This window comes from Ostrinia nubilalis, chromosome 24 (assembly GCF_963855985.1).
Source record: "Ostrinia nubilalis chromosome 24, ilOstNubi1.1, whole genome shotgun sequence".
NCBI lineage: Eukaryota > Metazoa > Arthropoda > Insecta > Lepidoptera > Crambidae > Ostrinia > Ostrinia nubilalis.
Window position 1 is genome coordinate 6,914,510 of NC_087111.1, and position 116,629 is coordinate 7,031,138.

General features: G+C 35.5%; 1 protein-coding gene across 1 annotated transcript; it reads right to left on the minus strand.

The window, feature by feature from the left end:
* Positions 1-3,657: 3,657 nt before the first annotated feature.
* LOC135083739 (homeobox protein BarH-like 1b) lies at positions 3,658-105,925 on the minus strand. Its single transcript, XM_063978475.1, has 2 exons — positions 105,305-105,925; positions 3,658-5,590 (listed from the first exon to the last, which is right to left on the minus strand). Exons 1-2 carry the CDS (start codon positions 105,828-105,830, stop codon positions 5,199-5,201), a joined length of 918 nt encoding a protein of 305 aa, XP_063834545.1. The 5' UTR covers positions 105,831-105,925; the 3' UTR covers positions 3,658-5,198.
* Positions 105,926-116,629: the final 10,704 nt, after the last annotated feature.

The following is a 116,629-nucleotide window of genomic DNA, read 5'->3' on the forward strand; positions in this document are numbered from 1 at the left end:
CGTGATCTGCAATGTTGTTGCTTTGTTCTATTCATTTATAAAAACTTTCTTTAACTATAAATGGTTTTCAAATATTTTCGAAACGGTTTAATTTGATATCTTTTTAATTACTTGAGGTACCGTAACAATATTAAAGAAAACAAATAAAAATAGCCAGATTAGCGTTGTTCCGGTAATTATTTATTGTGTACGGTTCATCACGTTAAGGATGTCGATATAACGACCATGAATGACTGTTTAAATATCACCGAGTTTTGCGTGGACGTTAGAAACTTTTACAATAAGATAGAGCTATGGTGTCCTTTTATTATGAGGGTAAGAAAGGTCAGGTTACACTGGCGATTGGTTTTAGTGAGCGACCAATTAACGTATAACAAACTTTCGGGTGGAACTAATAGTCGTACAGTTTTAACAATTTGTGTTTGAAGAGCCGGTGTAATTTGACAACGCGTGGTTTAAGCGGGGAGTACATTGTTGGAGGAATTCGCGAACTAGAGAAGTATTCCCATTCCACCTATTTTATCTAAATCCAGGCTTAAATCTCCCTCTACGCTTCAATTTTGCTTGCCTGTGGTTCCATAATACAGAACTTAAAATTTAATAGCTATCTATTAAATTGGACTGTTGGACTCTAGAATGTCTCAAGACACGCCACTGAATCTAATTTTCAGCATATTCTTCCAACTGCTACCAAAACTACCTACTTCTTTCTTCTTTTTCGTTTCAGTCAAAAGACGTCCACTGATGGACAAAGGCCTCCCCCAAGGATTTCCATAATGACCGGTTCTACGTTGTTCATATCGAGGTTATTCACGCTACCTTTACTACCCCCACTTCTGCATTTAATCTATTTTGGTTGCACAAATAAAAAGACGAAGAATTATTCTGTAGAAGAGACTTACGGTATACTTACATTCCACCTTCGGCCTGATCATCACTTTCCATGTGAGATGCAAGCCAAGAGCTTCTCTGTCGTGGTAAAAAAGCAGTAAACTACGTGGTAAAGTAACTACAGTGAGTGTAGTCCCAGCCTTACTTCAAGTCCGATTTCGGCACGCGACGCGCGCATCAACCTCTCATTTCGAATCCATACCCGGACTAAACCGTAACTTTCGAACTCCTTATCACCAAGTCATAAAGTTCACTTTCCCCCAACAGTCACGGTTGCCATACAAGGCGAATTTCCACGTAGAGCCTGTTCTTACGTGGCTCGAATGGATTTCACAGTGCTACGTGAATAATAAATAATTTGAACAGTTTAACTATGGAATATTTTTAATTACCGGCCAGTGTTAATAACGCTGCGGTCAACGAGTGTTCTTTTCTTTTTTCTGTGTTTAAGGTCAATATGATAAAATATAAACTGTTTGGTAGATTTTATAAAATAAATCAGTCAATGCCAGATACACATATTCCTAAAATAATTGGTTATGGAATCGAACCAAGTACTTAAGGAGGGAATTATTCACAACTATTGGTGTCATAGGATCATTAGGGCTTATTACAAAATGTTAAACGCCCGTTGAACACTTGTTTAAATTGTCATTTAGTATGGAAATCAATGTAAAACGTGTGTTTAACTTTTTGTAATAAGGAGTCTAATGTTGAATGTATTTCTTAATTTTGTGAAACTAGCCCATAAGCTAGGAAGTACTTTGATAATTAGAAAAGTCAGGATTATTTCCTCTTCTCAACGTCGCCACTAAAAACCCTGTACAGCCAAGATAGAAGCTGAATTACAAATAAAAGCCTACCTGAAGGCTGAGCTAGTTGAAAAGCTCCAAGAAAAAGTACACTTAAGGCCTATTCAGACCTAAGCGGTATTCGCTACCGTCTGCGGCAGAGAAAACCCAGTGGGTATGCGGTAATAATACTGTTCAGACCTAAGCGGTATTCGCTACCGTCTGCGGCAGAGAAAACGCTTTAGCCGCGGTACTTGATACTAAATACCTGAGCGAAACCCGCGTGGTATGTACCTCTACCCACAGCGGCAGCGAATATCGCTCAGGTTTGAATAGGCCTTAAGGCTGAGTTGCACCACCTAACTTTGACCGCAACTTATAACCGGTGTTTTTTTTATAGAGTTTGACATATTTTTGAGGTTTTTCATCCAGCCTAATACTTGCAACGAGAAAAGTTCGGAGGAAAACGAACTATAGGATATTTTGTATTTGCAAATTGCTAATGTTAACCCCTCGTGATAAGCTAAAATAATTATTATTTTGTTACAAGTGGACTCCGGAGGCACGCGAGGTTCGAACCCGCGTTCCTTGGATCTCGATTCGGACAGTGTACAACACCGATTCATTAAGGCAATATTGGTTGTATTGTAAAGAGGGGTGAAAAAAACAAAGAACTGCATTTTAAGAACACATAATCGTTTATTTACACTAAGTATATTCACATATTCGACGCGTTCGTCCAGTGCGTAAATGTATAAAAGTTACATTTAATATTAAACAATTGGTAGTAAGTAACTTTAGGAACAAGAATTGCCGTTCGGCTGATAGATACCACTATTGGTTAATTAGTTAGAATATATCGATAAGTTGTATAAGTTCTTCTCTGATGTATATAGTCTGCTTACATAAGCAGACTATATACTTTTAAGGTCATAGCAGACTTATCAGCTCGAAAAGGGATCAACATCGTATCGCCTTTCGCGAGCTGTCTTCGCCTGTCACGCGCTGTCAACCGCGAGGCGAGGCGTTTACGATAAGTGTGCGTGCATCACAGTTTCATAAAAAGAATACTGATTGCATCGAGTTGATACAGCCCTTTCCGGGTTGACAAGTGTGCTACGTCCTTTAGTCGGCCGATAGTTTGGTCGACTTCCAATTTGAATGAGGAGACGGCCGATACGAAATCGGTGTTGTAAGGTGAGCACTTCCATACAATACAAGTTCATACTGATTAACAGCCCGACTAAACTATAGGCCGACTAAGGGTGAGTTGCACCTAGGGTTGCCAGGCGTCCGGCTTTAGCCGGACATGTTTGGCTTTTTAGGGACTTGTCCGGCCAAATATTGCCTTGTCCGGCCTGTCCGGCTTTTGTTAGTACTCACAGTACTCACTCATGAGCTGACACTAATTGCACCCCCCCCCCCGTCACATGTCCGGCTTTTAGGATAAAATGTCCGGCCAAATGAAGCACAAAGTCCGGCTTTTGTGACTTTCGACCTGGCAACCCTAGTTGCACCATCTAACTTTAACGGTAACTGAAATGATAACCGGTGCTTTTTGTATGGAATTATACAGATTTTTGACGTTGTTACCGTCAAAGAAGGTGGTGCAACTCAGTTTAGAAGTCTGTTTTGAAAAACTAATTAGTTTATGGGGTATCTTACAGAACATCGGGCTCTACATTTGTTGTAAAACAGCTGTTATATCAATTGTACAAGATGCAAGATGTTCAGCTGGATATGCTGACATCTGTACTTATTGATAGTGTTGCCAGTTGCTATTTGTTAAATCGGGATAGACGGTTGAAATTATTGAAACATTTTTGGAATCAGGTTTTATGACAAGATATGAAAATTTTGAGGTATTTTTTTTTCAGGAAGCTTTCAGATTATTTCATCCTTATTGATTACATTAAAGGCAAAAGAGGTTAGTTAACAAATAGGGACATCTCGCGCTGTACGTAGTACGTAGTTCATTATTCCCCATTATAAGCTCCAATTGGCGTTAACGGTTAATCCCCGTTGACAATCCCTGAATAGTGGAATAAGCCCATCCTGGCAACTCTACCTGGGGTAAATTTGTAAAGAAGAGGATACACGACAATTTTCAGCGAGGAATAGAGCGGGAAGAAATATCACAGTAGAGGCAGAAAGGAAAAATAGAGTTACAAATTACAAAACCCCTTGGAATTAGGGAAAATTTTGGAAATACATAGTATTCTTATACATTTGCTTCAAAGGGAGTTTTTGTGTTGATTTCGTATGACCAACTTTTTACATGGTTTTCTTAATGCATGATTTTTTTACAAACTTAAAATAGCCATAGAGAAGTAGCTATTTATAAGATAAGGGACAGACAATTCATGATTTTAAATAGGTTAAAGATTAATTTTTCAGTATTAATCCTTGATGTGATGTATAATATAAATTAAGTTCTACAGGTTTCCATTTAGGTAACTGGGAAATATAGGTTAAAGTATCAAAGAAAATTAGGTATTTTTGGAATGGGACAATATTATTTAGTCGTAGTATTATGTTGTAGTATTATGAAAAATACTAGTAATTACAAAATGAGGTCTTTCTTCGTTAATCTTCTTTTTAACAATGAATAAGAATATAGAAGCATAAATCACCCCACTAATAAAAGTTATTTATTATGGAAGTATTGAGACCACTCAAAGACTTCTATTAGCAAGGAGAATTCATTTAGATTTATCAGCTTATTAAAACAATTATTATCATCAATTCATCGAAACAAACATAAATGCAAAAATACTATACATCATACAAGCACTGGTTAAGTACAAACCACTTCTTGATTACAGAGAACTGACATGAAAATATGCATTACCACTAACATCCATGTTCTATAATGCTGGTAATAATTAGTATAAATACTAATTTAAAATTAGTAATTATGCTTACTAATTATAAATTAGATTAGACGCCTCCTACGTCATTAGCTTTGATATCTCATTAACATTATATAACTATAATTAAAAGAGCTTTTAATACTAATAAAAATTATACAAGTATATGTACAAGCGCGCTTGCTCAGTGTTACTGATGCACTAAAATCTATTATTGCACATTCTGTAAGGTTTACATTAGCTGTAGGTAATATTAGACTAATTTAATGTAATTTTGAACTTTATCATCCCTTTATCACCTTATAACAGTATCTTGGAAACATAATAAATAACTTTCAATACTACTTTTAAGTGCATCAGTAATATCGTCCAGACGCAATAAATAATTTAGGAATATCTCTATAAAATATTAAGTACTTAAATAATAAAATCAACTATCACATTTATTTCGAACGAAGCTTCTTCATTTTGTACAATTACTACTTCTGATCTATGTATATTTACAGTCGTTTAAATAGTGAAGTACGCGATACTAGATTAGTGAAGGTAAAACATCTAACGTCACTATGAGTTCATTTGAGTCGACTGACTCGATTTAGTAATCGAATCGTTTGTAGACATCTGGCGCGATCGCGCGGGCCTCGTTTCATTTAGACGCGTTCACGACAAGGTTTGTCGCTGCCTCCTCACTAGCTCCTATGCTCATGGCTTTCTTCTTTAATATCCCCAAATCTGTCACGTTCTCCAGGAAGCTCTTATGTGCTGACAAGACCTTAGCACTCTCAACGTCTTTCTTCAACTCTTCCATGTCCCTTTTCAACTTTGCTCGCCTGTTTTGGAACCATGTGATGACTTGAGCGTTGGAGAGCCCCAAAGAACTCGCGATCTCGTCTCGATCGGCTGGAGACAGGTACTTTTGGTAGAGAAACCGTTTCTCCAGCTCGAAGATCTGGTGGTTTGTGAAGGCCGTTCTGGATTTTCGCTTCTTCTTCGGCTGCGGCCTGGAGTTGAAGAGGTTGAGGTGATTTGACTGACCATCTGGAACAAAGAGAGTGCGATTTAAATATACAGGGTGTCCCAAAAACAATGGATAACCCTGTAACCATCGATAGGCCTCGCCATGGTCTCCCTAACGTCCAATTTTGACCCCAGTAAAAATATCACCGTTTTCAAGATTTTTAAGTTTTTGTGCATTTTTAGAAAATTGCCACCTGCGATTTCTTTTTCTCATGCCATTTCTACAAATAAGGATACTTTTCAATCTAGTTTTTTTCCTTATCACAAGGGATAGTTGGGCTATCAAAAGAAAAGATTAAAGTTCAACAAACTAGTTTAAAACTATGAAAATTTTAAGAAATTGCTGAGAAGAAGGAAAAATTAATTCATTGTCTTGCACTTTTGATCAGCCATCGTGTAAAAAAAATGTAGGAAGACCATCGTGCTCATTACCTTAAAAACTTCCTTGGTTAATTGAGATTCTAAAAAGGTATCACAAGCCTATGTATTCTGTGTTATTTTTATCTTATGGCTACTTGAATAGCAACTAGTATGAAAACTGCAAAAATGAGTTTTTCTCGTAATAGTTAAACTAGGACTGCATAGTGTTAATTAAAATACAAATGGATAATTTTTAGCGTAGGAATTTTAATAAAGCAACATTTTATCATCATCATCATCATCATTTCAGCCATAGGACGTCCACTGCTGAACATAGGCCTGTACCCCAATGATTTTCATAATGACCGCTTAGTAGCGGCCTGCACCCAGCACCTTCCTGCTTACCTTTATGAGGTCGTCGGTCCACTCTGTAAGTGGACGTCTTACGATGCGCTTTCCGGTACGTAGCCTCCACTTGAACCCTGTTGCCCCATTGGCCGTCCGTTCTGCGTTTTTGTGATTACTTAATTTTTGTTTTAAACCTTATAAATGTGCCTATAGACAGATACCCGTGATAATATACGGCTCGGAAACGTGGATTTTTTGGACAGCGTGCTATGCTCGGGTTTCTTCACGAAACCGTATCAGAAATTAGGAGATCCGTAAACGAACTAAAGTCGCTGACATAGCTCGACGGATCAGCAAGCTGAAGTGGCAATGTGCAGGGCACAGTAGTTTGCAGAACTGAGGCAGCAGGGTTAAAAGTGGAGGCTACGTACCAGAAAGCGCATCGTAGGACGTCCACCTACAAAGTGGACCGACGACCTCTTAAAGGTAAGCAGGAAGGTGCTGGATGCAGGCCGCTACCAAGCGGTCATTATGAAATCATTGGGGTACAGGCCTATGTTCAGCAGTTGACGTCCTATGGCTGAAATGATGATGATGAAAATGATAAAATGTTGCTTTATTAAAATTCCTACGCTAAAAATTATCTATTTGTATTTAATGCCACTATGCAGTCCTAGTTTAACTATTACGAGAAAAACTCATTTTTGCAGTTTTCATACTAGTTGCTATTCAAGTAGCCATAAGATAAAAATAACACAGAATACATAGGCTTGTGATACCTTTTTAGAATATCAATTAACCAAGGAAGTTTTTAAGGTAATGGGCACGATGATCTTCCTACATTTTTTTTACACGACGGCTGATCAAAAGTGCAAGATAATGAATTAATTTTTCCTTCTTTTCTGCAATTTCTTAAAATTTTCATACTTTTAAACTAGTTTGTTGAACTTTAATCTTTTCTTTTGATAGCCAAACTATCCCTTGTGATAAGGAAAAAAACTAGATTGAAAAGTATCCTCATTTGTAGAAATGGCATAAGAAAAAGTAATCGCAGGTGGCAATTTTCTAAAAATGCACAAAAACTTAAAAATCTTGAAAACGGTGATATTTTTACTGGGGTCAAAATCGGACGTTAGGGAGACCATGGCGAGGCCTATCAATGGTTACAGGGTTATCCATTGTTTTTGGGACACCCTGTATGTATGGTCCGTTCAGTTGAAAAAGTCTCTTACTTAGACATTTAAAACCAGAACATTTATTTTTGATGTACCTATTATTTTGCTCTCGATCTGGAATGGCACTAATGTATTGGCACTAAATTAAATGAATGACCATTTTTTCCGGAATGCTAAAATTCTGGGAGGAAATTCTTGGAAAAAAACAAAGTAAATAAATAATAATTTTATTGTTTTTTCTCGAATAACAATAAAATTATTATTAGGCAGGCTAATTTAGTTAGTTAGGCTATAGTGATGTGACACAAGACATAATCGACAAAGTTCTTTGTTACGGCATTCCGTTTCACACAACAATAACAATCTCATTATGGGTGAAGGTATCATAGATAACGTGAAGCAACTCCCAACTCCTTGATAATGCTGACTCTTTATCAGACACTAAAACAGTGTCTATGACACCGCCATAAAAGGCCCGCACCGCTAAAATGTTGCCAGTCGTAAAGAGCAATAAAACACACCCTGGAATCGTTATTTTTTAACGAGCACACAATCATATACGGGCCGTTTCGAAAGCGTTTTAAAGAAAGGAAATTATCAGTGTCAACTTTGTAAAGGATATTTTTGTTTATTTGCTCAGCAAAAAAAAATGAGACATGTAAAGTACCTTATGAGCGACTCTACGATTTTTATTACTATTATTACTAACGTTCAGTAGGAATTAAGATTTGCATGTAACTTTTACGGACAAATTAAAGGTCACTTCTGAAGTCTCCTTCTAATTGGGTCCATTCGATTAAGCAGTATTAATCGTAAGTAATTTAAAGTAGGTAGATTCAGGAAAAAAAAACAATCAAGTAGGTTTCTTGGCGTTTGTGTATGAAGCACATAAACCCCTAACGGCTTTATCATCCTGCTTCGCTTAGGAAAACTTTGAAGAACTGTTTAAACACATTGATTGCAATTACCCAGTGTTGAATACATGTCATTATGTTTATTGCTAATTTGAAGTTTCTTTCGAAACGTCAATAAACGTAACGGAAATGGAGATACGAAAACAATGGCGGTATCTCTACATCCGGTTGCGTTCGCCCTATTTTCGCTATTTGCATATTTCCCTACTTTTAAAATGTTTTAAGTAATTATTTTGAAATTAACTCGTTTATTTTTATGGCTGTGGCGCACTAAGCGGCCTTTGTTAATTAGTTAAGCTGTTTTTTTTACGTTTAATAAACAGATTACGTCAGTTCTGTTTACATTAGAGCTAACGTGACACGCTAGCGTTTAATGGCGCTAATTTATTATGTCATAGGCGTAATATTATTATGTATGAATTAAACTTACCTAAGTAGCTTTAAAGTTTATGGTTACTGATTGAATATTAAACCAAAAAGTTCACGAAGTAAATTGACCAACTTGGAATTGTTTATGGTCACAAAAGAGAGTACCTCCGTGGTCGTATGAGATCACACCTTCGATGCGCAAGAGTGCGCGGTCAACCGCAGGTATTAATAAAATATCGCATTAATACGGCGTCGTTAACGCAACTGCCTAGCATTGTCATCGCGACGCCTTTGCTTTACACACCACACACTTAAAACACAAATTAAAAAGTTTCCTTTGAAAGAACGCAAAAATCAAAATGGCCGCGCTTTTATTACGCGCCAAATTCCATTCGGTCACCGTCACGTCCAATTTAAGAATTACAAAAGCCAATTCATTTATAAAATACATGTAAAATACCGACGGCAAAACGGCACATCTGTATTAATCATGGCCTAATCGCATCCTTAGCGAATTCGACCTCAATTAGGAATGTATAAAACACGAAAAGTGCCAAAAAAGAGTCGGACCAAAAGACATCGTTAGGTTCGCCGCAAAAAATATCCAATTGGACTCGGTGATGCTTAATGTTGAGGCACCTGACGAGTGCTGTGACATATCTCTTGTACTCGGAATTGCGGTTTGGCGATTTCCTCCTCCGAGTATTAATCATAGAGTTGAACGTGTCTTCAATTCGATTTAATTAAGACCGATTCTGAAGGCATAAAGGCCTGTTTTGGTACTATAAAAGCATAAAACCCTTTAATGACACTTCGTTGTCGTCTGGCACGTATTTATTGTAGTCGATAAGTTTCCAATCTAAACGATAATGTCGTTAAATCGTACGCCCACACTTTTTGCTGAGTGTAATTTAGTATGTACTGCAGTATTGTTTGTTAAATGTGTCAATTGAATGTTTTGATTTGCACGAACGTCGATAAAAACCGATAGAATAGCTCTTGGGAGATGCACTAAAAGACGTTTTTGGGTTTGTCGTTTTGTACTGTCATGGGTGGTTTAATTAATTTCTCAATAGCATCACGTAGGGCTTCGTATGTGAGGAGCAAGCGTCTGACCTCCGCTTTGATTCGAACTTTTTGCCGCTGCGACGAGATCTCTTTAAGCTGTATCCATTACGGAGTTTGTTCTGAAGTTTAGTTGCTTCCTATATGTACGGTAGAAAAGGGTGTTGATCGCAGGATTGAAGTCGATTCGTGAGTTGGATGCAAGTTTAAATCGATGAAGTAGCAGACGTTAGCCGGTTGGTTACGCACGTCCGATGCAGTTTTCGGATGGTAAATTTATTACAGGTCGGAATTGAAAGGAATGTGTTAATTATTTACGGACTTCGGCGGATGTGAATTCGTAATACACGTTGATATTGTCGCGGGATCAAATCAGTTTTGTCAATGTTTCCTTGAGGGTAATATTAATAGGTAGCTTTGGGAATATTCATAGCATCTAGGTACTAGCACATCCTAATAAAATAAACGGCGAAGAATTTTTCACTAATGTTGGTAAATCATCCACAAACGTTTTTGACGGATTGAATCGAACATAATACGCTTCTCCATCCATTTGTTCGATGACTAATAACTATTCAACTGATTGATAGTATCATGCTTGATCATGGCAAAATATGATTTGATTTCCAAGAAGACAATGCTCGCACGCAAGAGCGCTATAGTTTGTTTGATTTGGCGCACATCAAACTGGTCATGAAATTGCATAGAGCCTGTTCAAAGCTTATAATATTATCTTAATTACTAGCAGATTCTTCTGTAAACCAACCAAGACCGACTTCTAAATGCAATTGAACCATTCGTTTCACATGCGCGCAAAACAACCTACCCCACTCGTGACACCCGAACAATAGCCTCAACACCGCGCTAACAACCACAAATTGAATGTTCAGTTACCGTTTTTTCCATCGCACACCTTGTTATGCGGATCCCAGATCTGGAATTTGTTGAAAAACGTCTTTCTTCCAATCCTGGGTCCATTGTGCCGAGAGAACCGTGGCGAACCGGGCCTACGTGTGGCTGTGTTTAGTTTTTACCCGACTGCGCCAGGAGGGTTTAGTTGATTGATTGCAAAGGGATCAAGCATGGCCATTCGATTTAGCTTTGCCTAATCTCGTGGTAAATATGCGTTGCAAGTTAAAAATAGGTCTTTTAATAGTAGGTAAAATGAAGCGAAGATTGCGGTTTTTTGCGGCTAGTATCAATAATTAGTACAAAGTTTTTTATCGACATGGGCGGATTACAAGATGTTTTAAATATGTTTAATAATTAAATTAGTTACCCATTACTAGTAGGGTGTATTTAGGGTATTGGGCGTCGCTTAATTGCCTAGAATATGTACTACAAGTCTCTGCCCTGAATGGGGAGTATAATTTTTTTGCACAGCTAGTACCTACCTAATATACCTACAATAAAACTTCAAATTATCGACGTACGAGATCATTATACTGATAATATTGTAAGTACATATTTAAGGGTTATTATTCTATAACTTTAAAGTTAAAAGAAATAATACTCGCCCTTTAAAAGCCCATAAGTGCTCTTCCATTGTTTTTAAAACTCAAATAACATACAGAATTTTATTTACTATTTTTTAAATTGCTGATTCAGCCAAGATATCGTAGTTAACCCTTAAGAAAGCCTTCGATGTTATCAAACGTTGCAATACGATGCAATCATAGAAACCGCCCATAATGACGGTGTTTGGTGTAACCCGACCAAATTAGAAATACAGTTGATTGCTTGCATACAAATGAGCTGGTTGATAATAATGGCGGTCATTTTTATTGTTTTACCGACACATTTGGTAAAATCTATTTCGTAGATTACAGGTTACAATTCAAGTGGGATGATTTTATCGGACTTGATAGTAATAAACTTCAAGTTAGACTTTTTATTTGATAAAAGTACATTTTACTTTGCATTAATTTTCCCTATAACATTTTAAAATAAAAAAATAAATGCTTTGGCTCATTTTGACAAATGATGGTTTATTTGTATTAAGTATTGAATCTTGTAGTTAAAAAAAGGTTTAATGACTGATTAAAGATGAATAAGGGATCACGAAGATTCTAAGGCGTAGGTACATTTATTAACATGTCTCAAAAATAATTATTAATGGACTCATTGTTTTTTGCCTAATTCTTTATTAAAAATACTGGCTTTACGAATATCCGAATTAGTTATCAAATTCAAACTAATTGACTTAAATTTATTCTTGATTTTATGTCATAATACCGGATTTAGATTAAGATATAATGATTACCTAAGATCTCACTATTAATAACATTTTTGTGTTTGGTTCGTTATTTTATAACCCTGCTAATGTATTAAATTAGCTTTATTGAGAGCTTATGAATAATGTTTCTAGCTATAGTCTGATAAACCTTTTAAAACCCTGTTTTGAGGTGTGTTTTATTAAATTAAATTGTCATAGGTATTCATCACTTATCACCTAGTGATAATCTAGCTCTATGTGAAGTAATTTAATCCTGGAAACACAGTCATCATATTGCAGTAAAATCTGCTCTAAAATGTTTTTAATTGGTTCTTGTGCCTTTATTTACATTACACCTGTCATAAAGTCCGCCTTTTGTAAAGTGTTAAGTGCATGTAAGTTTGAAATAAATAAATACACCAAGAAAATTCAATTGTAAGACATTGTGAACCAATCGAAACATTAAAATTTTTAAATGAATTTATGTGTTGTTTCTTTTATACATTTTTTACAATAACGTATGTGCATTCTTTATGTGGTGTTTCTCAGGTGAACAAAGAGATATTTTGCAGTTTTAAGAACTCTTTGCAATACAATATGGCGGTAGGCACCATATGGGTAATTAGTCTGCTGATTACCCTCCATTTTGTGAGAGGAAGGCTCTGGTATAGTAACGCCTGCTTTTAGCACTTGCATAGTTATGTACCCTTAAGAGATACTTAATTTTTTACCTCATTTTAAATGGAAACGGCTAATGAAGCAGTACCTAAGTACAAAGATTTATATCTTCCAGTTTTATGGCGTTTACAAAAAGAATAATGAAATAAAGTAGGTAATTTAGGTATGTTACTACAACTTACAGGTGCACAAATTAAAAATATGTAAGCTTAAAAAAGTAAAATGGTTGGTCCAGTTGGAACGAAGATAATTAAATTAAGTACATAATAAGTAGTTAAGTTTTTTCACTGAGTAAGGGAAAATAGATGCACCTTTGCAGACTAATTTATTACATAATTAAGGACTAGGGACCTAAGGGTATCTAAGGATAATTATTATAATTAACTTTTTAAAAAAATAAAACCGACTTCAAATGCGTGAACACAAAAAAAACTAAAAATTGCGTATAAAAAAGTTCATCCCCAATTTTCCACCCTTGGGGGTTGTTTTTTCTATTATTAAATTTAAATGGGACCACCCTTGAGGTATTACCTATACGCCGAAAAAAGATTTGTTCAAATCGGTTCATAATTGGCGGAGTTATCGCGTAACAAACATAGAAAAAAAAAAAAAAACATACGGGTCGAATTGAGAACCTCCTCCTTTTTTTTGAAGTCGGTTGAAAAATGATTCGTAGGTACTTATTAATACTAGCGACCCGCCCCGGCTTTGCTCTGGTGCTAAGTATACATACATATATGATATAAACCTATGTATTGAATCATTATATATATAAAAAAACCGCATCAAAATCCGTTGCATAGTTTTCAAGATCTAAGCATACATAGGGACAGACAGTGAAAAGCGACTTTGTTTTATACTATCTATTTTATCGTAATGATGAGCACATAAATACATATTTTTAATTTATGACCTAAGCTCAGCTTATAATAAAGCACAAAACTTTGCTTGTAGCAATACTACAACAGAAAGTTCCCAATATTGTCAACTTAACCTTTTGCTGACAGTTACAAAGAATCACATTTAAATTAGCTCCGTTCCCAAAACACGATTCCGTTTACTAATAAATCACGTTAAAAAAAACTCATTAAAGCACTCGTAAGAATATTCGTCATATAATTAAAGAAGCTTTTGTCATCGGCCACATATATCTAGTCTGTAAGTGTGACAGACAGACAGACGGTATCAAAACACCGACGGGCTTCACGGCCGAACGGGAGGACTTAGGGCATGGAGCATTTGCTCTCAGTTAGGGTTGTCAACACGTATGAACTACAAAGTTATCGGGTAGTAAAAAATATGTTTTTTTAACCTTTCCATAATCTTATTTCGTGTGTGGTTTCCTTTTGACCTAATACTAGGCCACCTGATATTTAAATCCATAAGAAATAATTTTCTCAATGTAGGTTTTCACTTGAGATCAGTTTACTTTTGATCTAGCTAGTAAAACACGTAATATTATCCTAAGAAAGTAATTCTTTCTGTTACGTTTCTATGCCTTACTGGAACTTAGGAGAAAGATTATGGTTTACGTTTTATCGCAAACATGTTTTTGAAAGAGTGGAATAGGATAAGAAAGTTTGTATAGAGAACCAATTATTTCTCGAGTAAGGATTTTTTTTTAACCAACCAAGACCAAGTGATTATAGTCGCCTAAAGTGCGATCACGACCTGTGACCGACTGGTGCGAGGGCTAAACTGAGGGCTAAAGTAAATAAAGGGTTTGTTTATATGATATTAAAGTAAAGAAAAGTACGCATTTTAGGAGGGGCTCATTCTGCGTCAGTCCTTTGAAAACTAAGGCTGGGTTGCATCTTACTTGGCGCTCACATACAAACCGCGCTCGGTGCGTTTCTATGAAGATGACCTACTCATTTGTAGTAGCAGAGCAGAGCACGGGGGCGATTCCACTGCAGCGAGGCGTTAGGCAGGGAGATGTTATATCTCCGAAACTGTTCACCGCTGCATTGGAAGACGCTTTCAAACTCCTGGAATGGAAAGGATTCGGCATAAACATTAATGGCGAGTACATCACTCACCTTCGGTTTGCCGACGATATTGTAGTCATGGCAGAATCGTTGGAAGATCTTGGCACAATGCTCGAAGACCTTAATCGAGTTTCCCAACAGGTAGGCCTGAGGATGAACATGGACAAAACGAAGCTTATGTCGAATGTCCATGTTACGCCCTACCCAGTTTCAGTTGGGAGCTCAATTCTCGAGATTGTCGACAAGTATGTCTACCTCGGACAAACGATCCAGCTAGGTAGGTCCAATTTCGAGAAGGAGGTCAATCGTCGAATCCAACTCGGCTGGGCAGCGTTCGGGAAACTACGCAACATCTTTTCGTCCAAAATACCTCAATGCCTGAAGACTAAAGTGTATAACCAATGTGTGTTACCAGTGATAACTTATGGCTCGGAAACGTGGCCTCTCACTATAGGCCTTATACAGAAGCTCAAAGTTGCACAGCGTGCTATGGAGAGGGCTATGCTTGGTGTTTCTTTGCGAGATCGAATCAGAAATGAGGAGATCCGTAAACGAACCAAAGTCGCTGACATAGCCCGACGGATTAGCAAGCTGAAGTGGCAATGGGCAGGGCACATAGTACGCAGAACTGACGGCCGATGGGGCAGAAAGGTTCTGGAATGGAGGCCGCGTACCGGAAAACGCAGCGTGGGACGTCCACCTACAAGGTGGACCGACGACATCGTAAAGGTAGCAGGGAAGCGCTGGACGCAGACCGCTGCCAATCGATAAACATGGAAAGCATTGGGGGAGGCCTATGTTCAGCAGTGGACGTCCTATGGCTGAAATGATGATGATGATGATGATGATCGTTACAGTTACGGTCAAAGTTAGGTGGTGCCACTCAGCCTCAAAGAGTCAGCCCTAGCAACATTGAAGCAGCTTTGTTGCGCCGCCCGAAGATGGCCCGTGACGCGCGACTGTTTTGGCTTCTTAATTGGGGATAAGTATCCGGCTAAAGGCGTTTTTATAACTGCTTTAGTTGTGAAGGAAGATGTGCAACTTGAAGGATTTTATTGTGGAAGAAATATATTATGAAAAAATAAAATACTTGAGATAGAGGGAAATAATGCTCCGCCCTAACCGAAGTCTAAAGTTGCCCACTAAACGATTTAGATAGGAATTTTAAGTAGTAGATAACATAAGAATTAGACAGCCAAATCTTTACAAAGATCTATAGTTCGTTCATATTATAAAAACGACGTTCAAAACTGAATTCAAAATCAATATTAGATTAGTTGAATTTCGATTCTTGATTTTTTTTTTCTAGAGACTATTGTCTCACATTTAATTTTAAGATAAGATAAGAAAAACTTTATTCGACACAAAAAGAAAATTTTAAAAAAAAAGTTGATTTTTTTGTTATTTTGAGATAATATTTTGAGTGTTGCATTTTATAACTAGAGAGAGTCGTTAGGATGGCTTTTTCAGAAACTTTCACAGGTGTAATTTAATTAGGTGTGTAGCGTTTCTTTATGAAATAGGGATCTTTCAATCACTTTTTGCAGAAAGTACGAATTACTCTGTAAGTCCCTAACTTCTACCAAAAATACTTACCTAAGTACTATCTCTAAAAGGCACGGGTAGCTTTGTAACGCCGCCCGGCTTTCATCCGTGACGCCAACTGTTTTGCCTTCTTAATTAGGGATAAGTATCCGGTTAAGGGACTTTTTTACGCCACAAACTTTCAAGTAGGCACTTTACAAGTAAACAAATAAGGACTGTTTGGTAAACACAGATATAAGTCGCAAGGTTTGGATAGCTAATAGTTATGGAAGATTGTTACGAAAATTTTACATAATTTTGGTTTTGGGCAAATGAATTAACAGGTTTCGAGTGCTTTATTGTTTTTTTTTGTTCTGCGATTAGCATAAAAATATCAAAGCGATATTGATAAACATCTTCAGGTCTTCTAAAGATCCTTACTCTTGATCTGTGAGAAAAAAACTGATGTGTATATTGATAATAGAAGACAAAAACCAAAAAAAGGTGTTAAAAGTTTTTGTGCACGTTTCAATTTTGAAACAGTTAGCTATTTTGATTTATTGGTATCAAACAAAACCATTGGAGCTGCAAGAAGAAAAATGCGAGTACCGTTTTGTTACCAACAATCGCTCATCGATAATCGAGTTCTCATCGTTTATCGGCACCCAATCGATTTCTGTAAAAATAATCGAATTCAACGGGCCGTAACACCAGGAGGACATACGTGCCGCGGTTTGCGTTTTTCTACGTCGTTCCTCTCTTTCTTTCGGGACAGTTTTCCGAAAGAGTGAGCAGGACGGGCTGTTAGAAAAGTATTGAGGTCTAGCGCCCAAATATTGTGATATTTTTTAGACGTAATGATATTATTAGGTCTCCGTGTGAACAGCGATTCGTGAGAATGTGGTCAAGCTTATTCTATTGCGGCATTGAATGATACTTTGATTTCTAATACCATAATTTTTATGTTTGGTCGTTATGGAGATCCTTTGGGGAGGCTTTTGTCCAGCAGTTGACGTCATTTGGTTTCTGATAAATAAAACTAAATAAAGTTAAACATGACAACATACTAGAGAGATTTTGTGGTTCCCAAAGCAAAGTTAGTAGAGTTAAGTATAGACTTTAGGGAACTGTTTTTCCAATTGTAATTTCAACTACATAATTTATAAACAGATGTTTATAATTTAAAGTAAGTAATTAAGTAAAATTAAAAATCCGAGAGTATGCAAAATACATAAAAAAGATAAAAAGATAAAAGATCATTTATTCACCGAGACAAGGTAATACAACAAGGTAGATGTTACAATAGTTATACAGTGCAGCTTATCTCACCAGCAAGCTAGTGTGTGATTATTACATTTTTTTTTAATTGACCCATGCATAGTTAAAAAAAATCAGAACTTTCCAACTACAAACAAAGAGCAGATAAATTATTTGAATTACAATATGTCAATAAAGATAATGTCAGTAAATAGTCATATATTTCAAAAAACTAATTCATGAACATTACTAAGTAGATTGTAACAAACCAAAAAAAACTATTTTCCTTTCTCTCTCTTAAATTACAATCGAGAAGAACCTGTAAAAAGTTTCACTGCCTTCCTGCAAGAGAAGGGCCATCACTCACCTATCATTTGAGAACGCGCGGGAAAAACTCGGCCGCCATTTTGATTGCAGCACAATTAATTAATAGCACATATGATTAATTGTTTAAATTAATTCACTGTAGCGTGGCACGCTCGCATTAAGGCCGATTGCATAGCTCAAAGAGAACAGACAAGTCATTTTGGCACATGAAGACAGGCAACAAGCCGCGCTGAAAAACTTACTGAAAATTTTCTAATTTCTCAGCAGTCTTATTTCCACGTTTTTTGGTTTAGGTGCATGCGGTGCCAATTTGAGAAAAGTGTTTTTAATTTATTTATAAGATTTAAATTAGAAAATAATTCATCTTGCCTACCTACAGTACGCTACATTGTTTATCTTGAAAGTTTAAAAAAAATATTGATAAGTACTTTTTTTATAGTATGAGTCTCTTTTTGGGACACTTAGGTAAGAAAGCTATAAGCATAATAAGCATCTAAAATATCGATTGGCTTTTAAATAAGATTCCACAAAATTTTCTTAATATTAATTGATGCCTTTGAAATTATAACTATCTAAAACTGAAGGAAAAGAAGAAAAGAAAAATGAATTTCAGCTTTCATGCGTCATATAACTCGTATAGAACCAATGCTCTACTCAAATGGGTTGTTTGCTCTCTCTTGACTAGTCCTTGGGCCCACGCCAGCATGGCACAATGTCTCATTAGCCACAATTAGTATGGCATAAATTAGCCCACATTCCCCCCAGATGACGAGTCCTAATTGCTGAACTATTGAATAAATGGCAAACAATCTTGTAGCGCTCTTGTTATTCAGACGTCATTTGCAATACGACGACATATTGAGAGTACGGAATTTGGTTTCAGGAACGGGTTAATAGAGGGCGCTACTATTTGACGGAGGCTTTTAATTGATTAACAAGTCTTGGATTGATTCATGCCAGTTTCAAAGGGAATAAATATTAATTTATTTTAGGACTTTTTATAAGTCCCACAATATTTCCCAAATAGCAATGCATGTTGTCAACGGAGATCGAAGTGTGTAAGATGCGTTTTCAGAAAACATACCTACTAACGCCCGTATTTATAAACGATGCTTGCTTTTAAGTGAATCAGCAAATCGAACGCATACCTAGCGTTGAATGGAGCTCTGTGATTGGTTCGTGTGCGCCCATGCGCACTAGGAGACCTCATAGTAATGTTTGTGAATACGGGCGTAAGTAATTTTATCCTATCTAATAAGTGTGTTTACTACCCTAGCTACATCATATTTTTCGAAGCTTGTTTTTTTTTTCATCTTTCAAAATATGTCTACATTATTCTACATTATTAAAGTCGTAGTCTTGTATGATGCTTTACATTTTAACCTTGGTCTATCGTTGCTCTTTAACTTGTTACAGTCTGGTTGCTACGAGTTTTTCTTAACCCGTCGGCAAAATCAAAGCGGGCGCCAAAATTCCGCTGCTACATAAATCAAAGGCGCTCTAATAGATCACGGTTTGAAAAGCCGTAACAGTACTTTCGTGAAAAAGCGCACAGTGGACAAAAACACGGCGACACGGCAAAAACTTGCACGCGTCGGTTAGCGTAATGACTCGGCTGGCGCTATTGGCTCTGGCTAGCAAATATTTTTTAATTGTAGGAAAGAATAAAAAGTATGCTTTTCTGACTAGTCGGTAAATGATATTCCTTAATTGTAGGAAAGAATACAAAGTACACTTTTGTAGAATTAAAACAAAAATTATAATTTTGGTTAGTTATTTCATGGACGTCAGACGTCCGTAAATGTTTTTAAAAAGCGTCATAATTGTGATTTTTTTTCATTTCATTACTTTAGATAGCGCTATGTTGTTTGTAACTATATTTTAGGTGTCGCTAATAAATTAGAATTTTAAAATTGTTCTGTTGTCAAATTATTCATTATTGGAGTATAAGATTAAGCTCGATTTAGTTCTGATTTGAATTGTACCACTTTTAGCAGAGGATTATCTTAAGAAATGACACAATTTCATACACACCATGTGTATCATATAAAAAATACGACATCTTACGTAACGGCACATTAAAACGCCCAGTGGTGCAAAAACGCGGCGTCTCCAGACATAAACTTCGCGCGTGGTGCGCCGCGGCTGTTAGCGCAGTACCGTGACAGCCTAACGACTGATGCTTATCAACCACTGTGTTTCAAACGCGAACCGTCAAATTTGGGGCATAATTGCTTTGTTCTGTATGGAAATTGGGACGCCATCTAGTGAAATTTTGAACAAAATTGCTTAGATAAGATTGTTTTGAAAATGTAGTTTGGAACTAATCTCAATAAGGTTAAACCTAAATTCGTGTGAAAGGGAGTTCGCTTGGAAATCTGCAGGATGATTTTGGACAACGATACGCCCGTCTGATATGATATGTTATTTGATTTCGTGAAAGCTACTCGTATTGCAACGTCTTTAAATAAAGTATAGTCGACAGCTTCACATCATAATACTCTTTTTGTTGCAAAATCACACTTATACCTAATGCAATAAGTAGGTAAATACATTACATAAGAATGCCACAGTGTTTAACTTAATCTGTTGTACACAAACAGCAAATGTAAGTAACTTTCTGAACTCGATTTGTAACCGAACAGTTCTGCACTATACATTACTTACAGTAACAGGAACGAGATATTTATTTTGTAAATTGAATACTAATAATTATGATCCTCGATTATCTTTTTAACGCAATCAACGTTAACGTTCATTGTAAACAGCTTTGTATTAATTAAATAATAACCGGCAATTTCCGAACTGGTTTGAAATGGTGTCGGCAAAATGTCTGATAATCCAGTTTAATTCACAAGGGTTATTAAAAATAGATTGGTGTCGGATGCCAATGAAATTATCGTTAGACTGAAGATATTAGTGCCTGGATTTCTAACCTAGGTTGGTATTTTTTCAGAAGACTTGAATTTAGCTTTTGGTTCATCTAATTCACTATAAAACGTCAAAATTATCTTCGTTCGGCAAATATCAACTGCTAGACGCAAGGAAAAAGCCCCGAAGATCATGCCTCATTTCCTTATTTTTTTACCCAGCTTTTGCGGTAATAAATAAAACAAAAGATATTGGCTAAACTATTATAAGTTGTTGTTTCTTATATTTATATGGAATGAACCTTTATGTTTTCAGTGAAAAAAAAAAGAGCAGTAGGTATTTCGCGATACAACAAATCCCTGTTAAATTACATTGTGGGTTGCACATCATGTAAAGTGCGAGGTCACTGCAATTTTCATCAAATGACTGTAAAACCATACTATGTACGCATTAAACGCTTAGGTATGGTATTAAGATAGAGATCTCAGTGAAAATTGCAGGCTCGCCTTCCTCTATAGACGTTGATTAAGAACAATGATTCAACAATCATCGCGATACAGTCTGTAAAAAAACGTAGTGAATTTTCAATCTTGTCAAACCGACATAAGGGTGAGAAATATACGCGTTTTTGCACACTGTACATGCGCCACGATTAGTGCTACAATGTAAAACACGGTGTTGCAGAGCAATTACTAGATAACAGATTTACAACTGTCGTACAAAACATACCACTTAAATGTTTATCATAGTCGTATTAACGTTTGCTATGAGTTTAATTTTTTTTATACTTAGTTTGTTGTTACATTGTTGAAATGCAATATCAACATCGTCACCATTTCCTCTAATAAACAAAAGGCTGACTAAGTTTCAAGCGCCACATCTTTTTATGACAATTCGATTGCCCTGAAATGATAGGGCTATATTTGGGACGAAGTGCTATAATCAAAAATAAATAATTTAAATCATATCTAAACATTTTAATGTAATATAGCTTGTAAATAATATGGTTTTATTAACATATCAGTTACATAGCCAGCCGAAAGAGATTATTAACTTTTGATAGTCCCGACTGAGCTTACGGCAACCAAAACACTCACTTTGAAGTTTAACTGATAACTTTTTTAATGGCTCTCCAGTCCAAGTAGTCAAAACAAACCATTTAGATCTCTGAGGTGCCACTCGAGTTTATTGCCTCCCTTTATTTTATGTTTTATTTACTGCGTTTTGGTCCGCTCCGCCGCGGTCCCTAACCACTGTGCATCTCTCTTGTATTGGGCAATAAAATTGACAATTTAGTTTTACGCGCATTATGATTTAATTGTTGTTTTACTTAGATAATTGTGTTTGCACGATTCTCATTAAGATAATTAATTGGTTTTTCGTTTTAATAGGCACGTTTTCAAATGAAAACGAAGCAGTTACTTTTCACTGTAAAATAAGTTACAATAATAAATATGAGGATAGTAGTTGGTATAAGTTTTATAGAAAAATCATTATTGTTGTTCCCATTAAAAGGCTAAAAGGCATAGTAAAAACTTTTGCATTTATATTAATAACTAGTACAGATTTGTTTTCCTTTAGTCCCAATATTTATTTATACGTTTCGGCGATCCGACGCACTGTGCACTGTAGGACATAAATCGCGATCAACGATTATTCGCGAAGCCGAGTGCGGGCTTATGGCGCGGGAAATCGACGCCCAATAAATTTTGGATACGACACACTGTGCATTACAGAGCGGCTTTTTAACGAAATTTACTGTTTATGGTGATTTTAACGGTTTAAAAACAATTCTCATCTTACGTAAAAAATGAAAAAAAAAAGTTTGAACAAAGATTTCGTGTTTTTTAATCATATCCAGAAATTAGTAGACGTTTTATGAAAAATCACTTTAATAACGTCTGAAAGGATGAGTGTATTATGCAGTATTATGCACTACATAATCAAACCAATGTTGTCAAAATGATTCTTTTAAAATAAAGCCCCCTAAAACAAACCGGGCTGTCAGCGGGCTTGTTGTGTAGAGTCCTTTAAGATACTGCAATTTGGCTATAAGCTCCTTTACACGTCCTACAGGTCCTACTTCATAACCCCACAACAGTCTCTATGCAGCTAATACCGAGAAGAAACAGTGCAAGAAACTCGTAACAATCAAAACTATTGCTAAACTTTGTGAAAAAACCCATAAAGCTGCACACGTTTGATCATGATAAAAACTAAGTGACATAATCATCATGAAGGATAACGCTCTAAATACACCTTTGGGATCGTGATGATGTATTATCTGACACCCAGCGGCATAATTACGAGCTGTCAATAATGACACAGACCACCGGAGAGGCTTTGATTCCAATGGCAATGGCATTATTAGTCCGATTTTGTTTATTGCTGTTTTTGCTACATGCATCTTTCGGGTTTTAAAATCGGACGGTGATAAAGTTTTTTAGGAGATTGATATTGGTAATAGATAAACTGAATTGGAATTATCTAAACGTGTTTTGAGGTAACCAATAAAACGTACCTGTGTAGATACTTCATATCGATAAATAAATCAACCTATAGGTACAAGAGTTGTAGTGGGAATAAACCCTGTTGTTAGTAATATAAGCCTAAAATCCGTTGGGAAAGAAATGTCATTTTTTCATAAAACTACAGAAAAGAGAATCAAAAAGCAATATTACTGACATCAACAGCAATAAAACTCCTGACAGTAATTCGTCAAAAGTTTTCAATGTCTTCTTTTCGGCAAGCAATATCATGTCGATTTCCAATCGATTGCTCGCGTAAACACCAGGATCTGGTAGCGATCGTATAAATCACCTAACGGCAATAATGTGGGCCCGGGGCCCCGGGGGACCGCGCCCCAGTGCTCGGAAACACTTCCTTTTGTCACATAATTGCCTAAATTGTTATTAGACAGAACAAAGACATATGACTGTGGGACGAGCCGGGAGATTTGTCGGCTTCTCACTTTATTTACCCGTGAATGAGAGATATTTATAGCATGAGAGACGATCGTTTAATAGTGTGATTAGGATGAACCGACGGTAATTTTGGGGTGACTTTATGAGGCTGGGTGTCGACTTTCATTACGGTTTTTATTGTTGATGTTATGGGTGCGTAATTGTGACTCAAATTGTATAATGTCAAGTTTAAAATTATGATGCACTACTGTGAGTAAAACGCGTTTTTTATAGACCGATGCCTATCGTTGAGCTGTTCTTAAAATTTTAATGTTAGCTTTATGTAAGTACTTATGCGATACAAAAATAATAACGTTTTTTATAGTAAGAATTAAATTTTTAGTAACAAAAGTAAAGTTCAATACTTATAGTATTCCCACTTTGCATATTTGAGAGGTGCTATCCTTGGGCTTTATTTATGTCTTCTAATCTACACACATTTAATATTGTTGTATTGGAAACAAAGTGTGATTAGTCTTGTTGGTTGTAATAATAAATAAAATAAATTAAAAGCTCTATTAATGCTCAAGAGCCTATGAGTGATAAAATTGTAATATTTAAACCAGTCTTAAGCTTCAATATTCTTGATTCTGAATAAAATTTCGAGCGTCTTTTTAAATGCGGGCCCAAATAACTTAATAGTGCTGCTGTCACGATACGCATATAAAACTTTCTCTTAATAGTTTTACGAGTTTTGAATGAGTGAAGCTATTACAAACATTTCGGCGCCCAATAACAATAAGGAAAAACAAAAAAGTGTGTGCGGTCCAAACAAATCACCGCCACATGTTCACGAACGGGGATCCAACAACGCGCGGCTGACAGATATATTAGCAACGTTGCATTCTCACAAAAACCGGAGAATATCTACCGTTTTAGAATGAAACTCCTGAGATATTAACAACCTTAAAATCTTTAGCATAAAAGCTATAATAAAATTTTGCTCCGGGCAAACCGGTTGATCTCAAGATGAGGAGTCAATGATGGCAGAAATGTCACTACGAGCGGTTAACACACTCGAGTGTTAGTTTTTTGGCATATTTATATCAAGACGCGTGCATTTTTTGCCCATACGTTCACGTTATTTCGCACTGTGGGCTAGACGAAATAGATTACAGACAAATTGCTGGAATATGTAACATCTTGTGAATGTTGGTGACTGAAGAATTGGTTTCTTGTGGGTGGCATTTGCGAGTGTGTGGTCGCATTTTTCGAGCTCACTAGGGAGTCTAAAACACATGCAATATTTATCAGCCGATATGGTTTCTTCTGAATACCAGTATTGCCAGCTGATGCTTGCCTTGAAATCACGGTAGTACATGTAAGTATTATTGAGAACTGTATGTATATAAGTATGTGCCTTTTAAAGGCCTTATAAGAAAGAACTTATATTTAGGACTGCCGTCAATTTTAGTACAATACTGGGCTCTTTTACCTACCAGTTATGCATATCTATTTACGAACTAAATGACCTAACTTTTAATTATACCAAAAACTCGCGTAACAAAAACATATTACGCTAATAGACAAACATTTCCAATATGCTTCAAAGGGATTTTTTAAGCTACATAATTTATGTCGACTAATTTTGTCCCCCACGCCGCGTCCGCGCCACTGTGCGGCACTAATTGAGACGTATTTGTCGGACGCGGGACGCCACATTACCTCTGTGCTATGACGTCCTGGTGGCACGAAAGTGATTGCTTACGTTCTCCGAACAAAATGACACTAATTGTAATAATCATTTAGTTTTACGTGTGGGATGTGGGTCTCATCAATTTGTAGTTCGACTTGCTTGATGTCTGTTGTAGACATTGTAACTCGTAATTGATATAATATTTCGATGAAGTCGCGTTTAATGCTATAAAAATTTGTGACATCAGGCGTAGTTTAAAAAAGTTTTCAATGCGTTTTTAATCACTGTGTATTTGTTATGAATAAAATCTATACTAATATTATAAAGCTGAAGAGTTTGTTTGTTTACTTGAACGCGCTAATCTCAGGAACTACCGGTCCAATTTGAATAATTCTTTCAGTGTTAGATAGCCCATTTATCGAGAAAGGCTATAGGCTACATACCATCACGCTACGGGTATTAGGTGCAGAGCAAAAATGAAAAATGATGCGAAAACGGGTTTTCAAGCGTACGAAGTCGCGGGCACAGCTAGTATGTTCATATGTGTGCCATGTAATAAAACGGCAATATTGTTGTCAGAATCGTGATTTTAATGCTGAAACCTACTTTCTGATGTTTATGTGCATACTCACTTACACAGTTTACCCCGTACCAGGAAACCTTTCCGCACTCACAAATAAAGGCAACTCGTGACCGCAAATTGTCATTTTGGGAAACAATAGCCGGCAATCAAAACGTCGGCGCCGATTTAGATTTATTCGCGGCCGGATTTATTGCGACGTCGCCCCACTGTGCGGTGCTATGCCAAACAGAACAGTCTCTATACTTATCCTAGCGACCCAAGTAGCAACAGATTATCTTCATAAGGCATTGAAGATATCTTGAAGACTAGTAGCCTAATTCCAGCCGTTGTCTTGGCCAAGACAATAGTCGCACTCAAGAAATCTTGAAGTTATCCCCCAAGACAATGGTAAGCAAAAAAGGGCACAATCCTTTGGAAATCAAAGAGACACAGTTAAGACAACGCTTAATGCAGACTTAAAACCTAATTAAGAGGGTAGTTTTAAGAATTTCTAAACAAGTACTATAAGATATCTAGTAGTATGACTGTAGACAAGGAAATAGAGTTGAAGATATCTTGAATACTTATTTAAGACTAATATATATTTATACAGCTAAGGTTTATTTAACTTCATGAAGAACTATGTAAGACACTTTTTATTAAAGAGGAACTTTAATTTAGAAAACATTGTGATCTTTAACACTAAATTAACTTTAGATAAAGGTTAATGAAAATGGCGATTAAATTATTTAAATAACTAATTTATATTTTGTCTAGAAATGACCGTGAATGTCATTTTTTGCATAGGAAATATAAAACGCATTGTGGTTTCTCGTGTAAAATCAATGGATAATGTTATAAAACAGGAGGGCCTTGAAAAAAACCTAATAAGATCAATAAAATATTACGAAATTGCATTGTATAAAGAAAACTTTGAGGTTATAAAATTATATTTTATTTTATGCAAACGTTCTAAGACATTTATGCAACTAGAAAAAGTGTAACAAAGACGTACTTCAATTTAAATGTCCTCTTGTTATGATATTATTGGTTAATTTCTGGTTTATTTTTTGTCACACATAGCTCATAATGGCGATAATTCTAATTTGTCTTAATGTAGCAAGAGTATAGAAGATTTTGAATTTGTAAGTTTAGTTAAGAAAGAGTTGCGTCAATTTATACTTTACATAGTATTCGTTCAGAAACATTAGATTTAACTTACACTTAAAATTCACTTGATGAAGTATTACTTAAGTGCATGTGGTATCAAGTAGACCTTTAGTTTTATTGAGTTAAAACTAAATAGTTTTCATTCTGTCTTAGTCTTGCTAAATTATTGGTGCTGCTATACAGTAGAGAACAATTCATTTACTAACTTATTTATTAATTACATGATTTCTCCTTTGACTTTGTCCGTGTGGAAGTCGAAAATGGTTCTAATAGGATTTTTATTGTTTTTACGTTTTTTGCACCACCCTCATATTTCGTATGGTATTCTTTGAACTCTATAATTGCTACACTCAGCGATAAGCAATTAAATTCATTGAATATATGCCATATGATTTTTGCCGTATTATAAACACAAATGACGTATTTTATTGTGAAAAGTGTTTAATTGATTTTATGGAACTTTTAACAATTTGTAATTTTGTTAAATTTAATCATACAGTGTTTCTAATTTATTAAATGAGAAGCGTAAATTAGTGTGGATTACAAGTATTAGACACATTTTTCGGTACTTACTATGTTAAGATTTTTTAAAAGTATCTACTGTCACCTAGTTAGTTAAATGGAAAATGTTTTCCTTTCAATAAAACTTGAAAATATAAGTAAAACTAATAATAACTGTGAAAGAATCATGAAAATATCTCAACAAATACAAAAGTTATAGGGCCCTAAAGTTGGCCATAATAAATATTCGCGCCATTTTGATCGGTGTAATCACGACAGTCATTCGGAGTACAAACAGCAAATCACCCCTGGTCCAGTGCTGTTGACAGATCCATTTCTTTAAATTATAGTAGTTTTTAATTTTTCAGCCAGGGTCATTCAAGATTCTTTCTTAGTAAAATTGTGTACCCTTTTTTGACATATCCAAGACCTGACCATCTATATAAATATACAATATGTAACAAAAACACCGTCCGATCCGAAAGGGTCATAAAGTAGCTTTAACAACATTACCAAAACAAGTATCAAAATTACGTAATTAATAAAAACAATTTTTTTATCGATTTTTAAAGTCAATAAGTTTAGCAATGATTTACCCTACAACGGGGAAATTTTCAAAAAGCGTTAACACTCTGTCGGCGCGCGGCTTTTTTTAAGACGCTGGGGGTCATGACCTTATGACGTCGCTACGCGTGCCGGCGCATCTCTACCCCTCCCGCGTACCCTCTACACTGCAGTTCGGATTGCCATGTAAGCTATTTTATTTTTGTAAATTTTGTATTTATTTTTCATGGGGTATTTTTTTTATAATATTTTATGAAAATTATTACACAAATGGAATCTTAACTCGATACCTATTAACACCTTAATGGATCGGACGGTGTTTCCGTTACATATTTTTATTGTATAAAAGGAGAAACTGACTGACTGACTGACAGATCAACGCACAGCCTAAACGGCTAAACGTAGGCACTTGAAATTTGGAAGGGACGTAGTTTAGGTACCGTAGAGGTGCACTAAGAAAGGAATTCCCGAAATTCCCACGGGAACGGGAATTAGCGGAAAAATCCTTTTGTATGAAAAATCTAAACCGCTTAAGTTAGATGCTTGAAATTTGGTGTGCAGGTACCTTAGTAAATTTAAAGCTTAGGTACAATAGGATATCGTAAAATTCCCATTGGAACGGGAGTTAGCGGGAAAAAACATATGTATGAAAAAATCTAAACTGCGTAAGATAGACGCTTGAAATTTGGCATGCAGGTACCTTAGTAAACTTAAAGCTTAGTTACAACAGGATATTGCAAAATTCCTACGGGAACGGGAGTTAACCGCTGAAGATAGATGAAGGGGGTATAACGGGATCCACGCGTACGAAGTCGCGGGCGGCCGCTAGCTATCATCTATCTATCTATATAAATAAAAATGAATTGATGTTCGTTAGTCTGATTATAACTCGAGAACGACTGGGCCGATTGAGCTGATTTTGGTTTTAAAATGTTTGTCGTAGTCCAGGTCTAAACGATGAGTAAATACGCGCGCGATATTGTTTTTCTGTGACAGACAAAATTCCACGCGGGCGAAGCCGCGGGCGGAAAGCTAGTATTATATAAAAATAAGAAGAAGTTGACATATAGTGTCACTCTCGACAATGCGTTAGAGGTGGTAAGCATGGTGATTGAAACTTGAACAGGTGGCCTGACGTTGCGGCACCGCCTATGTTTAATTCCACGCAAAAATTTGGAGGTAATTTAAATAATTAATTTCTCAGCCATTTCTTGATGGATTTCAAAAATAACTTCAACGGCTTTTTTTTATTTGGTCTATATTTTAATTCCATTCAGTTAAATCTAATGTTTTCAACATCACGAAACTACTCCATTGTATAATAATCATGTTGTACCCAACTTTACCATACAATTTTGAAAATATTTTAGACAATATTTTAGTCAATCATATTTGGAGTTTACTTATAATAACATAATTTACTTATAAAGATTAATACAATAAGGTGCGCACGCCGCGGGCGTGCATTACTTTGAATTAATAGGCGTGATCCTGTTTTATCGAAATCGTCCCGTTAAGTGTATTTTTTCTCAAAATGTATTAATTCTAGTAAAAAAGTAATTAACTTAATCTTCAGAAAACTATTTCTAGGACAATGGTCTTTAAAGAGTCCTAAGTAAATCTACGAATACTTTATTTACTTTGCAACACTTAAATAATACTTCATCTATACTATTTAGTATTAAGTGAGCATACAAAAAATCATAATTTAATAAAATAAGATTTTTTTAACTTAAGCTAAGAATAACTTAAGACCAAATTATCTCAAGAATACTTAACTTGATTTGGATATTCTTAATTTGCTTAAGTAGTGCTCGATGAAGAATATAAACTCTTAAAGAGAGAAATCTCTATCCTAAGTTTATTTGGTTTTAGCTTAAGTGTAAATTTAGATAGAGTTAAGACAAGTAAGATTTTACCATTAATACCAATTGCTACTTGGGGACCCACCTATGCTTCGCACAGGTACAAAGTATACTAATAAACCTTCCTCTTGAATCACTCTATCTATTAAAAAAAACACCGCATCAGAATCCGTTGCTTCGTTTTAAAGATCTATGCAAACATAGGGACAGACAGACAGGAAAGCGACTTTGTTTTATAATAAGTAGTGAGTAGTGACTAGCCACTCTCCTCGGATCCGTACGGATGCTATGTACTATAACATAATACACCTTCCCCTTGAATCAATTTTCAGCTTAGCTGAAAGCTGCATTAAAATCCATTTCAAAGTTTAAAACCTCAATTGTTTTAATTAAGAAGATGTTTGCTTCCTTTTTGACGTTTTTAGAATTGAAACTTCAATTCTGTCAAGTCAGTTGTTTGTGAAGATAAATTAATTAATTTAATATGTAGAGCACATGTCAAGAAAGACAGACGGCCTAACGAGAGAAAAGTAAAGTGAAAATAACATCAAGGACGTCGCTTTAAACCACAAATTAATGTCAAGCACACGTTAATTGTACAGAATAACTAAACAAAATGACAAAACTAGATGCTTTCCACAATTTTTAAATAGGCCAGCGATAGCATCAAAGAAAAACACTGATTAAACACACAGATCATAAATCATTTCGCAGTTTTCCGACTAAAAACTCTGAATACAAACAAAAAAGGTAAAACTAGCTCACTGGTCATTTGTCAAGTCTACAGTGATGGGCGCTGTTCGCCGAAATCGATTCGTGTCGACATGTCACCTAGGCAGTTGATTTATTGATAATCGATACCGCCTTAGCAACGCGAGAGGGTTGCACTAGCGTAAGCAAATAGGTTGGGATCAATCGGACGGATTTGTTAACGGCCAGTATCTACGAGTATCGAATGGGTTCCAATTTCAAATGGTAGAATAAGCTGCGTATACGAGTAGTTTTGTTTACTTTGAACATGCACGATGCCGCGATGTAGCGCAAAATGAATGCGAAAAACTGATTGCCTACGCTCAAACTCTACACATAATTTTTAAGAGTACTCTAGTATTCTAGTTTGTAACTTTCGTAAAACGCAAGACTCGATTATTACAAGAAAGCTCATTTTTGTGAAAATCTAAATATCACTGTTTTCCGGATAACCTTTTCAATAACTATTTCGATATGGTTGTAGTTATATGTGGTGGGTACCAGGGATATGTATCCATCTACCTTCAGAGCATTTTTACCTAATACAAAAATGTCATATCCACCGTCTCTCAGATCTGAGTCCCACTAACCGATGTCTGTGACGTCTCCGTCGATCCCTTTAGCAAACAAATCGGGATCGCAGCCCTCGAGAGCCGGGCAATTTGTCACCATTACGGCGACACTGACTGAGTAACCAGTGTTTGATTTGGTGGAGATCAAAACGGATTGGACTGGATTTGGAAAAATTAGATGTCATCTTGTCAACTGTCATCTGTCTTTTACGTTAATCTAGAATAGTTGGCTTCTGTTTTAAAGTACAGCCCCCCTAGACAAAACGCACTTTTTTATCGAATCGATAATCGAATCCGTCAAAACTCCATACAAAAAAGGGGCTTTTCGACCACTTTTCGACTGGTTTGCGATTATAATTTGCACTTTGTCTAGACCCACTGGTGTCACAAAATTTGCACGACACACTGACACCAGGGGTACCTAGATAATCTTAAGACGTATCGAATAAGTAAGTCTATAAAGCTGTCAGTAAGGCGGTAAGATTTGATACTAACTAATCTTTGCCTCACGTCGGATCTATCTAAGTTGGTTTTTATTCAAGCTGTGTTAGATCGAAGAAAGCATTTTTTTTAGCGTAAGCCCGTGCCGTGTAAAATTAAGGATGTAAGGTGTTATTAAATCATCACCTTGATAGCAATCATTAGAGTAAAAGAGTGTTAACGCATTAAGAATTAATGCTTTTATTTCCATTTTGGTAAGTGAAACAAAGATAAAGAGAAAAACATTACTTAAATGATACAAAAGAAAAATTTCGCTTTAAAGATTTATTTTGACATATTTTATTCCATTTCCTGAGCAAAGAATGATGAATGTAATAAAAAATCCCATAAAACAACGTTAGTGCCGTCCAGTCAACACCAAACAGAATGCAGCCAACCTAAAACATTAAGTTTCCGCATGAGAAAGCCGACTATCAAGCTAACGATCTGCTTTACGCATATCAAATGCCCCTTCGGCTTCCTCTGTTACTCTGCTAGAACGAATCGAGTCACTTTACTCTATTTACTTTGAGTTAGAATTAAAGCAATCAGCAGTAATCGCCGGGCCATTTGAGAGTCGCACAGTGCTCAGGCGACGGGCGACCGGCCAAAATTCACTCGACAAAGTGAATTTTCGTTAGCACGCGTTAAGGGCGATTGGGAGAGGAGAGGGGGAAGATTGTCACCGGAGGGGCGTTTTCCATTTCACGCTCCGTTCGCCGCTGATGACACCGCATTCCGGCGAGCAAATGGCTCGACAAATGAAGCGAGGGCGCAGTCGCGGACACGCCCTGCGACGTCATAACTGTCACTCGGAAACTCGACAACCCCAAAAACCTTTTCATAGACAAATTGATTCAATTTAACACCACCCCGTCTCGATCCTTTGCCACCGCAATGCACACATGTAATTACAAGTATTCTTTACGTTCACTTTGTTGGGACATGGGCATTCATAGTTGAACAATGGTAAGTTGGAATAACCTGTGTCGTCGTATTACTCTAAATGGCTGTGTCATTATCCAAGTCAATTACACTTTCTGCTTTTAATTGTTAGTTGTAAGCATTTGTAGTAAGAAACGCGTAATTGTATATAATTTTTATAGGGAAACATTAATTTCTTTTTATTATTTTGATTTTCTTTGTGATTGTTTTGACAGTGTGAACTAGCTGTTACTGGCCGCTATTGTGGGGATTCGAAAGAAATAAAAAGCGTTGGAATTCCAATGGAGAATGTGGAATCCACAGATAGCATGATGGGTCCGTATCGGAAGGTTTTCTTGCGGCTGTTGTGTCGATTGTCATGCTCGCTCGTGACAAGTGCGATGTGCGCGGTATAAAAAGTTCTTTGTCCGCCACTTGCCTATTAGGCCCACTGTGCAGTGGCGTTCTGTTTATAAATATGTGCAGGTGCTTTGAGTTTAATAAGAAAAGGCAATGAGTTTTGTCACGGGGCAGCGAATTGTGGGAATAGTGGGATTTCTGGGAACCTAGGAATCGGGTAGCAGATAAAACTCTTTAGTTTACAAAATAGAATGTCTTCTAAATGATCAAGTCTATCTTATTTTCTTTGCGAAAATGAAGCAAGAAAATTGTAAATTATAATAAGTACCTACCTATCAACGTTTTTTCTTGTTATTTAATTACCTAGTTTGATATTTTTTTACATAATAGATGCCCATGTTGTGAGCTAATTATGTGTCGGTTTTTAATTTCGAATCAAACGCATACCTGTCTGGTATTTCCGTCCAAAAATAGAAAAGTTTCCATTTCGTCGAAGTCGGTAAATAACGCTCTACATCCTAATTCGATAAAAGTCATTCCGTCCGTGACAATTACCAATTATTATGACAGCGATGATCTGTGATTGGTTGGTTTTTTAACCGGTGCTGTGGCGAAGGCAACCGCGGCGGTGCAGCCTACGTCACTTTGATCGGGATCCCCGCGGCGCGCCGCGGTCCAGTGGCAACGGGAATGCCATCGCGCGAGGATTAAAAAAAAGTTGTCATTCGCCACCATTTTGGAACGTTTTCTTTTTTTAAATATTTACTACGGTAGACTATTGCGCCGTGTTGTTGACATGAGTCAGGTTAAGGAAAACTATGCAACCTTTTTTTATTTAAATTGTAAATAGAAACAGAGGTCACTAGAGGTTTTAATAATCGTCGTTGGGTTTCTCACCACTTCTTTTACACTAAAATAGAAAGACACGGGTCTGAACGCGACATTTATGAATGATTTACATTATGTAGGTACTCACGGCTTGACGTTTCAGCTGCTATGCTGCAGCCGTGTCTTTCTATTTTAGTTGAAATGGAACGCGAAAGTTCAAAAACTTCTTTTACAGTTTTGAGAAACTAACTTATTCTCACATTATACAATGTAATGGACAGATTTCAAACGGTTTGTAACAAATGGTATCATGATATCGATATGATTGAACGTTTCCCAGAAGCCATCAGTCACATCGTCCACGCGACGCAACGCGTCACGCGTCATTCTGGGCTATTTGTCGCTCTGACGTTGATTCCAACTATAAATACACTACTTTTGAGTAAACTACCATGGTTTGGTTCTTGGTCAATCATGAGATTAATTCCAAAATGCAATAAAGAAAATTCGAAAATGGCAAAGATATTCAGGCTATAATGACCCTGATTTTCCGAAAGAAAAGTATTCAGCTATTTGAGGGATGACAGACTATAGCAGCTTATACAATTAACCAAGTTAGAAGATATACTTCAGACCTACAAAAAATTTTAGACCTTTTTACAGATTCAAAGGTAGGTAAATTCATATTGGTCGTCTCATAATTCGATCCAATTCTTTTTTCTGAAAAAATAATTTTGCTAAACCAGTGAAAAATAAATGAAACACATACCCGTAATAACTTCGCGACATAATAACAAACCGTTCGCAACTAAATCTCTCCAATGTGTCATCCAATTGAAGTTATAATTAAATCCGCGCGATTCAGTTGGCTGCACTGAAAAATGGCGGCTTTCAGGACTTTAATGTTATTGCTGGCGGCGACCGCTCGTCAAGTTGCACAAACATACGTTAGCGCGAGATAAACGTTTTATTTTGATAGGCATAATAAGCAACAGTTGATTTAATAAGTGTAATTTTATAAAGTGTCTTCTGTATTTTTAGGTCAGGGTTGGTAAAAAGCTCTCTGAAACATTTTACTGCATTCTCTAGATTTGTTAGTTTTTAAACTTACCTACTGTCCTTCATGTTGTTTTCTTTATGGTAGATATTGAATTTGACACCCGTGGCGGTTTCTTCGGGGAAACCCGAAACTTGCTTCGTCTTACAAAGTATCCGTGCCGTTTTTGTGGAAAAATAAAACTAAGTACTACTACAATAATTAGTACTAGGTACTTATTTGCCATTTTACCCAGTTCTTTTGTATGTAGCAAAGTTACTGGAAAGATTTCACAATTTATCACTTTGCTTAAACACGAATACCCTTATCTTAAAGACCTAATTGCAAAACAACCACAATTTCCACTGACAAATGCAAATGCCAGTGCATTCAAAAGCATCGATAAACTGATAAAGCGGCCATTTTGTCTTTTTAAGCAAAGCACGACACAAATAAATTGCGGTGCAACTGGCATTTAGAAATACCCAATCTAAATGAGTGCGGGCGATCTGAGCACCGGATCTCTGGCACATCTCCACGGAGGTTAATTAGTGCTTTTTTACATACCTGCCTGTCTGCGATTTTTGTCTTTGGCGTTTTGGATGAGTTGCAAACGAGCTTTTTTTATAATGTTGGTAAGTAATTTTGTCTTGTAAATTAGTCTATTGACGTGCTTAGTTTCTACCGATTATTTATCTTTTGATTATTTATAAGTATGTCGATACCGATATTTAAAAAAATTATTTTTATCCATAATGGATAAGCTCTTGGCTTTCATTTCCTCACCAGATAAAAAGTGATGATCAGGCCGAAGGTGGAAGCTTACCACAGAATCCATAACCACAGAGAAACTGGTTTTCTTACCTTCAGCCGTCGAAATACAACAATGATTCTTGTTATGGGTACGACAGGCTCAGAATAAATAAACCTAGGTAAGAAGCTATCAAGCTTAATTAATTAATAATTAATTAAGCTTCTAAGTCTCCTAGCATAACACAAGCCAAACCAAAGAAATGTTTAAAAAAAACACTTAGACTAAATAGATACTGGTTTGTACAAAAACAAAAAGTTATTATCATCGATGATTCACCAAACCATAAAAAAAATCGTACTGTTCAACACGTGGGTGAAACGAATTTGATTGCATAGTCGATTTAACAATACTAGCGAATGCATAAACGAAACGATTAGATGCGCAATCGGACGTATCGAGTGGGTTTTATGACACATTTTTAATAAAAACTTTTAAAAAATTTTGTGAAAAAATCTAGTTCACTGTTCCTTTCCCGACTCTTACCTAACTTTTTCCGTTTGAGTTAGGTACTCACCCGTATTCACAAACGATGCTTGCTTAAGTGAAGCAGCAAATCGAACGCACAGCGTTGAATAGAGCTCTGTGATTGGTTCGTATGTGGCCCTGTGCGTCCACGCGCACTGTAAGACCTCATAATAATGTTTGTGAATACGGGCAACTGATCCTAAAGTTATGATCTTACCTGTGATAATATCATTTGAACTGACAACACTATAAAAACGCATTTGAAATGTCAAGGATAGCTTCAATTTAAAAACAAAAGAAACTTTAAGCCTAGGAGCAGACCATCGATTTTTAGTTGGGTAGTTAATCAGTATGGACATGTATGGAAGGGCTTTACTTCGACACTACACTACTCAGACAAAGGCAGTGCGCACATTACACCGATTTGGTATCGGTATTCTTCATACAAATTAAAATCGGTTCCAATTACTATCGGCCGACTAAAAGTCGGTGGCCTGCGCCAAGGCTAATGCTACCTATCTACACGCAGTTGTTTTTAAACTATACGGTATCCATAAATAGGTGGACAATTAGTTATCATGTCAACGCTAAATTGTAAGAATGAGTTCAAATTGACACGTCTCCATCCAGGTGCAAAATGCGTCTCTGTGTTCGTATTTGTTTTTGTTTTAGCTTTATTTCAGTTGCACTCGTTTGTGGTCGCCGAAGATAGGTAGGTATATTTCTCAGGATCTAGCATGTTTTCAGTTAGATGCTTATTGAGGTGACGTCTCTGTAAGTTGTTTGGTCATTGATGAATCAACAATGTAGGTCCATAATATTTTAGAACCTGATTATTTAAATTTTAAATGTAAATAAAATCACATTTAATGACAAAATTGTAGAGCTTGGGAAGCTTTTCAAAATATGAAATTGTAAAGTAAATAATTTATACATCACGCATGCAATTTATTTAATTGCGTTACATATACGTAAAACCTAATTACAGGGTTTTACAAATGAATTAACATTAAAAAATACAAGAATAATAGCACTGAATAAATGTCACTGGCGCAAAATAAGGTCCATAAACGAAAAAAAAAACATAAATAAGTAGCGTCAGTAGCACGCCCTATCTTAGCCGCGCCAGCGCGCTCGCACAATCGGGTATTGTCCCTATTATGGGCCCCATTCCTCCTTTACCCGTGTTATTCTGTCATTTTCCGACCCACTTGCCGAACACAGTGCTCCTTCAACGCCTTTACCACAATCTATTGTTGATCGTCACATGTTTTCGTTACCGATTTTATTTTCGGCGGTTCGATTCGATGCTCTTTTGTTGAAGTTTTATTGCGATGGGTTTTGCTGTCGTGCGATAGTGTTTTGTTATTTTATTGGTAATTATTCTATGTAATAATCATGTTTGTCTTTTTTTTAAAGTTCGATAGTTTCCCTTTAGTACAACTGCTTTTTATGATGGCTTATGCAGTTGCGCGATAGTATTTGTTATAGACCAAATACAAATAGGTGATATTAGTGTTCTTTACTATGAATTTGTGATTTTTAGGAGAGAAAAGGTTGGAAAGTCAAATCAAAGTCGTCGTTACAGTAAAAGAACATGAATCGAACTAATTTGCATGTCGAAAGTAATTTAGTGCCAAATCACGACCAGATTAACGGCACCAGTGTGGAATTGAATTCCACAAAATGCGCGATCCGAGACGAATCCACTTAATAAAGCTTAGGGGAGCTTTGTCTAGCACCCTTAAAACGACAATATGGTTCTTACGCATCAGGCTTACCCTTAGGCAGCAATACAAGGCTATACGGCTCATAATAATTTGGCAACGATAGTCAAGTTTGTTTAAGGGTCCCGTTTTAAAAGACGTAATTATTGCTGTTCATAATGCTTCCAAAACCCTTTCTTCATACAACTTGAAAAAATTATTCAAAGCAACGCTGCATCAAAAAGGCAGAATATGCTACGTCATTGTCAATCAATCATAACGCTCTGAGTATCTGCATAAAATAGGTAGGTAATACTTAGTTTTATGAACTCGAAAAGTTGTAGTGGTGAAATTACCTGAAACAAATAAAATAAATGAATTAGGACACATATTCTTTATAATGATTTAAAAAATACAATTAGTATAGCACAATAATAGTGCAAAAGTATCAATAGTAGAGCTAAGAAGTCCCTAAAAAGTTTAATTGAATTTGACACTACAGCTTTGGCAAATAAAAGGGATGTAAGCTGCAAATAATCACCCCATTCACCCCACTATTAACTCGCTCGTCTGTAAACAATAATAGACTTAGCAAAAGCAAGATCAACATTAACACCGATTTTGTCACCCCTGTTTTTATAGAAGTCACCCCATGAATTCGGTTGCTTATTACAAACCAAAAAAAAAAGAGTAAGAAAATAATAAAAGTTATGGCGTTGCATTTGTGTAAATTATTTAAAGATTTTTACATACAAGTTGTAATGTATTTGTGTCGTCCAATAGCCTAAAATTTAGTTTCTTAACAATTTCATACCCCGCTTCATAACTAAAGAAAAATAAGAAAATGTTAGGCTGAGTTGCACCAGCTAACTTGGACCGTAACTATAACGATAAATCGGTTTTTTTGTATGGAGTTAGACAGATTTTTGAAGTTTGTCAAAGTTAAAGTAAGATGGTGCATCCCAGCCTAAGTTTTTAACTACTACATTTTGTATTTAGGCCAAAAAATTGTGATAATTATTAATTAGCGCAGTCACAAAAAGTTATTTAATTTATTTAGCACGGTATAACTTTTAATTTAGAGTCAATCGTTGATTGTGTATTCGGCACGTAATATTGCAGTAAGCCTATATTAATATTGACGAAAGTTTCTTTGGTGTTAATTGAATTTGAAAGTTGCGTTATAATTTATTTAGCGTTTGTTACGAAATCAATAGCTATTTACTTAGTAATCTTATCTGAGTTCTTTCGATGCTTATTTTATTAATTAGTTACATAAAAAGTTTTAAAATGTGACTGATGAAAGTAAGTCATGATATTTTTACTTTTTTTTAAGTTAGGTAGGTATTGGTAGATTAACGCTCAAATAAAGCTTTGAGAAAGCAGGAATAAAATTACGGCACGCTAACTTTCAACATAGTGACATATGGACTAAGTATACGTAAAAACATTTTAATCCATAATACTCTACATACGACTTCTCTTTCCCAAGTATAGCGTGAGACCGCGCTAACCATCAATTTCTATTATCCCAATTCGCCACCACTTGACGGGTTAAAAGCATGGCCATACTACCTAAAAATCCTCATTTGCCTGCACTTTAAGTCAAATAAAATCCGTTCCGACATACGGCAAGTCATTGGGGGGTAAATTAACGAACTAGTCGGGCGCTCGCGTGTCGCGGACTATCGCGACCCTCGCGCTACTGCGCTACTGCGCGCTACTACTCTGTACTTAACTACTTACCGATCGGTAACTAAGGGTGACGATCTAGTGGGTTGAAGCGATAGTAAGCGATAAAAGCAATATATATCAAGTAGGTAATGGTCATCGCTTAGCATTCGAAAGATCGAAATTCGAAAGATTCGATAGATTTTAGTCTAAACATAGAGCATTTTAGATTTTTAAGAAAAATGATAGAGTTCGAGTAATCTATGTAATATCACGTAATAACTAATACATAGAAACCTATTAGTAACCTGTGCTAATTGCGTCTAGTAGTTGAAATACTAATAGGGAGCTATCTAAGCGCGCTTCCTTTTCTGATAGTTCTTCTGGAATTATTTATTTATTTATTTTATATTTAATTTTTTTTCTGGATATTTTCTAGTTAGCACAGCTTACAAAGCCCTCATGGACGTACAGCCTTACTGCCAAGCTCATTAGCGTTATTGTGACCAAATTACGACTAAGTTACAACAAATAGCCCGAACTTGTACAATTTCGAGTCGCCCGTGTTTAGAAGATCGTTTATAAATCTGATAGGAAACTTTGTGGTCGTTAAAGTGAAGTTTTGGGAAAAAAGCGTTGATTTCATGATAGAGAAAGCTAACGATAGAGATTGAAGAGTTAAGGCCGGGTAACAGAGAAAATGGCGAAAATGAGGTTTTCATTTTTCATTTTTGAGGTACTAAACAGTAAAATAAAAGGCTAAAATTTTTTTTGGGCATAGTTGAGGATATTTTCTAGGGCTATTAACGGATGGAAACACGATTTGATGAAGTTGACTCGATAGAATAAATTCCCAAAGTTACCTCTGTTCGTTTTCTAATTATGGTTTTATTTTTAAAATAAGCGATTTGAGATTCTGAATCTTTTACTAAACTAAAGTTCAGAAATAACTTGAGGGCTTTTAACGGATGAAATTTTTATATTGCGTCTTATTTAGTTACTATGTTAAAAAATGTGGAAAAAATCGCCCATGACGGCTTGGACAATCTCAATCAGTCGCGCGGTGGCGCTTACGGAGGACGGACGCGTGCCAGTTTTTTGGCCGTGACAGTTCTCGATTTGTCAATATTTTTGACAATGATGACTTTGATGAGTCACAGTATAATAATACCAGTGTTACTGGAGAAAGCTAAAATTTTTGATAATTAAGAATTCTGAATTTTGTCTACCTATTGAAATTTAAATCGTTGGCATCCTTTTAAACGAAGACTCTACTCATGATACATAGTACATTCCTTCCAATATGAGACAAAACCAATGAGTTAAAATTACATTTTAATAGTACCTACATACTATCGTCTTCACTCTTTAGAAGAGCACGCTGACACAAATAAATAATAAAAAATTAGGTCAGTGGGTCAAATATAGGGGCAGCTGCACGTCACTGAAAGACGATTCTGTTTACTCGGCATCTGGGCTGGAGAACATGAATCCTTGCTTACAGATGCAGATGTAAATAGAGTTATAATACAAATTTTACATGAAATGTTTAACAGAACTCAGTTAAAAGACACATACATGGAATACCAATAAGGTTGCGGAGGGAAAGCTACCTATTATAAACTAGCGGCCGCCCGCGACTTCGTTCGCGTGGACCTCGTTTTACCCCCGTTAGATATGATGTTTTACCTCATTTTACCCATGTCGATAGATGGCGTTTCACGGTTTCCCCCGAATGAATATTTACGAACGTCATACCGTAGTTTGTCCAGTGCTGTAGATTTTAACCAATGACGATAGATGACGCTTTTAGACACGTCTTATTTATTTATTGAAATTTATTTGCCACATATCGTCATAATGTTAATCTGGGTTATAAACAATAATACTGTAAAGTTCAAAATCCGTTCAGTAGTTTTTGCGTGAAAGAGTAACAAACATCCACACATCATGACATCCAGACATCCAAACTTTCGCCTTTATAATATTAGTAGGATATTTCACAATCCAAACTAATATTTACTATTTAGCATTTACTTACAGTAAATATTAGTTTGTATCGTGAAATATTTAAAATAAAAAAAGAATAAAACGAAATAGGGTTTCAAATTACCTATTTATAATATAATATTATAAAGAGGTAAAGTTTGTGTGTTTGTATATTTGTTAAATTGTAAGGGGTAATCTCGGGATCTACTGAACTGATTTTAAAAAATCTTTCACCAATAGAAAGCCACATTATATCATTCTGAGTGTAATAGGTTATATAAAAACCAAAAAATTCCACGCGGGCGAAGCGGCGGGCGGAAAGCTAGTTTATTTATAATTATGTAAGAGCATAATTATTAAAGTCGAAGTCAAACATTCTTTATTTGTGTGGACCTATATTAACGAGAGATTACAAGAGATTACAAGGCGTCAAATATTTCAAGAAAAAAATTAAAAACTATTATAAAGCTAAATTTTGCTCTCATGGAGCCTTTACCTACTCTGACAAATTAAAACTTGAGAAGAAACTAATAATAAAACTATTTAACTGTCCTGCAATGAAAAGCTTGATCGGGTACAACACCTCAAGTTATTTCAGAACTTGATTTCATTAAAAGACTCCGAATATCAAATCGCTTAGGTATCTAAAGTCAAACGATTCTGAAATGTCAAGTGGACTAATGAATAACCCATTAAGATAGTAGCGCCCTCCTGTCAATGACATACCTGGAACGATAGAGTTTTGAACAAGTAATAAAAATGCTTTGTCCTAAATGACTGACGGATATCGTAGAGACCTGAAAGTTGGAAGGTGTGTTCTTTTTATGACGTAGGCATCTCAAAAGAAAAGATTTTCCGAAATGGAGTCATGAAATAGAGGGGGTGAAAAAAGGGGGCAAAGTTTGTATGGGACAAAGTGATTCCTTGGTTCAATCTACTTGAAATTTAGTTTAACAATACCTTAATATAATTCATGAAAGACGTGTGGAACGGGTAGAAAGTAATTTTGGCAGTCATTTTCTTCGAAGTTGATATCAATACTACTTAGTGCCTTTGATTTAATTACTTTTTATTTTTACAAGTGTTTGAAAACTCCATTTCAGATTGTGTTCAATGTCAAGTGAAATCTCAAATTGAAATGTCTCAATCTCAATGAGGAGACTCTGTATTTATTCCTAGAATTCCCCAAACACCGTCAAATTACCCTTTCGAATTCAAGACAGTGCAGTTTCCCATCAGTCTGCTTCGTAATGACTATAAACAAAGCTCAAAGTCAAACTCTAGGGACCTCTGCTTAAACTCCCATGAGTGCACAGAGGTACGCAGGTAACCGCGTGTGATGCTCATAGCAATTTTCGATAGGTACAGAACCGCGTACATACGTCATACATATTATAGGAAGAAAACACCCAGACCAATACAAACAAATATGTTTCTGCAATTTTAGTATGATATTTTTATTTATTAACCCATTATAGACTGAGTTTTCTTAAAGTGTCAGATTTTTGTTTTTTTGAAATATGTTCATAATTATGGTCTACATAATGCTATACTAGCATTAAAAAAATGATCCGACCTGTAATCTAGAAAAAAAATGCTGGTACCATATGGTACCGCTAGCCTCTTACCGTGTCAGTCAGTTAAAACATTAATTATCATAGACTTTATAAAAATAGGGTAAATTATATATTTTATTATTATTATAATATGTATTAATATACAAGCAAATAACAGAAGTGATATTAAATGTAAAAAAAACTGTATATTGGGTAAGCAATATTCATTTTTATCTTTGAATATTCAAAAATTTGGAATGGAGCTTGGCATTGCACGCTGCACTTAGCCCCACATAACATTTTCTATACTCTAATATTGTTCGAGAGTTGCAATTATCCCAAGTTCGTTCTATAAATATCTGCTTCGTCTTGGGACCTTCATCGTCCTCCAAAACTGCCAATGTTTCGTGTAAGTTACATCTAAAATAAATAAAAACCCATGGTTTTGTAAAGTATAGGTAACTATTTTACTTTATCTTGCTGTATACCTTATATACCATTGAATATATCACATACTTCCCAATAAATACAGTAAAAACTAAAAATCATAAAATAATTAAAAAGACACGGTAAGCGGATAGCGGTACCGTACGGTACCAGTAATTTTGACATACAATATTTCCCATTATTATTACCTATCGACGTAATTTTACACCATTTCACAATAAAAGCAGTTATGGAGAATACAAGATTGTAACAAAATCAGTATTTGACTATCACACAAAAAAAATATGATCACTTACTTGAATGGCGCGTCAATTTTTAAGAGAAAATCTTGATGCGCTCACTTCAATCATCAATTACACACAACTGAAAAGAATAACTGTCAATTTTTATTCCTAGAAGCATAGACCATATCTATTGGCTACGACTTGCATCAATCAGAGCACTGCATCTTTTCTCGTGTTAATGTATAGAGCCAAATTAAAACACACAAAAAAGTGGTACCATATGGGACCGCTAGTCTATAATGGGTTAATAAACAAAGAGACTGAACAAAATTGATGCGTACCTATACTGATTAATGTTATTAACCACATGCAAAGCTTCGTGAATTGCAACAACTGTAATTAAATTTATTATCCAAGCTCTAAATAATCGCTACTAAGAGTAACTTATCATAATAAAAAATTCCAATCGCTCAAGCTCCCAAGGGCCTACCGATAGGTCGGGTGACGTAATCTTGAAATTCTTTAAGCCGGCGCAGAACTTCCAGAAGGTCGGGCGACGCCACGGCCACTTTGAACCGTGTTTACTTCTGCAGTTATATTTTATATTTATTCGATTCTAGAATATATTCCCAAAAAGTCTGAAAGGTGTTTTAATTTGTATCACTTGGATATGATTTCTAGTAGAAAGTGTTGTGAGTGTGACGCTTGAAGGGAAGGAAGTAACCTAACCAACTGCGTATTTCTATACTGTGTAGCTGGAAATTGTGGCGGGAGCTCTTTGACGCGCTGTTTTCGGCGAAGAATTGCGCGCGCAGATTTTGACAGCGCGAAATACCTACTTTAGAAGAAATACCAAGCCTTAAAGCAGCACAAAAAAGGAGAGTTTTGAGATATTCCATAAAACCTACTTTGAAATTGCGTTATTTTTCAATGTTCCATGACATCATCATCGCATATTCGGATATTATCCGCAAATTGCAAACACCATAATGGCGATTCAGTTAGCAGCCTACCCACGACCTACTTAGCACGAGGCTATCACAACAAGTGATTAACGCAAGCACAATCGAGAAGGCACATTGTGAACCTCCCACTGCACACAAAGCGACTTTTTCTGGTTATCCTACACAAATATTAGGCCGGACATACACCCGATAGAAAAAAAGCCATAACGATGCCCGCTACCGGTCAAAGACGCCGCGCTGGGCGGGGCGCGTCACGCACTAAACAAACTACCACGCGCGACAAGGACAAACAACCATCGCCACCCAAACGAGCGAGACGGAGAGCGCCACAGCTAATTTAAAACTGGAAAATAATTGATGCTCCCGCTCAAAACAAACAGACATGGCCGACAAAAAAGGTTGAACGCGTACGAAATCTTCATCGGCGACAAAGCTAGGGCAAGTTCTTAATTTAAAAATCGAATGCAGTGAGTCGACGTAAATTCGCCGTTTGAAAAAATACCAATTTATGCGCAGATGATTTTACGTGAAATGAAAACAAAAGACGGTGAATGACGGCGCAGAATGGCCGTAATGAATGAGCGGCAGTTATTAGCGAATTGAGACCGTTAAAACGAAATTAACTCGCGGTGCCTTCATTTTGATTCTAATTAATGGCGTAATAAATCTAGTGAAATCAAGTGGAGAATTAAATAACCAGCGGGCAGTACTGATATAGTTGTGTTCGGCGACTATTTCTGTCGTAACGGTACGGCTTTGTTGTTCAAGTCATCAATCAAAAAAGTTGATTAGATAAAACAACCTAAACTTTTCCCACACTAAAAAATATTCAAATCAAACCACAACTTTTAAAGTACACCTACATCGTAAAACCTAAACTAGTTTAACCCTTATTCAAATAAAGGTAGATATATTACCACTTTGTTTACTTTTAAAAAAGGATCCTAATTTTCGATATGGTAATACTTAAAGATATCTTGGTCACTTATTTATATTTTTAAATATATTTTTTTACTTATCTATGCCATTTTACAACTTTTCAACGTCATTTGTCACTGTCAGGTAATGTCAAAGTCAACCAAACGGTTTTGGTGTCAAAAATTTCAAGTTTTTAGCGTGCGTTTTTGGTATTTTTGATACTTTGATCAACGAAAATTCTGATAAGTGTTTTTTCGATTCAAATTCCTAAACTATAACATTTATTGTATAATCTCACTTATAGGCAACATCTGCAATTGATTTATTCATATAATTTAGACATTTTAAAGAAGTGGTAAATAATTTACCATTGTCCGATCCCGTCTTGACAAAAGTTTGATGATATATAAAAAAACTGTTGTTTTTTGTATGTGCACAAATAAAACTAAATAAATATTTGGAGAAATATTAAGTTATTTTGATAACTATTTACGTAACGTTTTGACGTTACGTAATTAGTAAATTGTTAATTTCAGACTCAAGGTAAGCATCCTAATTGTAAGCATAATGACTAATATTAATAAATATATTTTTTATAAAAACAATAAATTTATTTCATTCCCAAAATATTTAATAAAATATAGGTAGAACCAAGAGGAAGTCACTAGTCAAGAACCAAAAATAAACCAAAACGGACAATGGTAACTATTTTACCACCAACATTTAATAATTTGTAGTCATGAATGGATAATGGTAAATTATTTACCACCCAAAAAACTACCCCATCCCATATTTTTTTTATAAATTTTGATCAAAAATATGAAATAAGTGACCCACAATTACCCAAAATCCACTTCAACTTTGTAAAAAAAATGCATACCAGCTCGCGTTTGAATAAGGGTTAACTTCCTGAATTATCTTTTAAATGTAAACAAAAATATTCCAAACTTTTAGGAAAACAATGTTACTGAGATAAAATATTTTTTACAGATTTCATGGCTCTAAGCTGTATGAATCCAGTTACCCTTGCCTGGTCCGCAAAAAACGTAAATTAAAAAACAGGTGCTTGTCGACTCCGGCTTTTTCAAAACATTTTTTACATGGTATTGGCGCCAATATTTTGACAGGGACTCTTGTGAAACATAAACCAGACTCCGTTTCAATATTATGAAATATCGCTAAGTGGGCCTTTAGATAAGATGGGATTGCTACCACGTGCTATGATTTTGCTTTGGTGTATTCTATTATTGGATTGAATGGTTGAATTCAATGTAGAAGTCAATATTATCAATTTATTTCGTACCTATTTGGTTAATGATGATGCATTCATGACCTTGGATCCCTATTGATTGAATAAAAGTGTTTCAGTTGGTTCATTTATGTATTTACCAACCAGGTATGTAAATATGTTAAGTAATTTGAAAAGAGGCCAATTCTAATAGCGAAATAAGATTCAAATTCAAATCATTTATTCAGAACTTAGGCTCTACCACCACCACTTCGGGACAACATATTTAGGCCGGTGCTGAAGTGGCGGAAAAAAAGCCGATAATAATATAGATGTTTTATTTTTGAAAACCATATTCAAATTATGGAATAAAATCTGTATTAAAATTGCAAACAAACAAAAACCCTGCCGGAAGGTTGCTCAATAGACTTATCACCCACTGTTTTATTGTGTTTGTATTGCAGAGACAATGGCCTGGAAGACCCGACCACACAGATTGTGCAAGTGTTGCACCACCCATTAGCAGCTCAAATATGTTGTCAATTGTTTTTTTAGGACGGTGTGCACGATGCTTTATGATAGCGTGGTGTGCGACCAGCTTAAAATTGCAAAAAGCAAATTTCGTGAATGTGCCAAAAGAAAGAATCACATGCAGTTGTCAGAAAGTTGAGCTTACTTTAAAATGAATTCTTTTAAATAACGAAAATCAAGTGAGTAAATAGATTCTGGACAGTCGCAGTGCAGTGTCGCATTCATCGAAACTTCGTTGTCAACAATGTTTAAGTACCTAATTGATTTCATATTTATTGAGAAAATTGATTTTCCATAATGCTAATTAGTTACTTAGGGGAAGGGTTTTTATTTACTTAATATTATGACAACTCGTTGCGTTTATTTTATTTTTGGCTATCTCTCTAAAATTTAGAAAAACAATCTTCTTTCAATTCAAAATAAAAGGAATCCACCTTTCCTCCTAACTAGTAACCAAGTATCCCCAGTAATTGCAAAACAAAAGCCCTACCTAATGAGTCAAGTCGATCCACTCGTTACCAACTCGGTAATTGGTAACTCGATCGTGTGGGGCACGCGAGTTAAGTATCGAGTGAGCGCGGGAAAATCGAGATGGAATCGAGAATCGATTGAGATGTAGTCTGTTGTTCTTTTATTGAACGGCTGGAGTCTTCAAGACAAGATTAGATTGTTTTTGTGTTGTCTGCAACGATTGTTCAATCAAACTAAGGCTGAGTTGCACCACCTAACTTTAACGGTAACTATGACGGTAACCGGTGCTTTTTATATGGAGTTTGACAGTTTTTTGACGTTTGTCAAAGTTAAAGTATTTGATTAGTTAGTAGACCAGTGAGCTACAGGTAAATTAGGAAAAAAAGTAGTAAAATAATGTCTGAATCATATTTTACTGAGATCAATTGCTGTTAACAAGCTTTTGTTACAGAAGTTCAAAATACAGTAGCTTATTCTAAATTGATTTGATACCATCATTGTCTAATTGTCATGTCGTTTCAATGTGAGGACTACAGCATCTCAATCGAGAGACTGAAATCTTGTGGAACTAAAATAGGTGTTAGTTTATCTGCATACTTTAAGTACCACAAGTATATCTGCATACTTTAAGTACCAAATAAATACTTTTTCTTTCTTTCTTTCTTTCTTTCTTTCTTTCTAATGATGTGAACTAAGCTGTATATCCATGTAGCATTTTAATTTCCCAAGAAAACTCTTTCAAATACCGTTACTGCAATACAAGTATGGGTAACAGGATACTTTTCCGCTGGAAGATCATTTAATTTTATTTATTTGCGGCCACACACGCGGAGAAAACTTGTAATGGAATGAAACTTCGCTGTGCGTAGTCTTAATGAGGCAAACTTGATCTACCTGCATCGTCCCGGGGCTGGCGTGTGTTACAAACTTTAGAGATTTTCAGAGAATAACTGGGTTTTATATTTTCTTACCAATTCAATTTTAAATAGGAAAAGTCGTAATGATAGACGAAAGTTTGTTACTTCAGGCAAAAAGTATTAAACTGATTTTGAAGAAACTTGACAGTAGCTTCAGAGTAACATACAAAGAAAACATGTTTTTGATGAACTTAAAGTTTTCGAACTTAATGCGATAAAAGTTGAAAACGTCTAATGGTTTCTGTAATATGTTACAGAAATTAAATAAGTATTAAACAATTAATATGTTTGAAAGACCAATTTTGACACCATGATTAGTGTACATTTTTAGAAAGATTTCACCAAAAATTAAATTCATAACTAAGTGGTCGTACAAAAAAAAGAAAAAGCTTGAATAGAAAATACATTATTCAGGATACCGAATCACTTATCCCTCGTCCAACATCTTAATTCGATTCCTCAAATCGAGTAACCGAGTATTGTTAACCCACATCGTCCAGATTGGCTTCATTCCAGAATCCTGTGTGGAGAAAATGCTATGGTTACGAGTGGTTAAATAAGTAACAAGATGTTTTGTTATGATGAAGATACCTTTTAATGAGTGTCTGTACTAGTATGGTTTCCATTGCTGACCTTTTTGAACCGGTACAAGTTATTTTGTGGAAAAATTAATTACACCTATAAAACATTGTTACCATGCTATGTATGCTTCGGCTTATTTGAGCATTGCCAATAGCTTTTAGCGATTGAATTCATAGGGAAGAAGAACAATAACCTCCTTTCAAAAAATCGTTAACTGTGATAAGACGATTGAAAAGGTGTCTCATTAAATAAATTAAAAATCTATCAAAGATTTGCAAAATAGTAGGCAGTTAAATTATTAACTCAGGTATACATTTTTACTTGGTTCCCAGTAATATTTTGGCACTTGAGTTTAATGATTTAATTATATTTGTTAACAGAATTATAAATACTTTTAGCTCCACCATTACCAATCATTCATTTCCGTTTCTAATTACAATGACTTCAGCAATTTACAACATTTTACAAAAAAAAAATTTATAAAAGTCATCTTCACCTGATTTGAATACTTCAAATTAAACGGCGATATCTTCCATATTTAGCCCGAGACAACGCGTAATAACCCTTTTTAAAACCAATTACCTGGGCCGGTCACAAAATGACGGACTATTTAGTCATTTAGTCGCAAAATGACCGACGACGGTACATTCGCAACGAGCATCGTAAGCCTGTTCCTCTGATAACACAAATTAAGGATAATTCATTTAGAACATCGCTGTGGGTCGGTAGTTAAGGCTAGTGCATACGAATCTTGCGACTTGGCCCACTTTTAGCTTGGTCCACGAGCCAAGTCGCTGGGTTGAATTTTTAAATATTTTTTTCTTCCGGCAACTGGGCCCACTCTAAGATTATGGAGTAGATTTTTGCCAAAAAAATATTCAAAAAAACGCCTTGGCCTGTGGACCAAGCTAAAATTGGGCCAAGTCGCTGGAAGACTCTTGCATACTAAATACAGAATTCAGAGCGTTTAAGAACTTATGAAGTAAAAGGGAATAAAAAAAATTAGGCCCAGAGTTTCCATCTATCGGATCAGACAGATGGAATCACTCGGCCCGGTTTCCATACTAATTATTAAGCCACTAGAACTTATCCTACCCAATGGAATGGCCTTAGGGTTTTGAGATTTGCCTAAAAGGAAAAAGTAGAGCTGCTTTCGTTGGTTAAAGTTATCACTGAAAAAATCACAGGCAGGTACTAAACTACCTAGTACACAATCTGATAGATCTTACAACAAGGAAGCGTACTTAGTACTAAGTATGGCACTCGTAACGTAGTGACTATAATAAGAGTAAATATTACTGAAGCTATCTGAAAAATAGTTGACAATGTAATAAATGTAGAACAGGAAAGCGTACTTACTTACTAAGTAAGTATTGTACCTACTAGTGACATAGCGAGTGACTACAAAAAAGAATACATTCTTATTCCTGAAATAGAAATGCCACCATTTTTAAAATTGGTTATTAACTTATTACTCAACCTGTCACGAGACCAAACATTGTGCGCACACCTTTGTTTTTGTGAAACATAATTGCATTATCTCAAAAAATATATCACTCGAATACAAGTGGCTTTTTGTTCTCTATTTAAGGCGCACATAATTGAATTGCCTTAATTAAGAAGCTCCATTGTTAGTGATGGATTATGAGCTAGTTTAGTATGGGAAACTTGTTGAGAATTTTATTCTTGTTGGCCGTTAAGATGTGGGTATGATGAGCTTATTAGTCTTCTAGTCTATTGCACTTTGACTAAAACTTCATAAACATTATTAGTATCGATCACGGCTTGCAAATATTGATACCGTTTGATAGAGCTCATGAAACACTTTCAAAATCAGTATCAGTAAAAATACCCCAAATGTTTACTGCATTTTTGCAAGAAATCATAATTCTTTACTATTTTTTTTTTTAAATTTTCCTGTTAGGTATACCCAGTTCCCACATATTGACGAAGTAAGTCAACATACTCTAATCTGAGTTCCCGCAATAATTACTCTTCGCATAGAATGTTACCGAATAGGTATACTTAGTGCGATTATAGCGTCACGCATGTAAATGAGAACTGCCCAGGGACTCACGACCAGGTCCAAACCAGGTCTTAGAACAAAACGGGCGGAATTTAAAGTGAATCAGTGTGGCGCTTTGCAAGTTGTTCAGGGATGTTGTATCATAAACAAGACATTATTCATTGCTTTTAAGGTTCAAAATACGAAAACACCTAAGACTTATCTATCTACTGTACATAAGAATTAGGAAACTCCTGTGATGAAGATTTATTTACTTGGTATGTAGGTACTAATATGACTCATGTAACTTTTTCCTTATATAGTCTATCTACATAGTGCTTTCTGTATATCGTCTTCATTTATTTATTAAAATGACCGCATATTCAGACCAGACACAATATGAAAAATAATAACAGGATCTGCAGGCAGTATAAAAGTAGACCCTATGATTATACAAAAATGACACCAAAATTGACACAGTCCAGTTTCACGTGTCAGCCACTTTACAGTCATAACTCCGAACTGCCCCCATCCAAAGGTCAGACTTGTTATCCTGCCACTTATCTTCATAAATACGACATAATTTAATAAACCCTGTGGTGTATTACTGAGGAATTACGGCCAAAAAACACGCGACATCTAAATTACTGGGCACTATTATGCAGAGACAGCTCTAGGGACCAGTGGGCAGGGGCATGTTGTAAAAGAAAAATGGAAATATTGTGTAGTTAACACGAATGGCACGCACTGTAGCTTAGTTTGTAAATTAAATACACAGTGCACGCATTCATTTACGTAGTAGAGTTTGCTCAAAATCAAATTAAAAACTCTAGCATCTTTTGCAGTTGTAACTGGCGATTTTGTAAAAATAAAGAAATTGTGTAATATGCTGTTGCTACATGAATTTGATGCTAAGTATTAATCATTCATTTTTTTACATCAAATTACGCATTTAATTTGTGTATTTATAGAGCGGTTTCGTAAAGCTCAGCTTCTCAACGTAGTCCTAATATTGTAAGGACAAAGTTCATCAAGCTAATTACACTTGAGTCGTATATTGTTGTAATTACAAACGTCTGTAGTATTATGTGCTATAGACTGAACTTGTTTTTTATCAAAATAACTGACTTTTTATATACAGAATCGACTCGACTCTACAACTTGCTCTTGCCGGTGACCGCAAGTAATCGGGCGGCCGACCTCCGTCGATTATGCGGCTTAGTCGATTAATCCCGACTTTTGTACCATTATCGATTATAAGACCCTTGTCACAATATACATATTCAGTAAGCTCAGTTGCTACGACCCGGCCATAACACAAAATAAATCATGAAACGTTTTATACTAAGTGGTGAAAGAAGAAAACAAGCATTGCATCTTCGATTTTGGTAATTGTTTCGGTTCTTTAGATGTCTGCGATTATATTGAATGAAAATCTGTAATGAGACAAAAACATTGTGTCACATTGTCTAGGAACAATGATAAAGTTAAATCTTGAATGGCAATGCCTCCAGTTCTGACTGTCCCATGAAAGTCATAACTTTACAAAATTATATTAGTACTTTAGCCGGATTTTAGGATCAAATTCTTGATGCATGATATGCATAAAAATAGCTATTTAAAATATTCAACTTAAGCATTTTCCAAACCACAATTCTAATTAGTTTGACTCTTTATTTAATTCAAAATCTATTGGAAACATTCCACTTTCTTGGGCTTATTTGTAAGCTACTGAACAAAGTTAGTTTACTAGATCTACTTGCACTGTGGCTTTACTGTCTCCCTGTTAAGCTGATTAACGTTAATTTCGATAAACATGCAAATTGTTACTTTGGGAACTTAATGGCCCAGATTAAAATTAAATATTGCCGGCTTCTGTGTAAAAAGTAATTAAAAATCCATGAAAGTGGAAGGGTGCTTAAGCCCGCTCAAGTTTATTCAGGAAAAGTCTAGTACACACTTTATTTTATTACTAAGCCGTCTATAAAAAGTTCTAATGCTATTTGCTGGGCTAAAAATAGAGTCCTAAGTTGGCGCAATGATGTTATTATTACCGAAAAATTGTAACAAATAGGAAAACAACCTCTATTTCCATACAAATAAATACTGTTTTGAAAGATCTTAAAGGACATATTCAATCTTCTTCTTCTTTTCGTGTCGACAACAAACCTACACAGTGTCAGCCCAAAACTCCGCCACAAGAGTGGCGTTGTCATCTGTAGCACTCATCAAATCCTCAATATTCAATTATGTCCAATGATTAGGCAACGTCAGTATAAAATAATTTTATTATGTCCGTTTTCACCTTCAATCCCTAATTTTTATGTGACTCCCTTTGAAAAGAAAATTCCTGTTACGTGTAACCATAGGGATCACTTAAAAATTAGGGATTGAAGGTGAAAACGGGCATTACTCAACTGTGTGCACCACCTATACAGGGTGTTAGGTAAATGGGTATATGAGCCGACACTAGCCCATGTTAACATGTTCATATAAATGGTATGGTGAAGTCAGAAAATTGATATCTTCATTTTAATTATTTTATTTTTCATACAAATCGTATTTCATAAAATTTATTTTGTATGAAAATAAAAAAAATTAAAATTATGATATCAAATTTCTGACTTCACCATACCATTTATATGCCCATGTTAACATGGGCTAGTGTCGGATCATATACCCATTTACCTAACACCCTGTATATTAACCGTAGGTCAACCATAACGTATGGAGTCTGACATATTTTTGACGTTTGTTATTACATGTAGTTAAAGTAAGATGGTGCAACCCATCCTAAAATAGTAACGACGTCCACTGAATTACAACTAACGCATTTTGACGTAGTTGGAAGATTATTAAAATTATTTTAAATTGCTAAACATAAAGGCTACACGGTCATCTAATTATATAACCTTTTGTGCTATGTTTCTAAGTAAGAACCAACAAACTAGTAAAAGTGGTTTAAATACGGCAAGAGTCAGACAATCATCCGTATTTAAAATAAATAAATAGTTACAGGTCAATTTAACAATGTATTTCCTCTAATTGGAGAAATCATACTTAGAGGATGGAGCAGCGTGCTAAGCATAGAAGCAGTTTAGTAAGCACTATCTTTGTGACAAATTGATTTGAATTCTAAGGCTGAGTTGCACCACCTGACTTTAACGGTAACTATGACGATAACCGGTGCTTTTTGTATGGAGATTGACAGTGAGTGAAATTAATTTCTACTAGACTGAAATAAAGAAATATGTAGACAACTTTACATGGTCAAGAGGACTAAGTAATCAAAATAACTATAGCTACCTTTTTCTGATTTGAATCTTTAACATTTTGATTGAGGGTTTAGTATGTTTGAAGTCTGAGCCAAGTTTGAACCTTTTACCTACTTGTCAAAGCTATCATCAACAAAGAAGTAACTGTTCAGTCAATGCGACCTTTAGTTGCGCAGTCAATTGTTTTAATAAGGCCGCGCGAGCGAGGTGTCGCGCGGATGTCAGGCAGACATTGTAAATCGATCGACAGTGACGGTCCAATTAGGGATAACAATTACTTTGAAAAGGTACTGTTAAAGAAAGGAAGTTCTAGTTTCGTAAAAAGATATTTAGTTTTAGCTTTATCTATATTAGCATGGTTTTATTTTAATCATATTTTTTTCAATAGTATTACTATTGAAAAAAATAGTCGCTTAAAGCGACGCAATTTCCTTTTTTTTGGCAGGAAAATGCATGATGCATAGTATCCTTTAGCTGCCCCCGCATTATGTGGGGCTTTCTCAACCATAATAAGGTAATCTGATGGTGAGGGACGCTGCCCTGATTTTCGGCCTAATTAACATCTAATATAATTATTATTTGTAAGCTGAAATTTTGACTTTTAGCTAGTGCCATTTTCTCTATACAAAATTTCATCAAAATGATACCAGCAGTTTAGTATGAAAACTTGCAAACAAACATAAGTTTTTAATTATTCTAAGATGAACTAAAGTTCCAGTCCAGACCATGATAGTTTAAAACAATACGCAGTTACTTTCGTATTTATCTTAGTGCATTCTGTTTAAAGCTTAAAGCTCTAACTGAGCTTACAAGCTCTGAAGTTAATGGGTAACAACAGTTTAGTGCCATAATCCGTATTGTGTGCATATTTCAAACCAGGACAGTTAAATCTATTTATTTTAAGTGCGCTGTTCTATCTAAATTGGCTATTAAGGACACCAATACTTAAGCTAAATTTGGATCTTATGTAGTTATCATAGATGCTATTTTGCAATGAAAATTTAGTCTCTTGTTAATTTCGTTGGTATTCATAAAATTATTACTAACTCTACTATCAATGTTAGGAGCTGTTATAGTTCTTGCAACTCATGAAGGCGAGTAAGCTTTACTTGTGTGTGTACCTGTACATGCACATATCGATAGTGTAATGTCTATCAAACTTTTGAAAAACGAACAGTAGCGAGCCACCACACATGTAAAGCTCACTCGCCTTCGTGAATTGCAACATCTATACTCATAATGACCCAAGTACAAGGAAAATTTACAGACTCGAAGTGCGAGTCCGCACGCCGAAGTATGGGTGAGACACGACAAAACTAACTGAAGTGCGTGGTTACACTATCGGATAGTGTAACTGCGCCATGAAACTACTACTAACTATCACATTCATGTTAGGAGTTACTCATAACAGTTTGAGATGCGTTTATCTTGAACAAGTTTATTGCAAAGATTGATAGTAAATGTATGAGAATTCTTGTCCAAGTAGTATAAACCGATCGCACTTTTGATATAAGTTTTTATTTATTTATTTGTCAAAAATACTTTATAAATTGCACGATTACGATTTCACAAATAGAAGAGCTTTGCCAGAAGCTTTTTTACATAATTATGTTAGACGTTCTGAAGCACATAATAAAATAAATAATTTTATTATGTGCTAATATGTAGGCCCCTTTCAGGGCAGCAAATGCCCAAATATAGTTTGCCCGACCACCATTTTGGGATAATTCAGCCCGCCGGTTTTGAAAAGAGAACTCACGACGCCTGAGTTTAAATTGTAGAAAACATAAGTTCAGTTTTATAAATAAGGGCTAAGTAGACCAGTGTAGCCAGATAGCGTGCCCTAGGCAGCTCATTAGAAGGAGAACTAACGATGTAGTCGCCATTACTGCCTGCATGTGCGTGCCACGAGCAAAGTGCGCGATCGGACTGATTACGAGTTGTCTGAAAGCTTTTTTTTTTCATAATTATTAACAATTTTCGTAAAGCCTATTACGATCTGTAAAAGAAGTAATGAAATTGGACTGGAAATAAGAAAGTGTTTTGGCTTTGTACGGCATTCGCTTAATGTGACATCACAATGCAACACGTAAAATATTAAGACGCTGCGTGTTGTTTCAGTCTATCTAATGACGTCGCAGCGATTCGTATTCATTCATATTTCAGATCAATTTTAGAGAATTTTGAAATAGAAAAGCACAATAATTTGATAATGCCAGACCAGAAAAAAGTGAGAAATAAAAAACCCGAATCAATTTGTAAACAAATTAAAGAAACATAAACTAAATGTTTCATAATTTAATCAACCTAGGAGCTTTGGCTAGGAAACTTGCAAATAAACGATTTTTGATTTTGATCAATCATCGTAACAAAATGGTAGCAAGCAATGAGTTTAGAATTCAAAGTGGTTGAAACGCAAATAGTCCAATGAAACACAGTGACTGCAACATTCTAGTCACTTGAATTGAGCCTGTCGTGAGACAATGGTAAGTGGTGCCGGATCAGGCTCATTGTGGAATAAGCTGTCAGGGTTGACACGTGTTAGGTAACTGTCTACAGCAATAAATGGAATAAACAGGGCTGTCACACAACTCTCTATAGCATAGGGTATAGTGAACTTAGGTACTCGTACTAGAAAATAAGCAGAAATACTCGGTAATACTGTTAAAATAACAGTAAATTCATAACAATATGTATACCTTTTTACGCTATTTAAAACTAAACTTAGATAAGTGAATAAAGAGACATGACTGACGTTAAAAAGATAAAATGTTGTGTACATTGTGTCTTACAGGATAAAAAAAAGCTTCAAGTCCTCTAAGAGCAAAAACATTTTAGTATCTTCACCTACTTTTGTTTTACTTTCCTGTTTATCATTCGTTTAAACCAAAAAGCGTCCACTGCTAGACGAAGGCCTCTCCAAAGAATTGAAGAAAGAAACATTTTTCACAACTGCCCACATTCTGGCTCTTCCTGCGACCTTCACCAGAGGTCTATCTACACTAGTTAAGTCTTCTGGTACTTTTTAGATTGGTCATAATTCGTCAGAAATTACTTTGCACGTAAAACTTTCCCCTTATTACATTACCTACGCGTAGAAAGTAGCGAAACTGCTCGTACAATCAGCAGCAAAATACTGTTTTGGCAATAAAACTAAATGGATTTGTCCGTTTAATCGTCCTCTCATACAAATTAATGTAGAACCACTCCCATTGAGTGTTCAGTAAGAAGGAAAATCGACATGGTGGATTAATTTCGATTATTTTACAGTGAGCTAGTGACATTTACAGTGAGTTAATTATTAATTACTACTTATCTACAGCATAAAATAGTCATTTTTTTATCCCCGACGAGGAAGCCCTTGGCCTGTATCTCACCTGATGGTAAGTGATGGTCAGGTTGAAGGTGGAAGCGAGCTTCACCCGGAATCCTCAACCACGGAGGAACTGGCTATCTTACCTCTAACTGCCGGAAAATATTTAAAAAATAAGTATAAAGCCATGGATAAAGGAACTAAACTTATACACACTTTTATGGTTCGTTTTGACCCTACCGCCTACTTAGACGGTCTTTTTTTGCACCTAGTATATTTTTGTTCAAATTTTCAAAAATAAGTAGAAAACCATGGAGCTTGATCTGACTCTACCGTCTACTTGGACGGTCTTTTTTTTTGCACCTATTACATTATTATGTTGTCCACTTATTCCGCCGGCGACTGTACCGGTGTAAGCTTGCATATTACACATGAGAAGGTTGTAATTATCGGCCGTTTAGCGTTTCCAAATAAGCCGTCAATCTCTATCGTCATTATCATATTGAAACTGCGCCCGGATAAGGGTCGATTCATATGGAGCAGTCGATAATATTTAGGCGGCAGTACGGGACTTTTCCCACCTCACGATCCCACCACTGTAACTGCTGTGTAGCCAGGATTTACAGCTTGACCGTCAATTAAACCCAACCAGTGAAGGGCAAGTTTGCAGGTCAGTTTAGGCGGCAGTAGCCCAAAACTCAAAAAAAAAAATTGTTTAGGCAGAGATTGGAGATTCGAGAGATACTAGTTTAATCCTGGCTGCAGTGCAGCGGTGGAAACGAGAGGTGGGAATAGTCCGGTAGATGCTAGTTTGATCTTGGGGAGACCGTGGAGAATTGTGACATTGTCAATTTTTTAGCGAGCTCGTAACTGTGCGTCTTTTTCAGTTCTTAGTTTCAAGTCTCGAGTTAACAAATACGCGCTGTTGCGAGCTCGCTGATAGTTAATAGGTTTCCAAAAATGGACAATGTCACAACTCTCCTCAGTCTCCACTGTCGACCGCTGGATTAATGTTGTAAGTCAACTCTTAAATACAAGTTTATTAGCTTAACTGGAATGGTTAAAGTTCGCGATTTCCATGACTTAGTAAGTCACCTAAAATGTATTAGAGGGGTTGTCTTTATTGAAAGAGCCAGGTCTAGTCTGGTGGATGAAATAGGGCACTGTTAGCAGTTGTACTTACTAGGTAACTATTTTGCAACAAAAATGAATATTCTGAAATGCTGTTCATTAAACAATTTCAGTAGTAAAACAATATTTTCATCATTAGGCAGGTATGCTTGCTGAAAAACTGTTTAACTGAGTAATGCTACTTTTCAATTAATGAAAATGTAATTTATTTGCTATTATCTAAGGCATGATACCTAACAAAAAGCAGCATTACAATAAGTAGTAAATAGAAGAGTTTAATTTATTATAGTAAGACATTCAGTTAAGTAATTATTTCATATTGTGTAATATTTTAACTTGGCAATAACTTGAACATGAATAATAATTCATTTATTGTAGTCATGTTGATTTCAAGACGATGATTTGTTGAGTTTTGCAAGAAACTTCATTGATTAATTAATGTAAATAAGTTAGTGTGTAAGTATTTATACGTGTGTGAAGTCGCTTGTTATTACAAATACTAGGACAACGACTTCTTGATCCTAGTAGTAAGGGAGGTGCCCGTTTTCACCATCAATCCCTAATTTTTAAGTGGCCCCTATAGTAACACATTACAGGAATTTTGTTTTCATAGGGGTCACTTAAAATTAGGGATTGATGGTGAAAACGGGCATTAGACACTCTTTTAAAAAAATCTCTTTAAGGAAATTCTAGGTACAATTCCTAGATAAGACGTAAGTACGTGGGCATTTTTCTTAGATCTCCTCCGTCGCAGAATTTAAGGCACAAAGTAACATCTATTGCAACTACCATAAGACGCTAATGTTTAGGTTAATGTACCATCCGTACCACACAAACCACAAGTGATTTAAGTAGCTGTGATAAATCACTCCATCATTTATCAATAATACCTGATTGACTTCAATTGAGCATATAAAATACAGTGTCTTAAATAAGGGGAGTATTTCGTAAATGCTGCAAAGAATACCATTTTGGTAGGTGTTTACGAGGGTGTAGGCAGGACATACCTACGTACCACCTATCTTTTATGGAGAAAAACAAAGTAAAATAAAAAATTAACAACATTATAAAATTAGGTAACCTCGCTTGAGAGTTAAACTGATTTTGGTTAAGTACCTACCCAAATACAGATCATAGTCTGATACAGAAGTGGAAATTATTAATTTTTGTCTAGGTAAATTAAAGCTATAGACGACGCCGCAGGAAAAAACATGTTTTTCATTAACAGTATGGATGCGCCTTAACACTACCTGTTCTCCGTCTATTGAGACGTTATTATACCCATAGAAATGATGCAACTACACGCTAGCTGATAAAATCTATCTGACGGATAGCGTGGGTGATCCTTAAAGAAATGGGACGTCCCGAAATTGGTCGGGTTTCGACTCCTGATATTCGACCAACGGTAAGACACAGGTGGGATGTAAGAGCCATTTCATGTTAAATGTCTATTCTCCATGGGAGCTTTCCAACAATACCTTACGTTATTAGGGATGCTAATATGGTAGGTATAGTTGATGTATGGTAGTGACAGTTTCTTGCGCTGCTTCTTCTCAGCACTGGCCCATTTATTGTCCTGAAGCAGGGATACGTGTAAAAGTGCTTTTAAAAGCTTATTTGCAAAAATAAGTGAGTTTTATGAAAGTTTTATGCTATGAATAATAACGACCTCATAAAGGTAGTAGGAATTGATCTATGATCAGCAGTAGACGTCCTATGACTGATGATGATGATGATAATGAGACATAATGTGTGTGTGACGTTTGTTATAAATTTGTTAAATTTCAGGACTGCAGATCTTTTTGCTAACCGATAAAACACCATACAATTAATAGCTCTTATCTACTAAGCAATTTGAGGCAGTACCTAACCAAAGCTGTTTAAGATAATCACATCTTACTGTGCATAAACGTACCCTTACAATTTTCTCTGTATTAAATATACATACTATTAAATTACCTGCTAAATAGACTAGAAAATTACAAATTAGCAATTATCTTTCTCATTAACCCCTATCTATTCAGTCTGGTTTACGGGACATTATGCTAATGCATTGGCCTGGCGGTTCTAGTCCAACCTGTGCCCAGGCCCAAGGCTATAAGACTAACAACAAAATTATCGTTTTTAAACTAGCACCAATCATGTAGTAATGTCTTTTAAACACGTCGAGCGATCCGACCGCGGCGCCTTTGATCTCGGCCGCCATTGTTCTGAGCTTGTGTCATTTTTGATACACGCATCGTTAATGAGATTATAGTTAGTGCCCGTGGTGTGTTATTATGTTCGATTGCCAACACTTTAGTGGGCAGTTTGGGTTTGTGAGGCCAGAAATATAAATGAGTCACAAAATTGTAATAAATATTTGCGAACAAAAAAGTGGTTAAGCTTTGTGTCTTAAATGATACAAGTAGCTTTCAATTGCTAGAGTACGGGTTAGTTAACGTGATTATTCTTTAAAATGCTTGACAAATTCTAAACGATTTTATTAACACGCAGTGAAAAAATTGAATAATTTTAAATAAAGTGAAACAGTAATTCCAGTAAGTATTTTCTTATCATTCTGGTTTGGTGAAAATCAGAAATTCAGCATGTGCCCTAATTTTTATTCAATAACAATCTGATAACGGACAATAAAAGTTTTTTTGAGAGCACGTGTTTAAACGTCAACAAATCGATTTGATATCGAATAGATTGTGCGATTATGCAAATCGATGCTCTCGTGTTGCATATTGAATATGTATATTCAGGTAAACCAGGAGGAAGAGGAAGTATGTTTGCTCAGAGCGGCGATTCTGGAGCGATAGGAAAATAATGGGAGCAAAAGATTTTCGTATCAGCTAGATTCGGTTTATTGGTTGGAGTTGGTATTATTAAATGTCGGAGACCTTAGAGGTCAGTTCGAAACAGCAGTTGTTAAATCAACGAAATGAAAAGTGAAGTATCGTCATAAACTTTTGTGCTCCTAAAATGTTTAATAAACTCTACCTTAAGGTATAAATAAAGCTAAAGTATAATTATCCGGCAACAAGCGTAGAATATGTTATAAACAATCGTCTTAAGGTAATCTGGAAGTAATTTCGTCAATTTTAGTCAATAATTTTTGAAAAATATAAATTAATCAAGAGTTTCATATTATAATATGTATATTTATTTATTTACTAGCTTTCCGCCCGCGGCTTCGCCCGCGTGTAATTTTGTCTGTCACAGAAAACCAATATCGCGCGCGTATTTGCTCCCCGTCTAGACCTACCCACTACGACAAACATTTTAAAACTAAAATCAGCTCAATCGGCCCAGCCCTTCTTGAGTTTTAATCAGACTAACTAACATCAATTCATTTTTATTTAATATAGATTAGTTAAAGTCAATTAAAAGTCAACTTATGTTGTGTAACAGATGTAGTTTTGATGCGAATGCTTATTTTAGGTAATTGGCATTTTTTATTTTTAAGCTTGTAAGAGCTTTGGACCTGTTCTGTTAAGTTTATGAAAATCATCAAAATTTTACATCATCATGTCTTATAAAAAAATCATCAAAATTGCAAATCTCACGTCAGTTAGAGCTGCCACCTTTCTAATATCAATTACATCGGTTAATGATTGTGTGTCCATCAGGCCTCACCTCCTGACCCCGAGTCAATCGGCATGACATAACAATGGCAGACTCTTAAAATAAGTTTAAAAGCTTTCGATCACTCGCTAACATTTAAAGCTTTCTTGACTTTGTGAAACAATACAAAGGTTTCTGATGGGAATCTTAACGTTAATATTTATGTGCGTTCCCTTCGAGAGGCCACTGTGGAAAACGAAGGTTTCGTATACATAAATATTTAGCAGAACCTCTAAAACAAATGTAGCCAGAATGATAAATTTGTAGGTGTTGTAAGTTGGACGCTACAACCCGCCGAATGTGGTCCCTCAGATGAACTATGTCAAATACCAAATTACTGAATCTGACCAAATAAGATGATTTTGATGAATGGTAATATTTAGGAGGTAAATCGTAGGGCTACATACGAAAATAAGAGCTCTGGATAGTTACTGCAAATAAAGAAAATCCAATCAGACGATGGGCCCTCAGTTAACCAGTGCACAAAATTTACTTTAATGCTACAAATTGGAACTTGAGACTAAGTTCCTTTAGTAAGGTTTTAATTTTAGCAGAAGTAGCCACAATGCTACCCTGAGAGTACAGGGTTTATATATTCTACTAGTACAGAATAAAAGCTCTAGTAAAGTGAGCCCTCGGGCCACACGTTTCAGAAAATAGTTATCATATTTAGAGACAAGGTGGAAGGTGTATTAATTTACACATAATAATATAAAAACGTAGTCATTTCGTAGTACAAACTTGAGTATCTGTGTGGTGTGTAAATATTTCCTTTCTTGAAATAAAACGGACTCATTTATGTGTGAACAAAATATTCGTATTAGGGTAACCACACATCAGAAAATTAATGGATAACTAGAAAAAGTGTCCCTACACAACCTATACCATGATTAAAAAAATTCAAGATAAAGTTGTACTGTTAAACATTTCTATAGATAGAGCATAATAAAAAAAAGTATACTGATAACAAAATCACCATGTATACAGGGCGATTTTTACTCAATCGTCGAATTCAACTCGGCTGGGCAGCGTCCGCCGGGAAGCTTCGCGATATTCTCACGTCCGAAATACCGCAGTGTCTTAAGAACTGTGCCACAGCGTACTGAAGGAGATAGCCGAAAGTGGGGATTGTCCACTGATTGGCCACATGCTCAGCAGGACGAGGTCGGTTTTAGAAATAAGATACTAACATTAGCCTAAGTTCTTACTAACATTTATGGATCTCTGTTATCTGAATTACCTAAATACTTTTATTTTATTTTATTTATTTAAGACTGACCAGTGTGTGTTGCCAGTGATGGTATACGGATCTGAGACGTGGTCGTTTACTATGGGCCTCATGAAGGCTCAAGGTCACCCAAAGGGCCATGGAGCGAGCTATGCTCGGAGTTTCCCTACCATAGCTGCCACCGTTAATCAAATAGTTAACTTCGTTAATCGTTAAACCGTTAATAAAAAAATTAACTTCGTTAAACGTTAAAACGTTACATTTCGCAAGATTTAACGCAAGTTAACGTTAATCGTTAATCCGTTAACACATGTTAATAAAACGAAAAAAATAATTGTATGCAAGGTTCAAATAATTTCGAAAGCTTGTATCGCGCATGGAATTTTTTCCTCTTTTATGTTTGCGCTACAAGCTTTCGAAATTATTTGAACCTTGCATAAGTACAATTATTTTTTTCGTTTTAGTAGGTACCTGCATTTCAGAATAAAAGCTTTTTTTAAAAAAGTTTTTTAATTATTATAATTTTATTTTACACTTTTTAGTAGTATCTTAATCTCAGGAGGCTTGGTTTAATTACAATACAATTTAGCACCAAAGTGCTCGAAAAGACAAATCCAGCAAACCCAAACTCGATAAGTTTGCACCGTTTCGTTTAGGAATTCCTATGGCCACCTCCTGACTCCATCATCAGGACCCTGGACATCATCTAGTACTAAAGTGCTCGAAAAGACAAATCCAACGAACCCGAATTCGATGCGATGCCGCCGTTTCATTTATGAGTTCCTATGGCCACTTCATGACTCCATCATCAGACCAGCTCAATGGTACCATAACATTGCAATGTCATCGTACTTACATAAGTCAGCTCAATCGGTTGCAGAAAACTGGTCTTAAATTCAGTTGCAAGTTGTCCCATAACAAGTGTCGTTAGTGATTTGATTGTTAGTTATATCGTTAGTTTTGGGTTCCGGAAGTTCTGGAAGCCCGAACGTACTTGTCAGAACGCGTTTTTCTAGCGTTTTTCATCGTGTCTGCTGTATCTTTTTGGTAAATAGTAGGTACTAGATTAACGATTAACGGACTTAGGATAATTTAACGGAAGTTAACGAGTCCGTTAACATTTTTTAAAGTTAACTTAAAAGTTAATCCGTTAATAGAAATGTTAACTTCGTTAATTAACGATTAACGGATTAACGAGTTAATGCCCAGCTATGTTCCCTACGTGATCGAATCAGAAATGAGGAGATTCGTAGGAGAACCAAAGTGACTGACATAGCCCGCAGAATAGCTAAAATCAAGTGGCAGCTTGGGCTAGGCACATAGCTCGTAGAGCTGATGGCCGCTGGGGCAGGAAAGTTCTTGAGTGGCGACGACGAGCCGGAAGACGTGGCGTGGACCGACGGTTTGGTGAAGTTCGCGGGAGGTACCTGGATGCGAGCGGCACAGGACTGGCCATTGTGAAAATCTTTAATCTATTCAGCTCTAAATCTATTCCGTATCTCACAATGCGTAGGTACTTTAAATAAAATTATTTTTACGTCGTACTTACCTATTTAATTAAAATAAAATCAATAGACTCGGATTTATCTCAAAATACCTCTTAGGCAATAGTACAGAATACCTACTTATACTTTAGTTTTAAGTTTCCTAAAAAAATCGACAATGTGGTTAACATACACAAAATCATTACGGAGAATTTAAGAAGCAAGATATTTCTTTAAATACTTTATACAGCAATAATATTTGAATACAATTTTAAACTGCAAATTTTGTACATAAAATGGTGTAAACTATTTTTTATCAAACAATGAGTTGGGCGAGATATTTATCATGGAATTGGTTTTTAGCGTGTTTTCCGAGGGCTCACTTTACTAGAGCTTTTATTCTGTACTAGTAGAATATATAAACCCTGTACTCTCAGGGTAGCATTGTGGCTACTTCTGCTAAAATTAAAACCTTACTAAAGGAACTTAGTCTCAAGTTCCAATTTGTAGCATTAAAGTAAATTTTGTGCACTGGTGAACTGAGGGCCCATCGTCTAATTGGATTTTCTTTATTTGCAGTAACTATCCAGAGCTCTTATTTTCGTATGTAGCCCTACGATTTACCTCCTAAATATTACCATTCATCAAAATCATCTTATTTGGTCAGATTCAGTAATTTGGTATTTGACATAGTTCATCTGAGGGACCACATTCGGCGGGTTGTAGCGTCCAACTTACAACACCTACAAATTTATCATTCTGGCTACATTTGTTTTAGAGGTTCTGCTAAATATTTATGTATACGAAACCTTCGTTTTCCACAGTGGCCTCTCGAAGGGAACGCACATTAATATTTGATACTTCTACTGGTTTGTTGTGTATTCGTTGTTTTAAATTAACCTACTCTTTTATTGATAAAAATTTATAATTTGAATGTTAAATTTTTTGTTTATAGGAGAACTATAAATACCAGTAAGTATTTATTTGTAAACAATTTAAAGCTTGTTTAATTTTAGGTACAGTCAGCGTCAAATAGTACGTGACACCCAAAGTGGCAAAAAAGTTCACAACTCTACCTTATTCAATTGTAACAAAAGACGTGTTGCGAACTTTTAGGCTACTTTGGGTGTCACGAACTATTTGAAGCTGACTGTACCTAAAATAAGCTACATCAGAATTACGACTTCGTGCGTAATACCATACTAAAAATACCAATATCTTTTGATTTAGCATACATTTAGAGAAACATTAATTTCTTAGAAATCTATTTATTTAATTGAAATTGCTCAATCCAAAACAAAATTACTTAATTAGAATAATTCCATAAGCATCAATCATATTGCACAAAATGTGATCAATCAAGGCGATTATACGCAAAAACTAAAATATCTTTTAATATATTAATTTAAGTTAACTTTAAGCTTATCAACATCAAACTAATTGATGGCTCCTTTAATCATTTTGTAATTTAAATAACTTTTTATTAATTTAATTTCAATGTTTTTAATAATTTCAATAAAAATGTTACTGATTTACACAAGAATATGAAATCTAGATGGGCTGTAACAGGTTCGAATCCTACTGGGAGCATGTAGGTAATAATGTAAGAGCACGAGCATGTAAACCCAGAGTCTAACGCCCGTTTTCACCATCAATCCCTAATTTTTAAGTGACCCCTATGAAAAAAAATTATTTTATGTGTTACAATAGGGGTTACTTAAAAATTAGGGATTGATGGTGAAAACGTGCTTAAGGCGTTTCTAGTTGTCTTAATTGTATGATTTTTAATTAGATCTTTTGACACGATATTGTCAGATAAATAAGGATTCCTTGTCAGAACTACGGAACCCTAAAAAATTACACCTTATATTGTAGTACCTACCTGTGCTAAGTACATATTTTGTTTTAGTCGCCATGACACAAGTTCTACTTAATTTAGGTTCAGATGCGAATGTTTTATAGGTATTGACTTCATATATAAATACACCCAAGTAACATTTTACTCCATTTAAGAGTTCAATAGTCGTTCACATGTACTCCACAAGCTGTGTATGTCAGCTGTATTCGAGCTGTATAGCTTGCTATAATGCTTTTATAGAACCAGTTTGGGCACAAATTAGACAGCTTTAAGTTCACTATGGCTGTACATTAGCAGTATAATAGCATTATAATAGCAGTTTAAGTAGTAACATCGTACTTAAGGCTGACTTACGGCACTATATGGGACGCAGTGTGAACCATACAACGTACGTGAGGACAATAAAGAGTAACAAGTGGCTAAATGCACAGCTTTCAAAGTTATAAAGTCCGACAAAAGTACTCCAATGCTACCTAAAGTTCACGTGTGTCTTAAATTATTTCCACATTTTAATATTAGTTTGATATTTGTACGTGAGTGCCAAGAGGGAAACAACTCGGGCGGATAATCATTTATGCAAATAATAACACGGGTTTTAAATACTTAATAATGTTAATGCCATTGGGAATGCAACTTTATCGTGAAATGTATACATATTTACAGCTAAAATATTTACGCGCCTCTGTAAAAACGCGATATTCATTTTAAAATATTTAAAACTGGCTGAGAGGAAATCTACAATTTTCAGTTTTTGATATTGGATTGGCATTATAATTATATTACGGTAATTAATTATAACATGAAACCAAAACTCAATCGCTCTATCTGCGAATTTTGTGATAAATCTGCATTAATTTTGGAGATTTATTTGGTAAATATTTTAGGTTATGTAGAACAAAATGGTGGAAATGAAATACGGCTATGTGAACTGTTATAACTCCAATTTAATGCGGTGAGCGTATATTAGGTTCACATGTGTTCTGTTAGAATGCTGTTATCTATATGAAGTTCCACATTTGTACCACTACAGCGCTAATGTCTATAAATTTATTCTAATGTGAACTTATGTACAGCTTTAAGATGTACCTAGTTCAGGTCAATTGTGTATCTTTAATTCTTTCAAATACTGAAATTTTAGAGATCCGCAATAAAAATTATTAAATGTCCGTTAAATCGCCTAGCCCAGGTACTAATAGTCAAGTATGAATACCTAAAGCATCAGACGGTAGTGTTCCCGGTTTAAATTCGTTTATTATGCTTGATAATTTATTCAAAGCGGAATGAGGAATACGATTTTCAATAGCCCATGTTCTTATTTTTTTTTGCGAAAGGTTAAATAATTGTCCAAATCAAAATGGTATTCACTATCACAAGAACTGAAGAACTGCAATCATCACACTCTGATATCTGGTATATTTTGAAGGGAAATTTCAGGTTCAGGCATAATATTTTCCTCTGCATCATGTACAGAACCACCATGAACAACTAAAAACAGGCTTGGGGAAATGTGTAATAGAATATCACATTCACATTCGTGTTCAGCTTAAAGCAAATAAGAGTAGTACTTGTGGACAAATAAACTGCTATTGATGTTAATGGACAACACATTATAGTCCTTTTAACAGCCTACAGTGTACATGCGAACCATTGAAACACTTTTGTACAGATAGTAAAAAAAGGTTATTTTAATTATCACAAACAAGTCCTACTACAGCTACTAGCTGTATAACAGTCTAAAACAAGTAAACATAACAGCCTTTGGCTTTATAAATGACCACGTGTGTTCTATTAAAATGCTAGCTCTATAACATCGTACAAGTAGGCCGTTAAACAGCGGTTGCCGTATCTCTACCCTCCTATAATGCTCTTAGTCAGATGGCTGACTAAAGGATAGTTGTTAGAGTATTATAACACCAACAATCGTATAAAAGTATAACTCTACACTAGTCTACACTCCTATAAGTCCCTTAGACAGGTATAGGTGTAATTAATTGCAATAATACAGCTTATACATCACGAGTGAACTGTACTAATGCTTTAAGTACACATTGGAACTAAATGTGAACTCTTAAATGGAGTAAAATGTTACTTGGGCATGTTGATTCAACCACAAAATTGTGTCCAGAAGGAAGTAATCAACAAAATAATCGGCCATTCATTAACGAAGCTAAATATAGCGTAATTAAATTAATTATAATTCACGTTAAACTTTTACCAGCCGTCCATTTTCTCATTAACGTAAAGTAATATTAGCTCTTATAATTGAACAATTACTATTAACGGGAACCCATGAATATTTTAATCCAGCTTAAGCCTTTAACGTGCATAACCTTTAATATTTGGAACCTTAAGACAGGGGAATAAAGTTCAAAATATGGTGGGAAGCGGGAAATATATTCCCACTGCCGTATAAAGGGTTAAGCTCCTTTTAGATGGTTTATTGAGTAGTATCGTGGTTATAAAATTGCCTGATTATAATTAGCGGTACGTTATCGGCGGATGTACGCAACGATGGCATATCTAGCTGGACACTGGGTCTTATTTAGTTGTAATAGGTACTATTATCGTAAAGATCTGAGACGTTTGAAATGCCTCTTTGATTGCGGTCCATCACAGATCAACCTGCGGTTGCGGTGGCTAATATTTTCAGCGCAGCGATATGCTATTGCAGTCAGCCACTGTGGAAAAACACGAATGTATCTTGCGTTAGATTTTGCGAAATAAAAATAACAGCAAATTATTTTTGCGGTCAGCAACACTGGTACTGCGGTAGGCTGCGGCAGCGGAATAAAGCTCGTAGAAACCAGTTAGTGTCGCTTACGGTCAGCAATCGCGGTCTGCGGTCAGCAGTTTGTAGTCTGCCGCTTTTCTCGTATTCATACCTTATTGGCTTATTATACTCAAATGGATGCAAATTCTGATTTGCAACACTCGGATTATCTCGGAGTTAATGCAATCGTTAACATCGTTTAAGTAATGGACACAATAAACGTTGTAATTTGATTTGACCAATTACTGCGGTAACCACGATTGTTTATTGCGATAAATTGTTACGTTTAGCCATAAATTGTTGTTTATAATTAAACATAATTATAATGTAGAGTTAAACAAATGTATACATTTGTTTACAGTTTACTAATTCATGGATGTAGGTTAAACTAGCTATTCCATCGGTAACTAGAAATTTGGTTGGAAGGAGCTCTGCTATTTAAATAATTGTTAAATTACTTTTTTTTATCCATAACGATATCCATACTTAATAAACGTCAGTTCTAAACTTACAAAATAATGCTCATAAAGGTTTTAATTGGTTTTTTTTCACATAAGTATGAAGAAATATTGTAGAGTCATCAATGTTATTTTGACAATAAAAAGAATGTGTTAAATATAATGCCTTTTATGCCAATATAGGATATTAACATGCAATAAGAAATTAAGCAATTAAATATTTAAAGATTCCACCACAGAAGAATTTCATTATGACGATTCAACTTTTCATATTAAGGTACATAAGGTCAAGTTAATTTATTTACTCGTCGACTTTTATAAGAAAGTATTACTGGGTTCAACTACTGAACACACTTCATAGTAGGTACGATGATTTTAGTATTTTAGCTATAAATGCCTAAATGATTTAGTTTAATTATATTGACCGCTTTCAGTGACTTGGTCAGATGTTGTCTATGATAGAGTTTGAATCATAGAGATATAGAGAGATGCCAACTAATGCGATGAGTTCGAAACTCAGTGTCGCATTAGAAATTCACACACACAAAGTAATCAAAATATGTGCTCATTAACCAATGCGGTATCAGTACTCAACGTTCGAATAATCTTTAGTACTACGCAAGCAATGTAAACTGTTTTTATTTTTATGAGTCATAGGACTCGCATAGTCGTGCCATTACAGTATTAGTGTTTATTCTGTACCCTTGTTCATAGGCACAAGCAAATGGCAAAGCCTTACCGCCAATTTGCATTAATTTTATTGATGAAAATTAGTGTTTAAAGCAGAGCGGTGACTGCGTTTGTTCTGGAATTTCTTCTCAGCACTATTACGTTTGTTTTGAAGTAGGGCTGGTTGGGCCTAAAAGATAGAGGTACATTTAAAAAGCACCACCATAAGGGCTACCTTTTTGAATCAATTAGATAAATTTAAAAAGATAAAATTACTTAGCTTAAGATTTCCGCCCACCGATTATGTTGTAGTAAGTATAAGCAAAAATGCAAGATTCTTGCATGTTTATCTTTTTAATATCTAAGTATAGATTTCCGCAAAGTAACGCCTGAGACCATTAATTACGTACTTAGATGCCAAATTTTGGTCAGACTCAGCATTTAATAGAAACGTATTATTTTAGTATAAACTTTATCAGGGTTTATGCTTCAAAATAAAACCAAGCACACTTATTATAAACTAGCTGCAGTGACTGTGGATCCCGTTTTACCCCTTTAGGGGTGGAGTTTCGTAAAATCCGTTCTTAGTGAGCACCTACGATCTAAAAGGAACCCCCATGCAAAATTTGAGACTTCTAGCACTTCTAGTTTCTGAGGTTTTGTGATGAGTGAGTCAGTCAATGAGTGACCTTTTGCTTTTATAGATATGTTACGGTCAAAGTGATAAATGTGAAAATTATGAATAATCGCCGGTTATTATGAATAATTACCGCATGATTTGGTAAATGTGATTAATATGAGGTCATTTAAGTGTGTATAAAACTAAATAGGCGGCTTAGGGGTGGCCCAAGGGCCACCCCCGCCGCACCTTAACCTATTTTTCACTTTAAATCAAAACATTATGTTATGGGCATCATAGAAAAGTAATATTATGCAAGAAACATTCCAAACTCATTATGCCAAATTATATTAATATATGATATCAAAACGTTCAAAAGTTTGGCTGTACACGAGCACGTACACAAGATGTTGTTCTCTTTTAGGAAATTTGTTACCTACTAAGGTTGAATTATTAAATAATCACTGTTAAATGTGATTCATTTATCACTTTTACCGCGACTGTCGGTAATTATTCATAATAACCGGTTATTATTAATAATTTTCAATTTATCACATTAACCGTAACAGATATATTCGTAGATAAACTTTGCAACTTTCAGCCTCGAAATAATAAATATAACTTTTCAATGTACAGCCCTCGTGCCATATCTATTAAAGGCACCATTGTTGCTCTATTAGCCCGGTAAAATCGAAAGTGGGAGCCGACGCGTCTAGCCCAAGCTGCGCGCGCGCATAATCGCAGTTTAATAGCGCGGCGTTTTCAAAGCGAGGTACGCCCTCCCTCGGAATGCGTTATGAATGACCACTCCATAGTCTATACTTTGTTTCATTCAAATATAGAAGGAAAAAACGTGTGACGTTGTAAGTTAGGAATGCAGGGATGTGGTTAGCAGGAAAATTAATTGGTGGTTGTAATTTGGATAGAAAATGGTGTGGAATTTTCTTTGGTTATTGAGAATTTGTTTTGAAAATTGAAAAATTAGAGGAGAAAATGAGACAAGAAAATAGGAAATGATACCAAAATGTAATAATGATGATGATTTTAATGGTTAATTTTGAACATAAAAAACTCATAAAACTTATTTATTTATGCAAGTAGGCTTTTATAAAGCACTTTACATGTCCCAGTATTAACCCTACCACTGCTTCAAGACAATAAAAGGGCCAGTGCTGAGAAGAATCAGCGCAAGAAACAAGAAAGCAAGAAAGAAGTAAGTAGCGCAAGAAAACGTTAACAGTTAACAGTCCTCCATCGGAGTTTTGTGGAAGAAATCGCTTTGCAGCGGTAAGCCTAAAATGTGCCGTTTTATTTTTAAATTTCTTTCAGCGTCAGTTTTAAATCTGACTCTTTATTAAAAGTAAATAAAAGCCATATTATGATTATTTATTCATTTAATGACAAGCAGAGTTTCTACCACAAAAAATTTTTCAACTACTCTATTACTAATGGCATCAAACTTTTTCTATCAAAAAACCGTCTTAGTTACAGTCTAGTTGCTGCCGAAAGATTTCGATCACCATTTGATCTATTTTCATTAAAAAAACATTGTTTTCCGCTTCAGAAAATATTAACAAGACCACAATTTCTACGTAATTATCTGTTAGACGTGCTCTGTAATTTGCGCGTATAATGCTTTACTATGTACAGAAGTCATAATAAACTTAAACCCTATAGCACCTTATGTAGGTATAAATTGATGCTATTTTACAACAAGTATTCATAGTCTGTGTTCCCGACTGTACTTACGCATAAAAAAATAATTAAACCCGAGTGATCTATCACGATCGTTATAGTAAGCGAATTAGCATCTTATTTTTGCACTGATTACAATTATACTGTCAGATCGTTCACATCTCATTGCCTTCAGTTTCCATTTTGCGAATGCAATTCGATGCAATTATCCACAGATTCTAAATCGCTTATCCCGTAGCATTATAGTAGCACTTAGGTTATCTGTGGTAGCACTTTGAGATCTGTCAAATAAAATACAGTGTAATTGAATCGAGGCAGTTTGACAGTTAAATTCAATATTGAATTTAAATTGGATTCAAAGTGCGAGGCTACGTGTCTTATGAATAGATCTAAAGTTTTATGATTAGCTTGTCCTGGCGATACTAAAGAAAGTTATAACTAGAAAGTTACTAAAAATATTTTAATAATATCTCAGACATGGTAAACCTATCGCTGATTGCTGACCGCCATAATCAATTTTAATAAAGAGATTTCGCAAATTGATTTACGATACAATCAGAATGAAGCTATAAAAGCCATTGACTTATTCAGAAGCTGGCACAAAATAGAATTCTTTTTTAAAAAGCCTCGGATATTAGCACATTCGTTCAACTTTTGAATGTTTGAAATTTTGAATCGTTCCAAATCTCCGCTTCTCAATTTATTTTTTAAATATCATCTAGTGAAGTTCTCGGCCAGTAACTCCCGCTGGTCGTCATAACCAGCCAGTACGTGCGAGCGGCGTTCTTTGATACAACCTTTTTCTTTCATTTACACTTTTTTCTTTAATTCATTTTTGTTATTGGTTACAATATCATCCGGCGGCTACCGGGCGCGCAAAGGGCTATTATAATTTAGTTTTATTTATGCAAAATAAAAGTGATATCGCCGTAAAGATTTATAGCGGGGACGCTTGGTGGCCGCTTTTGTGCGTGTGCGGAGGCTTTACTGGATTTTAATTTGCTGTGTAGCGGGTTTGATACTTTTTCTTAGTCTTATTACTGACACCTCGTCGGGCGTTAAGAGAGGGAATGGCACTCTGTTGATGCCTTTTTAATTAGGTTGTATTTAGTTGGGTGATATGAAACTATTTTTTTGTTTGCATTGATGTTGAAAATGACACATTTGAGTGTGAAACTAGTATGATATAGGAATGTTATTTATTTCTTAATTTATAACAGTTGTTTAGATCTTGTTCTAAATACCTACTACCCAATTCAATCACGTTCTGCTAGAAAGACAAAAGATATTTTTTGTATTAGTAGAGTTTATATCTTTGGTTTAATGTTGAATAATCTTATTAATACGCGTTCTCGTCCATATTTTCTACCGGCTCAAAATTTTAATCACAAACAACAAAAAGCGGGATCCGTCCATTCCCACACACGGCACTAATTCGTTGTGGTGGCGAATAAAAGGAAATAAACGCGAACAAAAAGCGGCGCGGGCGCAGCCATTCATAAACTTAGCGATGTCTTCCGTTGCTAATCATTTTTAGACGATTGTTCATTTGATTTCCTTGATTCAGTCGTGATATTACGAGGTTTGGATTTACCAAACGGAGATTTTTGTTGACCTATAGTTAAAGTACCTACCTAATGTATAAGATAACATTAAACCATTCATAGACTAGCTAGCTCTACATGTAACCTATTTAGAAAATACAAGGTTTTCACTTTACAGAAACAGCAGAATCGAAAGTCAATGAATGAGTCTTATTAAGTCTGAAGGCTTTGATTCTGTAAACTATCTACTATAAGGCAAGGTTTATTAATCTCAAGTAACTTACAAATTCAATGTTTTTCAAAACTCTATCAAATACACTGTTTTTTTAAACTCAACATTCCTAAGCGCACCTAAACAGCCTCCAAAGTCAATTAGCCGAATAAACAACTATCTCAAACGACGCATTTCCACTTTTCAATCGCGAACAATGCCCTGAAAGCTGCGCCTGCGCAAGCGAGAGGTCCGAGCCCGTGCGAGCGGGACGCACACGCGGCGACTCAAAGCGGGCGGCCAGCGCCAAAGGCGGCGGCGCGCTAATTGGAGACCGCGAGATCAAAGCGCGCCGCCGAACGTTTATATTAGTATATTAGGCAGGTACCTCGAGTATTGATTAATTCGGCCCGAGATCCGCGGCAATTAGGACCTTTTGTGAGGTCACTTTCGATGACAATGTTTTGTATAATGTAGTCTAGCGTCTACTGCTCTTTTGATACTGAAAGAGCCTAAGCTGTGTAAAATAAGGTGGGTTTTCCGTGTGAAGACGTGTTTATATAAACTTAAGCCCCACAAATTGTCATTAAACTGGCTTTACCTTAAATTATCTTAAGACCACTCTATACTCGTAGTTCGTTATGTAAGTTTATATTAGGATCCTTTGGTAAGGTCACTTGCGAAGACAATGTTTTGTGATTGACTAAGTTTAATGTAGTCAAGTTTCTGCCGTTTTTGCAACTGAAAGACTCTATGTTGTGTAAAATAAAGAGTATTTTCCAATAAGAAAACTATTCCGTTATATCCGCTACAATAGACAAATTAATAGAGCCTGCAAATAGTCTATGCCTCTATCTGAAATGATCTTTAGTTCTACCACAGTTCGTCCTATGTTTTCTATCCTATATGTTGTCCCGAAATGGTGCTAGGGCAAGCTATATTTGGGACGTGTATTGTAATATCATGGAAAGGGCCTATGTACTGAATAAACTATTTGATCTGAAATTATATACATGGCTCACCATAGGTAGTTCGGCTTATGGTATATTTTCTCAACCCTTCTTACATAATATTACATAATGTTTATGTATATTAAGTAGTGCAATAAACAAGAAATAGTGCCACACCTTTTACCCACTACAGGCGTCAGATCGGACGCTACTAAGATAAAAAGAGAACTCTACATAAATGGAAGTGTTCGTTGGCACGTTGGCATCACAGGTGGTCTAAATTTCAAACCCGTTTGAGCTCACGAAAGAGCAAAGTGGAAAACATCTTCAGTTCTTCGCTCTCTTTTATTAATAACAATTTAACTGGTGGTTAAAGATGGCACGTGACAATCAGCTACATGGACATTCCTTAAGGCACCATCTTACTTTAACTTTGACAAACGTCAAAAATCTGTCAAACTCCATACAAAAAACACCGGTTATCGTCATAGTTACGGTCAAACCTAGGTGGTTCAACTGAGCTTATAAGTGTAATTGATTGTGCCTCATCTCATCTTTTAAAAGAGTGTAGGTAGTACCTACTAGTATAGCCGTTATACTACAAGTTTGTAAAAACGGTAGAGTTCATATAGTACATATTGAAACGCTATCACCAGCTGTCAATGTGTGCTTTGACAGCTGGTGTTTTATTAATTATACATTATTTTATTACTTTTATAAATATGGCTTTAGACCAAATCATATAAATTAAAGTAAGTTTAGACAAACTTACTGCTTTCTATGTACCTAAACAAAATTGAAAACAAACATCACGGTGCCAGTTTCCGTGTAACGAGACAACAAAGTCGAATGTTCCACCAAACAACCAGCAACTATCACTTTGTTCTACTCAAAGCACAATCTTCAAGGGCTAACCACAGCACACCGTGTAACTCCGCTCCAAAGTCAAAGGCGCCGCATTGTGGTCATCCCCATTCGGTCCCATCAGCCGTGAAGTGGTGACACTAAGTCCGATTTCCTACCGATTCGACATGCCTTCTCTCATCTACACCACCAAATCACCGTTCACTCTTTATTTCCTTATTTTAATATTCCGTAAAGTTCAAATTCCTCTGTTCAGTTGCAAGATAATCTGGTGAACGTTTCCTTTCGGAACTTTTGATACAATCTCGAAGCCGGGTTATGATTGGATTATAGTGTCAATAGTCAACGTGCTCAATAAAAATCGGATGTGATTAATTGAATCTGTGATGCGTGCCGTGTTTCTGGCTTGTTTGACAACAGCTTCGAGGCTAGATGTAAAAAGTTGTAAAAGTATTCTTCAATCATGGACAGTAATGGACAATATCAAAAAACAGACAAATAAAAACCTTGCTTATTCCGCCAATAATTGAAATTAAGTTATTGTGACATCAATTGAAATTAGACAAAAACAATGTAGAGAGAGTAACAGAGGTAGTTTAATTTTCTTCTTTATTCTGAAATTGACTGAGGAGTAAGCTAATTATAAATAGAGGATACATAGTATTAAGGTAGAAAATGTAGTCTGACATTATCACAAGGGTGTCTAATTTAATTATGAAAAATAAAACAATAGCTACCCCAAAACATTCTAACTGTCAAATCACCGAAAGCTACATCACCCAAACACCTACCACGCTCCTAAACACCATGATTAAAATTCCAAGTCCTGAAACGGTTACCAAGTTTACCGGCAAAGCGCCTCTAATTCGTAATTAGTGGTTGGGCATCAAAATAAAAGCAATATGGCCGATAGCATCGAACGCGGGCCGGTGAAATGGCTCAATCTGATGGTGCCCAGTGCCATAGACTATATTGAGATATTTAGGTTGTGCATATTCAATCAGTTTTTTGTGTGCATTTCTTAAATGGCTAACGGGGTCACTTAATTTGGGGACGGGACGAAATGTTGTAAAAGATTTTTTTTGTCAAATGATAAGCAAGATTGAAGGATTATGATGATTAATAAGTCTTTAAAAATGTACCTACAAAATTATGAAATAATATTGCTTTTTAAATGAATTATAAAAACTAAATTACCGTGAACTAGCAAACTTTTTCGATTATTTCAATTTTCAGTGATTTTGAAACTTATTAATATTGAATTCAACTTTATTAAGGCTGAGTTGCATCAGCTTAAGAGCCATTTTACATTTTCGTGCGAATTTCTAAGATTTTGGAAGCATGAATTACTATCTTAAGCAACACCCAGAGATTATTTAATAACTGCGAAAGATAGATCAATCCTTAGTGTTGACCATTAATGAAACGGATTTACTAAAACTCTTTTGCTTAATTCTGAGTGCCCCATCTCCCACAACCATTTTACGGAAAAATTGCCGCAGACTCTATTTCAAAGTCCTGTATCTATTATTTATGCTCATATAACAAGCTTAAAAATATATAGTAATCATCGGACATATATTCTTATAGTACATTAATGAAATAGATTCTTGAATTTCATTACCATTATTGAGTAAAATCTAAAAATAATTTAGCAAATTTGAAGATTAACGTCACATTTTGATCGTGGTTTTTGGTTTCAAAACACAGCAATAACTGCAATAAAAGTATCCCAAAATAAAGAATATTCATTGTAGAATTGATTTCTACAGTTATTGTTTAAATATTAGTAACCACTTTGTCAAAATATTGATGTGAATATCAGTATAAATTACAATGCGTAAGCCGACATCGATTAGTATGGCGCGAGCGCCCGTCAAGGCAGGACCTGTGTCACTTTTCCCGCCATGACGTTTACGTGCGTTCGTGTCGTGAAGCGGTGATTTATACGGCGACCAAATACATTTGATACTATGCCGAGAGGTCCCTGTTTCGAGTCAGACGTTTTGGTGTAGTGGTTCGAAACTGACTAATATGCCGAGAGGTCTCGGGTTCGATTCCCGGCCGAGCAGAAATTGAAATGATGAATTTTAATTTCTTTGACGGATTTGGGTATAAATAACTATGTATATTATTTATGTAAGTGGTATATCTGTTACAGGAAATGTATTAAATCCGTCATTGTATACAATTCCTAGGAATTGTGTATATGTCCTAAAATCACCCGGAAATGTGTGATGTAAATTATATTAGACACATTTCCTAGGAAAATTACACATTTCCTAAACAGCAATCGGAAATGTAATTAAGATTTCAGTGAATATGCGTGGACATGCGGTGCGAGGGGAGGATATTGTATCATCCGATTACGCGGGGTCTCTATCGAAAATCGCCAAATTTTTTGTACGCACACTTTTAAGCCTAAAATTTTTTTACACAAAATTATTTTTATTACGCCGCGGCAGCTGTATATGTGTAAGGTCGCAAGTCTAACCTAACCTAACCGAGACTTTGTTATCCAGCTACAGGAGTACTAAATCCTTCCTGCCAATAATAGTTTAATAAAAGAGATGATAAAATTAGGGATTTCCAATACTTCAGCGTAATATGCGTGATGCCGAAAGAAAGGTAAGTATGCCAATAAATTTTAGGCATATATTTTTTTCGCCCAAAGTATAATAGTGCGAAAACAACTGTCAGGCTAAACAAAAATAATTGTGAGTTAAAAGTACCTATCGGCCAATGTGATTTGGCTTAATAAAATTTTAGGCGTACCGAGGGGCACCCGATCACGCGACCGCGCTTGTCCCGCTTAGTTTTATACATTTCCTAATACAATATTGGAATTATATAAAATTCCTAGGAAAGGTATACATTTCCTAGGATATGTGCGTATTAAAAAATCTCTGAAGCAATATTTTATACATTTCCTAAATAGCTTCGGAATTGTATACATTTCCTAGGAATAGTATACAATTCCTAGAATTCATATATTTCCTGTAACATATCCGTTAAGTTAGCAGCACCCTTAACACGTAACTTCGTTAAGTTAGAATCCTAAATTTTTTCTATGTAGGCTATAAAATAAATTAGATAACAAATTAATATTTTTTTTTGTTTCCAGTACGATTTTAGTACTATTTTTTCAAAAATTCTATGATTTAACTAAAGTATTTATATTTTATGCATAATTTATTAACTTCTAAAATATATGTCCTATTGATAGATGACGTGCTTCGTATTTTATTAAAGTTATTACCTGACTAGGTTAAAAAGGTGTAGAATGTTATTTTGGAGATAACTTGCTTCCATAGAAATATTTTATAGAGAGATGCTAAGTAATGCTAAGTTTGAAACTCAGTGTCGCATTAGAAATTCACACACACAAAGAAATCAAAATATGTGCCCATTATCCACTGCGGTATTAGTATTTAACGTTCGAATAATCTTTAGTACTATGTAAGCTTAGACTTGTCATGCTCACTAAAATGTCTCTGGGGTAGTGGCGTGTGAGGCGGGTCGTTACATTCCCTATAATATGGTCGAGTGAAGCGATGGCTGGTTCACACGTCATGTCTGTGAACAGGCGCTGCCTACGGGGACTGGTCAAGGAAAGATATACCTGACATAAAATATATATGTATCAAAACGCAACAATTAACCTACAAATTAGCACTGCACTAAAGAAATATATTCAAAACTGCCACGCGGTCTCGTACTAGATGGGCGTCTTAAAGGCTACCTTCTATCAACGGGAGCGGGTGGTAAGTAACTTGCTTCTGAATGTATTGTAACTTCCTACTTTTTTATATTTTTAAACCGGCAGACAGTGGTGACTGAGTTTGTTGCGGCGCTTCTTCTCAGCACTTGCCAAATGTTTGTCTCGAAGCGCTGGTAGGGCAAAAAAAGAATGAGACATGTATAGGCTCCTTAAGAGCATTTGACGATTTGCAAGTACTAATTTAATTAGTCTAAACAAATAAAGAAAATTTTGATTTTGATTTTGATTGCAATTTAAACTGTTTACATTATGACGTCGCTGCTGTCATCATTGCTTTCACAAGCAATATGTTCTGTTCTTGGGCTTATTGTTGCGGCTCCGCCCCCTTGTCACATCTCCCTTTAGTTTCTCCCTTTTCCAACTAACCTTAAATGTGTCCTTAACTTTACTAATCCCCATACTTTGAAATCTCTAGTTAAATTCATTAACATCAATAAAATTAATTTGTAACCTTTTGTAACAAGCAAGAGTTGGCAGTAAACTTTTTCCAAACTAAACCTCCCCATTTGTGTTCACTCGTATGTATTATTTTTATGTATTGTGTTGTCTTATTTGTGATGTCTCTTTGTTTTAGGTATTTTGCTTAGCATACCTTTGAATTTAAATTTCTCAAATACCTACATTGTGTAAAAGCTGCGCACGTGATATTGGCGGAACAGTGTGCCTTGTGGCGAAAATACACAAGTTCATCGCCATAAAAAGAAGAAGAAGAAGAAGAAGAAGTGATCTGATCTGTGCTTGCTTCGAAGTTGATATCAATTAAATATTCCTTAGTGCTTTTGATTTAAATTATTTTTTTATTTTGACATGTGTTTTTATTTTGAAAAATCAAGGTTATAATAAAATAACAAGTAAAAACGTAACATTGCATTGTAACTCGCAATGTCTCAATATTGATGAGAAGATTCCATTGGAAAGTCTGTATTCATTCCTAGGATTCCCCTAACACTATCAAATTCAAGAGAATTCAAGAGAGTGCAGTTTCCCATCTCATGCTTAGGGGCCACGGTTTAAAATAGCGTGGTTGCATAGAGCCTGCAACGGGCAACCACGTGCGCTGCTCATACTAATTTTCGATACAAAAGCAAGTGCTGGCGCCTTCACGAGTTTTAGCGGAGTGCCATATGGTAGCGGGAGTAGACTTAAGGGAAATCTATGCTTCTCCGACGGCCAGTTGTATGTAGCATGCTCCAGAGCATGCTAGATGACAAAATTTCAATTATTTGTCCGTCAGACAGATAGATTTTCTTTCATAATTAAATAATAACAGTGCTACATCGAGTTGAAATGGCACGTTACGTCACGCTTGAGTATTTTTTTTTAATATCTGTCTGAGGGACTAAATAGAATTTCGATTTCATTACCCAGTCATCGTCCCTATTCTGGTCAACGCTAGGGATGGATAAGCGTCGCTGTCGCTGGCGACAGGGTCTTCTAGTTCAGGGTTCATGGCGTAGGTCTCAGGAAAAATGAAATCCACTCGTAGAAATTAATAAACTCAGTGTATTCACGAAAATAATTACACACAGCACTAGAGTCGTATCGGAACTGAGTGAACCAACGGTTTTGCGATAGGAACGTCCGACCCGAGTGATAGGTGAACACAGACTGCCTAGTACTGCTGTACTGTACTGTAAAGTTTCATCAAAATCTGAGTAGTTTTTGCGTGAAAGAGTAACAAACATCCAGACATCCACACAAACTTTCGTATTTATAATATTAGTAAGACTAGTAAGAAGTAAGATAGTAAGATAAATTATTTTAGTTATTTGTTTAATAATAATGATAACTTTTATTTATTTCTTAGCTCTGTCTGATAATGGATCTGGAGGAGTTGCAATGGCCACCTCCATTCCAACTCCGTAACAAAACAATAGAACCCTATGGAGTTTGGGCTTGTATGATTTGCCTTGACGAATACTTCATCCTTAAATAATATCCAGGTTCCGATGATGGAGCTGTAAGGGGGCAAATTTTTTTTCACTATGTGACTGTCTTTGTTTTGTACTTAATATTATATTTTACATAATATACCTATTCGTGTTTCATTATTAATCGAAATTTAAAAATCTTTGAAAGACTAAATAAACTCTATTAAAATTTCAAATTAATTTACCAAGTTTTAATAGGTACCGTATTCTACCTTAAAATTAATAACTTATATCAAGTCTTAATACGGTCACAACTCAAGATTTTTTTGTCCATTTCGGCGTTCTTTTTACTCTTTTGACGGTACGTTGACAGTTTGTACCTAAATTCGCGCGGAATATTTTTGTGAAATGGCTCTTAACTTCAACCTATGTTTTTGTATGTAGTTTGACAGACTTGACGTTTGTTATAGTTAAAGTAAGATGGTGCAACTCAGGATGAAACTCTATTAATTTGGAAAGTTTGGTCTTTGGTAAAAAATGTAATTCATTTATCAATAAGGAATATCCATTAAACTACCAACTTGATGGTCATCACAGCTAGCAATAACGCATGCGAATCCATCGATAGCTGTCCGTCTCGATGCGTGAACGCTAATTGATTAAAATCGAGAACTATTCCGAATGTTTTTTGGCTACTGTTCTTATTAACTCATGAAATAATTTTTTAGTCTTCTAGATTTTTATCGCTCACGATTTTTGCTGTTGTTTTTGCTTACAAAACAATCTTTGGGAGTAATTAGTTAGGTAATTGGTTGATTTTTGATACAGTCACTTGAACATTTTGCTAATTTTGAGAAACTATTACATCAGTAATTTAGTTTACACTAATCAGTGATTGCAACGAAGTAATTAATTAGCAAACAATACAAGGTGTTCAAAATGAAACGACTTCTGAAACTGCTCATACAAATAGATAGAGTCATTTCCGCTTGATAACTCATACTCAAACAATGGTCTTAAGACCTATTTCACGTCCACCATTAATAAGCCAAAATAATAAATTATCACCTTTATATTCCTTCAAGCGCGTCTGTCCGCCAAGAACCGGTCGCGCCGCCGGTGGTCGCGCTCAGAACTAATTGAGAGGCATTAACCTTATTATACCGTGTTACTTATAACAGCATCATGGAACCTATATACGACCACTTTAGACGGAATTTTAACAATGCTCTAGTTAAAACTCAAGAGGTTGCTATTTAAGACGGGATGATACATCATGATTGGTTCTGGATGCATGTAATTTTAGTTATCCTCAGTAATTGCTGCAGAAAAACGCCTTGGGAAAATGATCACCCTGTTCTATCTTTGTTGCAATTCTTTTAAAATATCAATAGTTAAACATGTTCAGGGATATTGCGAGATTTTTATAGGCGCGATTGTTTTTTTAAGAATAATAATTCCGGGTTTTTAGAGCGCTCTAGAATTTTTTTTGAGCGCGAAAAACTTTTAACAACCTTTGCAAGAATTAAACGCTGCAAAACGTATCGCGTAATGTAGAAACTTCATCGGTTTAGTTGACGATGAAGTCTTTTTAGAAAAGAGATTAATTAGGCGAACTTACTTTTATCAAATCTAAGAAAGTTATTCGACCACTTAAACAAAAACTGCCTAATAAGCCAACATATTTAAATAAAAATTAAGGCTGGGTTGCACCATCTTATTTTAACTGAGACAAACATCAAATATCTGTCAAACTCCATAGAAAAAACACCGGTTATCGTCATAGTTACGGTCAAATTTGGGTGGTGCAACTCAGCTTTAGTAATTTATTAGAGAAATGTGTATTGTTGTTACGCCCGTATTCACAAACGATGCTTGCTTAAGTGAAGCAGCAAATCGAACGCACAGCGTTGATTAGAGCTCTGTAATTGGTTCATGTGTTACCCTGTGCGCTATGCGCACTGTGAGACCACGTAGTAATGTTTGTGAATACGGGCATTAGTGCCTTTAAAACAAATAAAATAATGAAATTATTCAACAGCTCCCTCCCGCCTTACCCTTCATTCTCAAAGAATAAAATTACAATAGCACCGACAGTCGAGCCAGGTTTTATTCATCAACGTTTATTGCCTTTCTTAGCCCGGTCTTAATTAACCAAAGTCTATTATTGCTGATTGGTCCGCACCGCGATTAGTCAACAGGATTAGAACAATGGCCTATTTATAGCTACTGAGCAAATCGAGGTAGCTTGAGTGCTCACGAACGCGTGGTAGCGAACATTCAGAAGCGGAATGAACGAGCGGCGAGCACTCAAATTTATTTTAGAAAAAATTTAAGTAGATGAAGAAGAAAGAAGCAAGTGTGATACACTACGCAAAATATTCTGCGGCTTCTTCTCAGCACTGGCCCATTTATTGTCCTGAAGCAGTGGTAGGGTTAATACTAGGACGTGTAAAAGTGCTTTTTAAAAGCCTACTTCCATAAATAAATGAGTTTTATGAGTTTATTAGCGTTAACGTGTTCCACTAAACAATCAAAATATGTATTTCTTTGTCAGTAGCAATAATTGTGCATTGTAATTGTGCAGTCATCGCCAAACGGTTCGTGACACCCAAAGTAGCCACAAAATTCACAACTCAACCTTATCCCAAATTGTAACAGACGTGTCGAACATTGACTACTTTGGATGTCACGAATTATTTGACGCTGACTGTAGAAGTCTTTTTATACGTTATTATTAATTATCTTCATGCATGCGAACATTCACGTTCGCGAATTGAACTCCCATGAGAACGCATCCTAAGCTGCGCCTGAGTGTATAGAGTATTTATAGCTGCCATTATTAGCAGTGTTTTGCGGATTAGAAAATGCACTAACTTTTGCATTAAACACACATACTTACCTAGCTAGCTAGCTACTTTTCATATGTAACTAGCTTATTATGTATTTTAAAAGGAGAAAACTTACAAAAAGAAAAATTCTCTTAAAAAGACTAACTTTTTGTTTGTAGACTTTTGGGAAGCGCTTTTACACGTCCCAGTTAGAATGCTTTAGGATAATAAGTATTAGTAAAATAATATGAAAGAAAATCTTCATACCCTATTTGCTAAGTTACTAAGTAAATGTTTATGAAAAGCTTGTTTAAAATGTAATTATTTTCTAAAAACAACTATGAATGCGTCCACGATTAATCTAAATCTAACACAGTTTCTCGAGCACTAAGAAACTTATCCACTCTAAATGCAATGTAATTCTGGCTATTACCCTGTCAAATATTTAAATTGCGTCGGCTTCCTCCAGCAGATTGAATGCGGTTTGCGTTTCAACGCAATGCAACGCGTTTCGGAGTTGCGCACTCTGTGATGACAAAAGACGGTTGGGAGTTTGAATTTGGAACGCTGCGATCGTCAGATGTTTTAGTTTGAATAAAAAATATTTTAGGTGATTTGAGATTTTTTTTAACTTGGTTAACCTTTAACTGGTGACAAGCGGTCTCACAGGCCGGGCGGCGTCAGTGAAACATCGTTTCACCCCCTTCCCCGTACTTCCTATGTTTCACCGCTTCAGTAGCTTCGAGTTTAGTTGTGTCTACGCCGTAGATAAGGATATTTGCATCATTCAGCTCCAAATCGACAAGTTACATCGATGTAAAGTTCATCAGCGGTCTCTCAGACCGCATGTCACCAGTTACGTGACATTTTTTTCGTACAGTTTTTTCGTATTTTTACAGTTTTTACTTGCAATTTCTACTTAACTAACTCCAAAAAAGAAGCGTAGGATCATTAGTTGAGAATATAGTGCCTTACTTTATGAAACAACTTGAAAATTCGCGATTTGAAAAATATCTGGAAAAGGAAGACGCAATTGGGTCGGAAGCCGAATATGTTCCTGAAAACATCGTTCTGGAGCAAAGTGACCATGATTCGGAAGCCGAAGAAAGTGTTTTTGAAGATAAAGGACCAATTGACGAGAATCAGTCAGAAAGTGAAAATGACGGTCCACCTTTATGCCAAACAATAAATGCCCTGACAGCCAATAAAAAATAGAAAAGTTACACCACTGCCAGTTTTCTAAAATGATAGGTGACCTACGTGTGATAGGTTTTTTTAAATTAGTTATTATTTAAACTATAATAAAAATTAAAAATTTTGTTATAATTTGTTGATTTAAACTTATTTGTTTTCGATTATCGATCTCATCTCTAGTTTTTTTTATTTTTATTACTACATATAATTTAACAGCAAGTTCTGCATTAAAAATGATATTTAGAGTTTATTATTTCATTTTAATTTAATTCTTCTATATGCTAATAATCTGTTTTTAAAGATTGTGGTATGCTACCTTACCTAGTTTTTATGCTACAGTCTTGATACGGTAGCGGCCTCTCAGACCGTACGTCACCAGTTACGTTACACAAAAACCATGTCACCAGGTTAAGGTTAAAGGAGGTTATCTTCACAACTTACTAAATTATGAAAATCTTTAGAATTCATTTTATTTTAGAAAGTGTTTTGGAAAATGATGTTTGATGTTTCAAAAGGTTAAAGGAAGATAAAAAATGTAGAGTTGATTAAACTTTAATTCAAAGGTTCTTTAATAACACTTACATACCTACTGTCCTGCAAACTTTTTTAAATATCTCATTTCTAGTCCCATTTCTAGATAATCATACTTGAAATACCAGAATTCCAAAATTGATCCAGATCAATTTGTGTATAAAGTTTTGCGCTACAAAAAATTCAGAAAGTTCAGAAACTTTATGCTAATTGTAGCTAAATTGAAAGCTGTTTACAATACACAGTAAAACTCTATATCGGTCCTAGAAATGTCTTGTGCTTCAGTAAGCATTTTCTAACATTTAAACGGTTTGTTGATATGGGGTAATGGTCTTGCCTGAAACTAACCCTTATTCGCTTAAGCTTACTAACGCAGTAAAAGTTTTAAGTTTGACAATAAAATGTTTAACAACGTTAAAATTGGTATCGTATCTAAGTATATTGTATGTTTTACAAACTAACTATTAATCAAATAATGACTTCAAGTGCTAACGTGAGAGTAAAAATTACTACAGCATCAAATCAAATCCAATCATCATTAAAACGGATGAAAATTAAATTCGTTTCAGATTCCATTTAGTTTACACGTGAAAGTTACACTTTAAAGAAGTATTTGCTTTAGTAAATTGAGACAAGATCACTTTCATATCTTTGTATTATTATTATTAGAAGTATCAATATTGTTTAAGATAATGATTTAGCAAACTTGAATTTAAGACAAGCAGTTAAAAATCAAATTCCTATTACCTTTCTAACGCCCGTATTCACAAACATTACTATGAGGTCTTAACCCTACACTGCATGATTTTTTTGTTTTTAGAATAAAAAATCTTATTAGATCATATTTGTGGTCTAGAACACGGGAAGTACAGGTAAAATAAAAATAAACTAATAGTTATAGAGAAAAATGATTTTTTTTATTTTGTTCCATATGTGGCACTGCATGCAATGACCTACCTAAATTAAAGCGTAATCAATACTGGGTATGTGTATTAGTTATCAAGGATTACCCCCATTTATGAGGCTTATTAGGTAGATATTGGCGCAGCATGTTACAAGGCCTTAGTAGCGCACATATGCTCATCCACTGACAATGCTTCTCTTTTGGGTATAGCTTGACATTTTTGAGGGTCTCTAATAGATGTCCGAGTTATGGAGACGATCGTATCCAGCAGTACCTGCTGGTGGCCGAGTGGTATCATTGAAGTGTAGATATTGCTGAATTTTTCAAACTGGGTTACTGACATGGTATTTCTTATCAATGGCGAATAATTAGAAGAAATATTGCAAAGGAGTTTCAACTTCTAACTCTACATCGGTTTGCCCACAAAACTCAAGGTTTGTTGGATGGTAATCTTTTTTCCAGATGATATTTTCCTTTATTCTGGAGACGGAAACAGCAGGTGTAGGAGCAGGGTCTTGTGGTGCAGCAGAAGCGGAAGATACAACTGTTGATTGACGTGTACGTGAACCCAACTGCTTCACGAATCTGGATGTAGGGAACAGCAAGATTGAACCACTAGGATTTGGTATATTATGCTGCTGCAGCATAGGACCCTGATGGGGCAGCGTATTCATACCTGTTCGGTGAAACAAATTGCTTTTCATCATCCGTACCTATTGCTAAACATTTCAGAAAATTTGTTGAGGGTAGATCTAATTGAGGCAATGTCATCGTCACTTTCGGCCTGAGGAGTCTTGTTCATCTTCATTGCCTAATGGTATGGTCAAATAATTTTGGATTTGAGCGCTGGATGATGTTTTCTTATTCACTATGTACGAAAAATCAACATCATACCATTAGTGCACATATCTAAAATTGGATCATCACTGCATGAAGTGACACATCGGGAACACACAGTAATTGTAAAAATTTAGTATCGAAACACGGCCAAATTAAAAAAATATACTTACATTTGTTTAGTTCATTGATATTTCGACATAAAAACAATTTTTCCACTGTTGCATTTCATAAACAACTATTATTTATTAAATTTTCAAAATGAATACGCACGGCGCGTGGGTGAAGTTCAAAATTTTCAATTGAATGACTGACTGAGCGAGATAGTGCTGCCATCTAATTTCAACGAATGCAATAAATGGATGCCTTTGGTTGTTGTCACTTTCTTTACGTGATGATAGATGCCGCTACTTGGCTCAAATCAGAAAAAGCATCAATTATATTGGTTGTCCCATATATGGGACTGAATGCAGTGTAGGGTAGTGCGCGTGGACGCACAAGTTGACACTTAATATGAACCAATCACAGAGCTCTATTCAGCGCTGTGCGTCCGATATGCTACTTTACTTAAGCAAGCATCGATTGTGAATACGAGCGTGAATGTCAGTTAGAAGTGGTTAATTTTTACCTAATCATCCAATAGTAACATTAAAATTTACAGTCGACTCATATCTCTACCTTTCCTATAACATAAACATTCAATTTTTATGTCAACTTATACCATGCTAATCAGTTCTTTCCACCATTGTTTTCAAATACACTGACCAATCAGCCCACCCGGACCGAGTCTAAGCACTGTGACAAATAGTACACAGTGTACTTTGAAATGTAAACATAATTCAATTAAGTACGTTGCAGTGTGTTCACTTATCGCGGGTTATCGCTGTGAGAAATTAGTTTTGCAAGTGTTAACATAGTTTCAATTATTACGTGATTTCTGTAGGCTGAAATGAACTCATTCTTCCAGAGACTTGGGCCACTTTTTCATTGGTTGGGTTTTTATGGTGGTCAAGCTGTAGATCCTGGCTACACAGGAGTTGCAGTGGTGGGAACGAGAGGTGGGAATAGTTCCGTTTGGCCCACTTTTAGCTTGGTCCATAGGCCAAGTCACCGGTTTGAATTTTTAAATATATTTTCTTCCGGCAACTGGGCCCATTTTGGTGGTTGATTTGCGTGCCGTAAGAAAAAATATTTAAAAATTCAAACCGGTGACTTGGCCTATGGACCAAGTTAAATGTGGGCCAAGTCGCTATGTCGGCCAAGTATAGGTAGTAAAAAAAGAAAAGAATATAGAACAATACTCTTGGTATGTCTCTACATATTTACTTGGTCGATTTATTCAATACTCAAAAAGTTCTTTGAAAAAGAAGAATAATACATAACATAGGTACCTACATTTCAATATTCTCTGTCAATAAATAATCAGTCAAAGAAACGTAGGGTATGTACTACCGTTATTGTTCAGTAACCCACTTTTTTATGTATATTTCTCATGTAAAAATGTATACAAAGAGGCGTAAACACTTACCTGCTCAATTTAAAGAAAAATTCAATTGAACACATGCATGAAACCTTTTCAGCCTCAACAATTGTTATTTTAAATAATATTCTCGTGACTTACGAGTAAATTACTCGAAAGCAGCTGGCCACAATCGAATAATTATTCGATGAATCGGTCTTCAAGAATCGATTTTGAGTGCTAAAGTGAATAGTGCTTTGTGAAATCAATACATATATGAGTTTATAATATCTGTGGAATTATTCCGAATACCTGAAATGTGGTATTTCTAGAGATAAATTAAAATTGCGGTTTCACCGTTTCGTTTTTAACATGAGTCACGATTTTGAAGGGAATAAAGATGATTTTAAAATATATATTTATAGTACAAGGCCGTAACGATTGAACTTTTTCTTAAATATGCATGGAACGTTCCGTTTTCAGGTTTTAATAAATGCCTGATATTCGTTGCGTTTAATTAGTATTACTTGGCCTTTACGCGTCATTTTCCTTTTAAATTCTTTCGATGAAAGAAAATAATTGTTTTGCCTACAGTTACAGATTAAATGACTACCTAAATAAATGAAAAAAATGATTGACACTAACTGAAAAATGTTGGCGTGAAACAACTCAAAATATGCGTGATTCCATACTTCGGATTACATTTTAAGCTCCGACCGGCGATTCATAAAGTCCTTCACTAGGGTTGTCCTTCAGTCATTAAAACCTATTCGATGAATTCAATAAAAAAATAATTGCAATGAATTCATTGTGTGGGCTGCAATTAACAAGGACAAGTTTGTATCAGACTTAAGAGCCAATTTCGATGTCTGACATTCGTGATCATGAAAGGAAGACTGTGTGCTTACCATGAGTTTACGTTGTACTCTCTAGCGACTGCGTAAAAAAATGACATTAGGTATATGTATGATATAATATTGTGCAGCGCCCCTTAATAATAACCGCTAGCGGTTATTTTCAAGAAATAACATCTTAATAGAATTTTTTTGACGTAGGTACTCGCTAGCGAGCACACCTAACGTAAACTCATGGTAAGCACACTGAACACTGTTTTTAAAAGTGTACTGTCAGATATCTCAATTAAGACTAACATTGAATAAAAATAGAAATTCATAAATAAATAAAAAGTACTTAGCGAGCCTAATAGATCATTATAGGCATGAAAAATGGTTATTTTATTTATTTATTTTTCCTACCAACAGTCGTTAGTGAATCCATCTATATAAACGACTTCCAGCTCTCGTCTGTCTGTCTGTTTATGAGTAAATATGATAATCTGGGTATTTTATCTTTCGCGCGAGTGGGTACGGCGGAAGACGTTAGTGTAAATCATTTGAAAATACCTACAGCACTATTTCTGTACTAATTGCTTTCATGCTTCGCGGTTGGGTACGCGGATCTAGAGATAGGGAAGACTAGCTATGTGGTTCGGGTTTGCTTGGTTTATTGGGTTCACGACACTAGATACTCATATCACGGTACATTTATTGTGCTGAAACATACCTACTTATTTATGAATAAAAATAAAAATTAAATCCAAATTTTCATGCAAACTTTCATCTCAAGTCAACTGCATAATTTTTTTTACACTCGTAGTAAAAAAGTAGACATTTTTAATAAAGCTTAAATTAAAAAAAAAATTTAAATTGTTCATATTCAAAACGTAGCATACAAACAGACAGATCATTTCATAATAAATCGTAATATGATATAAGTATAGAGCTGATCTAAGCATTTAAAAACGGACAGGATGTAATAATATCAAAATTATGAGTTTTTTTTTTAGAAATTGCTATTATTCACTAAAGTATACGTATGGAAACATTGTATGTTATGCTATTATATGTATTTTTGGTACATATAACATTTTTTCTGCGCCATAGTAATGAGCTACAGTAATTCGAGACAATTCAGAATGTAAATTTTCCTTAAGCAGCTCATAATGACGGCAATAAAGAATTTAATTACTTGTAATTTGTGTGGAATATGTAAGGATGTTAATAAAGCTATAAATAGTAGCCGGACGTCTATCTGAGACTAAATGCAATAATATAGAGCAGACTTACTTCATGAATAGTGTAAAATGGTATAAATTTTTCATTTAATACTTACCTGAAAAAAGAAAAGAGTAAAATTTGATGTATTTTTAAGATATAATCTGGAAAATTTTACACCAATATTTAAAGAATCATAGCAAGTTACAAACAAAGAATCTAAAATGACATTAAGACGTAGTAAATGGTATGATCTTACACTAATGATAAAAACGCCTTAGTAACTCTAGCTGTGTTTGTTAGTCTCTTAGGGTTTTCTGTTTTTACTTACACTGCTGAATTTTGGTGGTTCTGGTGAATAGATTGGGATCAGTAACAAACACGAAAACTTGTCAAAATGAATAGATTTTTGGCACTTTTACGCAAAAAATACTACGAATTTACTACTTTCATGCTCCTTTATATTAAAAAAACACGGAGGAAAAGCGTGATTCTGATAAAAAGAAATACACATTTAAAAGCTTCAATGTCACTGGAATCAATGTTATACAAAACCTGTATTTTTCCATCAATGGACATGGCGCACAATTTTTGTTGAAGATGCCAAAAAAAACTACAAAAAATTAGAATGAATACTGTATTTTTACTTTTTTGATATCTTTAAAAATGACTGAAATATTCAAGCTCAAAGTGCGCTCTTCCGCTAGGAGCGATTTTCCGCGCGGATTTTGAAAATGTGACGTAGTAACATGAAAAGCTGCATGTAAGATATTATCTGTGTACAATGGTTAGAATGGTTAGTAGGGGAGCCGAAGCGGGGATTTCGGGACTTACTAAAGAGTGGCAGACTAACATACAAGGAAATACTTTGTACCTGGTTGATTACCTATAAGTATGAATTTTTGATATAAAACGGCATTAGTTCTTATGCCTCTCACCCAAAAAATACCTCAATTAAGCCCAAATTTGAGACCGCAGCCAAACTTTGAGTGACGATGGAAACTAGCCTAGATGGAGGACACATGAAATTGAACTTCTGCTTCTTCATTGATAAAGACTTATCATTTACCATACCTTATCATTTTGTATTCCGTTTTCAAGTAACTTTTTCGCTTACTGTTCAAACAAAACGTGGGATTTTTTTAAATCTCAGGTCTTTTGAACGCACATCTGAACGATGTCTGGTTTTAATTTCTTCAGTTACTCCGTGACCATGGCGCTTGCAACAGTGCCGAAATATTGGAAACTCAAAACTAAGGTACATGGTAGCAATCCCGTCAGTAATAATAATAGGAAAATGTCTTGAAAAATAAGTAAATCGTGTATTACTTTATGTAACTAATTTTATTATGTATCATACTTATAACTAATCACTTCATTCAGAACTAGAAAATGATTTCAAGGATTCCTCTTTTCTTCAATAGATGATCAAGATAATAGAGTTATTTATTATATATTGCTCTTCCACCATTTCAATTATTCTATCTTACATCTTACTTGATGAAATCTTTTTCAATTTTATTTACATGGTCATAACATTTTCACCATTCCTCTGCACCAATTTGTGAGATACACCTGAAACCCCCGATAAAGCAGCTATTATAAGAATAATATTTAAAAAACCCTTCTGACGCAGTTAGGTAATAAACTAAATGTATCCAATTTCACTCCAACTTACTGTCAACTCAACGACGCGCTTTAAAATCAAAGATTGACTTTGAATTATGCCTTATTTTACAATACATATTGAAAACAAAATGACTTGCTTGAGCTTTTTCGACTTTTTCACAAAAATAACAAATAGGCAAGAAGAGATTACAAAATTTCTGCAGCGACTGACAGTTCACTTGATTTACTTTGACAGGTGACAATAAAGCCATAGACATTTGCCATATGAAAGACACACTTTTCAAATATTTTTGTTTGCCATGAGATTCTGGTACACCTATCTATACCTATCATTTAATGAAAAGATAAACTAAATTTTTTCAGCACAACGAAAATCTGCTTTGGCGCGTAGCAATGCAACGTGACAACTGCAGTTCGGACTTCTTTATGCGTCCACTACACATACAATAAAATTCGAACTATCGCACATTTTTTCTTTTTAATTCTAATTCAGTAAAAATGTTTTTGAAACCTTCATTCAAAATTCAAAAGTTATTATCATATGACAGAACTTATGACCACACTATGTACATTGAATAAAATATTTTTCTTTTTATCATCAAGCTTAGCAGTCTAATAAGTTACTATGACACTCGAGTTAATCCACATTCAGCACCATAGCCTCCCCTTCTACAAGGCCCTCTACAAATGTCAAAACGTCACTTAACCCTTTTAGCACCAGTTCTTTTGTTTTTGAGAAGATGTACCCAAATTTTTATATCAATTTAATTATAGTCCAGTCGTTTGGTACAAATTAACGTGGTTACCTGGAAAGTGTTCCGGGAGTTTTGAAAATTGGTGATTAAAATAGATTTCGCTATGCTCTCTGTTAGTCTGTTAGTTAAGTGTGATTGCCGCGCTCGTTGCGAAATTGGAAAAATGCTGCCTTAGAGAAGATTTTTGATAGTTACATTCTTTCCTATTTCGTCCTTACAGCCAAATGACGTTCACTGCTGGACAAAGAGGCCTTTGGGTTTTCCATAGGTTTTTCATTATGAACAGTCCTGCGCTGCCCGCATTCAGGTTATTCCCGCGACCTTTACTAGATCGTCGGTCCACCTAGTAGGAGGCCTGCCCACGCTACGTCTTCCAGCCCGTGGTCGCCACTCAAGAAATTTTCTGCCCCAATGGCCATCGTCTCTACGAGCTATGTGTCCCGCCCACTGCCACTTGATTTTAGCAATTCTGCGTGCTATGTCGGTCACTTTGGTTCTCCTGCGGATCTCCTCATTTCTGATTCGATCACGCAGGGAATCCCGCTCCCGCAGCCCGCTCCATTACCCTTTGGGTGACCTTGAGCCTTCTTATGAGGCCCATAGTAAGCGACCACGTTTCAGAACCTTAAACTTTCCTATTTATTTCACGACTAGCTTTTGCCTGCGGCTTCACCCGCGTGAGATTTAGTGTCACAGATCGGCATAAATTATAGCCTATATGTTAATCTGGGTTACAAACAATAATATTGTACAGTTTCAACAAAATCCGTTGAGTACTTTTTGCGTGAAAGAGTAACAAACCTGAGACACAGGAATCTTCCTAGTTCAGGTATCAACCCACCAACATTCTTACTTTTTGTTTTTCCTGATTGTTTGTTATCATAATATTATCTGTTATGTTGGTGAGAAATAAACATTACTTTACTTTATTTTAAACTTCCAGACATCCAAACTTTCGCATTTATAATATTAGTAGGATACAATTATGTAATGTAGAAACAAACAAGACAAAAAAAATGTATACTTCAGCAACGCGAATTTTTTTATACTTCAGCATATTTAGGACACCCGGCAGCGTGTCCTGCCATGATCAAAGAAAAAAGAACTTGCAATTTAGCAGGTACATTAATTTGACTGTTTCACAACTCTAAATCTATTTAACTTACATTACATGAAATTTATCACATTTATCAAAGCTTCTTAGCTTGTCTATGTCCCAAAAATTATAAAATGAAAAAAGTAGTTGTCAAAAACCTTTTTTAAGGCGGATTTTTTTCAATAAGGCGGGCGCGCGCGCTGCTATAAACGAGGTCACAAAATTCGGAAAAGAACATAGCGAAATCTATTTATTCACCAATTTTCAAAAATTCCGGAAAACTTTCCAAGTAAAATTAACAAATAACTGGACTATTTACTCGTTATTGACCACAAAGACACAAACTTGGTTATTTTTCCAGAAAAATATTGAAGTGCTTAAATGTAAAAATGGTTTCATAGTGCACAAAATTGGCAATAGGTGGCATAATAATGGTTACTTTTTAGCGCCTAGTTTGAAATGTGATTAAACGATGACAACTAACAACAGTTGTCAGATAGGTAAAATTTTATTTTAGTTGGAAAAAGACAAAAAGTCGTAAATGGGTTAACGTGCGGGGGCTGCAAAATCATGTTGTGACGTCACGCGCGAATATTGGAAATTTTTGAAAATTTTAAAATGTCCGTAAACTTCTCGAGGCTCTATCTTCGGTAATACTGGATGGATTGAGGTGAAATAAAAACTAGTGTAATGTGTGTGATCTAAACTTTAAATTAAGTCATAATTTAACTTAATATTACAACTTATGCGTGTTGTCCATTGCAGCCAAAAGTTGCCTATTACGTGCCATCTCACACCCATTAAAACCTACAGAGATTATTATCTCACTAATGAACCTTAATTCGGCCACGCCCACAAAAAAAACGTACGCCATTTTTAAAAACAACCAATCAAAAAATACAGTCACCTGCCCCAAAATTGGGGCCCTCATATTATTTTGTGCAGCCTTGAATCGAATAAAAAATCAATCGATTCTATAATCGATTAACTTATCTAAATCAATATCTGGGGGTAAAATGTGGGGGCTCCTTCTGCTTTTGAATAAGCCATGTGTAACATTGTAATGTATGCGTCGGTTATTTTAAAATATTATGTATACTAACTCTACCTTGTTTTATTGCATACGTAAAATAGTCGTATTTAAGGCACTGAGAGTAAAAATTGCATTAAAGTGCAATATAATTGAAACTGAAATAAACTTTAATAAAGATTTATCTTTTTTGTTTGTCAGTTGTTGAAAATATTTGTATCAAACAAAGATCCTTGTATTTCGAGAAATGCAATTTATTAATGGTAACAACGTTGTCTGTCACTTATTAGTCATAGTAGGTATGAATACCAAACAAGGCTATACGAGTATTTGTTACATTTAAGCAAGAGTAGCTAGTTATAGAGTAGAAAGTAAGTAACAATAGATATTTTTTATAATACCTCGATATACTGCATTTAAACGTAACTTCTATTATTATGCTATGCACGACTAAATTCCTAAAACCACCAAATTGCACAAAACTTCCATAGTCTATCATTTCAACCCATTCTCTACCAAGTTTGAAGCTTTAGTCATAGCTTTTCGGGCAATCATTAGTTCCAAAAAACTCAAAGGCACCGCGTTTATTTACAAAAACCACCCTATAATTCAACACTCGGGGTGTCCGAAACGTTGCCTTATTATATTATGACCCGCTGCCGATTTGGTGCACGATGTTCGATGGATTAGGGTGCGAGCTGTTGAATTTTATTTGGGGAGTTTATTTTGTGTGTATTTATTTAAGACGCTTTTCTTTTTATGGTAATTATAAAGTCTAATTTATTTATTGAAAAAACTTACAGTGTTATAAATATTTATAATGATTTTGTAAGACTCTTCAGAATTATTGTGTACCTACAATTTATTTATTTATCTATTTACACTGTTACCTATAAAGCCATGGATGGCGAACATATACCAATAAATTATGATTTAGTACAATGAATGCTTCCTTACCAATAGATTAGGCTGTTAAATATAATTTTGGAGCCTAAAGTACTATAAGTCTAATTACAAGTTGATTTGTCAATAAATTACCTAGTCAAACTACTAATAAAAATATTAAGACATCATTTTGTATATTGACTGAAAATTGCGAGTAAATTACTGTTCGACATAAACTAAGTGATTTATGATAAAATCATAGTTACCTATATTTGGTAGCTAGATTTATTGCAGCCAGTTTTTGAGAGTATTTCAATTAAGTTCATTAGGTTACTACACAACTCAATTACCGGCCGCTTTAACTGTTAATCATTCAGAATCGTTAGAACGGTCATTAGTTTCTGAATCTTGTGAAATATAGCAAAATGTAAAGGTTTACCTTCTAAAAATTATCCATTATTTTACAACCTACAATAAAATGAAACATAAAAAATATCCGCTGGAACAGTTCACTGTTAAGTTGGCGAAGGTAACTCTATCTAGGTTTATTCCCCTATTAATTGTAATAAATAATAGTTTCTTATAATTTTGATTTATGTTGTAGTTATCGACAATTACTGTGAGTGGAAACGTGAGAAAATACGGCTTGTGTTATGTGACTTGGGAACATTATTCTTCGACAAAACTCTAATAATAACGACAAAACTCAATAAGCGCGCACTATTATTGATCGAATATCCAAAGTCATTTTACATCCTTTATACCACAGATGGACAAGAGATAGCTCGATGGAGGTACGGGGATGTTATAATTAAATTAACTTAAGTCACAACACCTGCCTCGCTCGCACACAATGAGGACGAGAAGGACAGAGCTATGCACCTTGCGCTCAAAAAATTAGGCGAACTCTGTGGGGCCAGTTTTTGGATATTATGGTAATTTTACGTTCTTGTGACATGACAGAAAGTAAGGTATAAAATTATATTGGATCAAAAGGTTTTGAAAATGGTGTTTTGTTAATTACATAAACAATGTGGTAAATAAATTGTATTGTGCAGGGCTCCTTCATGGTTAGCATACTCTCTAATCTGTGGTTAGGTTATTTTGACTTTTTTTTAATGAGTACCTACTAAGGTACTGCACAAAGATATCATGTTATAATGCCTAGTCCTAAACCGCGTCTAAAAAGATTTACTTCATCAATTAATTTAGAATTAATCCCAACGGCAGCACCCCCATTGGCTTCCAATTTAATAAACCTTTTCACATTCAATTAGTCAGCGATTTCGCTCTGAAACTCAAATTATTGAGCAAAAGCGCAGCTAAATGAGCCTATAATGCCGCCTTTTTGTCGAGTTTTTATTCCTTTTTTTTAATAGGGGTAATGTAAACGTGCCAGCACTGACACCTTTGCGGACCCCACAGGAGGTTCTATAGCTGCCATTTGCGGGCAATAAAATATAATAATTCTACACCCGTCTGCTCTATACTCTATGGTCACCGCCTCTGTGGGCTTTGTTCGAAATTCGAATTCGAATTCAAAGGACTTTATAATAACATCTCAGTTAATGATGATTAGTTTATTGTTCTTGGGTCCCGTCCAAGGTTATTAGGTCGGATATTTTTAGAAATAATAGTGATTTAGAAGACGGATTAAAGTCAATTAATTATACTGAATATATTGAGCATAATTTAAACGATGTCAGTCCATCATTTTTTCGGATTGTAGTGATACACCTTAAAAATAGGTAATAAAAATGTTTTTAATTTTTTTTTGTATTCATAATTACGATGAGTTTTGAATTACTCATTAGAATAAATATAATCATAAATGAATGTGGCTAGAACTACATTAAATGCCTACATGTATATGATATGTAGAGTACTAAGAGTTTGCAAATGTCTAAATAATGGGTTCTGGAAACTTAGTGCTAATTTCGAGAAACATAAATAATTACGAATGAGCACAATGCAATAATGTATTTATTCATTACATTTATGTTATTCAAACGCGAGTGTAGTTAATGTACCGAGTACATCAAGGTAAACACTGGACCTTATGGTGTTGTATTTAAGAGCTATTTTGCAGCAAAATATAGTATGTGCCGTTGTACTGGTCGTTACGAAGATTGCATCGCATAATCACACGAATGTCATATTTAGTACAAATCAAATGGCCGAGCGACATACAGAGGTTGGGTTGTGCACGTTTGCTATTGCAAATGGCCTTGTATAGCTAGTAGAAAACCATAGAGCATCATAGCAACTAGTATAGAGCTCTATGGAACCATAGAGCATAGAAACTAATTGGCTCTTTGCTCATAAGAATTACAGTTTTAAAATAAAATTTACTCTAGATACAGAAAATCTACAAAAAAAGTCTGGGACTTGCTTAAAATCCCTACTTGATTTATTGATTCTCTCTCTCCCGGTTAATGAAACAATGACGAGCGCGATATAGTTTTTCTGTGAGAGACTAAATTTCACGCGGCCAAAACCGCAGGCAAAAGCTAATGTCTTTATATTTTTCATCTTAATTAAACTGTTATTTAAGGAAATTATGGAATTATAATGTGATGTTGTAACGTTATTTTTAGTTGACACATTAACTTGAACGTTAAAATGATAAAATTTCACTTTGTGCGTTACTTCTATGTTGTCGTTACTACAAATCTATTGTAGGCAACATAAGTCGTTAACAATCCATTTACGATAATCACCCGAGCTAAGTACACTTGAACCGGCGCTTACAACAGAAAACGCATAAATATCCAGTTCATATCCTCACATCACATCCGTGATAGAAACACACGTTTAATGCACTAGTAATAATGATATAGAACCAACAATAATGTAAACTAATCTCCCGCCGAGCCTCCGGGGATGTTGAAAAAATTATATTTCCGTTCAGAAACCAGAATGACTTCCTCAATCAAGCACAGAGGTGCCAATGACAAATGACTGTTGGCGTTACGTGTTAATCTCGTAGCATATGGAGCATAGACAATCCCGCCTTTTCTAACGTCATCCTGACAGCTATTGTTAATCGCTTGATGTCTTCTTTTGTGCCAGCAACAATGGGTTTTTTGCAATGTCCGTGTAAATTGCGCTCATAGAGTCAATTAAATTCTTTTAAGGCCCTTGAAAAGGGTCCCGTTGAATGACTGCGTGTAACTTTTGTGGTCTTTAGAAGCTCATTGATTTGTTATATTTATTGAGTGGTTAATATTGCTAAATGCAGTTCATTATATTTTAATGGATCTTTTTTTATGTTTCTCACATTTAATAAGTATAGTGTGGTCATGCTGATGATGAATAACAATCACAAATGAATCAATATGAATAAAATAAAAACTTTAATCAAAACTTACTTAAACTTTTTTTATTTATCTTAATCAACTTAAATGTTAACTAATGATAACAAACTCAATCAACGTTTTATTTCACGTCAATGCCTTCCCCTGTTGTTTTAAATGATAAAGACACCGCTGTGTACTCTAAGTATTAAAATTTAATTGATAATCATCGTAATAAGCACTTAAAACATGTTAAATTTGTACTGGCCAAAGCAATGACAACAGAAAAAAATAAAACATCGGCATAATGACAGCCCGCGGTGCCGCCATTCGGGAATCATTCAATTTTCGAACGCCGCTCTGTAATCAATGGCCAACCGTCTATTTGGGCGAACATCTTCATCATTATGAATATTAGCCGTGGGGTTCGCAGTGGACACTCGGATTAGTAGCGACTGCGACAGTTTTTGAGATTTCTGACAAAGATAAGAACGTTATTTTGTGGAGTTGATTGTATTTTTGATGTTTTCGTATCATTTTAATTTGTGAATACGATTTTTTTTTCAACTAATGTAAGCACTAAGTACCTTACTACTTTTATAGCAGGAAAAAACTACCTACTTTACATTTCATTTAAACTAGGATGTCATGAAGTTTTTTTTTTAATATTCCAGATGTTAAAGGGAGAGACTTCTTTTTAACTAGTGGCTTTATTGTTTCTTGTAAATTCGGTCTACTAAAAGTGCGTTTCAATAATTTAACTTCTTGTAAAAATAAAGATTAAAAAATCCTATGCATTTCTCATTCTCCTTTCTTTAGTAGAGCCCAGTATAATCTCTACTATGTAAAAGAATAGGCGACGTTACGTGTGACTTAAACAAACGGTAGTAAATTAAACCACATAACACACACATACATCATAGTGGCCAACGTAATATGTCTGTCAGTAGTCTCTGTCGCCACTAATTAATCAGGCACGAGCCATTAACGAATGCCGTCTAATTAGTGCAATCAATTCGCCGAACAAACATATTAACTACCTATTTATATCGTATCAGACCTATCACGGAAATCCAGATAATATCTGTACACATGTAAAAACATAACCCTCCTTCTGGCGCAGTTGGGTGATGATCCTAGTTCGAGCAAATTTCAGTGAAACCTACCAAATCTATGTAAGACCACTTATGTACCTGGAATTACGCAAATAAAGAAATTTGATTTTATTTTATTTGATCCCTATTTTCCCTGGTCACAATCACGCGCGAACAACTTGGCCGATTTCTTTAATTATTTTTTGTTTTTATTGTTCTTGCCACGAGAATGTTCATAAAATTAAGAAAGATGCGCGGAAAATTATAAGAAATTGAGTTAACATAACGTCCATATTCCCGCGACCTTTACCAGATCGTCGGTCCACCTAGTAGGAGGCCTGCCCACGCTACGTCTTCCAGCACGTGGTCGCCACTCGAGAACTTTTCTGCCCCAACGGCCATCGTCTCTACGAGCTATGTGCCGGTCGCGGGAAGAGCCTGGATGCGGGCAGCGCAGGACCGTGCATTGTAGAAAACCTTGGAGGAGGCTTTTGTCCAGCAGTGGACGTCATTTGGCTGAATCGAACGAACGAACGGCCATATTAACTTTTCTTTAGACAAGATAACGTCTATCTGTCGGAACAGCTAGTTAATAATTAATTATTATTACAATGTAAAGACGACGGCGAATCAAGCCAAGCCACAGTGTTTTTATGTAGTTTGAATTGGTTCTATTTTCCAATAAAATTATAAGACTACTCGTACATGTTTTCCTTTGCCTACTTGTTAACCCTTTGTCTAACTACGACCAGATGAAATGTTTGATCTATTAGTTAATTTTAATTTCAGTTTTCAAAGATATTATGTTTTTGTTGGGGCTATACTTATAAAAAAAGGGGGAAAATGGGAATAGTATTTCTTTTTTTAGTAAAATATTGTTTTATGTATCAATCTATGCGGAACTTAAGTTCCAAAGAAGACAATTGATTTATTAATTGAAAAAACAATGTCTGGATAAAAATAATATTATACCTTAGAAATTAATGAACTTTCCTTGTCAGGACTACGGAACCCGAAAAAAGAATTATATACCTTAATTAATTGAACACATTTTTTTATTAAATGCATTAGAATTGATACGTGGTAAATTGTAATAAATTATTACAAAACAATTTTCAGACACCAGTCGCCTTTTACCGTTTTTTTAAATAATTACAACCCAATGTCGTAAGTAATTAATGTTTTTTTTTGCAAGTGCAGTCAGCCATTCTTAATAATACATTACATTATTAAAAGATTTTAATCTTATAAGATTTTTTTCAATATGTAACAAATATTTAGGTTGTTGGTTCTTTATATTGTAGAAAGACCTTTTAATAACTCAAATTAATTGGCAGTAACTACTTAAACAATTAATTATGTACTATATTATTTTAGCCCAGTTATTATAGCTTCACCTTTAAATTATTTATTAGTATACTCTACTCGTATGTTAACCCTTTTCAGGACACTTATATTCATACACAAAACACTCAGACCTAGCCAGAAATAAACCCAGAAATAATAATACCTACGTGTATGAAAATATGATTCACATTAGTAATAAATATATTACACTGAACGTAAAGTTACCTTTTTCCAATTACATTATGTGAAGATTAGGTCGTCTATTCCCGGTTGTCACCACTGAGGATAAATGGGAAAAATAATCCCGATTGTCTGTCACCAGTGTAGACGTATAACACATACTTTCCAAGTTATAGCTACTGGCTTTCTTACCACTACTGACAAATGATAAGATTCGTTTCAGATAAGTACAGTATAATTTTTTTTATGTTTAAAGCGGTAAATATGAGCGTACCATAAATAAATTATGTAGGTACATACATCCTTTATAAAATATTCTCATGTAAAACTAAGGGACATGAAATTTTGGCTCCTGAGCAGGGAGACGACAAATGAAACAGCTGGATGCGTGTGCGATAATCAAGAGCGTAGTTTATTAATTATTAACTGCTTATATACTAATAAGATGTGCGTCAGTCGTGACGTGCGACCTACTGTGTTTTGTCTAATAAACAAATGCAGTGTACGCTGACGCTACATCACTCCCCCCTTAAAAAAATACAATGTAATGGGGGTGCAAAAATAAAAACAAAATAATAATGTGTCATAGCTTACAAAAAAAACAAGTATTGTGACTACAGGTGCGATATGTAAACTGATACTGGTATTTGCCGTATAAGCAAAAATACCAGTCAAGTGCATTGTTATGTAATTTAAGAAGGCATGCTATAAATAGAACAATAAAATTATTATGATGAATTAAATCGAACGACGGGTTTTGAAGTTCGTCCGTAACGGGTCTTCTTGACGATGCTGGTGGTTGTCTGCTTAGTTAGCTCTGGTGAAGATTCAGGACTCGTCGATGTTGCTGGTGACGGCTGCTCGCGGAAGTCTTCGCAACTGTCTTCTTCGCCGTTAAGTAAAAAAGCTGGTTTTAGACGATCAACTGATATTACGGCTGTTCTGTTTGGCAACTGGACGGTGAAGAATTTCTCCTGGCGCTCTAGTACTTGGTATGGACCAGTGTATGCATGACCAGTGTATAATAAAATTTTCTAACTAGTTTCATTTTATTATTTAAAAAAATATAAGAAAAATGCATCGCCAATAATAATATATCCTAAGTAGGGAAGCATGAAAAATCAGGTAACTAGACTATAAAATTTATCCTTTTTTTAAATAAAAAAAATAATACTTAGCATAAACATTTACGTAATTTCTGCATAATAAACTCCAACTGGTTTTTAGCGGATGAAGGGTTTTTTTATAAATTGAGCTATAACTGTATTTTCAAGTTTGCATTTTGATTTAATTCCAATTAGTTAGCAATACCTACTTGTTATTGATAAACGAACCGTGTAATCAACAAACACAATCGATCAAAACTAAGGTTATTAGAGCATAGTCATTTGTTTAAAACCGCGATGACTGTTAATTTACCGAAGTGCTTATGAAACAATCAACAACATCCCCGCGGGCAGGCGAAGGGTTAAATTAATGGTTAAAAACTTACCTCCGTTGTCAGGATTATTCGCCTCGAAGGTTTTGCTCGTCATGTGGAACAGAGCATCCAGGGGAGTGTGGGGCGCATTAGAGCCCTGTTGCGGCGCTCGCCGGGGCTCCGAGCAGCAGTCCGAAGCTGACGATGAGCGTTCGGAGGCCGAGTCGCAGCACTCCGTGGGCGCCATATCTCTCGGCCTCAACAGCCCCAAAGCCGCCAGCCGCCATCGCTCACCGTCCAACAACGCTGCACCAGCTAATCTCTGCAACCGCTGCAGTCTCTCAAAACCCGACGCGTCCCACGGCCGAACGATACGAGGCGGAGTGCGCGGGCTGTGCGATAAAATGTCCAGAATAGAAAAACTCTTCACGCCTTCGCCCCGACGCTCCTCCGCCGGCTCCGAGGCCATCTTCAACCGCTTCAGCGGCCTGAAGTAGTCGTGGGGCGACGGCGACCGCGACGGCGCCGGCGACGGCCGCCCAACACTGATATCGTCCTCGGAACAGCTGTGTCCAGACATCGACTCCTCCTCCATCATTCAGTTCACAGATCCATCACACAACAGTCACAGAATAAATCGGAACGTTCCACCGGTATGTTTATCACTCAGTAACACAGGATACGGCTGACGAGTCGACGCGCCTCGGTCAACTGACGTGGCGTATGACAGCCCTGGCGCGGGCGGTGGGTCGGGGCGTGACCTAGGGAGCCGCGGCCAATGGCGGCGCGCCGCTTTAATGCGCGCGCGCTCTGGTTGGCGGGCCGAGGCGGCAGGGGCGACGCAGGCTGTCACACTCGAAGCTCCAATAAAACTTTTTAATCCGGCCCTGGATTGGGGGGCGAGATTCGTGGTGTGATTAATTTAGTTCGCCGCGGGGGGAGCGGGCGGCGCCGGGAGGGGGGCGGTTAATTACCGGGATGAAGACGCGAGTCTAACTACTTGCTCCATTATTTAGCGGCGATAAGGCCGACGTTTGTCACCAGAGAAATTGCCACTTTCCTTCATTTTATAGTTCATCGGTTAATCGTCGAAACTAAGGGTATCGGAGTCGATTATATTATAATTAGACGATAATGTACAGCTGGCGGTTTAATTGGCAGATGTTTTTCCACGACGGCTCTCTTGTTAGCTATTAATTTTCTTTGGCGTGTAATTATAAACGCTAATACCGCAATTATACACCTACATAATGTCCATTATTTTGCTAAGGCGACTACGAGACACGCGTTTGATTTGCCGAAACTGATTGTAATAAATGTTAGTGGACATTTTGATTTGTTTAATGCCTAATTTAAATAATTAATTAATTTGATTGGAGCTTGTTATTAATTGATAGATTCATCACATTTGTGCCAATTACGTTACGTTAATTATAACTGTTGTGTTACACGCACGTTATATACCTACCTACTTACCTATCTGTAGCTAAATTGTTTGTTATACTTTTTGTAAGTAGTTAAATTAATTCACAAAATAAACTGAGCTCAATATTAGAAACATTACATCTTATAAGTTTAATTAAGAAAGTTTATAATTTACGTTCACTGCATCTTAAAATTCTAAGTGCGTTTAAAAAACCAAACAATAAAAACATGCAAAGAATGCCGACCAAAATCCTACGTAAAATAAAATAAATAAAAATCACATAAAAAAAAAAAAAAAAAAAAAAATAAGTAAACAGGTGTTCAATTATAAATGTAAATATAATTAAGAAATCCAAGAATACTTAGTAGGCATAATGTGCTATTGATTTAAAAAAAAACAACTTTTACGTGCCCTTTAGAAACATCACAAATACCTACGCAAAAAAAAAAAAGAAAGGACATCATCCATTTTGGTCCAAAATCAAAAGTGCTGGCCAAAAAATAAAAATGCTGTATTCTGATAGAATACGTCCGCCTTAGCATTTATTGCTATGGCACCAAAGCTGTAGCACCACTGTGCGTCGAGTATTTGAGATCTAAAATTCATCGATCTCATCTCGGCATAAAGTAGGTAATCTTGTTGATTTAGAACATGTAGTAGGTGGAACTTAAAAACCCTAGAAGCCTCAATCCACAGTTCTAACATTTTAATATTTTTACCGACCTCAATTAATCCGTATCCAAACAAATTTAAAGTAAACACAATGTTTTTTTATTTCAATAGAAACATAACAGTCCACCCATTCACAAACCACACAAGCATTAACGGTCGTTGGGCCGCCATTTTGCCTCGTGACGTCACTTGACGTCACCACGTCACGGTCGACAACGCGGGGAAGGAAGCTAATCTAATTTGACAGTATTGTTTTTATGGGGGCACTGGCTGGTACCTACTTATTGTAGAGGGCGGAGTTCAATTGTTTAAATGATAGGAATAAAAAGTCAATTTGGTTTTTTTTTCAAAAAGTTTTCATATTATGGACATTCAGGGTTAATTAAAAGTCAACGTTATTTATTTTTATTAATTTTATTAACTTATTATTTCATTAAAATAACAAATGTAAAACTAAGTAAAAATTGTGTCATTATCACATGTTATCACTTTCCATAGTTTCTGTTTCTAGCAATGATACCAAGAACGCATTATTATGTCATATAAAATAGTATTTAAACGCCATTACATAAAGATTCCTTATGTATGATCTATCTTGGAAAAACTCACGTCATCTGTAATTAATTGTGTGCTTACAAAAACTGATTTGATAATCTCGTTAGTCGTCGCTACGTAAAGCTACTAAATTAGCATCGAAGGAAAAGTAACTAAAACAGAAACGTTTAGCCACCGAATTGCTCTTGCTTATTTGCCCAAGCGCCGCACCCAACCAGAACTCAGTTTTTTCACACAACAAACGACCATCTTCTAATCTAACGCGCTGTGTCATTACAATGTCATTTCCCATGCCGGAACCGGCGCCATATTGCTCGCTTTCCCGCCATTATTGGCCAATCATGTCGATTTCCGGTGCGTTCCGTTCACGTTATTAGTATTATTGACAGTAATTTTGATAATTTTATCGATTATGAAATAATCGTGTAATGTGTGGGTATAATGACAATATTTAGATTAGGTGAAATGGTGAATGATTGCGGCATACACGAAGCGTTTTATTCAATTTTGTTAAGTACCGACTATAATACATGAAGGCAAACAATGTTGTACATCTTATTTGATTGTAATGGGAACTATTTTGCATCAAAATAATAGTCTGAGGTGCTGTTTGCAATGAATTTACATAAGTGTTACTACTCTTCTGCTAATGTACTAAGTATTCTATAATTTTCTTGTGAATGCTACAGTGTAACCTTGTTGGTGAACTAAATAAAATAAATCATCATCATCATCATTTCAGCCACAGGACGTCCACTGCTGAGCATAGCTATAGGTGTCCCCCAATACTTAATTTCCACAATGGCCGGTTGGTGGCGGCCTGCATCCAGCGCCATCCCTCCCTGGTGATCAAATAAATAAAATAAATAAATAATGGTACAGTCACTATGTGCGTGATGATAGAAAACTCTTTATGCTGAAAAAGCTTACCTACTGTAAAAGTCATGTCTAGATACGATCCCACGATATTTCGTTCGAAGAGAGTTCTTTTGGTTAGTTATAGAGTCAAAAGCAAATTACCTACATAGCATACGTCATTTTTAAAGTAGAGTCTATACTCGTAATACAGCTCATTTACCATGGAACTTTACTATGAAGTTTATTTAATTTCTAATGATCAGTTGTCTAAGTATCCGCAGGAAAAGCTTCTACTTTACTGCTCACTTGACTTTTGAAGAGAAACTAAAGGAAGTAATATAAAACAATTAGTTCTAACTGGCATTTAGCTAAATTGTTTGAAACGGAAGACAACAGAACTTATTACATAGTTGAAGGGAAACTTGCAATTTACAATATTTATACTCAGTACTTATTGGTCGAGCATCCTTCACGCGAATGAGTAAAACATCCTGATTTTCTCAAATACAGTTAATGATAGATCGCCCGGAGTCCTGCCAGCAGGACTTAAAGTACTTCCGGTAGGACGCAAAATTAAAAGATCACAGTTTCGTAAGTATACATTGTACAAATTTCAAATTTACACGAAAAAATAGAGTGTTTCTCTCTCTTTCACCCAATAGTGTCCAAGATCGAAAAACGCGACTAACCGTTAGTCGGAGCCCGATGGCGCACGAGTATACACGGGGGCATCGGGCAGCGCGTTCGCGCTCGCGCGACACATTTTGACGCGCCGGGCGTGGAGTCGGCAACATTTTGGCGATAATATTATAATGAATGTGAAGTATTCCAGCCTAATCAAACATTTATAATTTATTTCTTGTTTTTGTTTTTAATTTGTAGTGTATTTGTAAGTGATAGCACAGTGATAGGTATAATTTCTAATACAAAGTGACGTACCAAAGTAATTAATTTAAAGTTCCTTATTATAGTTCCTATTAGTTAAGTTGAAAGAAGATAAACAAGTTTATAATATATTAAGAAAAGTAAAATACTGGTTAAACAAAATGATTCTACGACATGACTTTTTATTTAATAAACACTAACCAAGTGTTTACTACTTCTGGTGAGGATGAGTTCAAATTTGAAGGTCACCGTACTGCTGGAAGGACCAGCAAGCAAACACGTACAAATTGCGTACTGCGGGCAGGACTTGCGATAATCTTCTGGCAGGACGTTTAGAACAAAAGACCAGTCCTTCCAGAAGAGCTTCCAGCAGGACAAAGCACCGGGCGATCTATCATTAAAGAAAAGTATTTCTAGGTTCTTTAAAGTGAAATGCGAGTATATATCAATCACTGTATCGCTACTTAAATATGGATACAATGGAAGCTCTACTATCGCATAATTATTGCAAAACTGCTATGGTTATTTAGTAGATTTATTCTTTCAGCAGTCGACTTATAATCTAGAATGAAGTCTAGATTAATGAAGTCTAGATTAATGAAGCCTTTTACATAAAAAGTCGTCGTCTACAATAGCTAATTTGGATAGCTTTTGCTGAAATCAATAAAAATATCAAGTTACAGAATGGAAGTTATGTGTTCAATTACTTGGGTATTTTAGGTAACAGCATGAGCTTTTTTGGGGCTTCCCATCAAATGTTGTTTTCTTAGTGTAAGCTCCAGATTCTGAACGTTTTCCTTACCATAATCATATAGCTTCTAATTTAATCTTCAAGAAACTGACATTGGCTTGTCCAAAATTCGATCGTAATTGTAATGATCTGTAAAATTTAACCTAAGTTATACATAGCAATAGCATGTAGCACTTCGCTTTTGGCTAATCATACCACACTGCTTCAAACTACGTGCACCGCCACTGTTGTGTGGCCTTTGCCTAATAGTAAACCGTCAGTCAATAAGACAACAAATAACAAAGCTTTGGATAATCAATGTCATCATCCCCAAGCAGCTGCCACCCCAATTTGGAAGTGCGGTGAAAGCGGAAGCGAACCTGCGACCGCCACCACGTATCATTAGGGCCTAACACCCGGGGGCGGATGGATTCCCGGTAAGGTGTCTGCATTCGATGCTTATGAGGAAGGATACATAGTTATTTAATTTTCAAATTAGGATACATACAACTTTGGTGATTTACTATTTTGTCTATGAATAATATTATAGACTTTATACATAATTAATTATTAAATTAGCTTAGGGAAGGTACTCAAACAAAAAAGTTCGGTAAATTACTGTTTCAATAATTTTAGTTATTTGTAAAATATTTAGCTAAATAAATTAAACTTATTTTATCCAACCGAAAAATAACAAGGGAAAGCTCAAAATGAATAAAAATATATTTTTCTGTGTCGTCACAAGTTGTGGACAACTTGTGACACGTGTTGTAAAAAAATAATGACTGCCTAAGTAGGTAACTAACTTATGATAATGTGGTGAAAAAGAGACTGCATTAATTAAAAGCAGTCGATACATGTTATTAAGATTGAAAAAGTTGAATATACTCTAAAAACCAATAAAACTATATCTATACGAAGCAGGTTTTGTAGATAAATCCCGCCTCCAGCTAAAATGTAGAGTAAGATTAAAGATAGTTCAAACGCACCGACCATAACGCGAGCGCACCCAAACTCATAGACGTAATTTCGGCAGCGGTCATTATAACACATCTCAATTTGGTTTCAACACATAAATCGTAATAAGCAGCGCGCGGGTGGCCGTAACAGCATTACAGATATTCGTAGCTGTAGCTATAGGCTGAACGCGTAGAATGCCTTCGCGTGAGGATTAATTGCAGTGTGCGTAATGCGAGGTACAGTTTTGTCATTTTTAAACTAGACTGTCTACATTTCACAGTTGGAAATAACTGCTCTTGGGTTTAATGTGATATTTTTGACGAGAATTTCAATTGAAGAGGACGTGAATCCGTCCGTTTTATTGTTATGTCTTTCTTTTAGTGTTTTTGTTTGAGTTAGTCAAAAATGCAAGCTTGGGTGGTAAAGTGGTGTGATACAATCTCCTCTATAGGTATAACATAGTCTAGATCTAAGAATATAAACATTTTAATTATACATATTTTAACAAAAAGATACCATTATTTTAATTCCAAACAGCAATTCCACCTTAAAACAAAGTAAATAAAGCTGTAAAGATAGACACCAATCCCAACTATTTAATATTATAAATGCGAAAGTAACTCTGTCTGTCTGTCTGTCTGTCTGTCTGTCTGTCTGTCTGTTACGCTTTCCCGCTTAAACCTCGCAACCGATTTTGATGAAATTTGGCATAGAGATAGTTTGAGTCCCGGGAAAGAACATAGGATAGTTTTTATCCCGGTTTTTGAAACAGGGACGCGCGCGATAAAGTTTTTCTGTGACAGACAAAATTCCACGCGGGCGAAGCCGCGGGCGGAAAGCTAGTTTTAACATAAAAAGAAACAGATAATAGCTTAATACTATTATTTTAATTTAATTCATATTTGCATTGCATTGTTCTCAAAGTCGTAAAGTTTATCTTTAGTAAACCACGGGCAATCTTTATCATTCTATTTATCATAATCGCTATTCTATAAAATAAATAAAACTGTTTGTCTTGAGTGACTAAAATAATTTAATAAAGTGGAAAATATGTATGTATAGTGTCATCATCATCATCTCATCATCATTTCAACCATAGGACGTACATGGTCCACTGATGAACATAGCCTCCCCCAATGATTTCCACAATGGCCGGTGGATGGCGGCCTGCATCCAACGCCTTCCTGCTTGCTACCTTTATTACCACAAGATGGACCGACGACCGACGATTGTGTAGTGTAAAAAATATATTTTTATAATAAAAAAAATAGGTTGGTACACAAATAAGAGTTTCGTAGTTTTTCATAATACATACCTAGTAGGTACCTCAATGATTCTACGCGTGCAAAGCCACGAGCATCAACTAGTGGCACTTATAATAGAGATTTGCTTCAAAAAGCCCCAAATAATAAATGAAAAGCAAACATTGGAATTGGCCTGAATTTTATTACTCCACGGTAGGCTGAGCGTGAACTTTTTATTTGGGAAATTAAATAAGTTTATTGTTATTGCCGTAATAATAAGTATGCGAAAGTACCTACTTCAGAGTTACTATAGTTTCTTCCCAGGGGCATAAAGATAGCTAAGTAGGTAAAAAGACTTCTTACAAAAGTGTTTAAATTGATAAAATCTCTATTCAACCTCCTCCAGCAATTATTATCGTTTCAGTTAATCAGTTCACTGCTGAACATTTTCCCCGAACAATATCAGTTTGAGGCAGACGCGGTGGTGATCGCGGGAAGTAGGTATAAGGCCGTTTTTTTTAACGACCAGTTGGAAGAATCCTGCATCCAGCAAAGCCTAGATTAAGCCCTAGACCAACAGAAGATAACACACTAAATGGCGTTCTAAGTTTTTTTGCGTTAAAAAAACACATGGGTACCTACTTAAATTTTTAACGCCGTAGGCTAAAAGATCACAAACTATATGTATACTGGCTGGCTGTACGCTTGTACGTGCAAAGAGGTGTACGCTAATGACAAATAAAAAAAGATAAAAAAGAAAAATAAAAAAGGCGCCAAATTGGCGTCGCCGTAGCGGGAAAAAAATCCTGGATGATTAAACAAACTTTATTGTATGATCCTGGTTCAAGGCTCAAAAAACTCAACATATTAAGGCAAGAAGAAACGTTACATCAATTTGTAAATAATATTGTAATTTCACATTTTTATTGCATGACTGATTGTATTATTTTAATTATTTTAAATGAGTACTAATTAATTAAATTAATATTGGTATAGATAAGAGATAACCCGAAGTTTTTAAAGTTACCCGAGCGTAAGATAGCTTCTTACTAATAATAAACTTATTGTGAATATGAGTATGAAAAACTAAATAAAACAATTAAATACTGATCACTAGCCTTTGCCGGCGGCTTCTACAGTTAGGATTAAAGGTATCATAATGCAACAATTATGCATCAAATAAACGTACTTTACATAAGAACTTTTTTTTTAATATCTTCGATTTAATAGAGGAGTATTTATTGTGAGAGAAAATTAAGAATAATACAAATAATTAACCTACATAGAACTTACTAGGACTTAATTGGTATAATCCAAGCGTTCATATGCTATATTGGAATGTATCTATAGTGCTCTGAAAAGGGCCTATAATAAAAATATAAATTTGAAAATGCGAGGTACTGGCATTACTAAAATTTAGTTAAATACTTTTAAACCCTACTAATATTATAAATGCGAAAGTTTGGATGTCTGGATGTCTGGATGGATGTTTGTTACTCTTTCACGCAAAAACTACTAAACGGATATTGATGAAACCTTACAGTATTATTGATTATAGCCCAGAATAACATATAGGCTACAATTTAAAACGATATGTGATAAACTAAATTTCACGCGGGTGAAGCCGCGGGCAAAAGCTAGTAAAAAATTAATTGTTTGGCAAGCAAAAGAGCGGATATAAAACTTATGCGGCCACTGTGGTGGCACCTTGCCTATAATTTGGGTGCCATTATGACACGTCTCTATTTGTGAAACGCACCTCGTGGGGTCTGTAATGACCGATTAGCCACACGAAAAACAAAAAATTGCGTTCATATTGAACTCAAGAGTTGGAACCATAATAACTTTATAGATTTTTAGTTAGTTTCAATAGACGTCCACAGCTTGACAAATGCCTGCCCTAAGGATTTTCAGAATGACCGGTCCTGCGTTCAAGTTCGTTTCGGTTCCAAACACTTCCCGTGACTTTACCATCTTGGTTTTACACAATCAAATTAGGTTAGGCAATGGATAATTTGGATTCGATGAACACCTATAGATCCCATCGAAAGTTCAAGTTCTGACCTAGAGTTTATAGCAACTGTAATATTACTTTGAACTCAGCTCAGTTCCGTTCGCAGAGCTGATAGCCATTGGGGCATAAAAGTTCTCGAGTGACAACCACGGGTCGGAAGACGTGGTGTGGACAGGTCTCCCGCTAGGTGGACCGACGATCTGGTGATGGAGGCGAGAAGTACCTGGATGTGGGCAACGCAGGACCGGTTTTGTGAAAATACATGGGGGAGGCCTTTGTCCAGCAGTGGACGTCATTTGGCTGAAACGAACGAATGTTATGTTGAAAGTTACTACTTAATATTGAAATCATATATTAGCGTAAATATTTGATACTGTAGCTATATTGAAATAGTAGAGTTCCATAGTAGCTGGATACAAAGCAAATTATGCGCATTTCGATTCTATTAAGGTTACTCGTAGCTCCTGGAATTGATTTCCACTACTGTAATGATGGGCTTAGATTTGTATAAGTAAATGTAAACGGTGAGCACTTTATGTCGTTGGTATAGAGGCTGTTTTGCAATGAACTAGAATTTATAATGCTGAAACAACTAGCCTAAGGGTAGCAGGAGACGAGTCGTAGTAACACAATTTAATGAATCATTGGACAAATTTAGTCTTCCATGTAGGAGGTAAATAGATGAAATCACAACATTTCTTCACCACCATTAGAGACCAGACCCAGAAGTCCCGGATTCGATTTACATAGGGGGAAAAATTTTCTGCTTGGAGCTTGTAAGTCCACCTAGCTTGTCGCCATAACAATAATTTTAAGAGCATTGTTGTGGATGGCAGTTCATTTGTGGATTTCTCTGTGTATCACTTTCCCACGCGTCTATAAGATGGTCAAGGGCTTCTACTTTGTGGGTAAAAAACTAATTATTCATTTATAAGTATATTATTAAGTCTCTTATCGACTTGAAAATAGGCCTTCCTGCCGGGCTGGGATGCGCGCTGTGATAAAAACTTATCGATGATTTAGACGACAAATGTATGGGCTTATCGCGTAAAATCGATAAAAGGATAAAAGCTTATCGTGGCGCGTATCCTAGACCTACAGATCATGTCCAATTCTCCAATCACTAGTTCGCTATAGGTATCGTATGCGACTCGCCTAACCCTAGTAAATGCCTCCACATTCAATTCACCGGGTAGTCGCCATGTTGGCCCATGTTCCCGGATTCATTACAGGGGTGACCATTACGGGTGATTACTGTAATGCGTTTCCACCTCTGACTTGCTTGATTTGACTTGCATTTGTCATAATTTGTTAGGGGTTCGAAGAAATAATGGGACATGGGGCAAATCAATGTTAGAGGACATTATTGACAAAGGTAACTAACACCCGTATTTACAAACGATACTTGCTTAAGTGAAGCAGCAAATCGAACGCACAGCGTTGAATAGAGCTCTGTGATTGGTTCGTGTGTCATCCTGTGCATGTTTGTGAATACGGGCGTAAGTTTCTTCCGCCACTTATCTCAGCACCAGCCTGTAGGTTGTACTGAAGTGGTGGTGGGCAAGCTATACTTTAGGACGTATAAAAGCCCTTTTTAAAAGCCTACTTGCAAAAAATTAAAAGATCTTTTATGAGTTTTATTACAAAAGTATTTTTATCTTTACCTATTTAGTAATTGACTCATTTTTGTATTTTTTTAGAAAATCAAAATGCCAGATTTATTGATTTCGAGGTATCTTGCAGTGCTTACAAAATGACATGAGACTTATTGGGTGAATATAATATCTGTGACTCTTCCGTAATATTGAAGAAGTTTGCTCATACGGGGAACAAAAAGAACTTGAGCCTAACACTGAACTTACTCGTAGTTTAACTCCTATTTTGTGGTTTAACCTAACTGTAAATTTTCAAGTTAAAAGTACAATTATATGCGAAAAACAGCTTCAATTACATATTTATCCAGCGTCTCTATTTGCAATCAAACCCTTGATACCTCCTACTCAAACTCAAAGTACCAACTTCTTATTACCTCTAATACATTTATTGATTTCAA

Excerpts from the sequence above, each read along its gene's own strand:
- LOC135083739 (XM_063978475.1), bottom strand. The coding sequence starts at position 105,830 with ATGATGGAGGAGGAGTCGATGTCTGGACACAGCTGTTCCGAGGACGAT. Across the intron at positions 5,591-105,304 it reads GAATAATCCTGACAACGGAG|ATGGTCAGTCAAATCACCTC; the intron begins GTAAGTTTTTAA and ends TCTTTGTTCCAG.